This window comes from Panthera onca, chromosome C1 (genome assembly GCF_046562875.1).
Source record: "Panthera onca isolate mPanOnc1 chromosome C1, mPanOnc1 haplotype 2, whole genome shotgun sequence".
In the NCBI taxonomy this organism is placed as follows: Eukaryota; Metazoa; Chordata; class Mammalia; order Carnivora; family Felidae; genus Panthera; species Panthera onca.
Genome location: NC_138346.1, coordinates 35364824 through 35473891, shown reverse-complemented (window position 1 = coordinate 35473891; position 109068 = coordinate 35364824). Strand labels below are relative to the sequence as shown.

General features: G+C 40.3%; 1 pseudogene across 1 annotated transcript; it reads left to right on the top strand.

The window, feature by feature from the left end:
* The first annotated feature begins 12320 nt into the window (after window positions 1-12320).
* Window positions 12321-83516, top strand: LOC132671046 (aldehyde oxidase-like; annotated as a pseudogene). The gene is made up of 29 exons (XR_013557029.2): window positions 12321-12412; window positions 14624-14722; window positions 17011-17125; window positions 18817-18947; window positions 21045-21106; window positions 22436-22449; window positions 25378-25452; window positions 26345-26430; window positions 27481-27535; window positions 28290-28463; window positions 34138-34307; window positions 34966-35089; window positions 38968-39398; window positions 43370-43432; window positions 49683-49807; window positions 55117-55250; window positions 56301-56385; window positions 61386-61492; window positions 62081-62198; window positions 63916-64131; window positions 69346-69440; window positions 71484-71611; window positions 72315-72389; window positions 74047-74099; window positions 75310-75439; window positions 78940-79005; window positions 80714-80892; window positions 81359-81553; window positions 82502-83516. The product of XR_013557029.2 is annotated as an aldehyde oxidase-like (transcript).
* The last annotated feature ends 25552 nt before the right edge of the window (window positions 83517-109068 follow it).

Genomic DNA, 109068 nt, shown 5'->3' with positions numbered 1-109068 from the left:
GTGCTGTTTCCCTGAATGACTATGACAACACTGGTCTGATAGTGTAGAAAAGTTGCAGACTGAGGCCATCTGTTGCTTCTGAAGTCAATTGTTCCCCAGCCATTTCTGTGATGATGCTGATGGGAACAAGAAGCAAACAGGAAGCAGCAAACTTTTTCCTCCTCCATACTTAACAGTTTGCTTCTATCTCCTATTGCCAGAGGCTGAAAGGGAGCCTGGCAAAGGAAAAATGTGGTTTGCAAAGACCTGACCTTAACAAACTAGAGTGAGATGTGGATTTAAAGCTAAAACATAGTAGGTTAATAATTAGCACAAAAATGGGTATATGATTATTCTTCTTAGGTATATTAATATGACAAACTATATTCACTAATTTGTTGATCCTGAAACATTCTTGTTTTCATGGAATAAAACTCAATTTTTAGTATGTTCCAGCTGTCGTCTCTTACCTCCAAGCCCACCTCCTTATAACTTGCTAAGTGATGCTGGAACTGTACAAATTACGTTTTTTCTTTGCTAGCTGACTTATTTTAGCTTCTGTCAAAAAGGGGTGATAGAAACAAAATCAGAAAGAAGGAAAAAGGACTTGTTTCTTCCTCCTTATTTGCTTGTTTTTCCTCTCAGCATTACCTCAGCAATGGTGATTCATTCAGGGGCAGCAGTTTGTTTGACACCAGTTGGTTTAGCATACCAACCTCACTATACCACCTTGGAGGTACCGACACTACTTGGGCTGTGACTCTTCACAGGCCTCAGGCCTAGCTCCTCAGGGAGACTCCCTCAGGCTCGAGGTGTTCTAGCCACCTGTGCCATGAGCCATCTTTGAGATCTGAGTTCCTACTCCTAGAAGACCTTTCCTAGCTCCTGAGGTATTAAACAGTGGCTGAGCAGTACCCTCTCAGTCTCCTAGGTTCTAGATTCTAATAATTCCAGCCTCTTCCTTTTATTATTCAGCTAGTTCCTGTGGTACATTGAGGGAGGGAATGCAAAATGACACGAACTTTATAGAAAAGATTTTGACAATATCCAGCAAAATTATGTAGTTATATACAATTATGCAACCAAGTAGTCTCATTTTTAGGAAACTATAGTAAAATTCTCTTGAAAAAATACAAAAATTTCACTATGGTATGGTTTGTAACAACAAAAATGGAAAAAACAAACAACCTAAGTAACATCACTCAAAAACCAACTGAAATGAATGAAAATAACTAAAAGGTTGGTGACAGAGATACCCAATCTTACAAAAGGCATTTTGAATTTGTATCTTTATTCAGGGTACACTCTAAGAATAAAAAGAACTATAACTTTCATTTACTAGTCTCACTGCTGCTAAAATATCAATGTGGCTATTATGAAATAGATCTAAGGACAGATTAAAACAATTAGATTTCAGAATCTTTCAGAAGTTTAGAATCTTTGGTTCCAGAATCAAACTCTGCAATCTTAAATTTTAAAATTTTAAAAATTATATATTTTCTAGCTCTGTCCACTAAAAATATCTAGAAACTGATAACTGACTAACAATGAGTACTTCTAGCATCTAGATTGTGGTTTCTAAATACTATTTCCCATCAGAGAAACTAGGGGTCTTTGGAGAAATGGCTGATTCCAAGTCTGGGACAGAATATAAACAAGGTGAGCCTGGGATGTCTTGTTCCAAAAAACAAGGACATTATTAAAAATGAATGTGACCATATCAAAATGACACGAGTTCGAATTTGAAGGTGTTTCCATTGCCCTAAGATGGGACAAACTGAACATTAGTAAAAGACTATTACTGATTAAAACACATTCTACAAAAAGTCACAAATTCATAATGATAACTCAAAAAAAAAAAAAAAACAACCATTGGATGCTCTGAAAATTTGTAAGAGAAAGTAATAAAGGTATATTTTGTGTGTGCATAGTCAATAGCCATAGTGGAGAGTGATAGTTCTTCTCTTCAAAAGAATTGCAGCTGAAGAATGTGGAAGAATGTTAGAATTAGGATGATTACTATTTTGCAACCTCCTAATAAAATAACTGCTTCAGACAGTGATCAGCAATGGATGGTGAAACCATGAGGTGAGATGTTGATGGAGAAATTCACAAAGAGAGAACACACTGAACCCACTGATCAATTTTAGCATCATTAAGAATGAGACAACCAAACATCCTAAGCCTCCTGATATGTTGCAATGTAAAGTGGATGGCACCACCTATGAAGTATTCTTATTCCCCCTCACCACCACCCCATAACTGAACTAGAATTTAATCAAGGTTCTAGATCCATAGGCACAGTATAGGTAATAAGTAGGATGGAAGAACAAATAACACCAAAAGAAGCAATCAGCCATTATAAAGTGTGGTTCATTCTATAGGACAATTGACTGGATGGACATGTTAATAACATTAAAAAGGGGGAGTGGGGCAGGGCACCTGGGTGGCTCAGTAGGTTAAGCTTCTGACATCTGCTCAGGTCATGATCTTGCAGTTAGTTTGAGCCCTGCATCAGGCTCTGCACTGACAGTGTGGAGCCTACTTTGGATTCTCTGTCTCCCTCTCTCTCTGCCCCTCCCCTGTGTTCTCTCTCTCTCTCTCTCTTTCTCTCTCGAATAAATTAACATTTTAAAAGTGGGGGAGTGGGTGAGGAGTCTGTTCTAGATTAAAACAAACTGAAGAGACAACAAATACACTGAATGGCCCTTGTTTGATTCAGAGAAAGCAAGTGTAAGAAGACACTGGGAAATTTGAGGATATTAAGGAAATAATTTGTTAGGTATAAAAATGGCAATTGGAGTAAGAAAATGTCTTTTTTAAAAATGTATACTAAAGCACATAGGGATAAAATAATGGCTTTGAAATACTCCACAAAAAGTGAATATTGCAAAATGTTGAACACTTCTTCTATTATTAGAGCTCAGTGAGTGGGGATGCTAGTTGTACTCTTCACTTTTATGTACAAACTTTGGAAGTGTTCAGAAAATTTTGTGTTCACATAAATAAAATGACATGGGAAAGTGTTCCAGGTATATGAAATGAAAACAGTCTGGAAAATACCTAGTTTGGTTCTGAGTTTTTTTTTTTTTTATTTTTTTTTTAAATTTTTTTTTTTTCAACGTTTATTTATTTTTGGGACAGAGAGAGACAGAGCATGAACGGGGGAGGGACAGAGAGAGAGGGAGACACAGAATCGGAAACAGGCTCCAGGCTCTGAGCCATCAGCCCAGAGCCTGACGCGGGGCTCGAACTCACGGACCGTGAGATCGTGACCTGGCTGAAGTCGGACGCTTAACCGACTGCGCCACCCAGGCGCCCCGGTTCTGAGTTTTTAAAAGGAGTTATAGGCAGATTTCAAAACTGTAAAAATTATACTGGTAAATTCTAAATTATAGGCTTACAGGTGATTTTATGTTGACGCTTTTAGGTATTTTCCAAGTTGCATTTTTAAAAAAAGCTCCCAAGATGTTCATATTTACCAGATACACTTTGTGGTTATTTACTAGATAAACTATGAAGAGTGATAGAGCTTAAAAAAAAAAAAAAAGCCTACCCCCAAATCAAGGGAGCTGTTAATTTTAAAAATAAACTTGAATAATTATTTCCGAAACTGAGATAAAGTTACAAAACCTTCGTTTTGTCCTTAAGTTCCTTTCCTGCAAAGCTGCATTGATATTGTTTTTTTAGAACTGCACCAGGGGCGCTGGGAGCGTGGCGGGAGCAGTGGCACAAGAAAACCGACTGTTGCGGACTTCACTTCCGGCTGGAACGCCACTTAAAATGTGTTAACAGCGAAGGACTAGCAAAGAGACGCCGCAGGAGCTGCAGCACCTGCTGAGAGGCGGAGGGCGGGCGTGGTCGCGCAGCGCCCGGGCGTGGAGGGGAGGGGCCCGCCACCGATTTCGCCCCGGGCGGAGCGCTCGCGTGGCGTCCTGGTATCCGGGCTAGTTTTCCTCGCGAGGCGCACGGAACTTTCGGTCTTCCCCGGGTCTTTCTCCCTTGGGTTCGACTGCCCCGTGGGCTCCGGCAGCCGGGCCGGCGGCCCCTCCGCGGGCCCCGCCAGGCCAAACCCCGCCAGCATGGACCCCGCGGCGGAGCTGGTCGGCTACGTGAACGGCCGCGAGGTGAGCGCGCCGGACGCCAGCTTCTGGCCTGGAAGCGGCTTTGCCCGCCTCCGCCGCCACGCGCGGCAGGCCCGCGGCGTGCTTTCCAGACTGCCCTGGAGCTTCGGGCCCCACTTCCTCGTGTTCTTTTTCTCCCTCCTTGCAAGACGCCCGGGCTGACGACCGACTCCACCCCGTAGACGATAACGGAACGCCTTACGTAGACTAGGAGCGGTGTGTAGATGGCTGAGCCTCGGCTCCCCCGGGTGCGTTTGGATGGGTGGAGAGCCGGGCGGACAGATGTGGAAATTGTGATATGCTCAAGTCACATTTAGTTCCTGGCAGAGCTGAACCAAAGCCGGGCTCTGGGAACTCGAAGGTCTTCACTGCGTCCGCTGCTGGCGCGGTGTGTGTCCTCTCAGAAAGCGGACTGGCCCTCTGAGTCTCTGGGAGAGATCCAGGCTGTGCCTGACGTTTGAGGTCAGCAAAGCCCCTAGGCATCCTTTAAAACACCCCCCACCCAGACGTGGCCACGGACTCTATTCACCTTTAATGTCCCAGCGTATTGACACCACTTTCTAAGGGAGAAACTGAGGCAGGAAACCAACCCAGGGTGGTGCTGCCTGCCTTTCCACAGTGCCAGCACCTTTCAACCACCTATGATCCCTGCTTCGGGGTCCAGGATAGCCCCAACGCTTTTACCTGTGCACGAGGGACACACCCAGAAGCTAGGGTCAAACATCAAGGCCTCTTGCTGGTGAGGCCTGTCTTAAGGCCCTGAGCTTATTTTTTTGCATCTGTGGTCTTGTATTATTTTTCTTAAATAGGACCCCTCCCCAAATTGTAATTTCTAGGTTCCAGAAAACCTTCCTCTGACTCTGAGTTCCACACTGGATAACACGAGCCTGTTATTCCTGATATGTAATGGGAGCTGTTAGGCTCTCAGAGGACTACTATGAGAGTAAAAACTGCCAGTCGGGTTTGTTAGCATTATGCCATTTTTTTCTTTGCATAACTTAATGGCATAGCAAACAAAACTCTGGCGTGATTATTTAAACAAACAAGGATTCAGTTTCATCTCTCTTACTGAGATGCCCTGAACTCTTAGAGCCCCAGTTCCTCTGTTAAAAGGGGATAATACTACTTAGGTCACAGAGTGATAATGAGTATTTAATTTGCTTATTTGTTAAGGTCTACTCACTGAGTTCCAGTGTTCTCAGGGGATGCAGCAGAGCACAGAAATGACAAAGTCCCTGCTTGCATAGAGTTTACGTTGTGATAGGGTGGCACACAGTAAGCATATGAGTAAATGGAAATGTATAATGTCAGGCAGTGGTAAGTGCTAGGATACAACATAAAACAAAGTGAAGGGACAGGAGCTGATATTTTAAGTGAGATGGATGTTTAGGTCTCTCTGAAAGGATGACATTTATTTGAGCAGTGACAAGTATGAAGTTAGGAGCAAACATCTGGGGGAAGAGTATCCCAGATGGAAGGAATAGGGGTGCAAAGATCCTCAGATATGGGGATTTCTGCATGCCAAGGGATAGCGAGGAGGGTGGTGGGGCTGGAGATGTGGCCAGGGGCCAGATTGCTAGGGCTTTGTAGGTGATGGTAAGTAAGAGTTTTGGTTAAATGAGGAAATAGGTTTTTGAGTCTAGCTTCTTCCCCATCCTCTCTCCCCTGCCCCTAAACAAACTAGTGGGATTTTTAACATAATGGCTAACAACAGTTTGTGTGCTATTAATTTTTAAAAATAGATAAGCTGGTTCTTATCTATGGGCTCATTTTTATCTATCAAAACTCCTGTGATCATTTGGAAAGTACACTCTAAAGATGTCGATTCAATTTTTAAAAGATACCCTTTTAAAAGAAATTATGCCATTCTTTCCCTTTCTTTCTCCTCCCTTCCAAATTCTGTTAAGTGTATGTGTGTCAGTCCTGGCAGGCAAGCCTGATTGCCACGTAGATAGAAGAAAGTTTCTGGTTCAGAGGATGAGAGGCTGTTGAGAAAAGTGAGAGAAACCACTGAGGAAGAGGAGTCTTAAAGTCAAACATGACCTCTGGGATTAAAAACTTGCCTCTGAGGTCCTGTGCCTATCTTTCTTTATTTTTATTTTTTGAGAGCGAGAGAAAGGGTGGGGGAGAGGGGCAGAGGGGGAGAGAGAGAATCTTAAGCAGGCTCCACACTCAGCATGGAGTGTGATGTGGGGCTTGATCCCACAATCCTGGGATCATGACTTGAGCTGAAATCAAGAGTCCGATACTGAACCAACTGAGCCACCCACGCACCCCACCTGCCCCCTTTTTTTAGTTGAATTTTTTGGGTTCTTTTGATGTTGAGTTGTATTAACTTCTTTATATATTTTGGATATCAACCCCTTATCAGATGTATCATTTGCAGATGTCTTCTCTCATTTACTCAGCTGCCTTTTTGTTTTGCTGATGGTTTCCTTTGCTGTGCAAAAGCTTTTTTATTATGTTATAGTCTCAATAGTGTGTTTTTGCTTTTGTTTTCCTTACCTAAGGACATTCTAGAATAATGCTGCTGAGACAGATGTCCAAAAAATCACAGCCTATGTTTTCTTCTAGGAGTTTTATAGTTTCAGGTTTTGCATTTAGGTCTTTAATCCATTTTGAGTTTATTTTTGTGTATGTTATAAGAAAGTGGTCCAGTTTCATTCTTTTGCATGTAGCTGTCCAGTTTTCCCAACACCATTTGTTGAAGAGACTGTCTTTTCCCCATTGTATATTCCTGTCCACTTTCTCCTAGTTTCATTGACCATATAAGCATGAGTTTATTTCTGGGCTCTCTATCCTGTTCTGTTGATTTATGTGTCTGTTTAGTGCCAGTACCTTCCTGTTTTGATTGCTATACCTTTGTGGTATATCTTGAAATCTTGGATTATTATGCGTCCAGCTTTGTTCTTTTTTCTCAAGATTGCTTTGGTTATTTTGAAATAAGTCAGAGAAAGACAAATGCCATGTGGCATTTTTTAAAAAAGCAAACAAATGGAATTGTAAATATAGAGGAGAAACTGGTGGTTGCCAGAGAGTAAGGGGGTGAAGGGGATTAAGTACAGACTTCTAGTTAAAAAAATAAGCAAGTTACAGGGATGAATAAGCACAGCATAGGCAATATAGTCAATAACATTTTAATAATGTTATATAGTGACAGATGGTGACCACACTTACCTTGGTGAACATTGAGTAATGTATAGAATTGTATGGAAGCCAGTTAGGAGACTCTAGATAATGTGATTGGCCTCCAATCTGTGCTTTTTGCAAAACCCCCTCAGGTCATCAAAAGATGTCAGGCAGGGTCTAAGGCCATCCAGAGGGAAGACCAGTGCATATTGGTCAGACATCTAGTGGCAGAGAGATTTCTTAAATCTTACTCAGGGACCCCCAGAACAGGTGACCCCCTTAACATAGAGTTTGAGGGAGGAAGAAACCATGAATAAATTATACTCCAGACACAATTCTCTAACACAGGTCAGGAACTGAAGCATGTTATTCTGTGAGGCAGTGAGACATAGAGATCAAAAGTGTGGGCTTTTGGAGCAAGTCATGGTTGAGTCCTGTACTCTCTGCTCTGCTGCTTGGTAGCTCTGTGACCTCAGGTGAGTTGCTTTATATCCCTGAGCTTAGCTTTCCCCTCTGCAAAATGGGGCTAATAACAGTAACTTCTCCCATGGAATTGAGGTGAAGATTAAATTCCACGGAGAGTGGTTAACAAGGTGATTGGCACACAGTAAATGCCCAATATGTAAAAACGATTGTTAATATCCACACCAGAAAATAACCTGCTTCACGTGCAGAGCCAGACCTGCCTGGAAATGCCAAGGGGGCTGAAAAGTAGTCATTGAGCATTACTTGCTCAACATAATGTTGAATCTTGATATTCATATGGGAATCTGGAAAGAGCTGTCCATTAGCTAGTCTTTCTTTGGGTTCTTGGTCTGCAGAGCTGAGAGAGAAACTTTCTGGGGTGGCTGTAATGATTCAGAGAAAAGTGAAGGGGTGAAGGTGACTTAGGGAGAACCAACAATTGCAATGAATTTTAAAACCACCAGAAGCTCAGGCAAAAGTGTCTACACTACCTGTCCCTTTGGCCGCCTTCTCTGTTGTAAGGAGGTTGCTGGGGGTTATTGTTTTTCTCAACTGTGTCCCACGGCATACATCTCTTTCTTCCCTCTCCTTGTACCTCTCTTTCCCTTTCTTAGTTTCCATTCCTTCACTACTTTCTTGCCCCTCCTCATCTTTCTCTTTCTTCTTTCTGCCTCTGTCTTGGATGTGGCCAAGACCCCTCAGGCACTAGTCACTGGCCCTGCACAGAGGAACGTAATTTCTCAGTCTTTGCAATATGAACTTTAAATCTCACAAAGGGCTGCTGGAGCTACAGAAGGGCAGACTCTGCCCTTGTAATGCTCAAGGCGGTACTAAGCTGGGAACACGGAATAACCCTGATCCAAGAACTGGTATTATCTCCCCAAACCAGAGTCGGTGAGAGTAACTCTGTTGCTTGTTCCCTCTCCACCCCCTAGCCACCGGCTTGGTCCTGACCTCACTGTTTCACTCCAAGGCCTTCCATGCCATATCTCTGCTCCTATTTCCCTCCTCCAAATAGATCATCCACCAAATCAAGAAAAATAAACACATTTCAAGCCAATGGCACTTTGAGCCAGACTCCAATCTCTTGAGACATCTCTTAGAACATGTACCCAAACAAGCAAGGCCTGATTCTTCCATTGATTCCTTCCAAAAATCTACAAATATCCCTCAAGCCTAGTCTACTAAGCCACCCAGATCCTGTTTCTCCATTAAAATTGGGCTTCTGTAAAATTTATCATCATATGTATTATTTAGGATTAGTTGAAAATGGCACAAACTCAAAACTAACAGTGGTTCAAACAAGATACATGTCATTTTTACTTTACATAAAGGGATGTCTTGGGGCTGGTCCAGAAGCTTCATTATGTCATCTGAGACCCAAGCGTCTTCTCTCTTTTTCCTCTGCGGCCATTAATATGTTGCCTATGGTCTAAGGTAGCTACTGGAGTTCTAGCCATTTCATCCCTTTTCTACGCAGCAGGAAGGAAGAAAGGAAAATGCATGCTGGAATACACAACAGTTTCTACCACCATTTTTGGCACTTCTCTGTTTCTCTTTCTTTTCTTCTGTTCAGATGCCTCAAGACTGTGAGAAATCCTTCCTCTTTCCTGAGCGTTCTCATAGCAAATTGTATACATCGTGATCATTTATTAAAGTTAATTAACATTTATTACATCCCTATGATATATCCCCAACACCTAGCCCAGTGTTTGACACAAAGAAGATTAACAGAAAGTGGTGTCTCTTAGGGTCAAGAGAGGCTTATGTGTTCACAAATGATTATGATGCAGGGTACATTTCTGTCACTCAGTTCCAATGTGTGGGTAGTTTTCCCCCACACCACCAAGTAATTCCTTGACTCAGGGAATATAATATAAACTCCCTGAGTTTATAATTTGACTCAGTTCTTACACTGTCCACCCAGAGATAACATCAGGTTCCATTAAGGGCTTAGCCCCACAAGAATGCACCTCCCTGCACCTCCAATGCTAATTACAAGTCCAGATTGTTACCTATACATCTGACTGACTGGGTGTAAATCAGATTTCCACAGCCCCCTCCTTGGGTTTGATCAATTTGCTAGAGTGGCTCATAGAACTCAGGTAACCAGTTTACTAGATTACTGGTTTATTACAAAGGTATTAAAGGATATGAATCAACAGCCAGATGAAGACACAGGATGAGGTCCAAAACAAAGGAGTTTCTGACCCCATGGTGGTGTAGCCTGGCACAGGTGGCATATGGATGTGTTCTGGTTCACCAACCTGGAGGCTTCCTGGAAGCTCTCTAAGCCCAGTCCTTTTGGGCTTTTAGGGAGGCTTCATTATACTGGCATGACTAATTAAATCATTGGCCATTGGAAATTGATTTAACTTGCAGCCCCTCTCCCCTTTCTGGGAGTTAGGGTACAGGACTGAAAGTTCCAACCCTTTTGATCACATGGTTGGTGTATCTGGCAACCAGCCCCCATTAAGTTCATCCCCAAGGTTACAGTATTAACAAGGACACCCTGATCTTGGTCAAGACCTAGGAAATTCCTGGGATTTTAGGAGTTATGTGCCAGGAACAGTGGGTGAAGACAATATGTATTCCTAATTATAAGTCACAATGTCACATGGGGTACAGAGTTCTATTACAAATATGTGGACATTGGCCGTGATAGCACAGAGGAAGCTGGTTACTTGGAGAAGAGAATGGAAAGGTATATGAGATGGCAGCACCCCCACAGTAGAGAACATTTGAGCAGGGCTTTGAATGACATGCAAAATTCTGCCAAGTAAAGAAGACAGGACTTTTCAGGAGTCCTATATGCAAATGTAGTGTAAGGTGAAAGTCCTGATGGTGTAGCCAATTCTTGCATGTGACCAGAGTTCAAGATACATGGGTTGAATGGCAGGAGAAGATGGGCAGTTTATCAAAAAGTCTTGTAGGCTATGCCAAGGAGTTTGGATTTCTTCTTGTATTCCAGGAACTCTGATTATAAATTTCCCTAAGACCCATTCAGTGTGCTTATTTATGAAGCACATTTTCTTGTACTTTCTCCCGGAAATTCTGATTCCATAAGGATTTCATTTTAATAGGCACCCTGAGTGATTCAGAAATCCTCAGCATGGTAGTTTGGTGGCCACAAGCCAGTGTTGAATTAAAGCAGATACAGATGATGATCAGACTTGAATTAAAGCAGATAATAGATGATTATCAGACTTGGATTTTAGTGATAGAAAGGGTGGCATTGTGGATGTCAAGAATGGAAGCAGGAGACATGTTAGGCAGCTCTGATAATTGTTCAGGTAAGACTTAGTAAGTGTTGATTCTGAGGAGTGACAGTAGAAGTGAAGGGAGTTTAGAGAATCAGTTTGGAAGTGTGAGTGACAGGACCTGGTGACATTGATTGTGGTAGATTGAAAAATAAAAAGTTGAAAATAGCTCAGGTTTTTAAGCTTGAATGACTTAGCAGGTGTTGGGGCTATTAAACAAGTTAGTGAAAAGAAGGGAAAGAATAAGTTTGGGAAATAAAAAGTTTCATTTGAGGGCTTATTAAGTTGGGGATACCTGGAGGGGGTGCTTCATTTTCTTTGTATTACAGTATGGGTATGTGTACCCAAGCCAACACACAAACAATCACACCTCTTGTTATATTGCACATTCCTCTGGGGCACAGATATGACCTTGGTATTTGGCATATGCTTCACTTTCCCTGGCATATAGCCACTTAGAATTGAAGGTGAGGAGGCATTCATTAGAATAAGCATATGTCCCCTCCTCACCTACTTTCCCAAATGGTAGCATGGTGAAAGATGATCTCTACTTCCGAGATGTGAGGGAAATCATGATGCTCTTTGTTCTGTGAATCTAAAAGAAATCCAAAGTTTTAATCAAAAAAGAGAAAACATGAACACTTTGGGAAACAATCAGTTATGACATTTCAATCATGCCATCCCTTGGGTGCTGCTGTTCTCTTGCTGAGCTGCTAGGCTACCCACACAAACTTGCTTCTTAAGTGTGTCGTTGTTTGCACATCTTCGTATTAGTTGGCATACATATTTTCTCTTGTTTCTTTGATTTGGGGTCATGGTTGATCATGTTCTCTTTCTGAAAACAGAAAGAAATCTTATTTCCCTAGAAATCAAAGTGCAGCGGTCTCTTGGTCAGTTACCCTCCATGTTGAAGGAGGTCTGTGAAACACATTCTCATGGCTGTCATGAAAAATCTTTGAACACGATAAACAAGCTTTTTTTTATATAATTATATAAGATCTCAGAGGCTATTCTATTCCAGAAGCCACCCCCTACCTCTTTTTTCCCTATTCTGTTCTACTAATATCTTTTCCCTGACCTGCCTCAGACTTTCCAGGAGAAGCTGGACAGGAGTCACTAGAGTTCCTGTTGGCAGAAACAACTACTGCCTTAGAAAACAGTGATAAGTCAGGACCAAGGACAGTGGCGAAGTGGTGGTGGGTTCCAGATTTAGGCTCCATGCTTATAAGAGATGATTTGTATATCACAGGTGTTCCATAAGCATTAAATCAAATTGAAAATATGAGTAGAAGGATTAATGTGCATTTCCATTAAATTAGCATGAGCTAGCCAATGTGAATATCATACTAGCTCTCTCAGCTTTATGTACAAAACTCTTACTTTCCTTCTGGTACAAGTGATAGAAAAAAAAAACACTGATCCTGAAACAATGCTGTTACCATATCTGAGGAGGAATCACATCCTTTTCTTTGCTTTGAGTGTGTGCATGTGTGTGTATAGTGCTGATATCCTCATCAGGTGATATTTCAAATATCTTCTTAGAACCACACAGAGTCATATTTCCTACTAGTATGGTTTTATGTTCTTTAAGAAAGTCCTACATTTTAGTTTTGTAGGCAATGCACAATTGTGGCTGTCAGAAGAACCAAATTCTTTCTAATCTCTGTTTTGGCACTAAACACATTATATAAAATGAAGGAACTAGCAATGGGAATTAAAGCAAATCTTAAAAGGTCTTAACTTAGCATCCTTTAGAATTAAGAGTCACAATATTGACATTCTGTCTTCAAGAACTAATCATCATGCCCATTAGGAAAAAAGAGCACATAAATCTCCTAAAATGAAAGTAAAAGAGCCAGGGAGAAATTAAACCCCAAAAATGTTACCTTAGAAAAACTTACTAAATAAAAGTCATGTAAGGAATGGATTCTTAGCCTGCTATCCATGAAGTCCAGTGGGCTTCCAGATGTCTGTAGACCCCAGTAAACTATATGAAGAATTATGTGACAATGGATATTTGTACATTTTCATTCCCCTTAGAGAGAGTGAAATTTCCCAAAGAGTACAAAACTCAAAAGGTATCAGTAACTATCTTCTAGAAATCATTCTAGATCTTTGGACGTAAAAACAGTGAACACTGATTTCCTGGTTATCCGTGGTACTAATGTGTAATATTTAAGATTTTGTTCACTTGTGGGTGACAGAAAATCTCAAATAGCAGTAAATAAGATAGAAGATAGAAGTTTATTACTTTCTCATTGTGTTAGTTTCAGTTCTCTTGGAAGGAGACGCCAGAAATGGGATTAAATGTACAAGGATTTTATTAGGAGAAATACCTGAATGAAAAATAATGAGGGAGCTAGAGAAGCTCAGGGAGACAGACTGTAATGCAAGTGCCGCCTGTGAAGAGGAGAGGGCAAGGAGGCTGACTGGGAGGGTCTAAGGCTGCTGTGCAGTCTAAAGCACATTCATCAAAGCCATTGGGGGTGGTTGACAGGGACTCCCATGTCTCTCCAAAACCACTAGTGGGGAGCAACCCATGAGAGTCATGGCCTCAATGGAAACCTAGGTGATAGAAATCAAAGTGCAGCGGTCTCTTGGTCAGTTACCCTCCATGTTGAAGGAGGTCTGTGAAACACATTCTCATGGCTGTCATGCTTGTATAACAGAATCCCAAAGGTAAGTGGATCAGAGCTAGTAAAGCAGTGTCTCAACGCTATTAGGCAGCCAAGCTCCTTGTGTGTTGCTGCCTCACCCTCCCCAGCATGCAGCTTTCTCCTCATGGGCAGAGATGACTAATAGAAGTGTAGCCATTATATCTGAATTCCAGAAAATGAAGTAAGGGATGAAGAAGGGGCCTCCCCCCTACTTTTGAGGACATTTCTATCCTGAAAGCCATACATAGCACTATGCTTATATCCCATTGGCCAACATTGTCATTAACCCCACCCAGCTACAGAAAAGACTGGGAAAATGTATTTTTCATTTCGGGCAACCATGTGTGGGGCTAAAAATTGGGGTTTCTTTTACCAAAAAAAAAAGAATGAGAGAACAGATATGAGGGAACAAATAGCAGTTTCTGCCACTGAGAAGCAGAGAAATACAGTCAACATGGATAATAACACACAAATATTCCAAGAAGTATTTACAATTGGGCATTTTACTTTGTATGTCATCAAAGATGCAGATAAGGGTGAAAGCAAATGTGCAATGTACTCATACTTTCAAATTTTCAGGCCTTTATATGTACAGACTCTTTTTTAGTTTGGCATTGTTTTTGGCAATCTGATGTCCAGTTGTTTTGAAAGACTAGATATCTGTATGATTATATAAGATTTGATAGAGTGGCCCACAGCACTCGAGTAACCAGTTTACTCACTAGATTACTGGTTTATTACAAATAATAAAGGTATTAAAGGATATGCATCAATAGCCAGATGAAGACATAGGTTGAGGTCCAGAACAAAAGAGTTCCAGACCCCATGGAGGTAGGGCCTGGCATGGGTGGCAATCAAGAATCTGTAAGATTCTAAATAATAGCAGCTAAGACCTCATTTGAACTTAACTCTATATTCAAGAGTCTTTGAATGGTGTTGTCCTCTAAGGTCAGAGCTATACTGGAAAGAGCATTTTGGGAAACATATTATCTTTAATTATGCTTTTTCCAGGTCTACTCACAGGAACTAAGTATGGCTGTAGAGTGGGAGGCTGTGGCACCTGCACAGTGATGATATCATGCTATAACCCCTTTATCAAGAAGATAAGGTACCTTGCAGCAAAGTCCAGATATGGTTGTATTTTTAGAGTCTTAAACTTTGTTTTATTCCTTCACTTGATAATATGTATTGAGCACCTGCTGTGTGACAAGAACTGTGCTAGGCACTGGGGGTACAATGATGGACAAGATAGACATGTTCCCAAGAATATGAATCAGTTAGAAAAAAATGTACCATCAATGAGGATAACATATGGTCAAAGAATCCCCTGTTGAAAGTTGAAAGGCTGTCTGATTCCCTGTGCTGTCTGGGGAGGAAAGAAGGGTGAACTGGCAGTGTGCCATCATCACACTTTTATATTACTATTACAGCCTACTAACTGATATCCTTGCTCCCACCCTTGACCCTCCCCCCACCCCCGACCCTCCCCCCACCCCCACCACTTGGTAAATCCCATACATCAGTCAGAGAGATCACTTTCAAGTATAAATCAGATCACCATACTTTTTCCTACATTGGTTTTCCATTACATTTAACATCTCTTTATGTTTGATATTTATCCTTCTTCATGTTTGCCAAGTTTCTTGGATCTGTGGCTTGGTGTCTTCTATCAGCTTTGGAAATTTCTCAAGCCATCATCTCTTCAAATATTTATTCTTTCTCCTCTCTCCCCCCCCCATCTCCTCTCTCTCCCCTTTCTCTCTCTCCTCTCTCCCCACTCTTCTCTCTTCTTTCTCTCCTCTCTCCCACCTCCTCTCTCTCCTCTCTTCCCCCTCCTTTCTCTTGGACTCTGATTATGCCTATCTTAGATCATTTTGCATCATTATACAGATCTCAGATGAAAGCTAAGTATCTGAGCACTGCTAAGATTTCAGAGATCTGCCTGGATTTCACAGCCAAGTCACCTGCTTCCTGAACTCTGGATTATCCCTCCCTTTACAGCCTAGCAGCCCACTTTTGAGTTCACCAGGGTGTTCTCTTTGCTCTCCCATCTCACATCTATGCTTTGGGAGATCTCTTGCAGCCATGCCTCCCTGCCTTTAGCCTCTGGAGGGTGGCAGTTGCCCTGTACTCTGTGAAGCCTGAGTGCCTTCAGTTTTCTCTCAATTCTCCTCCTTCCCCTCCCCCCCCCCCCACCTCCTGCTCCATCTTTCTCATCTAAGAGTCCATGTGCATGAAGAGTTTTTTTCAGCTCTCTTTCCCTACCCCTAGTTTTAGGGTATTACCCTATTTTTAGGGTATTACCCTCAGCACTCAGTGAAGTTTGATGGGGAAGAGTTTGAGGAAAGTGCAGTCCAGCTTTGTATTTTAATTTGTGACATCAGCCCATATTAAATGTTTGTTGAAAGTTGGTCTTGTTTCTCCTTACTCCATCTCCGTTCATTTCAGTTAGAGATGAGAACAGCTGTTACCACGTCTCTCTTATAAAGGACTTCTACTTAATGGAGTTTAGTTCACTTAAGTTTCTTTACATACTCAGCATCTGATGAATTTTTAAAAAACTATAAATATGGCCTGCTTTGGATTTTAGAATGAGAGTGAAGGTCTCTTAGAACTTTCTAGATGAAGCCTTACAGTTACCTACCTTGCTCCTCCCTGTCTCCCAGCCTGGAATCCTACCATTCCTCCTGTGTTCATTGTGCTCCAACTTCCCTGACCTTTCTGTCCCTCTTTCTGTCCCTGAACATCCCAAGCTCATTTCTGCCACCTGTGCATGTGTTGTCCTCTGCGTGGGATGTTTATTCCCTTAACCTTTCATGTCTGACTCCTTCAAATCATTCAGGTTCCAGCAAAAATGTTATATTATCAGTCCTCTCTGATCACTTTAAAATAGCAATGCCCAAATCGCCTCTGCAACTCCTTATTCCCTTAGCCTGTATTATTTTTTTCATAGCACTTCTCACTATCTCAGTTTATGTATGCATGTATGTATGTGTGTGTGTGTGTGTGTGTGTGTGTATAGTCTATGTATATTTGTATTGTCTGTCTTCCCTCAACTAAAATATATATTGTAAAAGGGGAGGAATTTTATCTGTCTTGTTCAGCAATGAATCATAGTGCCTGGAACTCTGTCTGGCACATAGTAAACACTCAATAAATATATACATGTAGTTATAAATGAATAATATTCTCATAATCTTTCTTTTGTGTTTATGGGTGCAATACTGCTTAAAAACCTATACATTTTGCTTCTAAAAAATGGGCATGAGCTGAAGACAGAAGGTATTTGCAAAGCCTGAAGAATTGTGTAAAACTCACCATAGTGGAGGTGCTGGGTGAATGCTCAGTTCCCTTTCCCACTGGATACAATATAATTTTTACTTTTGCATTCTGAAGATAATATGCAGCCGAGGCCTGTCAGATCCCCATATGCTCTCTGTAAAGTGCTGCTATCACCACAATAGAAAGCACAGGAAGCACCAAGACCAGGATTCATCCTGTTCAGATGAGGGTATGCTTCTTCCTCATAGGGTTTCTGTGCTTCACAAAGCATGGCTAGCCCCATAGGTTAAAGTAAGAGAACAGTATGAGCCCCACTGCTTGGTCACTGCCCATACATGAAACTGAGCTGGAAACCAGGAGTGAAGCCTGGGTTGTGTGGCTATTTTGTAACTGATTTCTCAGAAATCAGCTGAAAGAGCAGAAGACTTTTTCTTTTGGAAGAAAACTCTGACATTGCCGAGTTTGTTTTTTTGTTCTAATTAGATGGGACCTATCCTTCTTACATCTTCCAAACTCAAAGAAACAAGAGCCATGTGCATTGAGGGTTATAATTTTGTAGTTTTTTTACAAAGTGGAAAATAATCTGATTTTAAAGCTGAATGAAAATCTCAGCTCCCAAAAAGATTTGTTAAATGTAGGACTTATCCAGAAGACATATAATAGGAGTTTTAGTAAATTTGGAGACGTTTCTCATAAGGCAGCACCTTGTTAGGACTTTACCTCAAATGAAAGGGCACCTCAGACTCCTGACTTTAAATTATTTACATGTTGCCCATAAAAATGCTGTTGTTACTTGTTTTTCTCTAGGTTAAAGAGGTTCACTTATGAGGAGAGGATATAAGAGGGAAAAGATAGGGGTGACAGAGTAACCAAACATCACATTCTCTGGGCTTGAAGGAATTTCAGGTCCTGTTTATGTCCTATGAAACCTCATTACTTGGAGGGAGCAAATTCTGCCTGGATGCTCTTATGAGACCTGGCTGTTCACAGCCATGAGATATTCTTTCTTTTAGTAGACGCTGCTGAGATCCTGGTGTTGCAGTGTAGCCAGAAGACAGCTTCCAAAATGGGGTTTCACCTTTGAAGTTAGACTCCAAAGAGAAAATGCTAAGAAGGAAAAAGTTTGGTAGAGAAATAGGCAGTGTTTCCTTCTTGATTGTCTTCTGGCTTAATGGTTGTACTTCGTAAACAAATTTCTATGTGCTAAAGTGATAGGGCAGTGGTGGGCAGTCAGAAGGCACTCAGGAGGTTTTGTATTGTTTTGTTTTCTCAACTTGAGTGCAATTTGCTTCACTTCTCTGAAGGATATAAAGGGGGTAACCTTTATTTTAGTGATTCCCATTCCAGACTACACACTGAAACCACTGGGAATCTAAAAAATATATATCTATACTCTTGGTCTGAGGTGCTTCTTGGGCCTTGGAAATTTTAAACTTCCTCTGGTGATTCCATAGGCTGAGAACCTGTAATGAAAGGTGAGGACCAGTAATCACAGCCACCCAGTCTGAGAAAAGGAGACACCTAGGATGAGAAGGATTTTCCAGGGCCTCTCCTTCAATTTTTTTTTTTTTTTTTTTTTTAATTTTTTTTTTTCAACGTTTTTTATTTATTTTTGGGACAGAGAGAGACATAGCATGAACGGGGGAGGGGCAGAGAGAGAGGGAGACACAGAATCAGAAACAGGCTCCAGGCTCTGAGCCATCAGCCCAGAGCCTGACGCGGGGCTCGAACTCATGGACCGTGAGATCGTGACCTGGCTGAAGTCGGACGCTTAACCGACTGCGTCACCCAGGCGCCCCTCTCCTTCAATTTTAATGTGCAAGCAAGTTGCCTGGTGATCTTGTTAGAGTGCAGGTTCTTATTCAGTGCATCTGGGGTGGGGCCCAAGATTCTGCACTTCTAACCTTTCTGTGCTTCCAGGAGAGGATTGCCAAGTGTCAGGGCACCCAGTGTGGATTCAGCACTCCTGGGATGGTAATGTCCATCTATCTACACATTGCTGAGGAACCATCCAGGGCCCTCTCTGGATCAGTTAACTGATGCCCTTGGTGGTAGGTTATATAATATATAATATTTATATATATACTTAAATATTTATTTATATTTAAATATATATTTATTTATATTTATGTATATAATATTAATTTATATATTTATATTTCTATAATGTATATAATATATATTTATATATATATTTAAATTTATATTTATATATAATTTATATATATAACTTACATAGATGTAATATGTGTGTGTATATGTGTGTGTGTATATATTTATTTATTTTGACATTTTAAAAAATGTTTATTTTTGAGAGAGAGAGAGTGAGCACAAGCAGGGGAGGGGCTCGAGTGCACAAACTGTCAGATCAGGACCTGAGTCAAAGCCAGAAGCCCAACCGACTGAGCCACCCAGGCACCCCGTGTGTTTTTATTTTTAAATAATGGTGATGGTGAGAGCTGATATTAGACACTATGTGCCACATGCTATATTAATACTATATAAAGATTATCTCATTTAATCTTTATGATACTTTTGTAAGATAGGCATTAGTACCATCCCATGTCGTAGATGGAGAAACTGAGGTTTAGAGAGTTTAATTTATTTAAAGTTATACCACCAATAAGTGGAAGAGTTACTTTGTTCAAGTCAAGATTCAAACAAGATCCACACGTTGCACTTTGCTCATATAGTTCTTGTCTTTCTTAATTTAAAAGTCTCCTCCCTTTTTTATTGTTTGCTTATTTTTACAAACAAAGCCAGTTTATTCATTTGCTCTTGGAAAGGGTCCAGTTTTCTCTACATGCCACTGTCTACCACCACTCTCTCCTTGGAGTGGGTGCTCTCAAGATCATATTAGATATCAGAGGGCTGTTGATGAATACTACATGAGATCAAAGAGATTGAGATATTCTGGTGATACTTATTTCAAATAACTTTATCCAGTCTAGAGTGATTTGATCAAGTTTAACAGCTCAGTTGTGTGTGGGGGTGGAGGAGGTCTTCATTAATAATATTCTAAACAATTTTTAAAATTAAAAAAATTTTTTTAATGTTTATTTACTTTTGAGGGAGAGAGACAGAGCACAAGCAGGGGAAGGGCAGAGAGAGAGGGGGACACAGAATCTGAAGCAGGCTCCAGGCTCTGAGCTGTGAGCAGAGTCTGACACAGGGCTCGAACTCACAAACTATGAGATCATGACCTGAGCCAAAGTCAGATGCTTAACCAAGTGAGCCACCAGGCGCCCCCCCCTTTTTTAATTAAAAAAATTTTTTTTAACTAAACAATTTTTTAAAACAATAGCCTCCCAGATTCTATTTCTGGTGAAACTCTTCATGGCTCTGTCTTTTCCTCCTGACTCCTGAGGACCCTGTTTCCCTGCCAGAGAACACGAGGTTAAAGCTCATATTTCTAGTTCGTTTGCACACATGGAAGACCAGAGCAAATGGAAATAATAAGGAGAGATACAGCACATAAACTGTCTCCTTCTTGATTTCCTTTAGATTCTATTATGCATTAGATCTCATGGATGTTTATAATGTGAACAAGTGATGAGGGAGTTTTCAAATTTTAGTGTGCTTATGACTTCCATGGGGAATGTGAAGAGTAAAAATTAAATCCTGGGATTAAACCCCAGAGAACTTGCTCCAATGGCTTTGTTTTTTCAGTGACATCATAGATTGGGGGGGTGGGGGAGAATGTGGCCTATGGACCATTTGAGAGCAACACTGGCCTAATGATTTATTGTAAATAAATTGTGTGCTCAGTTGCTTCAAAAGTTTAATAATTGCCTTTGCTGCTATGTAATGACTTTGATCGGTCAACTGAAGCTTAGTTTTTTAATGTGCCTGTAGACCAAGTTTCTAGCTTGAAATCATTGTGTTCTTTGAGCACCTAGCACAAGCAGAAGATACAAAACTGTTTACAGAGAGAAAACACAAATAGCTGAACTGTTGAACTCTACCTCAGGACTCTCAACCCAATACCCCAAGTTGCTGACAAAAAATATCTGACTTTGTAGATTATGTAGACTGAAATGTCAAATAGGGCTTTCTTCTTGGATGGGGCCCTTACTTCCATCATGATTTGGCAGACTGTGTCTCTCTCTAGGTTACTTGAGTAACACAGTTGAGTTTTTCTCCTTCAGGTAACCTATGCCATACCCCTGGATACAGGCCCATAACTGATGCATGCAAGACTTTCTATAAAGTAGAAAGGAACACATTATTGAATGTGTTTTGTTCTAATTAAACAAAATATTTATCAGATGTGTTAGGGGAATAGCCATTGTTACTCATACAAGGTCCCTTCTTATCCCAAGGTCTGTAATTGCTGTTTGTTATTTGATTTTGGGTAGCTGCTTACTCTCATTTACTGAACTTGCCCTGGTAGTCACATAATGAGTACTTTGATATTAGCTGTAGGTCATTGTTTCAAGGGGTCTTTCCTGATCTGTTTGTCTGTATCAGGTGCCCTGCCCCTGGTTGCTCCTGCAGCCCTCTGTGCACACCCACATCACAGCATTGGTCACACTGTAGTGTAATTCCCATTTGCTCTCCTATCTGTCCACCAGGCAGCACGCTGCTTGACAGTGGAGACTGTGTATCTCCAGGACTGGTCACCATGCACCGATTGAGTGGCCACTCTATCAGTATTTGCTACATGAATAAATGAACAAACAACCTTGATATAAGGGACATACAACTGCCCTTTGGATGTTAAACTATGAAATCAGTATGTCATAAATAAGAACGGATAAATAATCATAATAATTGTTAATATATAATTAATTATTAAATATTATTAATATAGTCAACTATTATTAATATTTACTGCTGAGTGCCAGACCTTGTTATAAGATTTTTACATATTTTAAATTCTTTTTAATGTTTATTTTTCACACACACACACACACACACACACAGGGTGTGAGTGGAGAAGGGGCAGAGAGAGAGGGAGACACAGAATCCAAAGCAGACTCCAGGCTCTGAGCCGTCAGAACAGAGCCTGATGTGGGGCTCAAACCCATGAACCGTGAGATCATGACCTGAGCCGAAGTCGGACAGGTCAACTAATTTTCTCATTAACTTAGATTTTTTTTCTTTCTATAATTTATTTTTTTATAATTTACATCCAAGTTACCACATGGTACAACAATGATTTCAGGAGTAGTTTCCTTAAGCCACTTACCCATTTAGCCCATCCCCCCTCTCACAACCACTCCAGTAACCCTCTGCTTGTTCTCCATATTTAAGAGTCTGTAATGTTTTGTCCCCCTCCCTGTTTTTATATTATTTTTGCTTCCCTTCCCTTATGTTCATCTGTTTTGTATCTTAAAGTAGCTTAGATTTTTTTTATTAGAAGTTAGTATGGATATGTTTACACACACATGGTTCTTTTCAATAACATTTAGCAGTATTGATTATGTATTATGTTTCAACTAGTAGTCACACTTTTATTTAGTAGTTAGTAGAGGGGACTTTGCTTCCCACCTGGGATCTACATTTCATCTCCAGCTTCAGTAACTCACCCCAGAAGACCAACCCCTTCTGAGGCTGGACCAGCTGCTTTTCCACCTAGGTGAGGACCAAGTACCCGACTAGAATCAAGATTTAGTCCATAGAGGAGTGACATCAGTAAGATGGTGAAATGGGAGTTTTCTCCTGTCTTCTCCCCCAGAGAACACCAATTTTAACAATTATCCATGGGTAAGATTGACTTATGGGAATCCAAGAGTCCAGTGGAGAAATCCCACCACACCATTAGAACAAAAACAACAACAAATCCAGGACTGTATGCATTGAAGAGAGTGAGAGGAACAGTTTCACTTTATCACCATCATCCTTCCCCCAAGATGGCACAGCTTAGTGCCAAGACAGACCTTCTTGACTCATGATTTATCCCATGGGGGAAGGTGAGAGTATATGAGTGGGTACTTGGCTTCCCCAGCTGTGTAGACGCTGCCATAGAGGCCTACTTCGTTCTCACCCCATACAGAATACTGAAGAATGTTGCACAATCTGGGGGCAGGGAAGGGCTGGGAGAAGCAGCCAGGGCTCTGAGGGGGCATCAGTAGGACATGGATCCTACCAACCATGAGCTACAAGAAAACACGGGATTCAACAAGATCAGGAAAACAATACTTGAACTAAATGAGAGATTTACAGAGAGATAGAGATAATAATAATTTAAAAAAGAGGCAAACAGAAATTCTGGAGCTGAAGAATATAATGAATGGAATCAGGAACAAGACAGGGATGCCCACTGTCATCACTGCTATTCAACATAGTACTAGAAGTCCTAGCCAAACAGTTAGGCAAGAAAAAGAAACAAAAGGTATCCAAACTGGAAAGAAAGAAGTAAAATTGTCCATGCATATGACATGGTCTTATGTGTAGAAAACCCTGAAGACTCTACCAAAACATTTTTAGAACTAATCAATGAATTCAGTAAAGTTGCAGGATATAAAATCAATGTACAAAAATAAGTTGTGTTGCTATATACTAACAAGCTATCAGAAAGAGAGATTAAGAAACAATCCATTTATAATAGCATTGAAAACAATAAAATACTAAGGAATAAATTTAACCAAAGAAGCGAAGATCTAAACACTGGGGGGGAAAAAAGATATTGTTGAAAAATTGAGGAAGGCAGAAATAAATGGAAAGTTATCCCACATTCATGGATTGGAAGAATTAGTGTTGTTAAAATGTTCATACTACCAGAGCAATCTACAAATTCAATGTAATCCCTAACAAAATTCCATTGGCAATTTTCACAGAAATAGAAAAAAAATCTTAAAATTTGCACAAAACCAAAAAAAGACCCTGAATAGGCAATGCAATTTTGAGAAAAAACAAAGCTGGAAGTGTCACACTTCCTGATTTCAAAGTATTTACAAAGCTATAGCAATCAAAACAATATGACAGTGGCATGAAAACAGACCCACAGACCAACGGAACAGAATTGAAAGCCCAGATATAACTCATGCATATATGGTCAACTAATATTTGACGGAGTGCCAAGAGCACACAATGGAGAAAGGATAGTGTCTTCGATAAATGCTTTAGGGAAACCTGAATGAAATTTTACCTTTACACCACTCACAAAAATGAACTCAAAATGTATTAAAGACTTAAACGTAAAACTTGAATCCATAAAGCCAGAATAAAAGGGAGAAAACTCCTTGACATTGGTCTTGGCAATGATTTTTTTGGGTATGAAACAAAAAGCACAGGCAACAAAAGGAAGAATAAACAGGTGGTATTACTTCAAACTAAGCTTCTTCACAGTGAAGGAAACAGTCAACAAAGTGAAAAGTCAAACTACAGAATGGGAGAAAATATTTGCAAACCATGCATCTAATAGGGAGTTAATATACAATTATATCAGGAATTCATGCACCTCAATAGCAAAAATAAATAAAACTCCAGTAATTTGATTAACTAATGGGCAAAGGGTCTGAATAGACATATTTTTATAAAACCTACAGATAGTCAACCAGTACTTGAAAAGGTACCCAACATCACTAGTCATCAGGGAAATGGAAATCAAAACCACAGTGAGATACCTCACACCTGTTAGGATAGCTGTTATCAAAAAGTCAAAAGTGTTGGCAAGGATATGAAGAAAAGGGTACCCTTGTACACTGTTCATGGGAATATAAATTGGTGTAGCCACTGTGGAAAACTGTAATTTCCTCAAAAAATTAAACATAGCGCCACCATAGGATCCAACAATCCTACTTCTGGGTATATATCTGAAGGTGATGAAATTAGTCCCTTGAAGAGATATCCTAACTCTCATATTCATTGCAGCATTATTCACTATAGACAGGATATGGAAATAATCTAAGTGTCCATCAACAGATGAATGTAAACACACACACACAGACAAACACACACACACAGGAATACTATTCAGCCATGAGAAAGTAGGAAATCCTGCCATTTGCAACAACACACTTGAATCTAGAAGGCATTTTGCTTAGCCAGATAAAGACAGATATTGTATGATCCTACTTATATGTAGAATGTACAAAAGAAAAAAAATTGCACTCCTAGAAACAGAGAACATAATGATGATTACCAGGGGTTGGAGGCTGGTAGAATGGGAAATGCTGGTTAAAGGGTACAGACCTTCAGTTATAAGATGCATAAGCTCTGAGGATCTAATTTACAGCATGGTGACTATAGTTAGCATTACTGAGTTGTGTAGTTGAAATTTGCTAAAAGACTAGACCTCAAGTGTTCTCACAACACACACACACAGAAGCGTGGTAACTATGTGAGATGATGGATGTGTTAATTAACCTGATTGTGGTACTCATTTAACAAAACATACCTATGTAAAACAATCACATTGTACACCTTAAATATATAATTTTATTTTTCAGTTATACTTCAATAAAGCTGAAAAATAGTAAGATCAGTAATAAATTCTTGATTATTTGTTTTTCACCCACTGGACTTCTGGCTTTTTCAAAGTAAAGAAAATGGGGTTTACTGTTAGTCGAATGAATAAGTGAATTACCAGAATTTCAGGAAGTAAATAAGGTTAGTGAAATGTAAATTTTTTATAAGGTTTTCTCAGGACGTGAGCAGACACTAAAAATTCTTCTTTTTAGGAAGAATTAATGGCTGCCCAAATTAACTCATTTGAGGTATTCCAACATGTATCCTCTCCATTCTCCACCTCTAATAAAAAAAAAAAAAAACTATCCTAATAACTTTATTCTTCATTCCAGATATTGCTGTGGTTCAAGTATAGCTATCTATAGGAGAGAAAACACATTGACCCCTTAATGTCTCTTAGATGTTTTTTTTTTTTAATTTCTGGTTGTTGTTGTTGTTATTTTAGTTTATTTATTTTTAGAGAGAGTGTGTGTGCATGCAAGTGGGGAGGGGCAGAGAGAGAAGGAGTGAGAGAATCCCAGGCAGGCTCCATGCTGTCAGCACAGAGCCCAACTCGGGACTCTATCTCACGAATTATGAGATGACCTGAGCTGAGATCAAGAGTCAGATGCTTAACCAACTGACCCACCCAGGTTCTCCAATGTCTCTTAATTTTAAAAAAGGCTATTCAAGACTTTTTTCAAGGGCTAGAAGCAAAGTGAAGATGTTAGGGAAATGGAAGAACAGACAATGGCAATTTAGGGAAACATTCTTATGCTCGGCTGGTGTCTGGTGCTGCTGCCTCCTCTGCTTTCCCAAACTGCAAAGAGAACATGCAGGAAGTTGAGCTTTGGAGGCCCATTGGCATCTGCACTATGTTTCTGGTGACTAGGTCTGTGTTAGAGCCCTTGACTTAGAACCCAGAGATTATGGCTGGCCAGCTGGCTTTTTGTCTGTCTACTGTGTGTCTTTCTTCTGACCTCATTCCACAAATGATTTAAAGTAGTTAGAGTTGCCGGATGACAATAATTCCTTTTATTTTCTCTTTTTAAAGATAAGTCCAAAACTCTTCTCAGAAGATGAGTCTCTGCCGTTGGATTCAACTCAAGAACCGATATTTCCTCCAGAGCTAATGTTAAGGCAAAGTTGAGCTTGTTTTAGAGCAATTCCTTGTGAGATGTTTAGGAAGGGTATTTGCTTATGGGTCTTATCAAAAGCTGATTGACAAGTAGGTAATATCCATCTGTCATTGTTAGCCCAAAGTCTAAGTATGAGACTAAGGCAGAGATGTGTGAATGAGGGTGGAGCCATCAGGAGGGGACAGTTGACTATAAAAAGCAACAGATAGTATGTTAAGAAAATGTCATAAAATGACATCACAACATTTATAAATATAGACATGTTTTCTACTTCCAGCTTTGTTGAAGTTTAGTCTTCCATAGAATTATTTGACAAAATTAAGCATATTAAAATATTTCTTTTTTTTTATTTTAGAGAGAGAGAGCATGAGCAGGGGAAAGGGGCAGAAGGAGAGAGAGAGAGAGAGAGAGAGAGAGAGAGAGAGAGAATGAGAATCCCAACCAGGCTCCACATGGAGCCTGATGCAGGGCTCATTCACACAACCCTGGGATCATAACCCAAGCTGAAAACAAGAGTTGGACACTCAACCAACTGAGCCACCCAGGCGCCCCACATGTTAAAATATTTCTAAACATTGAAGAAGAGGGAGAGAATATTCAAACCAGGAAAAAGTGAGAGCCAAAGCACACCATTGCAAATGAGCATGAAACTCTGTGTTGCACCACCTGGCCAATGGGGAGGAAGGAAAATGCAGAAGGCTGCATACCCTCCACAAGCCCACAGGAGGAAGCATCCTGGGACCCTGGGAGGAACACTTATTAGAACTGAGAGAAATGGATCACTTGGGTCTTTATATAACACTTTAAACATTACACCTAATGGTTATTTTTTTATAATTTAAAATTTTTAATGTAAAATTAAAGGCAACAAAGTGTATTTTTTTAATCTAGGAATATTGACTAGAGGAAGCTGAATGGAAGGCATAAGACTACAAAGTAGAAGCTTTAAGTGATGTCACTTGATTCACCCAAGAAATTGTATTAGTTTGCTGTTAATTGGAGGAGTCTACACTTGGCTTTATTTTTTCCTCTTTTGACTGCCTGGTGACAGTATGTCATACATGATGTTAATCTTCTATTCTCAGAAGCTGGATATAACCCCTCTGGTTCTTCGTTGACTCCATCTATTATGAGAAAACACCCTCATAAGCAATATTGAGAGAAAATTACTCTTCAGAAGCAATATTAAGAAAATTTTGTGATTCTTATTAAAGTGATCATACTAATTTCTATATCACATGAAGAATATACTTGGCTTCTAGTCTAGTGTGGTCAGCTGGTTGTAGCATGGGATTAATGAGGCCAGTATGCTTCAGGTGCCCTTCAGGTATAGAAAATTTATTCAGAGAAATCCTTTTAGTTGTATGCTCTCTAGCCAATAATCTTGTAACTGTTTGTCACAAGGGAAATCAAGAAAAAGAATGCCTGGGTGATTACCTACAATCACTAAGACGACTACAAGGCAGTCTTCCCCACGTTCCTCCAACCCACTGAGCCCTTTTCCTGTGATGACCTGTTTCACAATAATCTTGTGGAGTGGCTGCCATCATCATGTTATAGGTGAGAGAAATGAAGCTGAATCCAGAGAACAAAGTCAACTACATGAAGGTGACCCTCAACAAGTGGAAGAAATGCTCTACTGAGAGAAAATATGTTCACCTCATTATGAGCTTTCGGCACACCACCTAGTCAAACAACAGACAGAAACAAAATAACTGAGTGGTGTTAAAATCTTCTACAGCTCTGTGCTCTACTTACAATTCTCCAAGCTCACAAGCCATTAACAGTCAGCCTGGGGGATGCCCAGCTAGCCTATGTGTTTTTAATTTGGGTTGTCTCCTTCTATTCTATGGCTTTTAGGCACAGGGTTGTTGCCTCCACTCTGGCCCTTCTAAGACCCTCTGGCCTATTTTAAATATCTACAATGGTTCTACTTTTCAGGACCCTGTTCAGTGTCGTAGACTTGGAGACAAGTATGAGAGTGCTATAGAAGATCTTCATTCTAGACATCCCTGCAGCACACTAAACTATGAGGTTAGTGGCTTTTTGTTTTTTTAATTCAAAAGCCAGTGGCTCCTTTACCTGGACACTCCACTTATCTCTCAGTGATTCTCAAGCTTTAGAAGCTCAAGCTTCCCTTTTGGTGAACTTAATCTTTCTTTAATAAGTTAATTAAAATTTCAAACTCAATGAAGAATCAGAACTAAAAATAAAACTAGCAATGGCAGTTTTTTAAAAATTTCTTTTTGTGTTTTGCTCTGTGTCCTTGTACCACGGACATGAATGAGCTGGCTAGCTTGCCACATGCTCTCTGCCCTTGGCATTGTGGAAGCTAGACACAACCAGAGTCACATTCCATGTCAAGGCCATGGGGCTGTTTTGATTTCATTTATAGAGGAGCAGAAAACCCAGCCCTTGGAAGCTGGTGAAAATGCAGTAACAGTTTTCTAAAAGAGCTATTGATTTGCTCTTTTTTTAAATAAACAGAAATGTTTGCTCCCCCAGTCTCATTTTCCAGGTGTCATTTAGAGTTGAATCAAAGTAAGTTCTAAGAGTTATTCAAGCTCTCCTAATGAAAGCTAACTATTAGAACAGAATTCCTCATGACTTTCAAATGGAATTTTCTACCACAACATCATAAAGCCAGCCTGTTAGTAAACTGGATAAGATTTGATGTGTTTTTCCTTGAAATTATTATCGAGAAACTTTTATTATCGACAAAGTTTTATTAAGTCAAGAACATGACAAGGCTTTTTAAAGCATCAGTTCATTGAATCTGTTGGGTTTAGTTGTAAAAGCTTATAGTATGTCATAACGAACATTGCAGTTGGTATATATATCTTGAGATTTTAGGTTCAATATGTTCAAAAATTCAAGGACACCAAACTCCATTGAAAGTGATGATATTGAAAGTTTAAAAAAGCTGCTATCTTTCCTGGTGTTCTGCAAAATATGGCAGTTGCAACCTTTGGCTTATAAATACCCTAACATTGCTTTGACAATGCAATAAACCTCAGAAAGGAGCAACAACAAATTAATGAGCATCCAGATCACCCAAAGAAAAGCGATAATCTTTACACAGCTGCTAATCATAAAAGGGAGCTTGTTATTATAGATTGCAAGGCCGAGTTTGGGAAGCAGTTTATCTTCCACACAGATGTGTTTTCTTCTTGTTTTCCTGTGTTTTTTCATACACTATCACACATATCTACATTGCTAGAGCAACTTCAGCACTCATAACAAGCATTTTTTCCCCCAAATCAGTTCATTTGCTTTGAAAGCATTTCGACACAGCTTTGGGAGATCACCAATTTAAAGAGACAAATCCTTTCCCCCATGGTACCTTCAGCCACATAACAAGCAGAAGCAAGGAGTCAAGTACAGCCTCTTTCACCAGTAGATTCATCCCAACTGACTGACCGCCCCCCCCCCAACCAAAAAAAGGGTTGTATCTTCAGCTAATATAATCAATTGTGTATTTGTTATAGAATAGGAGAAAAATATATTTTGTGGGATTTTTTCTTCACTCTTTCCTCAGGCCTCACACAGCAGGGTTTCAGAAGGCTTTTTTTGAATACTATGAAGTATTTCATTATTGAGAATAAAAACTATTATGTCATAGAAAACTCTCAGAACCTTTACAGATATGTAAGAATGTCTTTCCTTAATGTTGAAGCTTATAAAGTACCTGGAATTTTGCTCTTCAGGATGGAAAAAATCTCATAGGATTTAAAAAAATAATTTATTGTCATGTTACAGTGTAGTCTTGGCTTCGGGAGTAGATTCCTGTGATTCATCACTTACATACAACACCCAGTGCTCATCCCAGCAAGTGTTCTCCGGTGGGCATCTCATAGGATTTTTTTTTTTTTTAAGATGTGGGTTGGAGCACCTGTGTGACTAGGTTAGTTAAGCATCTGACTCTTGATCTCAACTCATGTCTTGATCCCACAGTCATGATCAAGTCCACACTGGGCTCCACACTAGGTGTGAAGCCTACTTAAAATAAAAAAATAAAATAACATAACGTAATAAAAAAGTGTGGGTGATTTTCACTCAAGTTGAAAGCCCAGCACAGAATCACAGCATAGTACTTTGGGAGTATTTTACAGAAGGAGTTAATCCCTACCACATGGAACATGGAAAACCATATTTGATGGAGTCCCCATACATTTTTTTTTTCTCTTGATCACCTTCTCAGCTCCTCAAAGGAGAAAGACAAAAGGCCTGCTGGGAGCACTTGTTCCTAAGGACAGAGTGATGAGCTGTGTCAGTGGGGCTGGTGTGTGTTGGGGCTGCATCAGATCCCTGTTCATGCCTGAACCACCCCCCCAGTTCCTCTCAGCTTCCCTCTTTCCCTACATTTATGGCCTGACGTCAGTCTTTATTTAATGGTGTCAAGACCAAGTTCTAAATTATTTTTCTTCATAATCTTCTGCTTTCTAGTTTATAAATTCAGGATGAATGCAACCTCCCCCCAAATTAGCCAATATACCTTTTTCATGCATTGTATTATAGTAACTACAAAATTGAAGTTTACATTTAAATGAAACAATTATGGACACTAGAATAAAAAATGCGTATCAGTAAATGTATATTTTGTAGAACAGTAAATTAAAATTTTTAAAAAATTTACATCCAAGTTAATTAGCATATAGTATAATAATGATTTCAGGAGTAGAATCCAGTGATTCATTCCCTAAATATAACACCCAGTGCTCATGCCAACAGTAATGCCCCTTGCCCATTTAGTCCATCCCCCCTCCCACAATCCCTCCAGCAACCCTCAGTTTGTTCTCTATATTTAAGAGTCTCTTATGTTTTGTCCCCCTCCCTGTTTTTATATTATTTTTGCTTCCCTTACTTTATGTTCATCTGTTTTATGTCTTAAATTCCACATATGAGTGAACTCATATGATATTTGTCTTTCTCTGACTGATTTTGCATAGCATTAACATACTCTAGTTCCATCCACGTTGTTGCAAATCACAAGATTTCATTCTTTTTGATTACCAAGTAATACTCTACTGTATATGTACCACATCTTCTTTATCCATACATCTGTCGATGGACATTTTTTGGCTATTGTCAATAGCATTGCTATAAACATTGGGGTGCATATGTCCCTTTGAAACAGCATACTGTATCCTTTGGATAAATACTTAGTAGTGCAATTGCTGGGTCGTAGGGTAGTTCAATTTTTAATTTTTTGAGGAGCCTCCATATGTTTTCCAGAGTGGCTGCACCAGTTTGCATTCCCACCAGCAGTGCAAAAGGGTTCCCCTTTCTCCGCATCCTCGCCAACATCTGTTGTTGCCTGAGTTGTTCATGTTAGGCATTCTGACTGGTATGAGGTGATATCTTATTGTGGTTTTGATTTGTATTGCCCTGATGATGAGTGGTGTTGAACATTTTTTCATGTGTCTGTTAGCCATCTGGATGTCTTCTTTGGAAAAGGGTCTGTTCATGTCTTTTCTTCACTTGATTATTTGTCTTTTGGGTGTTGAGTTTGATAAGTTCTTTATAGATTTTGAATACTAACCCTTCATCTGATATGTCGTTTGCAAATATCTTCTCCCATTCCATCAATTGCCTTTTAGTTTTGCTGATTGTTTCCTTCGCTATGCAGGAGCTTTTTATTTTGATGAGGTCCCAATAGTTCATTTTTGCTTTTGTTTCCCTTGTCTCCAGAGACATGTTGAGTAAGAGTTGCTGTGGCCAAGGTCAAAGAGGTTTTTGCCTGCTTTTTCCTCTAGGATTTTGATGGCTTCCTGTCTTACGTTTAGGTCTTCATTCATTTTGAATTTATTTTTGTGTATGGTGTTAAGAATGTAGAACAGTAAATTTTGTATGAAATAAGAATAAGTTCATAGCATCCCACACATGTATCTTGTGCCAAGTTAATTTTAGGAATCTCTCTACTTCCTGCATATAATTGTCAGTCAACATTTGGCTGATATTTTACTTTTTATCAGTTATATTATAAAGACAGTAGGTTTTAATTTTTTACAAATAACCAGTAAAAATGCTGAACATGTTTTCAAATTATACTTGCCACTTTCCATTTCTCTCTTGATGTTCCAGGCCTGCCCCTGCCTGGACAGCCTCTGATCTATCTCAAGCCAAAGGTTTATTTTTTGAGTCCCTCAAATAGATTGACAGTGATCCAAGACCACTCTTCTGTAGTCCCGTGAGCATCAGAGGCTATGGGAGAAGTGTGTTTCTCAGTTATCTTTATGTGAGTTTCCTCATTGCTTCTTGAGTGACAATTTTCCTGGAATTTCCACTGCCCACACTGCTGTCACCGGTCCCCTTAGCAGCCATAGCCTTCATACTGTTCTCTGGGCTTGGCCTCTGTTCTTTCCTTTATAAACCCCTCCTTTTTCATACATCCAGTTCTTCTTCTCCCAATAACCAACCAACTGGGAAAGCTAACAACTCTCTCATATTTGAAATACTGGGGGAAATATTATGTTTCTTAATCGCCACTTTGGTTAATGATGCATATTTAAGGTATTTATAGAACCAGTATAGCAAGACAGTTTATTCCATAGGTCTCTAAGAAAGAGTAATATTAGTAAATCATTTATCAAAATGCAGGTCCCTTTGTCTTCATTCTTTTTTTTTTAATGTTTATTTATTTTTGAGAGAGAGAGACCGACCAAGCACGAGTGGGGAAGAGGTAGAGAGAGAGGAACACACAGAATCTGAAGCAGGCTCCAGGCTCTGAGCTGTCAGCACAGAGTCCAATGTGGGACTCGAACCCACAGACTACGAGATCATGACCTGAGCCAAAGTCGGATTTTAACTGACTGAGCCACCCAGGTGCCTCATTTCCTTTTAATTTTTGTTTATTTCTGAAAGAGAGAGAGAGAGAAAGAGAGAAACCGAGCACAAGCGGGAGAACAGCAGAGAGAGAGGATCCTTGTTTTCATTCTTTATCAGGACTGTCCAAGTTATGAGTTTTACCAATTATTTCTTCGCTTCCTTACTTGGCATAGGAAAAGAAGGGCCCTTTTGTTGACAGCATGCCCTCAGTATTTTATAAAACATAGTCATGATACCATCATGCTCTTCTGAAAAATATTATATATTTCATTGCTTAGATATAACAGTAAAATAATTTTGATAATAAAATTTAAAGAAGTAATGAGCATTAAAAGGATATAATTTTACATTTTTGGGAAGAAGTCTTTATATTCACTTACATAAATGGAATTTGCATTAGAGATATTTGTGTTCTGTATTCAGAAAATGTGGGCAAAAAATAACAGCATCATGACTATACATGCCAGTTTGCCTGCTGTATTTTTGAAATGGGCTTATTGTCCTGGTGTTATTATTAAGAGTGACTCTTTTCAGTTTCAAAAGTGTTCTGGTTTTGGTGTTAATTATATAGCTGCTCTCTTATGGGAGATGTGCATCATATTATAAATTATAAAAGTGATTATAAAAATGATATGTTGGGGGGGGGCACCTGGGTGGCCCAGTCAGTTAAGTGTCCAGCTCTTGATTTTGGCTCAGGTCATGATCTCACAGTTTGTGGGTTTGAGCCCTGTGTCAGGGTCTGTGCTGACAAGCATGGAGGCTGCTTGGGATTTTCTCCCTCCCTCCCTCTCTGCCCCTCCCTGCTCGTGCTGTATCTCAAAAATAAATAAACATTTTAAAAAAAATAAATAAAATGATATGTTGGTTATTGATTAAACAGAGTGTAGACTCAAAGCAGCTTCCTCAAGACCCAGTTGAGCATCGCATCATGCATCTGTCTGGTATTAAGCATGCCACAGGTTAAGCCATTTACTGTGATGACATGCCTACAGTGGACCAGGAACTTTTCTTGATTTTTGTAACAAGTTTAAGAGCTCATGCTAAGATTGTGTAAGTGCTAAAATTCCTAATAGGCATTAATGATTGCCTTTTTGTCTAAGTCATATTAGTGGTAAGTAATGGTACAAAGAGGATTGGCTGTTTGTTGGCGATATCCAATGCAGATTAGAGGGGAACTTAGATCAAAATGTAGGATTTACTACAATTTGTCCTTCCATATACAGTTGACCCTTGAACCACACAGGTTTGAACTGAGCAGGTCCACTTACATGCGGATTTTTTTTGTACCAGGACTATAAAAACGTTTTCTTTTCTTTATCTTACTTTATTGTAAAAATATAGTATATAATACATATTACATACAAATATGTGTTAATCCACTGTTGATGTTATCAGTCAGGCTTCTGGTCAACAGTAGGCCCTTAGTAGTTAAATTTTAGAAGAGTTGAAAGTTATATGCAAATTTTCAGTGGTGTAGGGGGTCAGTTCTCCTAACTCCTTCATTGCTCAAGGGTCAACTTCATTCAAGTTCAAGTAATAGCTTCATTATCCCAGGAATTTTTTTCCCAGTTGTCTAGTAGAGAACTATTGGAGCAGCCCCTAGATGTATCTTACGACTCGAATATCTTATTCTCCAATTAAACATGTTCTCCATGGACTTCATGCTAGGGGGCTTCTCTGAGGACCTGCTTTGTGTGTTCTTATCTAGGTCTGTTGATCTGTCAGAAGCTCACAGCCTTCCAGGCATGGTAGACATTGTGACTGAGGAACATGGTGGTGTAAACACTTTCTGCCTTTTAATTCAACATGAGAAACTTCTGATGACAGAAGAGGTACTGCATTTTGCTTTCTCTTTCAAAAATAATTTCCTCAGTTAATGGCATTGCACATTTTCTTAAAGATGGCATCAAATTTGGTACATTATAAAAGATGCCAATAATTCCTCAAAACACTGTATTCTAATGGTGAATGAATTCAAATATATTCATTTTCCATATAAGTCAAGAAGTTGACTAGTTGTATAAAAGATACTTATTGTTTTCTATTTTCTAGTAGTAAAATAGTGTGCTAACAAATATGAAAGGGTAAATGAGGAGAGAATAACTTTTATTTGCTAATCTCTCCCTTAAAAATTCCCCACCATTGCCCTAATCTCAATGCATCCAAAATTCAAGCTCAAGTGATATGTCCACCATGAAGCCTTTTTCTTATCCTTTAATACAGTTCTGTCTCCCTCTCAGAACTCAGTGTGACTCATTCATTTATACTGACATGAATTCAACAGACATTTTTTTTCTCATTCTTTTTATTTTTTTATTATTATTTTTTTATTAATATATGAAATTTATTGTCAAATTGGTTTCCATACAACACCCAGTGCTCATCCCAAAAGGTGCCCTCCTCAATACCCATCCCCCACCCTCCCCTCCCTCCCACCCCCCATCAACCCTCAGTTTGTTCTCAGTTTTTAACAGTCTCTTATGCTTTGGCTCTCTCCCACTCTAACCTCTTTTTTTTTTTTTTCCTTCCCCTCCCCCATGGGTTTCTGTTAAGTTTCTCAGGATCCACAGAAGAGTGAAACCATATGGTATCTGTCTTTCTCTGTATGGCTTATTTCACTTAGCATCACACTCTCCAGTTCCATCCACGTTGCTACAAAAGGCCATATTTCGTTCTTTCTCATTGCCACATAGTATTCCATTGTGTATATAAACCACAATTTCTTTATCCATTCATCAGTTGATGGACATTTCGGCTCTTTCCATAATTTGGCTATTGTTGAGAGTGCTGCTATAAACATTGGGGTACAAGTGCCCCTATGCATCAGTAGTCCTGTATCCCTTGGATAAATTCCTAGCAGTGCTATTGCTGGGTCATAGGGTAGGTCTATTTTTAATTTTCTGAGGAACCTCCACACTGTTTTCCAGAGTGGCTGCACCAATTTGCATTCCCACCAACAGTGCAAGAGGGTTCCCGTTTCTCCACATCCTCTCCAGCATCTATAGTCTCCTGATTTGTTCATTTTGGCCACTCTGACTGGCGTGAGGTGATATCTGAGTGTGGTTTTGATTTGTATTTCCCTGATAAGGAGCGACGTTGAACATCTTTTCATGTGCCTTCAACAGACATTTTTAAATGAGCACCTAATATGGCTGGCCACCATAGCTAAGCAAGACCCATATGGTCTGTAAGCTTATAGAGCTTAAAGACAAGAGGAAAAGGCAAAGTGGACCTTTAATGTGCTTCCTACTTTGTATTAAGTTTATTTATTTATTTCTTTGTCTTATGTGTTTCCCCTACCTAGTAAAAGTCCTTGAGTGAGACCCCATGTCTGATTCATCTGTATATTCCACACATTGCTTCCCATGTAGCAAGGTGGAGGGACAATGATAGCACTGTTGCCATTTGAAAGTTTCAGATGATTCAAAACGATTTGGCTGTTATATCTTAGGTTTTCAGAAAATGCAGCAAGGGCAGTGTTCAGTAGGTTTTCTGCCGAACTCAGATTTCTCAGTTTAATGTTTACCCAAAAGAGCTTCATCATTTGACATAGTCCCTACCTCTGTCTCTTGCTGGCTGATTTAGTTGATAAAAATGAAAGTTTGATGACTGTGAAGTCAAGGTTGAAATTCTCCCAAAGCAGGGCTATGTGGGACTGGCAGAAGACAATGGGAATTATGGCCTTTGCAAAATGTTAATTAAACAAGCAAAACCATTCTGAGATGCACCATAGGACTTCGTCTGTGTGGTGTGGGTATGTTGATTATGAGCATCACAAAGACATGTCTGTGTGCCAGGTCACAGAGGCAAAGCTAGGCATCTGTACAGAGTGGAGAACATTGTGAATGCCTTTGTAAGTTTATTTTTTTTTAATTTTTTAAATGTTTACTTATTTTGAGAGAGAAAGAGACAGAGCATGAGCAGGAGAGGGGCAGAGAGAGAGAGAGAGGGAGACATAGAATCTGAAGCAGGCTCCAGGCACCGAGCTGTCAGCACAGAGCCCGACCAACCATGAGATCATGACCTGAGCCAAAGTTGGATGCTTAACCGACTGAGCCACCCAGGCGCCCCACCTTTGTTAGTTTAATTTTTTTTTTAACTTTTTAAAAATGTTTATTTTTGAGAGAGAGACAGAATGCGAGTGGGTTAGGGGCAGAGAGAGAGGGAGGCACAGAAGCAGAAGCAGGCTCCAGGATCTGAGCTGTCAGCACAGAGTCCGATGCAGGGCTCGAACCCACGAGCTGTGAGATCATGACCTGAGCCAAAGTCGGATGTGCAACCGACTGAGCCACCCAGGTGCCCCAGTTTAATTCTTTTTTTAATTATGCCTTTAAAAAAATCTTTTCATTATAGAATTTTAAACATATATAAAAATAGACAGTAGTACAATGAGTCCCCATAGACCTATCATCCAGCCTCAACAATTGTCAATATTTTGCCATTCTTGCTTCATGTATCTCCCTACTGTCCCCGCCCACCCACATCCAGCAAACACACACGTGTGTGTGTGTAAATGCACATGCACACTAGATTTCACTTTTTTAACTATAATTTTTTCTAAAGACAAAACTACTGTGTGCTCATTGTAGAAAATATTTAATAGTTTAAAGTTAATTTTAAAATGAATGATTAAATTTGAATTGTGGTCATGGTATGAGGTGAGAGAGAACTGAACAGTCGTGGTGAATTCTTCTGGTTCTATTGCGCCTTTCTGGAGCCTTATTTTTTTCCCATCAACTTTCTGCCCTGATCTCTGTTTGAACCCCCCACCTGCAGGTACAATAATGAAGGGGATGCTCTGTGCTTGATTATGTCTTGACTCCTACAGGCTCAGTCTCTTCCTGACAAGCCTGTGCTACACCAAGGTTTGGGGCAGAGATTTGCTCACCAAGAGTGTTGTACTTTCATTCTCTCCCTCCCTTGTCTCTGATGAGATGGGCCGTGACCTTCTGGTCCTCCCTGTTCATGAAGGGTGGCCCTGATCATGGTGGCAGCCATAGGTCAAGGTGTGTGACTGGCTCTCCTAGGCCAGCTGGCCCTCAGCAGCCCCACAGGTTGGCTTAGAGCCTGAGTCTGCTGTATGACAGCCATTGATGCCCCTCGTCAGCCCCTTCTGCCAGTGATGCAGCCCAAAAACCTGAATATGACTGGTGCCTGGGTGTTGGTTCCCAGATGGTCCCCATACAGGGCAGAAAAGAAACCAGTGGAAGAGGCAGGCCACTCCAGATTGATAGGTAGTGGTTTTAATAAGCAAGGGAACTTAATGGGCTTGTCTTGGGCAGCCACAAGTCTGGTAGATGTCTGCACCCACCTGCCAGAGTCTTAAAAGTTTGTAGGTATTGATGCCTTAACTGGGTTCAGTCACATGTGCCATCCAGATGGTCTATACCACACCTCACTCTCCTAAGGCTCCATCCTTGAAACAATTCCTAGTGTGGAAACTACTTTCCAAGGACAGGGAAAGAGTGAGGAGCCTCCATTTTCCTGGGTCAAGTGCAAGGATCAACTGGTGGTCACATCCTGTCAGTGACATCCTCCAACACTGGGGTCAGCAGGCCAACTCTGACAAATGCATTTTCTTGCTGAAGCCTTTGTTAACTGCTGCACTGCACATGTGAAGGGTTATTTGTTGTGTGTCTGGCTCTGTGCTAGGCAGGAGGAGGAAAATGAACGAAAGGAGAGGACCTGGTGCCTGTGCTCCCTGTTGTAGGTGTTCTGTGTCGGTCAGCTTGTCTGTGCCGTGGTCGCAGATTCAGAAGTTCAGGCAAAGTGAGCGGCCAAGTGAGTGAAGATTGTCTACCAATATTTGGAATCACTGATCCTGACAATCGAGGTAATGAGTTCAGGGGTAGTGCCAGAAGAGCACATTTCAGTGGGGTTGGCTACAGTAACAGGAAAGAAAATCCGACTCATAGTGGTGTCCAAAACACAGGGGCTTTATTGGCTCCGGACTGAATCAGTGTCAGCAAAGAACCTGATTTTGTGCCTTTCCTCTCTGCTGCCCACAGTCCAGGCCTTATCCCTGTGGTCACAGGATGGCAGCCAGGTGCTTCCCGTCCATGTCCAGGGAGCAAGAGAGAGCACCACTGTCCCAGTGTTCCATGTACAAGTCCTGAGATCCAGCCTTATCAGGCCACTTAGGTCACATGTCCATCTCTGAATGAATGATTGGCCAGAGGAATGGAGGACCTGTTGGTTACTGCTGGGGGTTAGATTTACTTGAAGTGCAAGGGCTGCAGGGGGAGCGATGAAGATGGAAACAGAAATCTGATCCCTGAAGGGGGCAGCTGAGAGGAATGCTGCCTGGGAAGCCAGCATTCAAGACAGTGGACATGCCTTGTGGCCCTGAGTTCACCTTCACCCCAACTCTCTCAGGTGTGTGCAGGAATCAGCAAGATGCTCTGCAAAGCAAATAGTGGAGACACTATTTTTAAATTCTTTAGTGCATATCTTAAATGAGTATTGAGGAATAATAGATCCTATGATGCCTGCAGGTATTTTGGCAACTTAAACAAATTGGAGTATTGCATTTTCTATCCTGTTTTTTAGAAAGGAGTTAGAAATTTACAAAGATTGTAAGACTCACCTCCGTGAAATGATAAGGTGTTCTTCTGCATCCATTTCATTGGTTCTTATAATTTACTAAATAATGAAAGCATGCAAGTAGGGAAGGCAGCATGAATAGATTAGATTCAGCTCAGACAGATGCATGGATGTGGAAATACATTATCTTTACAACAGAATGAATCAGTTATTCTCTAGGTGACTAGGATGCCCTGTGGCAGAGAAAGAGAAACTGATGTGGCTGAGATTAGTGTTTCCAGAAGAACTTGGCTTTGTGTGTGTGTTTCCTGTCATGCTGCTTTACTCCTAGGAACATACAGTCTGTTTCGGGACAATGTGTTCAGTGTTTTAAAATTAAAATAAGGGGCACTTAGGTGGCTCAGTCGGTTAAGCATCTGACTCTTGATTTCCGCTCAGGCGATGACCTCACGGTTCATGAGTTCGAGCCCCATGTTGGTGTGCTGTCAGCTCAGAGCCTGCTTGAGATATTCTCTCTCTCTCTCTCTCTGTCTCTCTCTCTCTCTGTCTCTCTCTCTCTCTCTGTCTCTCTCTCTCTCTCTCTCTGCCCCTCCCCCACTTTCTCTCTCTCTGCCCCCCCACTTGCTCTCTCTCTCTGCCCCTCCCCTGTGCGCTCTCACGTGCGCTCTCTCTCTCAAAATAAATAAGTAAATAAACTTAAAAATTTTTTTTAAATAAAATCATGTCAAGAAGACAGACATACAGAAGTTAAGTTGCAGTCAAGGAGTGATAAGGCCTCCCAGATTTTCCTGGCAGTTTCAAATTGAAACATTCTCTTCCCTTCTTAGTCTGGTGTTGACTGCTGTGCTTGCCTCCTTTATATATATATATACGTACGTATATACGTACGTATATATGTATATACGTATATACATATATACATACGTATATACATATATGTGTATACACACACACACAGACACACACACACACTTATTCCCCAGCACTTGGTTTAGAGTCACTTCTGAATAAGAAATTATTTCTTGGGGTGCCTGGGTGGCTCAGTTAGTTAAGTGTCCAACTTCAGCTCAGGTCATGATTTCATGGTTGGTGGGTTGGAGCCCCACGTCAGGCTCTGTGCTGACAGCTCAGAGCCTGGAGCCTCCTTCAGATTCTGTGTCTCCCTCTCTCTCTGCCCCTCCCCCACTTGCACTCTGTCTCTCTCTCTCAAAAATAAGAAAAATTAAAAAAATTTTTTAAAGAAATTACTTCTTAATTACTTCTTAATAAGAGATTATTTACATGATGTTTCATCAAAATTTTGTTGATAATCCTTTGCCCAGTTACCAGTAGCTAAATATCTTCCCTTCCCTGTCCCCACCTTCCAGCCAAATAAAGTTCCAAACAAGAAGATACCTCTCTCCCTGCCCTCCCTCACTCCAACTGGCAGATCCCCAGTTGTTTGCCAGAGAATACCAGCATCAAACACCAAACTCTGACACTGTGAAGAAGAGCTGCCTCATGTTTTTATCAGAGGTCAAGCTCTCCGAGGTCAATTAACTGGATCAGAGTGGATTTAATCAAAATATTTAGTGGGAAATATTCCCAGCTCCCTATATATCATACTTCCTTTTTATCATTTTTTTTTTGACAAGAACAATTTCTGAAATTGTCTCAAAGTTGCTCAAAGAGTAAGCAGCAAGCAAAGTGGAAAAAAATTAAACTTAAAAAAAAAGGATTTATAAAACTTCTGTTTTCAACCTGGAATATCTGAATCTTAGATAAATAAGAAAATCATATAAATTCATTATAGAAGGAAGTGTGGTATCAATCTAAATTAGATAAAAGTAAATATATCTCTGTCTCTAACACTGAGGTTTGACCAAGCTTATGCTTTTTAGAGGGTTTAATAGTTTTAATGGGAAAACTCCATCAAAACTCTTGGCTTAAGGGGTCAGGCTGATGACCATGGTGAAAAAAAAATATGCTCCCACCCAGAATCTCCTATCAATCATCATGATCAACAACATGACCATAGCTAACACTTCTACAGAGTTCACTATGGGTTATACAGGTCAAAGCAGGTTTTATACATTAACTCACTAAATGCTCACCACAGTCCTATGAGGAAAAACTATTATCCTCATTCTCATGAGGAAATGAGAAGACAGGTCATACAGATGGTCACGTAGCCAGACAGTACTAGAAGCAATCAACAAACCCTCTATGGAAGAACCCGGGTCCCATGGTGGTAAAAACAAATGAACCCACTTTTGAATGGAGGAAATGACAGGATCACAGTACAGCAGCCCTCCAGGGTATGTTGCTAGGTCTAAACATCTGCTAGTGGCCAGGGAGAAACAGAGTTAGGATAATTCCCAACTGCTAGCAGGCTGGAATTTCATGGATGGACAATAATCCATGCTAGATAATGTTGGCAGGAGCTGGCATGTCACATTTGCCAGTGGACACAGGGATTACAGCAAAGTAAACTCCTGGAATAGATAAGAAAACAAGTCTAGATTATTATAGCTACATTCCTGATTATGTGTACCCACCACCGTTCCCCTTCACTGGGCACACAGTGGAAGCCAATGGGAGTCCATGTATAAGTGGATCGGCAGTACTTAGTCTGAGCTTGTAATGGAATCTCACTTCCAGGGCTGGAGATCCCAGGTGCTCTACTGCCCTGTGCAAATGCTGTGTTACCCCCCCCAAAACAGGAGTGTGGGGCTGGCAGGCAGATCCGCCATGATCCTTATCACTGGATGTCTTCAGCTAGCACTTATTGAGCACTTATTATATGCCACGTAAGCTCTTTACATGCTTCATTTCATTTTATCCACACCACAACTGTTGGAGCTGTGTGCCCAAGTATATCTCCATTTTACAGATGAGGCTCAGAGAGAAGAAATAATAGGCCCACAGTCAAATAGGTAGTAAATGGAAGGGCCCCTGGGTGGCTCAGTTAGTTAAGTATCCAACTTCGCCTCAGGTCATGGTCTTGGCAGTTCATGAGTTTGAGCCTCATGTTGGGCTCTGTGCTGACAGCTCAGAGCCTGGAGCCTGCTAAGGATTCTGTGTCTCCCTCTCTCTCTGCGCCTCCCCTGCTCACACTCTGTCTCTCTCTCTCTCTCTTTCTCTCATTCACTCAAAAATAAACATTAAAAAATTTTTCGAAAACAGGTAGTAAATGGAGAAAATGGACGTAATTCTGACTGGGTCCAAAGTCCACTCTCTAAACCCATGTGCTGTGTGGCCCTGGATGCATAAAATGGGTTGCAGAATGAATGGTACAGTCTTTCTGGAAAATATTATTTCCATTTTGGGACCACCTTTTGTGCTGGGGTTTTTTTCTGAACATGCTCTGTTTCTTTTGTCTCGATGGGCACACTTGTATTTATTCTGTGAGCAGTCACTCTGAAGGGTGGCTCTTAACTCAGGTCACTAGGATCATACTGAGTGAAAATGCATGGGATACCAGAGCAGGAGAAATGCTGCCCCAACTCAGGCGATGCCCCACCAGGGGTGGCTGCTGCCACAGGGCTGGATCTCTTGCCCAGGGAGCCTCACTTTTCTGCTCTTTCCAGGAACTCCAGAAAGGAAACTGGAAAAGTTGATGAAGCATTTAGAGTGGTTGATAAAATTCTAGAAGCTAAAGCTATCTGAAAAAAGTGATGAGACGGGAAGCAGCCCTGGAAGCTTTCTAAACATGGCTAGTTTCTTGCTACTTTTACCTTTTAGAAACCATATAGAAATCAGCATAGGTGGATGTTGCTCCTCAGGAACAGGCATTTCATTCACATGCGCATTTCCCTCTGTCTCGTGTGTGTGTGTGTGTGTGTGTGTGTGTGTGTGTGTGTGTGTGTGTGTAGAGCACAGCAGGGAGGCAAAGTGGGAGGCACGACCCCCTATACTGTGCACTGCCTGCCTGCCTTGTCATGGCTCCAGTTGTTCCAGGATGTTGTCTCTTTTTCTGTTCACGACCACCCTGCAGATTGGAAAACTGAGGCTCAGAGTGCTTATGGAGCATGAACACAGCCATACAGCAGCTGCTAAGTGACAAAGCTGGTCATCAAATTGATGCTTTTCTTAGGATTTCCAAAGCCTGTGTTTCTTTCTCTTCCATCCTTTCTCTCTCTGACTTCTCTCCATTCCTTCCAGAATTCCTTCCTTCCTTTAGGTATATATGTAATTCAAATGAAATTTCCCTCTTACAAAATAGTTGATTTGAATTTTCCAGTAATCTATTTTGAAATAATTTAAAATTTACAGAAAGGTTGCAGAAACATTAAGAAACCCCCAGTTATTCTTTATCCAGATTTACCAGTTATTAACACTTTACTACACTTTTCTTTATCATTCTCTCTCTTTCTGTACACACACACATTTTTTCCAAGTCATTTGAGAGTAAGTTACGTGCTTGTTTATACCTAAATACCTAAAGCATGTATTTCCTAAGAGTAAGAATATATCTTACATAAACAGTTATCAAAATCAGAACATTAACATCAACACAATACAATTAGTTAATCAACAGACCTTATTCAAATTTTGCCACTTGTCTCAGTCATGTCCTTTATAGCAAAAAAATAAATGTACCATCGGTCTTAAATAACACATATTTTCCCCACTATGCTCTGCTGTCATCCATGCTAGAAAGCATCCTTAACGCCTGCCATGCAGGATTTGACTTACAGAGATGTGTTGCTGGGTAGGTATGGGCTTTCTGTGCCACATCTCAGGGCAGAGAAGAACTCATTTAGCATTGTCTGTCTTTAAGTGAATTCCCAGGATATAGGCCTCTAGTGCGTGTTTGGAACTACTATCTCATAATTTTTCTCTCCAGCCCTGATCCCAAGTTCACGAGGAGTCCTAAGACTAACCATCCCTGAGTGTATAGCCAGAGCTCTGTCAGCTGTAATCAGTCCAACCACTTGAGGTCAAAGCCCATCATGTTTCTTAATTCCATAGCTGTATTAAACCTGAACATGGTCACAGGCTGCCTGGATAATGTCACCTGGAAGCTATAGAAAAGACCCCTTGCACCATCACCCAGCCTTATTAGCTGTGTGACTCGGCAAAGCCCATCTCCTTGCTTTAAAATTATATATAAATAAAATAATACTGATCTCAAAGATCCATTGTGAAGATTCTAAGACATAACACAAGCATGCTTGGCGTAGAGCTTGGCACGTAATATGAGATCCATAACTGTAAGGGGTAATTACTACTAGGTTTAGATGTTTTTATCATTTCCCAGACAGTGTTGTCTGCTACAGAACTAACACACTGGCAGGCACCCCCAGTGTTTCCCAGTATGAGACATTTATGGGACCTGCCTGGAGATTTCTGTGCCCCCTTTATGGAATTCTGGAGTTGGAGGGTTCAGGGTAGCACAGGAATGTCTTTTGACAAGTTTTCATAGTGCTCCAGGTGATGCTTAGGGTCAGTAAAATGTGGCAAACACTTGAAGGATAGGTCTGCTTTTTGGGAGAAGAGGAGAAAGCATCTTTAGCATAAAGTGATGGTGGTGTGAGCATCTTGGAAGTATCTGTGTTTAAGAGGGTTCCTCCCTTTGTGCCATTGTATGTTCTTGCCTCCATTCCTGCCATATGTGTTTTTGGGTGAATTCAATTATTGTTCTTTCCCTTGACATCTTTAACTATTTTATTCAGTTAAGTAATGTATTCAGTCCGTCTTTTACTTGAATTTTAATTTGTATCCTACCCCTTACCCTATTTATAAATATAAAAGTGATACAGGATGCTTTAAAAGGAATATTTATACTACTTTTAAGTATTCGTCTTCTTAACTCAGTAGTTAGAGGTATTTTTTTTCTTACTATGCAGTTGTCATTTGGATTAAGAATTTTTGGCCACTAGGGGCGCCTGGGTGGCTCAGTCGGGTAAGCGTGGGACTTCAGCTCAGGTCATGATCTCATGGTCTGTGGGTTTGGGTTCAAGTTCCGCATCAGGCTTTGTGCTGACAGTTCAGAGCCTGGAGCCTGCTTCAGATTCTGTGTCTCCCTCTCTCTGCCTCTCCCCCACTCATGGTCTGTCTCTCTCCATCTCTTAAAAATGAATAAAGGTTAAAAAAAAGTTAAAGAATTTTTGGCCATGTATTTCAATGAGTGGTAACTGGAGGTAATAGTTGTAACAGCGCTTTTTTTTGCTCTCAAACAAATATTTAAAAGATAAAATATGTGGAACACTATATCAGGTCTTTGTTCTTGAAGGGAGTGATATTACTGTTTTTTTTCCACTGTTAAAAAATATGTCGACCCTTCCTAACCCTGATGTCACAGCACTTGAGGGGCATTAAAAACCCCCATTCATAAAGAGACAGCTGAGGCTGGGAGGCAGGTGACTGAGCAGGTATCAAACTGATCTAATTTCCCAGCTCTGAAGTTAACATCCCTCTCTACAGGATGCCACTTCTTATTTCCCTCTAAAATTCCATTAGCTGGGATGGGCTTTCCACTGGAGAGCACAGAAGACAATCTGTACAATAGGATTTGCAAGAGATCTAGGAGCTCTGAAACCTAGATTATCTTCCCCACATCCTGTCCTACTGGGCATAATACAGATAGACTCCTTCATATCCAAATGGCTTTTCAGTCTTTAAGGGCCTCTTATTAAAATGGAAATATTCCTGGAGGAATCCCTCCTAAACCCATAGTGGGATAACATTTTATGTTGGGGATTAGTTGATCAAATTAGTTGAGAAAAACACCTAGGGAGGCAGAGAGGGAGGGCACCATGGGAGGAGGGCTGCAGGGTGAGTGGTGAATGTAACAGTATTCTAAAACTTTTCTGCTTTACAGGTGTAGCAGAAACAGCTCTGTCCAATACTTTTTAGTTTTTATTTTTTTAACGTTTATTTTATTTTTGAGAGAGCGAAATGGAGAGCGCGCACATGAGAGAGAGAGTGTATGAGCACGAGTGTACAAGCGGGAGGGAGAGAGAGAGAAAGAAACAGAGGATCTGAAGCAGGCTCCATGCTGACAGCAGAGCGCGATGAGGGGCTTGAACTCTCAAACTGCAAGATCATGACCTGGGCCAAAGTCAGACGCTTAACCAAATGAACCACCCAGGCACCCCTAGCTTTTTGTTTTTCAAGTGAAGTAGGTATTCAACAAAACAAATTCTGAGTGGATAGGTCAGGACTCTACTATTGCAAGAATTTGAGCCCACTGACTGGATTTTTCAATGTACAGTCTTTGATAAAAGCTTTAATAAAATTGAGATTTGAGTTTTTGACATTTTAATCTTTATGTTTTATAAATAAAACATAATCTCATTTTTCTGTATTTTTTCTTTACTTAGATTTGGGGTAAAATAGGAAATCCAGACTCCAATACAAAAGATTTCCTTGGGAATCTCCCTTAAACAATTTGCAAATCACTGTTATTAGATAAATTTTTAATTTGTTAAAGTTCTGCCTTCTACCTAACATAACGGCTAGTCATTAATATATTCTGGTTTTTTCTCTGTTTAATTTTTTTCTCCCATCTTCCAATTTGATATATCTGATCTTTTTGTCTAGTTTTCTTGGTGGTAGTTCTAGGTGTAAATTTTACGTACACATATGTATATATGAAACATTATATCTGGCAGCAACATTTTATCAGTTTACATCTAAAAATCTTAACATTTCATAACATCATTTTACTCTCATTTATAATAGTCTTAAGAAATTTCCTCTTTATCCATTGAGTACCACATAAAGCAAGGTTATAATTTTGCTTCAAATGCAATTTATAAAATTCAAGAGGGGAAGAAAGCTAATTGTGTTTACCTGTATTTGTTGTCTTTCCATTGTTCTCCCTCCTTCCTGATGTTCCAAGATTCCTTAAAAAAAAAAATCACTTCTTGGGGCACCTGGGTGGCTCAGTCAGTTAAGTGTCCAACTTCAGCTCAGGTCTTATCTCACCATTTGTGAGTTCGAGCCCTACATTGGGCTCCGTGCTGACAGCTCAGAACCTGGAGCCTGCTTCAGATTCTGTGTCTCCCTCTCTCTCTGTCCCTCCCCCACTCTCACTCTGTGTGTCTCTCTCTCAAAAATAAATAAACATTAACAAATTTTTTTAAATCATTTTTGTCTGCTTCAAAAACTGTTCTTAGCCGTTATTAGGACATGTCTGTTTAAGACAAATTAATTTTCCTTCATCTAAGAATGTCTTGATTTCTTTTTCATTCTTGAACAATATTTTCACTAGGTATAGATTTCTGAGTTTACAGGTCTTTTAGCAGTTGAAGAAAGATGTACCATTTCCACTGGCCTCCATGGTCTCTAATGAGAAATCTGCCTTTTGAAGTATTTTCTCCTATAGATAAGATACTGTTTTTCTCTGTCTGCTTTCAAGATATTTTCTTGTTTTTACTTTTCAGAAGTTTGACTCTGATGTATCTCAGCATGGATTTCTTTGGATTTATCATATTTTAAAATATTCGCTCAGCTTCTTGAATCTATAGGTTTGTGCCTTTTGCCAAGTTTAGGACATTTTCAACTATTATGTCTTCAAATATTTGACGTCAGTGACCCAAATGTTCAATCTTTTATTATAGTTATACAGGTTCCTGAAGCTCTGCTCATTATAGTTTCAGTCTGTTTTCTTTCTGATGTTCAGGGTAGGCAGTTTCTTTTATTCTATATTCTTGGTCACCGATTATTTGCTCTGTTGTCTCTATTCTGTTGTTGAGCTTTTCCATTGAGCCTCTTAAATTTGGGTTGTTGTATTTCTTAGCTCTAAAATTTCCATTTGGCCCTTTTTATATCTTCTCTTTGCTGAAATTTTCCATTTTCCCATTTGTTTTAAGTGTTTATGTAAATGCTCACTGAAGCATTTTCATTACGACTGCTTTAAAATCCTTGTCAGATTATTCTAACATCTGTGTCATCTCAGTGTTGGCATCACTTGATTGTCTTTTCTCATTCAAGTTGAGTTCTTGGTATAATAAATGATTTTCAATTGTATTCTGGACACTTGAGTATTATGTTGTAAGACTCTGGATCTTATGTGAATCTTCTATTTTACAGAACACCTCTGACCCTGTGTTGGTAGGAAAAAGGGGGTTGCCCTGTTATTGCTGGGTGAAGGGTGGAAGTCCTGATTCCTCATATGGTCTCCACCAACACCACCACAACACAGGGTTTGGGGCATCCCATTACAGCCTGACAAGGGTGGATGTCTAGATTTTGCATTCAACTTTTTCAGATAGGGATGGGGCCACGGTTTTTTTTTTTTTTTTTTTTTTCTGTAGTGTTTTGCTAGAGTAGAATGGTTATTATATAAAAGTTTTCTTGCTAGGTTTCCCATCTCTTGGTCCTTTGGCTGGAGAAAGTAGGCTTTTCTTGGGGCTTTTCTTTCTGTCTTTTCATATTGAAATTTTGGGATTGCTGGCTTCTCTGGCACCAACTCTGTGATATATGAAGCAAACAACAACAACAAAGAACATGAACTCACTGAACTCACCATGTGTCTTTCCTTGGGTCCCAGAGTTCCTAAGGGTCTGCCTTCTTCTCTCTACATTTTAGAGTCTTCTTCTCTATTTCTTTTATATATAAATAAAGAAGGCTGTTAGCTGTACTTAGGACAAAGAACCAAGAGAAGTGCATCTAGTCCATCTCATCTTGGACCAGAAATCTCCTTGCCATCACATTTTGACTGACTCTAGAATGTCACACACCTTTTTCTAGGGCTCTGTGACCTGCCGTATTGGCAGACCTAACAGATACCCTTATAGAACCGTACTTAAAATCTGCAGATATAATGAAGCTAAGTGTTGTTTATGACCCTTAACTGTGTAGCCTGCTGTTTCTCCATAATGGAATAACAACTGGGGAATGCTACCTGTTCTAGCTGAAAGCCTTCTTGACTGGGGTGTACTTTCCTATAACAGGTGAAATACGTATGGGACGTCAAGGACACTTTTATATGGAATCCCAAAGCATGCTTGTTGTTCCCAAAAGAGAGGATCAAGAAATTGATGTCTGTGTTTCTACAGTTTCTGAAATACATACAGGTAATAATGGGGCCGTTGTGGAAGGGATGTGGTTAAAGGTTTCTGCTGGCTAAATACACCTGAGCAATTAGAGACCCCAAAAAAGTCTTAAGGAACTGAAAGAATTTGGAATACTAACAGCCCTGTCCATTTGGGTATCAATAGCTGCATCATTTCAAAGCTTTTAAGAGAGTATTATGAAAGTCTGGGCTTTTTGTTTATGGAACTGTAACTCCAGAACCAGTTATGGAGGCAGTAGGTCTCTTTTGCTATACTCTTGGCATTGGTAAGAATACAAAAGAGAAAAGAGGAAGGCCTGCCCTCTAAAGCTTATAAGTACCTAACTCACATGAAGCAGTTAGGAAATGGTATTGGACAGAATGCAACTGAGTACTAAATCATCTAAGTCAGAGTTTACACAGAAGGAAGAATTAAAAGAATAGAGTGTTTGCTGAGAGCTAGAATCATCCAGAAAGTCCATGAAGATGAAGTCTTAAGTTTGGATCTGCAGTGAGAATGAGGTTTGTCTAGATGGTGAAAAAAGAGGCCAATTCTAGGCAATTCTACACCAAAATAAAATGCCACTCACTCACTCATTCCTTCTGTAAACATGTATTGCCTGTGTCTTATATATCAGGCAGCATGCATGTAAGAAAGGAGGAATGGCATAAAGACTGCCCAAGCTGGAATAAAGGATGCATTTAGGAGTGGCTGGTTTAAGTATCAGGGTAAAAGCAAGGGGAACAAAGCAAAAGGGTTGACTTAGTAGGTCATACGCACCAGTGTTATTACCAGAGCAGGTGGGCATGTGGGAATGTGGGGAAAGAGGCCTTTTAGAAGCTAGAACATTAAGAAGGGTCAAGTGAGCCCCACTCCAGTCCTGTCTGCTCCTCACTCCCTGTGTGATATTGGGCCCATCACTTCATCCTTCTTGGCTCCTCATATACAAACATGAGTTGTTACTATTAAAAGACCTCCAAACGTTAGGATGGCAAGGTAGAGCAAGACCTGCATCCAGGGAAGACCCACTGGCCAACTTTAGCAATAATACAAATGGGAGTTGAGAAATGTGTCCAGTGGAGAAAGCAGAATGTGGGGAAAAGAACCAGGCTGAGAGAGGTTTGCAAGGGCATGAAATCTTGCTGCTTCCGGAAACCTATCCCATGCGTTTAGTAGGTAAAGGATACTTTGGGTATGGTTCATGGGGAAAATTTTCAAAAATTTATTGACACAATCAACAAAAGAAAGCCGGAGTAGCCATACTTATATCAGACAATCTAGACTTTAAAATAAATACTGTATCAAGAGATGTAGAAGGGCATTATGTCATAATCAAGGGGTCTAACCACCAAGAAGACCTAACAATTGTAAACATTTATGCGCCAAATGTGGCAGCACCCAAATATGTAAATCAATTAATCACAAACATAAAGAAACTCATCGATAGTAACACCATAATAGTAGGAGACTTCAATACCCCACTCACAGCAATGGACAGATCATCTAATCAAAAAATCAACAAGGAAACAATGGCTTTGAATGACACACTGGACCAGATAGACTTAACGGATATATTCAGAACATTTTATCCTAAAGCAGCAGAATATACATTCTTCTCCAGTGCACATGGAACCTTCTCCAGAATAGACCATATACTGGGACACAAATCAGCCCTAAGTAAGTACAAAAAGATAGAGATCATACCGTGCATATTTTCAGACCACAACACTGTGAAACTCAAAATCAACCACAAGAAAAAATTTAGAAAGGTAACAAATACTTGGAGACTGAAGAACATCCTACTAAAGAATGAATGGGCTAACCAAGAAGTTAAAGAAGAAATTAAAAAGTATATGGAAGTCAATGAAAATGATAACACCACAACCCAAAACCTCTGGGACACAGAAAAGGCAGTCATCAGAGGAAAGTATATAGCAATCCAGGCCTTCCTAAAGAAGGAAGAAAGATCTCAGATACACAACCTAACCTTACAACTTAAGGAGCTGGAAGAAGAACAGCAAATAAAACCCAAAACCAGCAGAGGACAGGAAATAACAAAGATTAGAGCAGAAATTAATGCTATCTAAACAAACAAACAAAAAAAAAACCCCAAAAAACAGTAGAACAGATCAGAAGCTGGTTCTTTGAAAGAATTAACAAAATTGAGAAACCACTAGCCAGTTTGATCAAGAAGAAAAAGGAAAGGACCCAAATAAATAAAATCAAGAATGAAAGAGGAGAGATCACAACCAACACAGCAGAAATAAAAACAACAATAAGAGAATATTGAACAATTCTATGCCAATAAAATGGGTAATCTGGAAGAAATGGACAAATTCCTAGAAACATATACACTACCAAAACTGAAACATGAAGAAATAGAAAATTTGAACAGACCCATAACCAGTAAGGAAATCGAGTTAGTAATCAAAAATCTGCCAAAAAACAGGAGTCCAGGGCCAGATGGCTTTCCAGGGGAATTCGACCAAACATTTAAGGAAGAGTGAACACCTATTCTCTTGAAGGTGTTCCAAAAAATAGAAATGGAAGGAAAACTTCCAAACTCTTTCTATGAAGCCAGCATTACCTTGATTCTAAAACCAGACAGAGACCCCACTAAAAAGAACTATAGACCAATTTCCCTGATGAAAATGGATGCAAAAATCCTCAACAAGATATTAGCCAACCAGCTCCAACAATACATTAAAAAAATTATTCACCACAACCAAGTGGGATTTATACCTGGGATGCAGGGCTGGTTCAATATCCACAAAACAATTAACGTGATTCATCACATCAATAAAAGAAAGGACAATAACCATATGATCCTCCCAATAGATGCAGAGAAAGCATTTGACAAAATACAGCATCCTTTCTTGATAAAAACCCTCAAGAAAGTAGGGATAGAAGGAGCATACCTTGAGATTATAAAAGCCATATATGAATGACCCAATGCTAATCTCATCCTCCATGGGGAAAAACTGAGAGCTTTCCCCCTAAGGTCAGGAACAAGACAGGGATGTCCACTCTCACCACTGTTATTCAACATAGTATTGGAAGTCTTAGCCTCTGCAATCAGACAACACAGAGAAATAAAAGGCATCCAAATCAGCCAGGAGGAGATCAAACTTTCACTCTTCGCATGATGACATGATACTCTATATGGAAAACCCAAAAAATTCCACCAAAAACTGCTATAATTGATTCCTGAATTCAGCTAAGTTGCAGGATTATAAAATCAATGCACAGAAATCGCTTGCATTCCTATACACCAACAATGAAGCGACAGAAAGAGAAATCAAGGAATCGATCCCATTTATAATTGCACCAAAACCCGTAAAATACCTAGGAATAAATCTAACCAAAGAGGTGAAAAATCTATACACTGAAAACTATAGAAAGCTTATGAAAGAAATTGAAGACGACACAAAAAAATGGAAAAAGATTTCATGCTCCTGGATAGGAAGAACAAATATTGTTAAAATGTCAATACTCCCCAAAGCAATCCACATATTCAATGCAATCCCTATCAAAATAACACCAGCATTCTTCACAGAGCGAGAACAAATAATCCTAAAATTTGTATGGAACCAGAAAAGACCCCAAATAGCCAAAGCAATCTTGAAAAAAAACCAAAGCAGGAGGCATCACAATCCCGGATTTCAAGCTATACTACAAAACTGTAATCATCAAGACAGTATGGTACTGGCACAAAAAGAGACACTCAGATCGATGGAACAGAATAGAGAACCCAGAAATGGACCCACAAATGTATGGCCAACTAATCTTTGACAAAGCAGGAAAGAATATCCAATGAAATAAAGACAGCCTCTTCAGCAAGTGGTGCTGGGAGTACTGGACAACGACATGCAGAAGAATGAACCTGGACCACTTTCTTACACCATACACAAAAATAAACTCAAAATGGATGAAAGACCTAACTGTAAGACAGGAAGCCATTAAAATCCTTGAGGAGAAGGCAGGCAAAAGCCTCTTTGATCTTGGCCGCAGCAACTTCTTACTCAACACGTCTCTGGAGGCAAGGGAAACAAAAGCAAAAATGAACTCACCAAAATAAAAAGCTTCTGCCCAGAGAAGGAAACAATCAGCAAAACTAAAAGGCAACTGATGGAATGGGAGAAGATATTTGCAAACGACATGTCAGATAAAGGGTTAGTATCCAAAATCTATAAAGAACTTATCAAACTCAACACCCAGAAAACAATCCAGTGAAGAAATGGGCAAAAGACACGAATAGACCCTTCTCCAAAGAAGACATCCAGATGGCCAACCAACACATGAAAAAATGCTCAACATCACTCATCATCAGGGCAATACAAATCAAAACCACAGTAATATACCACCTCACACCAGTCAGAATGGCCAACATTAACAAGTCAGGCAACAACAGATGTTGGTGAGGATGCGGAGAAAGGGGAACCCTTTCGCACTGCTGGTAGGAATGCAAGCTGGTGCAGCCACTCTTGAAAACAGTATGGAGGTTCCTCAAAAAATTAAAAATAGAACTACCCTATGACCCAGCAATTGCACTACTAGGCATTTATCCACGGGATAGAGATGTGCTGTTTCGAAAGGACACGTGCACCTCCATGTTTATAGCGGCACTATCAACAATAGCCAAAGTATGGAAAGAGCCCAAATGTCCATGGATGGATGAATGGATAAAGAAGATGTGGGATATATATACAATGGAGTATTACTCGGCAATCAAAAAGAATGAAATCTTGCCATTTGCAGCTACGTGGATGGAACTGGAGGGTATTATGCTAAGTGAAATTAGTCAGAGAAGGACAAAAATCATATGACTTCACTCATATGAGGACTTTAAGAGACAAAACAGATGAACATAAGGGAAGGGAAACAAAAATAATATAAAAACAGGGAGGGGGACAAAACAGAAGAGACTCATAAATATGGAGAACAAACTCAGGGTTACAGGAGGGGTCGTGGGAGGGGGGATGGGCTAAATGGGTAAGGGGCACTAAGGAATCAACTCCTGAAATCATCGTTGCACTATATGCTAACTAATTTGGATGTAAATTTTTAAAAATTAAAAATAAAATGAAAAAAATTTATTGACACAAAAATATCACATTTCTATTGAAGGGACTGCTTAATATTAATGATAGATAAATACTACTGAGATCAGTTGTGGATGTATGCTTAGGTTATTGGAAATTATCCCGTTATTTAGTGTAACCACACAGTTTCTGTAATGTGTACAACATTTTGGAATCAAAACATGTTAAGGCTGCCTGTCTCCCTTGCTGCAGGTGCATCAGATTAATGGGAACTGTTATCATTCACAGGACATAGTTGCTGTGACCTTGAAGCTCCCAGCTAACAAGGTCGTGTGTCATGCAAAGCGTGGTGGTGGGATGTTTGAGGGGAAGACCAATAAAACCGGCATCATGGCAGCCATCACCACATTTGCTGCCAACAAGTAAGTGGAAAAAATCTGCTAAATAGACAAAAAATAAAAGGATGTCATGCTGTACATTCTCAATGTTGGGGTTAAGGAGGAAGAATTTGGGTCAAGATTATTTAAAATCACAAATAATACACAAATACATACGGCTGCCAGCTTATTACAACTTTTTAATCTTATATTGTCATACCAGATACTAAGAACTGAAATGAGAATCAGTTACTGAAAAGAATGAAAGCCAGAGTAAAAATACCTGAGGAATAGACAAAAACAAGTCCTAAATGGATGGTGGTTACTTGTCCTTAGCACCTGTATGTATATATAGATCAATTTAACCTTTTGAAAAAAGTTCAATCTTTTATATATGTATTATATATGCACTATATATATATACATATTTATGATCTTTTACATGTATTTCTCTATAATAGTTTGTATATTATATATGATATATATTAAATATATAAATATATGTACTTATACATATATTTTCTTGATTTAAATGAAGACTTTGCTTTTGTTATGCTTACCTTTATTTATATTACCATTTTCCTTTAAAGATCTGAAAACATTACCATAGGAAATAGTCTTTGGAGCAGGCACGTGTAGAAGTCTTAATTTCTTTGCTGAATAATATGAGTCAGTTCTTGTATCCCATGAAGCAAAAGGACCTTGATTCCCAACCTGTCCTTTCAGAGAGCACTTGGTAATCAGATATCACCCTAGTTCCTCCATTTGTTACCAGCCTATAATGTGGCTTGGGACCACTTGCCTATAGCAGATTTCCATTGTGATAACCACGGGAAGTACTCCCAAGCAAAACCCTAAAGTCTCTGGCACCCAAGACCCTCCCCCACATAAGTAATGAACGCCAGGCATTGTGCCCTGACCTAAGAGGAGGGGAGGCCACAGTGCATGCCTGAGATCAGGACAGCCTGGGTTCAGTAGTTCTATTGTTCTGTAATGTGTGTGGATGTCACTCCAGCTCTCACTGAGAGTTATATAATCCCCAGATGGTACCTGCTTGGTAAAAAGTTTACCACTCTTTCTTTTTTTCTGCTTTAGACATGGTCATGCCGTCGATTGCATTGTGGAGCGAGAAGACATGTTAATAACTGGAGGCCACCACCCTTACCTTGGAAAGTACAAAGTGAGTAGAAGAAAAGCGGGGATGGAAAATATTTATGTTATAAAGGTAACATGGCATAATTGCAAAGGGTAGCACTTGGCAAAGGGTAGCACTTGGTTAGTCTCAAAGGGGACTAACAATGAGCAAATCAACAAACCGTGCTTCTATTTAACTTCCCATTCCTTGTGCTGAATGATTACTAGCTGGTTCACATCTGCTTTGCTCAAAGATGTGCTTTGAGCTACATACATTTCAGTATGTAAAAAAATACTAACTGGTATTGGCTGGTACAGAAGAGTAACTGGAAAATACGTAAGTATATATACATCTATGAAAGTAGATCTGATAACTGTACTACTTCCACATACTTTAAAATAGGATAATTCCCAATAGGGTTCTGTGAAATTGCAATTATTTGCCAACAGGTTCCTCATTTTTCAGGATATCAAGGGTATTTTTGTAAAATTGTCTCAGAAATTCTTAGAAAAATTTCTATCGCAGAAAATAATTATTCTTTTGCTTTCTAAGAAATAATTTAACTTGTTAGAGTGGGTTAACTGCCATAACAAACAACAAAAAATTTCTGGGGCTTAACCCTGTATTGTGTGATTTCTTCGTCAAGTAACAGCCCAGTATAATCAGTAGGGGTTACAGGGAAGAGAAGAGGAGAGGACTCTGCTCCGAAAAATCATTCAGGGACTTAAACGTAGCACCACCATCATCCCCTCAGACTGAATTGTCAAATATGAGGTCACAGGGCTCATATGGCTATTTAAGTGTAAATTTAAATTAACTAAATTAAATAAAACAAAAAATTCAGTTCCACAGTGGCTTTAGCTATATTTCAAGTGCTCAATAACTACATGTGGCCAGTGACTGCCATATTGAACATGTAGATATAGAACATTGCTATCATCACAGAAAGTTCTATTTCATAGCACTCAGAGAGGATTCTAAGTCCTCCACTGGGTCTTCTGAAGAGGGCAGAACACAAGGGGAGAGGGAGAACTTGGACTGTTATGTGGGAGGTGTTTTAGGCACCTGGTGTGTAAGTGTGGACCTTGCTTCTATTCATGTTATTAGCCAGAACTTTGCCACCTAACTACAAGGGTAGCTGGGCAGTGTAGTCAGATTCTGTGTGCCCAGGATAAAAGACAATAGCATTTGTTGAACACAGCATCATCTCCACCACAACTGGTGTACCTACGTACATATTTTTAGGAGATAATGGATGTATTTATTTCAACTCACACTCACTCTCTATTTTGAATTTGGTGTAGTTTAACAACAATTTATTAGAGTGAACTTTGTTGTGACAGAGATTACATTTTGGAGGTTGAGGGGGAAATAAAACTTACATATATGAAGTCATTATGAAAACATACTAATCTCAGGTTAAAAGATGAGATACACATAGTAAAACTATGAGGAGAGATGAACATGAGTTACAGTATGTACAGGAGGCATCTTAGATAAGGTGAAACATAAATGGCCTTCAAGAATAGATGGGCAGAAGGGGTACCTGGGTGGCTCAGTCAGTTAAGCATCCACCTTGGCTCATATCATGATGTTATGGTTCATGAGTCTGAGCCCTACCCTGGGCTCTGTGCTGACAACATGGAGCCTGCTTGGGATTTTCTCTCTCTCCTCTCTCTGCCCCTTCCATGCTCACTCTCTCTCAAAATAAATAAATACACTTAAAAAATCTATTAAAAAATAATTAAAAAAGAATATATGGGCAGAAATAAGGCATAAGGGTGATGGGAATAGCAAAAGCAAAAATGCAGAGGTGGGATAAACATAGCATGATTGATACGGGTGGCCATGAGGAGAGAGGGGGAATTAGAACACACGATGATTACTGAAAAGTAGTGGAAAATAAGATTGGTTAGGTTAAGTGATGCCAGACAGAGAGGAGCCTAGAGTTTCAAGTTGAAACTTGATCTTACAAGAAGGAGTAAGACGGTGTAGATCTTTGATCAGTCGTGTCATAACCAAACATAGGTGCATTGGGGAGGGTAATAGGATAGCACTGGGCAGGATGGCCTGGGGAGGAGAGAGGATGGAGGCAGACTGACCATCAGAAGGCAGCTGATGCGTTCAGACATGAAGTAGTTGGGGTCTGAGCTGTGATAGTAAGATGTAGAAGAAGTGAGTCCAAGAGCCACTGTAGTATAAAATAAAATGGAGTTGGTGACAAACTTGGCAAAATACAGGGGAGAATAAAACCACAAACGTGACTCGGAAGTTTCTAGCAGAAAAAGCGAGGTTGGAAGGAGGAACCAATCTGGAGGAACAATGATGAGCTTGTTCATATAAATACAGAACATTTAAGTACAAATGTCTTGCACCAATATGGAACTTTATTAAATGGGCTGGTTATAGTTATAGAGGCCAAAAGCATAGTGGTGATGATAATTATGAGAAAATAATGTTTTCTAATATAGAGTGAGGACAGGAGATGATATCAATGACACCTATAATAGTAATATTAATAATTTGTATTTAGAACATTTGCTGTGTTTCAGTCACTCACCTATAATTTTTCCATGCATTACCTTATTTATTGCCATTTCACAGACAGATTCTATAGGTAGCCTAGCTAGCATCACAGGGCTAGTTAAGTGGCAGAGCCGGGACCCAAAATTAAACTGCTGGAATTCATAGACTTTGCCCTTGACTACTACTTCGGTTTGAATTTGGTTCTTTTCAACAGAAATCACAAAGTGAACTCTAATAAGTTCAGAGATATTGAAGCAGAATTCAGATAGAAAGCAGGGATATTGGACATGTAGTTTTTTTTTTAATGTTTATTTTTAAGAGAGAGAAAGAGAGAGCACATGGACAGGGGAGGGGCACAGAGACAGGGAGAGAGACAATCCCAAGCTGAAGGAGTGGAGCCTGACACAGGGCTCAAACTCACAAACCACGAGATCATGACCTGAACAGAAATGAAAAGTCGGACTCCCAGGCACACCTGGGTACATATTAATAGCAAAGATTTTTATGTAAAAGACCTCCAGCAGCACTAAATGCTGCTGAGAGTTTTTGTCGAATTGGGCCTTCTGAGAAACATGTGCTGAATCCATTATGAGCAGGTCACCAGATTTGGAGATTAGGTTAGGTGGCTTCAGGGGAGAAGGTTCAGGTAGAAATGTGGAGCCAGAATTCAAGGAGTTGGGGCAGGAATAGGAGGTTAAGAAGTATGCAGTTGATTCGCATTAGGAGGAAAGAAAAGGACTGGTTGAACAGTAGTCATGAATTACATAGGAGGAGTCTTTGTTTTGCTTTTATATCTTTCTCTACCCTTCTTTTTTTCCTTTATTATTATTTTTAGTTGTAGCAAAATACATACAACATACAATTTGCTATCTTAGCCATGTTTAAGTGTACAGGTCAGTGTCATTAAGTACATTCACTTTGTTGTGCAACCATCACCGCCAGCCATCTCTGGAATTCTTTTCATCTTGTAAAACTGAAACTCCGCACCCACTAAGCAAGATGTCCCCATTTCTTCCTCCCCCAGTGGCCCCGTAGAAACCACCATCCTACTTGCTAGGAATTTGACTACACTAGGTACCTGAAAGAAATGGAATCAAACAGTATTTATCCTTTTGTGACTGGCTTGTTTCACTTAACATAATGTCCTCAAAGTTCATCCATATTATAGCATGTGTTAGAATTTCCTGCCTTTTTAAGGCTGAATAATATTCTATTGTATGTGTCACATTTTATTTATCCACTCATCCATTGATGGACACTTGGATTGCTTCCACACCTTGGCTATTGTGTGTGAATAATGTTGCTATGAACATAGATGTACAAATAGCTCTTCAAGACCGGGCTTTCAAGGCACCTGGGTGGCTCAGTTAGTTAAGGGTCTGACTTCAGACCATGATCTCATGGTCCGTGAGTTCGAGCCCTGTGTTGGGCTCTGTGCTGACAGCTCAGAGCCTGCTTCGGATTATGATGCCTCCCTCTCTCTCTTCCCTTCCCCTGCTTGCGCTCTGTCTCTGTCTCTCGAAAATGAATAAACGTTAAAAATAAAAATAAAAAAATATAAAAGACTGTGCTTTCTATGCTTTTGATTAAATACCCAAAAATGGGATTGCTGCATCATATTATATTTCTATGTTTAATTATTTGAGAACTGCCATACTGTTTTCTACAGCAGCTTCACTCCTTCACATTGCCACCAGTAGTGCACAATGGTTCCAATTTCACCATATACTCAGCTACACTTACTACTTTCTGTTACTGGTTGGTTGGTTGTTGGTGGGTTTTTTTTATAGTAGCCATTCTACTGGATATGAGGTGGTATCTTATGATTTTGATTTGCATTTCCCTAAAGACTAGTGATGTTGAGCATCATTTCATGTGCTTATTGGATATTTGAATATTTGGAGAAATGTTTCTTCAAATCCTTTATCCACTTTTTAATCAAGTTTTTTATTGTTGTTGAGTTGTAGGAATTCATATACATGCTGGATATTAATGCTTTATTAGATATATGATTTGAAAATTTTTCTCCCATTCTCTGGTCTGCCTTTTCACTCTATTGATTGTGTCCTTTGATATATGGAAGTTTTAAATTTTGATGTAGTCTAATTTATCTATTTTTTTTCTTTTGTTGCCTGTGCTTTTGGTGTCATATCCAAGAAATCATTGCCAAACCCAGTGTCATGAAATTTTTTATCTACGTAAGGATTCACAAGTGACAAAATAAAATATAGAGAAACATGGTCCCCAGCACTAGTATTAAAGGTCAGTTCTCTCTTATGGGGAGCCTGGGTGGCTCAGTCGGTTGAGTGTCCGACTTCAGCTTAGGTCATAATCTCACACTCCATGAGTTTGAGCCCTGCGTCGGGCTCTGTGCTGACAACTCAGAGCCTGGAGCCTGCTTCAGATTCTGTGTCTCCCTCTCTCTGCCCCTCCCCTGCTCGTGTTCTGTCTCTCTCTGTTTCAAAAATAAATAAAAACATTAAAGCAATTTTTTAAAAAAGTCAGTTCTCTTTTCCTAGGCTGGCTTCATGAATGTTGGCAGAATGTTGGCCCTGGATATGGAGTATTATAGCAATGGAGGTGCCTCCCTGGATGAATTATTATTTGTAAGTGCTTTAAGAAGCAAGTTTACATTCTGGAAAGTCTTAGATAAAATTATATAATTCAGAAAATGTTTAATAGTTAAGGAATATTTTAATAAATAAATAAAGACCCACATTCCAGGGATAGCCATATATTACTTACTGGCACCCCCAGAATAAGTCCAGAGTTGCTAAATCTGTGTCTGTGTATTATCTCCATCTTTCCCATACTTAGATTTCTTTTCCCAAATGCAAGCATTAGACCTCAACAACAGCTCTATTGATATTCTGGACGGGATAATTCTTTGTTGTGGGGCTGTCCTGTGCATTGTGGTATGTTAAGCAGTATTCTTGGCCTCTACCCACTAGATGTCAGTGGCACAGCTACCCTCTGGTGTTAACAACCAAAAGTATCTCTAGAGGTTACCAGGGAAGAGAGAGGACAAAATTGCCTCTGGTTGAGAACCAATGCACTAGGCCAAATACCAAAACACTTTTTTCATGTTTTCCAGGATATTTTATTCATTACATTCTGTAGACCCAGTATTTAAAGCCTATGAATGCTTCAGTGTCTTTGGCAAATGTCTGAAACCTAAAAAAAAAAAAAAAAAAAAAATGCATTAGCTCTAAAGCATAACCAGCCTTCCATCCAACACACTTCTGCGTGGCTTTGGCTTTCCTCAGGCACGGCTGATCAGTGAGTCCTGGATCACTGAAGTTGCAGCCAGCTGTGGTTTGGCTCCTGAGAAGGTAATGCTACCTAGTCTCTCTTCCACAAGACCTCAAGCTCCAGAGCAAGGAGAACAATTGGGTGTCATTCAGGTTGAGGAGTTTGAGATTCAGAGGGGCTAAGTGATTTGCCGGAAGTAACACAGCTAACTACTTAAGACAGAGCCAGGACTCCAAAGTTCAGTGATCCTTGTCTTTCTCAGGCTCTTTCCTAAAAATCCTGGAGACAGAGGATATTGAGGAGGGAGCTTTGGATTCCAGGTCATTCAGTGAGCAGTCTCCTTTGGTTAAGGACATTACTCCTGCCAACAAGTCCTGTCAAACCCTTCTTTTTCCTACTTCCTTTAACATCCCAGGCAGGTGTCATGAAGTTTTAGTCATTCAATTACTATTCCTTTCCGTTTTTAAAGTCTGGGTCCCAGTTTCTGTTCCCTTCCCTCTGCCTCTTCCACTCAGAATCCTGGAGCAGAGTTAGACTGGGGAGATACAGTGTGCTTTCTTTTACCCCTTCCCTGTTCTTTGCCTTCTGCTGTGCTGTTGGGGCAGAGAGGGAAGGGAGGACCAGAGGAGACAGCCTCTTCCCAGCAAGCTCTCGTCCTTTCCTTGCTTAGATGTAGCCACTTTTCAAGTATGTTTCTGAGGGTTCCATTTCTGCTAGCTCTCTCAGAAATCAATAGTTCCCTGTGAGAGTTCGTTAAATCTCCAACTGACCCTCAGCTGGCACCTTATGTGGCATTTCCTGATGCCTCTTTGCCCCATGCTGCCACAAACCTTGGAAAGCCCCATCCCCAAGTTCATCTGACTTTCTATTCAATATTAGAATCTGTGGCCATAGACAGGAGCCAGTTTTTTTATGTTTCTTGAATTTGTGGGGGTCCCTGCCCTTCCCTTCTGGCCATCTCATCACAGCCTCCCTCCCAGATGTTCTGTTGCACTGGTGGCATAGGCAGAATTAGATAATGATCTCCCTCCATCCTTGGGGAAGTTGGAGGAGAGAACAGCCACCCTTAAAAACACTGCCTTCCCCAAAATGGTACAGCTTACTAATTTCTAACATTTCTCTTATAATGATCTGGGAACTTCTTTAGGGGTGTCGGGAGAGTGTATGTCTGTAATGGCACCTGTCAGCTTGGGAGGTCACTGGCAAGAACAGCTGAGAGTTTTCTCAACTGAGAGTATGATGTACTTAAGTGGCATTTTTTGTTCTCTGCTAGGGGCATTAGTCACTGATTCTGAGAATGTAGAAAGAATTCTACTCATGGCTCAGACATCCTGAGATAGAATCTTAATTTGTTCTTCATCTTAGTTATTGGTTATGTATAAACAAGCTTTCTTACTTTCCTTTTTGGAAATGAGTGGTCTTATCTTGTGACAGCATCTGAATAATTCAAGTTGTGTAGATCATATCCTGGAAGTTAAAATCAGGATTACCTTTCAATAGATATTCACAAGTGCAACTAGAATTAGGAGTCTCCTGTGTACTTGGACTGTACTGAGTTATATAAGGAAAGGATACCTTCCTTTGAACTCACACCAGAGCAGCATAGAAGGTATGTAAGTGCTAACATATTTGAGAAAATCTCCAAGTAGAGGAGAAATTATGTGCGGGGAAGGGCTTCAGAAAGGAGTAAGAGGAACTCAGTTTGAGCCTGATGGGATGAGCAGAGCTTGACTAGGATGACAGTGAATGGAAGAGACTATGCCTGTTGCCCTATTTTAATCTCCTTTTCTTTTATAGGTCCGAATGATGAACATGTACAGGAAATTGATCAAACAAGAGATTAATGCCAAGGCCCTGATTCAGTGTTGGAAAGAATGTATGTCCGTGTCTTCCTTCTCTTTGAGGAAAGCAGCCATGGAAAAATTCAATTCAGAGACTTATTGGAAGAAAAAAGGGCTGGCTGTGGTCCCCCTGAAGTTTCCTGTCAGCTTTGGCTCAGTCGCTGCTGGTCAGGTCAGTTCTCCAAACAGACAAATCAAAAGGTGTTGGGGAAGCTTTCTATTAAGTTGGATTAGCCATGTGGTTGCAATGCCTGTTTGTTAACCTTCACCAAAGTTGTGCTTAGTCAAGCCAGCTTTTCTCCAGAGAAGATAAAGCCTCCTTTGCAGGATTCCCCAGGGTTAGTAACAAGCATTCTTGTTGGGAAGTCAGGAGACCTAGTGCCTTCTTTTGGCTGTGGCATTAAGCAACTGAGTCAACTCGCTCTGAGCCCAGATCACTCTAGTATAAAGTAAGACAGTGGGTCAGATGAATGCCAAGACTCCAGCTACTCTATGTTTCTGTGTTTCTGGACCACGAAATAGAAACTGCAAGCCGCAAGGCATTTGGGTGCACCTTCCCTTTTAGTGGGTGGGGTAAACTAAAGTCAGAAAAGTAAATCATTTAAATAATTTTTTCAAAACACAATTTTAGAAGTTTGTTCACTTCTGGGGTGCCTGGTGGCTCAGTGAATGTCCAACTTTTGATTTCAGCTCAAGTGATGATTTCATAGTTTGTGGTATGAAGCATGGAGCCTGCTTGGGATTCCCTCTCTCTCATTCTCTCTCTCTCTCTCTCTCTCTCTCACTCTTTCTGCCCCTCCCCTGCTCACACGCACATTCTCTCTCTCTCAAAATAAACATTAAAAAAAAGTTCGTTCATTTCTTAGCTGCTAAGAGTTATGTGAAGGGGAGGATTGGATATCTGCTCTTGTAGTTTCAATTGATTAAATAAATTCCCTGTTTGTTTGCTAAATCCCTGCTTCTACCCACTCATTCTTGAATGCAACTTACCTGAATAGCTGGTGGTCTGCTCTGTTCTCACTCACTATACAGCAGTGATTTGGGACCCCTGTTATCTGCATTCTTATATATGCATATATATGTGTGGAGAAGATGGCAGAGCCCTCAAAACTGTTGTCACTCCCCTTTGCAGAATTCACACCTTTGGCTGAGCTATGAAAACGAAATGGCAGGTGCTTTGAGTGATGACAGATTAGAGATAAGGGGGGTGGGGCTGTGAGGAACACTAGTACGTATGCTGTGTGTTAAGAGAGCAGAGGAGGTCAGAAAAAAATGGGCAAGAAAGTTCTTCCCTCATTCCTATACCCATCCTTTCACCTAACCATCCTGGCTCAGCTTTGGTATAATATTAGAATGTTTTCATGCAATTTGGTTATAGACAGGTGGTAGCTCAGGGAGAATCATAACAATACAAGCGGTGATCTTTTTGCAGCCTTCGCATTCCATGCCTTTTTATGATAGCCAAAACAACACAGAGCCATTTAGTCATCTGCACACAGTTTACCCAGTTGAGGGAGACCATCAAGAGACTGTGGTTGAGGAATAAAGGCAAAACCAAGATTATTCAGCAGGAGGGGAGAGGGGGAAACTACCATTAGAAAAGGGTTAGTGAGCAGTGGATGTTGGTTCAAGGTTTGGGAGTAAACTGATAAGCCAGCAGTTAAACAGAGGGATCAGTCTGGTCCATCTGTCCCTGAGTGGACTGGCCAGGATCACTGGGGAAACAGTCCCTATTGTTTACAGATCTTCCAGCAATCCCAGGGCAGGAAGCTGTGGTAGAAATGGCAGCCTGTTTCTACTTAACTGTTGCCATTACTTAATATCTCATATCTGCAGTAGACCAGACCTGTTCCATTTCCCTTATCGGAAATTTCTTTAAAAGTAGATAAAAAATAAAGATAGATACTGAGCTATCATATCATAGTTACCTACTATGCTATAAGTTCTTTGAGATTTTATCTAATAACTTGCCTGAAGTCCCACATCTGGAGACACATGGGACCAGGGCTGGAAACTCAGATCTGAGAGGCTCCAGAAGCAGTGTCCTCTCAGATGTCTCTCCATGGCACCTTTTGGTGGGAACTGAGGTGGGATTCAGCTCAGCAGGGAGGAAACTAGACAACATCCAGCAAGCAGTACAAAGTCTCATTCTCGAAGTCTCCTGAGGAGTTTCCCCCAATGCGCACACCAGTCCTACCCATCTTTTCCTAGAAACCAGTTTCCATGCTGAAAACATTTGTTTAGGGCCTAATTGAGGAGTTTGAGATTGGGCAAGCTGCTTCCTGGAAGCCATATGCTGAAAGACTGTTCTGAGAAGGGAACTAGAAATGGTATTTGTGCACCTTCTACCTATAAGGCCCAAGGCAGGAGAATTTGTATTGCCCACTTCATTTAACCCATATCTCATCTTTGTTGAGTAGGTATGATTCTATTTTATAGAAGAAGAAACTAAAGCCCATAGAAGTTCAGTCTCTTGCCCAAGGACATTTAGCTATTGAGAATAAGGATTTGACTTGAAGACTGTCTTGTCATGTGTCTTTATCATTCCGTGTGTCTTCCTGAGCAGAGGCAGCCCCTGTGCTCCCAACAGCTGAGGGTGTCAAACATACCTCCCCTGTGGTATATTTAATTACTAGCCTGTGAACACGGAAGAACAGACAATATCTAATTAACCTCCACATCCCCAGTACCCCAACACAGAGTAGAAACTCAAGTGCTTGAATGACTGAGACATTTTGGGAATCTGGAACCAAAGCAAACTTCTCACCAATACCAGCAGTCATTGCGTGATGATTTAAATTTCACAGACTCAGCCCCCAATTTATATTGGAGAACCATCTGTTCTAATGCTCCAGTTGTGCCGATTTCATAGATGAAGCTTTGCAGAATTTTCCTTTGTGGCGATAACAATGAACCATCCGGTGGTGCCACTTAACTGAACCAAATTTGACATTTTAAATGACCCAAGGGGATTGCAGCAGCACATGGAACAAATTACTCAGCAGTCTCTGAAAGAAATGCTTCCCTGGACACGCAGGCAGGGTACTGTTGCCAGTAGGGTCACACAATGGAGGAAATGCACAATCCACTGTAATTGTAGCTCAATCACATGTGCCAACTACAAATTGCCATAAGCAACTTCTGAATTGCTTGCAGAGCCAAGGAGGCCAAATACAGACTTTAAAAGCTTCAGAAACAGATCAAATCACTATGCTGTTGAAAATTCATTTATCAAACTTTTATTGGGCACTTACAATGTGTGAGATACTATGTTACATCCCAAGGGATGCCTTAGGACATGATCCTTCCTTTCAGGGGGCTCATGTTCTAGCAGACGACACTGAAGTGTCATACAGTTCAGCCCAGGAGCAGCCCCTGCAGCTGCCATCACCTGGCATCTGATGAGCAACCAAGGCAGCCAGCACTAGGCTCTCTGCAGAGGATGCCACTCCTTAGCTTTATTATTTTGAGAACAAATGGCCAGAATGACAAGATGGTATTTCCAGGAGTGATGTGTGAACAAACAGTAAAACACGCTCTGATGTATTTTCCCAAGGCTCTTGGGCATGATTATCATGGCAACAATGCTTTCCTCAAGGTTCTGATTCTCCCTTGGGCTGAGAAAGGGTATCCCTATGTCCCTATTTGACCAAAACATTCCCAGTTTACACCTGCTGATCCAAGTAAGTAGAGCCCATTTTCACTGTCAGTATCTTATTTAGAATGATAGAACCTTCTGTTAGTCATTCACTGGAATAATGTAAATCTTTGGATATCAATAAAGAGGCAGTACTCCAAGTGTGGCTCATGGCCCACCAGTGGCAGTGAAGGTCTTTCTGGTGGTCAGAGCATCCATCTGTAGTTCATTCCTTGAGTTTATCTGGTGATTGACATGTGATTCCATTGACTTTCACTTATGACCAGGGTTGTTTATAAGTAATCTGAGTAGTGAAGGTTTATTAAAATTTTATCTTCATTGTATACAAATTAACTTGTTACCAGAATTTCCTGAAGATCCTGCCTTTATAAATCCTAGATTATTATGCCACTCTGCCTAGAAGCTTAGATATTAAGAAACCTAGCTGACAGAGCTTTAAGGCATCCCTTGCTGGCCCAGACCACGCCTGTGAGGCTGGCATCTCCCAGTTGAGCAGCTACAAAGATGTCTGGCAGGGCTTCTTAAACTACAGTGGAACCACTGGAAGCATTTCCTCTAGGACTGTGTGTGTTAATACTGCTCTTATACTAGAAACTCAAAGTAAAAAGACCAGCCTTGTTTTCTGCAACCTCGTGGGATATCTTTATACCCCTTATTTTAGCATGAACAAAATTGTAAGAAGGCACATTCTTGTTGGTTATAAAACATGTTTAGCTGGAGTCTGGATGTTTCTGATTACAGCAGCCTTTAATTCTGTGTTAGCAGTTTGGTTCTTTCTGGATCCCTGTGGGAAACTGTACAGTTAGATAAGATTACTTCCAAATTCTCTTCCAACTAAAGCTCTATAATTCTGAGCCAGAATAATTTGGAGTGGGCTTAGCTCATTTTGTGGCAAACTATGTCTGTCTATCCTATCTTATTTGGATTTTGGGTTTTGCTTCTCTATATCATACCTACAACTATGGGAACATATGTTCATATAAACAGTTCTCCCCTGCCTCAACCTATCTACACAGAACTTGGCATTTTAAAACTACCTCCCTCCCCACAAAAACCCCCAAACCTAGATTGTTGTTCCACTCTGAATTAGGGAGATCCTTAAAGGTACCAATATGCTCAAATGTCCTCATGAAGAAATAGTAGCTTAAGGAATACAGTCCTCCCCCGGCCTCAAAGCCATCCCGTGACAGTCTGCCCTCTTGTGGAGTGATCATGAGAGAGCACTTGCCACAGCATTGCCCTGGTTCTACTTAGTGCTCTCAGGGCAGGGGGAAAGTGTGCATATTTTGGCAGGATATGGAAAGGAAGGGATCATTTCCAGGGAAAATGTTTTGTTTTATTTACATATTTATTTTCATTTGGTACATGTTAATACCTTCTAGAATAGACTGACAGTGAAGCACACACTTGGTTTTTGAGGACAATTTCTATGCTAGTATTTGGTTATCATTTAACATTAAACTATTAAACTAAAGGTTGGCAAACTACAGAGTGGGTCAAATTCTGCCCATGGCCTGTTCTGTATGTCTTCGGGCTTCGAACAGTTTATTACATCTTTTTAATTTTAATTCCAGTATAGTTAACATACAGTGTTTTATTAGTTGTAGTAGTACAGTATAGTGATTCAACAATTCAATACATTATCCAGGGAAAATGTTTTAATTGACAGGAAATATGACAACGTCACTCAAAAACAACATGGAAACCATTTTCATCTCTTTTGGTTAGGCTGCTGCCCTGGTTCCTATTTACCTGGATGGGTCTGTGCTGATGACTCATAGTGGAATCAAAATGGGTCGGGGGTCCACACTAAAATGATTCAGGTGAGTATGCAACTAGTTGGATTAAGTTGGATGTATGAAAATATTTTGAGCCCTTCCAAACCCCAAAAAATAACTTCTGTTAGTATTTTCTAATTTGCTGGCAGATGCACAAAATATATGGAGATAAAGCACAGAGGCTGGACCAGTACAGTTCAAAGCTCTGACAGTTTGACGCTGTGATGCCGACTGTAGTTCTGGGGAAGGAGCTTGGGGCGCCACTGTCACTGCTTGGGGTGCATGCTGCCTCTACCACGGCTTGCTGCAAAACAAACACTGAGCGCTATTTTTACTCTTTACCTTTTTTCGCAAAAGTGAAAATCCTCTTCAGATTTATTTCAGTTAGTGAAAACAGGTACAAATTGTAGGTGTTTCATAAAAGCCAAGTGGCATTATGCAAACTTTTACAAAGTGGGGGATACCAGTATTAACAAGTGAGTTGTCTTTCTTCAACTTTTGCTGGGCAATAAAAAGATGTGTAAATTCTCATATATTGCATTATTTCTTGCCTTTTTTATAGTAAGGACTTCGAATTTTTTTAAATATTTATTTAGTTTTGAGAGAGACATAATGCAAGCAGGGGAGGGCAGAGAGAGAGGGAGACACAGAATCTGAAGCAGGCTTTAGGCTCTGAGCTGTCAGTACAGAGCCTGACATAGGGCTCGAACTCATGATCTGTGAGATCATGACCTGAGCTGAAGTCGGATGCTTAACTGACTGAGCTACCCAGATCCCTTATAGTGAGGACTTTGAACAATTGATAATATAAATCACATCTGATATTTCTAATCAGATTTTACCCATTTTCTTTTGGCTCATTTACTTTAGATTAATTTTTAGCTATTGTTTCTATTTTGCAAACAATAGTAATGGCAAAGGTTATAAAACATTTGGAAGAGGCAAAAAAAATTTTTTAAAGACTGAACAATTTCACCATTTAGCAATAAGCACTGTTTTGAGGTTTTTCCATCTTTTCTTTTTTCTTTTTCAAAAATTTCTAACATGCTGTTTGTATAATTTTTTATCCTGGTTTTTAGGTGGGTTTTTTGTTTTATGTTTTTTGTTTTATTTTTATTTAAATTCCAGTTAGTTAACATGCAGTGTTCTGTTAGTTTCAGGAGTACAATATCATGATTCTGCACTTCCATAAAGCACTCTGTGCTCATCAGAAGTGCACTCCGTAATCCCCATCATCTACTTCACCCATCCCCCCACCTACCTCCCCTCTGGTAACCATTAATTTTGCTTTCTATAGTTAAGAGCCTGTTTCTTGATTTGCTTCTCTCTCTTTTTTCCCTATGCTCATTACTGGGTTTTTTTTCACCTATCTTATATAGAATGAGCACTTCTTCCTGTGGTTAAGAATTCTTTGAAATCCTGATTTTTAATGTCTGCATGTGGATATATGTATAATTTATTTAACCATCCCCATTGTTGAATACTATAATGAATATTTTTGTACATAAGCCTGTGGTCAAATCAATGATTATTTTCTTAAAATAGATTTCCAGAAATGGAATTACTGGGTCACAGAGTGTATCTTAAATCACTGATACTCATTACTAAATTGTTTTCTAGAAAGTATCCATTTCATTATACCACTAACCAACTTTATGTCTTATGGATTTTTTAAAAACCTTAAGTAATTTAATAGGTGAATGATAGTATCTCATTATTGCCTTAATTTGCATTTTTCTGATTATAGAGCTTTTGCTAGAATTTTGCAGAGTGAGGTGGTAGGAAAGGCTGCAGAGGTATTGAATTCATGATTATGAAGATACGAAGCATTTTCCTCCCGTGTTGGCTTTGGGCTTTGCCTCCTCTTCCTGATGCTACTGCACAGAAGAAAGCCGAAGAAAAAAAGAATGTGTGCTCAGACTTTAGAGTCCAGACTAGCTCTACAGGGATTTTAGAAAAGAACTTTTTGTGGCTGGCAGAATTCATGGTTCTGCCCGCCTGTCGCTGTTGCACGTGTGGGGCTTCACACGCAGGCTGCCGTGTGGGTGTGTGCACAGGTTTATGACCAAAGTATTTGAAAAGAAACAGGTGGCTAGTTATAAATTAAGGATGCCAGTGTCTAACAACCACCTGCATGGACCAAGCACAGAAACTGTCCCTAATACAAATGTCTCTGGGGTTCTGTGGTGGCGGGTCTCAGCGGGTTGGCAGTAAAGGTAAAAATCATTGCAGTGGTGTCCGAATCATTAACCCCACCAGGCCACATACATGGGTGGAGCTCCAGAGTTGTTGAGAATTAATCCAATCTTTATCTCCTTCTCACAGCGTCCTGGTAAAAACTGTGCTTTCCCCAGTGTCAGGCTCAGTACATGGTACAATACTCAGCTGCCCTCCTGGCCTGAAAATCCATCTCCTTTTCTCCCTCACTCCTGACATCCCACTGGTCAGTGGGATTCCGTTTTACTCAAAAATATCTCTGTCTTTCAGCCTCCATGTTCTGGGAATATCGCTGCTCCGATTCAGACTTGCACCTCTTGCCAGGGCCACTGCAAGGCTCTGTCCCTCCACCTGAGTTTCAGTGCCTTTCACTCTGGCTTCATGTTGACAGAGCTTTCCCACAAAATAAATCTGGCCATGCCATACTTAAAAACAATGCTTAGAGTTTGCCAACAGTTTTTCTGTTAATCCCTGACCTCTTAGCATGAATTATAAGGCCTCCACCCTAGATGGTCTGTCTTTAAGACCAGCTCACACTTCACCCCCACCCCTGGGAAACCTTTCGCATCACCTCTTACAGGGCTGGTCTCTGCCTTCTCTGGCAGAGGTCCCATGGGCCTCTTAAGCCTCTGGCACATATTTGTGGTTTTGAAATCAGTGTTTGCTGGAAATTATGATAACTTAATAAAAAATAATCCCTAGCATGCTTGTCAGACTCTTCTAAAATGCCTTGAACCAGTCATCAGCAAGAACCATCAAGGCACTCAGAAGGATTAGGTGAGAATCACTGTTACTTTGTGTTTTATGATAGAAAAAAAAAAGGAGGGAGGAGGAATGAGTGAATTGAATATCAGTAGAAATGGCACTATCAAAGCTACTGCAGTTACACAGTGATAAATGGAGGCCTTTTGGCTCTCTGCATGTGGAAATTTTTATCATCATATGGTAGAGGAGCTCTTGCATCTGGGAAAATTCTCCATTAGAGAAAAAGGTGGTTTTTCTGCCCAAAACTCTTCTTTTTAAGCCAGAACTAATTAATGTTTCTTCCTATGGAATGTAGGTATCTTCCAGATAATACCTGTAAATCTATTTGTTCTCCTTCTTTGGGTTCCACTGTTCCTAAATGGGAAGACAACACTACAGACCTTTTATAAAAGTGAAAATCATATAAGCACTCATAGGAAAATAGGAAACCAACCTGCTGGCTATGTCTTCAACCAATAGTAGGCACTAAATGCAGTGGAAATTTCAGCTGCTTCCTTCGATGTACTTAACAACCTAGTTGGAAGAGAAAACACACATTCTAAAGTCAACTAGCAAACTTTCAAAGTAATAGGTTATAAAGTACCAGATGGTGTGGAATGGATGTCAATAAAAGCTGAGTATGTGTCATGCTGACTGTTCTAGAATGTCACATTAAAAACATTGGTCTCGGGGAAATAATGTTTGAGGAATCCTCCTTAGAAATGGTTCCTGGGGCGCCTGGGTGGCTCAGTCAGTTGAGCTTCTGACTTTGGCTCAGGTCATTGTCTCACAGTCTATGAATTCGAGCCCCTCATCGAGCTCTGTGCTGACAGCTCGGAGCCTGGAGCCTGCTTCACATTCTGTGTCTCCCTCTCTCTCTGACCCTCCCCCATTCATGCTTTGTCTCTCTCTGTCTCAAAAATAAATAAACATTAAAAAAAATGGTTCCTGCTATTCTACAAAACTAGGACTCCTTCTATAATTCATATTTATGGGAGCTCTCAATCCTTTTGGGGCATATTTATTTCTCCCCTCTGCCCTGTGCTTCCTGAGCCAAAGAAAGGCTGAGAGAGCCTGACTGAAGAGAGAGGTACAGTGCCAGGCAGTCAACCTTCCACCCTCATGAATTGCTGCCATTCAGCATACTTTCTTCTGTAATGGTTGCACCTCTCACCTTTTTCTTTCTTAGACTTGGGGACTTGGCCCTAACCCTCATTTTTCTGTAAGTCAACAATGTGCACTGCAGAGTCAGGAGAACTTTTGATGTAAATGGTATAATTTACCAAAATTACGCCACTCTCCCAAGACTGATAGATACCTGATACTAAAATTAAACAACCCACCACCCATTGTCTCCTGAAATACTCGCTGTTGATAGGCTGTCTTTCCAGAAGACTGAATGAAGTTCTTCAGCAGCAGAACGTACATTGCCCGTTATAGCGCAGACCACAGGTGTAACTAAGTTGGCAGTCACGGGAGACGGTCACAGGCACTGAACAAATGCTCTTAGTACAAGATGACCACAAGTGCTTGGGAAGTTGGAGACTGTGGGAAGGATTACATTAATCTTGGTTCTTCCTGGTTATTACTACTGATAGCTTTCTTTATCATCTAGTGAAATCAGAATTAAAGTCTCAAATGATTCTTTCTTTAAACATCACTATCACATCATGTTTGCTCTTTTTCACAGGCACGAGTTGCTTTTGATGAAAGCGGTAGTCTTGCAGTTGCTGAATACTTCAGGTAAATAGTCCTTTCAATCCCATGCCATGAAAAATAGCAGTTGTAGCTTGAGGAAGAGTTTCACTTCTGTTTGAAATTTTGGAAAAAATTGACTTTGTACCTTCTATTAACCCACTGTTATAAACAACATTTAGCTTCTAGTTAATCCAAGTGTCCAGAAAGTCTTCTGTTGGGAAAAATAGGAACACAAATAAAATATGGCTGAACTGATGATTTGAATCATTCTGAGTAGTACTAGAGGGTTCTATGAGGTTGGTGCTTGGAACCCACAGCAGTGGTTGATTTTTCTGTTGAAAACTTAGTGTATCCTTAAGAAACAAAGGTAGGGAGATTGAAGAAGAAACCCATAATAAGACGAACATCATTTCACACCTTCTAGATTGGCAAGAAATAAGAAATGTGACAATAACCATGTGTTGTCAACCTGTGGAAAAATTGTTTCTCACATACTTTAGAAAATAATTATCAAATTATTTTGACGGAAAATGAAAGCCATAAGAGAACAGAGTGATGTAGAGTCTTATGTGATTTTGTCATTTTGTTAGTTCTCGTGAGAGTCCTGGGGCACTGGCTGGCTATCAGGAATAAGTGTTAGAAGCATTTTTAATGGCCACCTCCAGACCAGGGCAAACAGAGGAGAGCAGGGTAGAAATTCCTGGCAAGCTGCTCACCTGTGCTTCTCCTTTACCATGACACCCATTTGGTGTCTTAAGGAAGAGTCAGGAACAGAGCAGGCCATGGGGACCAGAGAAGTAGCATAGAATGAGAGCCAAGGGCCTGGTCTTGCGAACAGAAGGCTGAATCCTGGAGCCAAAAAGGCAGACAGACAGACAAACGTGCACCTTTGAAATAGCGTTTGGTCTAAAATGCAGCTGTAATTCCCCAAATCTGATGACAGTGGGATGACATGATTCAAGATTAACTAAAAGCAATAGGCTGGATAATCATATAGTCAGCACCTAACTTCCAGGCATAAGGAGTCATTCATTGATGAGGAGCAATTGGATGTTTTATCAGCCAAAGCAAGTGTAATAAGAAGTATATATTTATTCAACAGATTTATTGCATGTGTTACATGCTGGCACATCATTGCACAAGTGTATTCCTTTAGTTTGCTGTACATGCAAATTGAACACAGCTTCTTACTGGTCTGTTTAAATCATCGGGCCATGCAATTAGAGGACCTAATCACTTAACAGCTCTCCTCAAGAATTCTGTTTCCTCCTGGGGTTGAGTCAAACATGAACTGGGAGACAGGCGAAAGCCATCCTTTCAAATATTTTGTTTATGGAGCTGCCTGTTCCGAGGTTGAAATAGACTGCCTGACAGGTGTTCATAGGGTCAATACCAATTGGGAAAGTCTTCAGGTTGTACTTTTGATAGATCTAAATTCCATATATTCCATCTGAGCACTGTGGAAGCACCATGTATTTGGCTAAGGATAATTTCTCTGAATTACCAGAAAAAAATAGAAGCTCAGCAGTTGCCTTGGTGCTGTGGTTGCTTCCATGGAAAACAGCTGGCAACTTCTCTTATTTTTCTGGTCTTTTTAAATGGAATTGGGAAAGAAACCACTTCAAGGAAGAAACACAGCTTGAAGAGAGCTTTCATGTAGACTGTTGGTATAACGAGCAATCCTGACCTCCTATGTGAAATGCCATCATATGACATTTTTGAAGGATTTCATAAGCATCCATAATCTAACAAGCACCAAGGGCCAGCCCAGGGAACTTAGTGGCCAGCTTTTGATATCTTTTATCTAGCTAGGTCCTGCTTTTTAGATAGTTTAAGGGCATCTTATGATTTTAAGGGATGCTGTGAAGAGATTCCCACACAGGCGCGTGCGTGCTTGCGCGCGCGCTCTCTCTCTCTCTCTCTCTCTCTCTCTCTCTCTCTCTCACACACACACACACACACACACACACACACACACACACACACTTCTGTTTCAAGGAGAGTTTCTCCTCTTGTAGCTGGGCCCCTGTGGGTAAATGAAGCTACTTACTCGCCACTGTCAGTAATAATAAATGATTATTAATACATTAAATGGGGCTGTGATACCCTCACAACTGTCTTGTGATAATCTGTCCCAAAACCTACCCAGAAGGAGACTCTAGGTCTTGATATTTCCAAACATACTTTGTCACTATATCTTAGATTATGATCAGATTTAAGTTTTCATTTAACAGGTCTCCAGCATGTATGTTTTTTAAACTATAGTCAGCCTAATCTTTGAAATTGTATATACCTTTGAACCTGCCGAGTAAAGTATCTGGTTTGTGTGGATTTTAACTCAGACCAGCTCACTTTTGGGGAACCTTGGACTAGGAAAAAACAGTGATCATACTAAGCATGGTTTTCATGCTAGAGTAGCTGTCCTGTTTTAGTTCCATAGAAAGTTATCTCATACTAACTGATTTCTACATCCCTTCTCCCTCAAAGAAAAATTTAGGGAAAACTTAAATCACTTGGGTTTTCTTTACCTTGTATATGCCTTGGCCTTGCTAAGGTCTAAGAAAGGTAATAATTAGCCTTGGTGTGAAATTTTGAGGTGTGTTCTTATAAATTATTTGAATAATCTTAAGAGGTGTACTAAATAGTCTTTTTATCAGATGCATTCAAAGAAGCTAGGTCTGTAACTCAGGTTAGGTACACCCCTGGCAAAGGGCTGTAATGTAACATCCCACTAGGGGCCCTCCCTGGAGGCCTGTTTCTCAGTCATTCTTATGTTGTTAGAATTGTTCTTATTCTATAAAATTTCCCTCACTTTAAACCTACATTTATATATTAGTTATCTATTACTATGTAACAAATTACTCTCAAATTTGGCAGCTGAAAATAACAAATATTTATTAACTGACAGAATTTATGAGGGCCAGAAACCTGGGAGTGGCTTATCTGGATGATTCAGGCTCGGGATTTTTCACAAGGTTGCCATCAAGCTGTCAGGTAAATCTGCATTTATCCCAAAGCTGCAGTGGTGGCTGGAAATCTGATTCCAAGCTCCATCACATGCTTGTTGGCAGGAGGCCTCCGTTTCTCACTGGCTGTTGCCCAGAAGTTTCCATTCCTTACTACATGGACCTCTCTATAGGACATCTCAGTGTCCATAGGACATGCATACTGCCTCCCACCCCCAGAGGGACTGGTGCAAAGGAAAAAAGAGAGTATGAGCAAGTGAGAGAACATCCACGACAAAAGCCACCGTCTTTTATAACCTAACACCGGGGTGATGTACTGGCACTTCTGCCAGACAAATTAACCCTGGTGTAGAGTGCGGGAGGGGAATACGTAAGGATTTGAATGCAGCACGTGGGGATCATTGCAGGCCATCTTGAAGGCTGGCTACCACAATCTAGAATCACTCTCCTTCTGCCCTAACAAAAGACAATGACAAACAGGAAGTCCATGGCTTTGAAAACAGAACCCTTGCCAGCACTGCAGACTTAAGAGCATCTGCTCTCACCAATAATTGAGGCCACTAGTCTGCTGGAAGGCCAGCCTTGCTAAAATGGTGTCGTTAAATAAGGGAAGTGTTTTATTATACCAAATAACTTTATATTTGTAAAGTAAATAACTTTATATTTGTAAATAACTTTACATTTCATGGTATCCTTAAATAACAGAAGTATTTTATTATAGTAAAATTTTCTGGATCCCTCTCTACTTTTCTTAAGAAAAATGTTAGATGAAAGTCCCAAATCAAACAAGAAAACTCTTGGATTGGGGCACCTGGGTGGCTCAGTCGGTGAAGCGGCCAACTCTAGATTTCGCCTCAGGTCATGATCTCACTGGGAGTTCGATCCCTGTGTGGGGCTCTGCTCTGACAGTACGAAGCCTGCTTGGGATTCTCTCTCTCTTTCTCTCTCTCTGCCCCTCCCCTGCTTGCACTGTAAATCTCTCTCTTTCTCTCTCTCTCTCAAAATAAATAAATAAACGTTTTTTAAAAAAAAGAAAAACTCTTGGGATTTCCTTTGTTCCATTAATAATTATAAGTAGAATCTGTTTGTCATGGCAGAAGCCAGTATGTCACTGAAAGAAGGTCCAGACTTGCTGGAGAGCAAAGGTGTTACCAGTAACCTAGCTAGGCCTGCTGTATTCCTTATTTGTAACTTATCAGGAACTCTTGGTGACCAAGTTGTAGTGTTAGATTTATCTTTCCTCTGGTCTAAAATTGAAAACTCCACAATAGCAGATAATAATTGAAGACTTTTTGGCTGATGCTCCCTGAGTTCTGTGCTTCAGTAGATGTTACCCAGCCAGCTGGACTCCGGATGTTGGGTTGTATGGTAGCCACAGAGTTTTTCAACAAGGATCATGAGGGCCATAAACATTTTCTGTGTCATAGACTAATGTCTGTTGTAGTGGATTAAACTCCATAAGTTACATCACTCAGCCCGAAGAAAGTCAAATATTTTTCTCTCCTATTGTTTCTTTTCTTTAAAGATTTTTTAAAATGTTTATTTATTTGAGAGAGAGAGAGAGAGAGAGAGAGAGAGCTCACATGTGCAAGCCTGATGTGAGGCTCGAACTCACAAACTGTGAGATCATGACCTGAGCCGAAGTCAGACGCTTAACTCACTGAGCCACCCAGACGCCCCATCTCCTGTTGCTTCTGAGGGAAAAAAATCAGTGCTTAAGCCGGTCGAGTATGTGTATAACTTTGAAATTTATACATAATAAACTGTTACACAATAAAATCTTTGTTGATTCTTTCTCCTGAAATATGTGGCCCAAAGAAAGTTTCTGTACCAGTGGTGTCCTGGCATGAAGTGTTCTCAGCCTGTCTCCTTAAGTTGTATTCATTAAGATAAACATTTTTTCTCTTTTTTATTACTAGGACATCCAAACAGACATTGGCATGGATGTTGGCTTCAGTATAAATCCACCCCTTGACATAGGCCAGGTATGTGTACCTGCTTTGCCTCAATCCCTTTTGTAAAAGCCATAACTGCTCTGGATGTCTGTAGAGAAAACATTCCATCCAGCTTATTCATCATCTTATTTTTCTGCCCCTGAAGTCAGAATCTGTCTATTCAGGCCAGCCACAGAACTCAAATCTCTTATTGTTTAAAAAAGAGAAGGAAAAAAGGATGTTTTGAATTAGTGTTTGAAGAGACATACGGTCTGTGATTGAGGATCTTGAGTGAGGCAGGAGCGAGCCTAGAGGTGACAAAATGGGCCCGATGCCAGTGAGATCAGAAGTAGACTGTATGCTAAGTGTGAAGTCTTGGGCATATGATGGGCTGTAGCTTTGAGGAGTTTAAAGTTGGGTTGGGAGCACATCAAATCATCAAATAGTTGCAGCAGTTGTTATTAATAGGTAGCCTGTTTTGCCCACAGACATTTTTTATTCAAATTTGAAATAATTGACAAGATTAAAAATTCACCAGAATCCTTACATAATTATTCAAATGTCTAGCATCTCTTGGAAACAGAAAATTTGCCAGGACTGGAGCTGCATGTGCCTAAGGAAAAGCAGTTGGCTGCCTTTTTAGAGAATCATGCACTCTGTGATTCTAGGACTCAGGACTCAACTGGAAGCTTCACTCACTTTCTTTACCAGTGGGCAATTCAGCTTATTACTACCTCCAGTTCAGAACATAATTTGAGGTACTCTCCAATCATGACATGTGTCATTGGAGAATGGGAAGAATATATGGGTTGGAGAAGTCAAAGTGGGCTTCTGGGAGGCAGTGCCTGTGGATGAAGTAGTCAAGGAATGAACAAGAGGAGAATGGAAGACATCTCCCTAAAGAAAGACATGAAATTCAGCATAGTTTGTGTTCATGGCTGGCTGGTGGCAGGGCAGGGAAGGGGGTGTGCTGATGACAGTGGAGAGTACCTGTGTCAGAGGAGTGGAATGTGAGGCCCCAAAGACAGGCACCTGCCTTTATAGGTGGAGGTGATGTGGCCTGGGGTATGGTCTAGAGTTTTAGGAAGATTCATCTAACATCATGTTAGAGAAGAATCTCCCTGCAGATAGATACATGTGAGGGTAGAGAGTGGGATAGAGAAAATATGGCCACAGCAAGGAGGTAAACAAAGAGGAGACCCAGAAATCAGAAAGATGTGTGGAAAGCAATTTTTCCCACAGGCTGACATCTAAGAATTGGAGCATTTTAAAGCTGTGTAGGAAGCTTAGCACACAGCAGAGTTCATGTTACAGGCCAGGAAACAAGAGTGCAGAAATGTGAAGCCAAGCCCAATATGAGCAAGGATGGTGAGATGAGATGCAATGAGGGAATTCTCAGACCCTGAGAGCACTTTCAGTGTGCTGGAGTCTGTGGATAGGTCAGAGGGTTCCTTCTGGCTCACGGACAGAAAAAAGGAGGGCTTTTGGGCCATAGGCTCTTTGACGCCTCTTCTAAAGCTATACTTTTACTGCCAAATTGAGATTTACACTCAAGTTTTTGACTTTGAATTTAGCGCTGATTAAGATGTTGTAGAAATGCTTTGAGGCAAACTTTTAAGTAAACTCTCAGAGACATCTTCCATGACATGCTGAAAACCCTCTTATACTGTATTTTAACAATTCAAATAAACAGCATGAAGTTGAAATGCTACTGTTGATTGTATTTTCTCATATATGGAAATTCTTCCTCCCTCCCCAGATTGAAGGTGCATTTATTCAAGGCATGGGACTTTATACAATAGAGGAGCTGAATTATTCTCCTTAGGGTGTCCTATACACTCACGGTCCAAACCAATATAAAATCCCTGCCATCTGTGGCATCCCCACAGAGTTGCACGTTTCTTTATTGCTTCCATCTCAAAGCTCAGATACCCTGTAGTTGTTGAAGGTAAGCTGTGCTTGATAAATACATGCATGTTTATGTGATTTGTAGTAACTGTGCAGGGAACTAGCAGAGGTTCCTTCATTTCTTGGTTGTTTGGGGTTTCTACCAGGCTTATAGAAGAAAAAGTTCTATTAAACATTTTAATTATAAATTAATTTAACAATTTTATAGTTTTTTTAAAAACTTCAAATCTTGGAGCTTAACATGAACTATTACCATCAGGTTATATCTGATTTTTCATTTTACAGTAATCATCTTATACCTATATCTGCTTTCTCCATTTGGGATAATTTCCTTAGGATGGAATCCTAAGAATGAGAATACTAGACTAAAATGTTAAATTACTTTTTTAAAGGAAAATGTTACATATATTTTAATATTTTATATGTGCATCTATATACATATTTGCTTATAGATGCACATATATGTATATATACATATAGATGCAGAGAGAGAGAGCCCTACTCTAGTTGACTTGTTTCCTTTCAAAGGTCTAGGAGAGTCTGGGATATTCCTGGAATGATCAGTATTTTTTGCCATTCATGACACAATGCAGCGGGACAAGAGAGGGGCCTGTTTGGACCATTGAAGCTCAGTAGTCCACTGACCCCAGAGAAGATTAGAATAGTCGGTGAAGATAAATTCACAAAAATGGCATGTTATGTTCTGTTCATAAAATTATGAATTTTTGCCCCCTGTCCTTATGGTCAAGTTTTATTACCCCACCATGGCGGTTTTCCACGGGAGAAAAGGTGACAGGAATCCTGAGGGCATTTGAGCATAGGAAGAGCAGACTCGCCCTTAGATTGCAATTTTTCATCAGTCTGGTCTTACCCAGCTCACAGCAGGGCTTAGTTCTATAATGAAAATGAAGGTTCATTGATCGTTCATCAACTACATGTTCCTCCCTGGTTTTATTTCCTTCCCAGGACATGTTGGTCAGGAATGGGAGTTCAGGAACTGTGCCCTGAACCTAAGACACCCAGGCCAAGAATATGGGCCACCCCAACAGTCAGTCTCACTCTACCCAATCAGGCACTTGATTGTATGTGTATTTCCTGGTTTGAACTGTGAAGTGGGAAGGGCCCTTTCTGGCCCAACCCCAAGAGCAGAATCCCACATGCATCAACGCCCCCACAGAGTAAACATCTCAGTTCTCCTTGGTCACTTTCAGTGATGAGATTTAATTATAGGGGAAAGTCATGCCATTCACAGTGACCCTTCTGACTATACACAAGGTGTTCCTTATATTGAGGGGAGAGCCCCCTCCTTCACCTCCTCTCAATACTTGCTCTGCGTGGCACCCCTTCTAGCTTTTCCTAAGCCCCGTGAATCACTTCTTCACTATAGAGGAACACAGAGACTAATTGCACTGTTCATTTGCCCCTCTTCAAGTGTGAGGTGATGATTCTTGTAGCTGCCCTGCCCTGATTCTTAGTCCTGTCCTAGATTCTTCCACATTTTTCATGCTGTCATTCTGAGACCTCTCATTGTCCTGATCACCCTCTGGGTGGTTTTTATCTTGTTTTACATTATGCTATTTCTCACCTGGCACAAACATTTTCCAAGTTACAAATGTCCACATTTGTTCTTTTATTCCAGACTCCAAAAGACAAACCTGGATCCTGTGTTCCTTGGAATGTACTCATGAATCAAATACAAATTTCTGGGGAAATGGGGTGACTGTTCCAACATAGCGGTCTATCCAGTGTTTATGCTTTGAGATGCTAGGTCTGAAAGATAAATGTTCATAGTTTAGAAATCATTTCACAGAGGATTGCTTTTATATGATGCTGATTTTAAATGTTCCATTTGGATTTTGATAGATATGCTTAAGCAATTTAGAAATCATATTTTACATAGCACAAATACTAACTGGTTTCCTCTAGAATGATATTCTCTATTACTCTGTTTCTTAAATCCATCCAGCTGAATGGAATAGAAGATGATTTGTGTATGATTCATATTTGGCTTGTATCCACCAACAGAAATTACACTGTCTAGTGAAAGGCAATTTTCTAAATAATTTTATTAGTAGTGTGAACTGTAAAGTTGTCATTTTCTCATATGTCCCCATCTGCTATCAGCCTCCTTTTATTGTCAGAATGGATCCAGGCACTGTATACAAGAGTCTATGGGACTAAAGAAAAAAAATGGGTAAATTAGACTTCATCAAAACTGAAAACTTCTGTGCTTCAAAAGATACTATAGGAAATTGAAAGACAAACCACAGAATGGGAGAAAATATTTGTAAGTCATATATCTAATAAAGATGTTTATGTAGGATATATTTTAAAAACTCTTAAAACTCAGCAATAAAAAGATACATAATGCAAGTTAAAAATGGGCAAAGGAATTGAACAGACATTTATCCAAAGAAAATACATAAATGGCCAATAAGCACATAAAAAGATGCTCAAAGTCATTAGTCATTAAGGAAATGCAAATGAAAATCACAATGAGAAACCATTTCATTCCCAGGAGGATGGCTATAATCAAAATGATGGATAATAGTGTTGACAAGGATGTGGAGAAATTGGAACCTTTAACCATTGCTGGGAAGAATGAAGATGGTGCAGCCACTGGAAGAAAAATTGGCAGTTCTTCAAAAAGTTAAACATGGGGGGCGCCTGGGTGGCGCAGTCGGTTAAGCGTCCGACTTTAGCCAGGTCACGATCTCACGGTCCGTGAGTTCGAGCCCCGCGTCGGGCTCTGGGCTGATGGCTCGGAGCCTGGAGCCTGTTTCCGATTCTGTGTCTCCCTCTCTCTCTGTCCCTCCCCCGTTCATGCTCTGTCTCTCTCTGTCCCAAAAATAAAATAAACGTTGAAAAAAAAAAAAATTTAAAAAAAAAAAAAAAAAAAGTTAAACATGGAATTACCAAAGGACTACTCTTAGGTATATACCCAAGAGAACTGAGAACATATGTACACACAAAAATATACACACATGTTCATGGCATTATTTATAATAACCAAAAGTAGAAACAGCCCAACTGTATCAACTGATAACAAAATATTATTTAAAAAATGTGGTATATCCATACAAGGGAATATTATTCAGCCATACAAAATAATGAAATACTGATATATATACTACAACATGGATGAACCTTGCAAACATTCTTTAAGTGAAAGTAGCCAGACACAAGAGGCTGCATGTTATATGATTCCTTCTATATGAAACATCCAGAATAAGCCAATTCCTGGGGACAGAAAGTCCATTAGTGGTTGCCAAAGGCTGAGGGGAGAGGGGAACGGGGAGTTGATTACTAATGGATATAGAGTTTCTTTGGGGGTGATGAAAATGTTATGGAATTAGATAGTAGTGATAATTGTACACCTGTGAATATACTAAAAACTACTGAACTGCACACTTTAAAAGTGAGTTTTATGGTATGTGTATTATATCTCAATTTTTATTTTATATTTTTGAGAGAGAGAGAGAGAGCAGGGGAGGGGAAGAGGGAGAGGAAGAGAGAATCTTAAGCAGGCTCCATGCTGGGGCCTGATCCCACAACCATGGGATTATGATCTGAGCTGAAATCAAGAGTCAGACGCTTAGCTGGCTGAGCCACCCAGGTGCCCCAACATCTCAATTCAAACAAACAAACAAACAAACAAAAAAGCATGTGAAGAGAAACATAAAATGTGGGAAGACTGAGAAGTTGTGACAATCATAAGAAGTCTATCTCAGTGGTCTTCAGGGACAAGACCTCAAAGGAGGCTAAACAGCAAGACCTTATCACTAAAAATGTTTTATTTGCATTAATGACAGAAAAAAGCATCTACACTGATGTATAAAATACTAGAGACTAATGGATGGCACCTTCTCCCTGTCACATTCTCAACTCAAGGACTCTTGTACCAAGGCCAAGACCCTTGGTTCTTGAAGTTTGGCTTTTGTTGCCACACGGATGTGTCTCAAAGACACCTCCGTCCCAAAACAGATCTCCTTGTCAGTACAGCCATCTCTGAGATATTGAGCCAGAAATGAGGGAGTGATCCAAGATGCTTCATTCTCTCAGTGCATGTATGTGTTCAGGCATGAAGTCCTGTCAATCCCACCTCAGAGAAATTGCCTACATCTGCCTCTCCCTCTATTTATTCCCATGGCTACTGTGTTGTTCCAAGCCACCATTATTTCCAACCTGACTATGTGGTTGTCTCCTCAGTATTGTCCTGCATTCATTTTCCTTCCCTTCCAAGCCATTCATCAGATTTAAGCCAGAGTTATATACAAATTTGTGGATACACACACACACACACATGCACACACACAGACATGATATGATCATGTTACACCCTTCTTTAAAACCCTTCAATGGCTTCCTATTCATTCAACCAGAGTACTGTCCCAAATCTGTAAGGTGGCATATGTGCCCTCTGTGATCTGACCCCTGGCTATCTCTCCAGTGTTGTCTCAACACCCCCTTTTTTTACCATCAGAATTTCCCGTTCTGTTTCTTGCTCTGGAGCTTTGGTCCTCTGCCTAAAAGGTGCTGTCACTTCCATCCTTCCTTCCTTCTGTCTGTCTGACACTAGGTAGTGCTTCTTAAATTTTAAAATGAACACAAATAACTTCAGGGTCTTGCTAAAATGCAATCAAGCAAGCCCAGAAGCAAGAAGGTATAATAGAAGTGGTCCATCTAGAATCAAGCACAAGTCAGATTGGAAGCTAACCCAGACCCCAGTTATCCACTGCTCTTGTATCAGCATCTCTCCTGCAGTTCATACCTATGGTTCCCTGGTGGAGAGTGAGAGTTCCTCATGACAAACTGAGGCAGAAAGAAAAAGTCTGAGCTTGGTTCACAAATCAGTATGTGTATACAAGCCAGATATGGTCAGTATCTGCACTCCCCACTCAGAGGTGGTAAGGGAAAATTCTCCCAATGGGCAGAATCTTAGGTAATGCACCTGGTTTTTCACTTTGTGTAGAAAACAGAGTGGCCCAAGGTTAGGGTATATACACGGACTCAAATGGTTTGGCCACCTGGGCAGAACCTGGAAGGGGAAAGATTGGAAGACTGGGGACAAGAGACTTCTGAGTGGGTATATGGGAATAGGTACAATGTGTCAAAATTTTCATATTGCACATTAGAAATGTGAACTGTTCAGGGTGACTGGCTCAGTCAGTTTGGCTCAGGTCATGATCTCACAGCTCATGAGTTTGAGCCCCGCGTCAGGCTCTGTGCTGACAGCTCAGAGCCTGGAGCCTGCTTTGGATTCTGTGTCTCCCTCCCTCTCTGCTCCTCCCCTGCTCACACTCTGTCTCTCTCTCCTTCAAAAATAAACATTAAAAAACAAAAAGAAAAAAACGTGAACTGTTCTCTACATAAATTTAGAAAAAACTATATGGAAAACTACCTTTCTTCCATTCACAAAACAAATTCACCTGGCTCCTTAAAATGGGATATCATGCAAAATTAATTGGCTGAATGTTGTGAAGTTGCATCAAAAGCACTTGCTGCTATGTCCACCTGAGACCATGTTGGTGAAGGTGGCAGGGAAACAGACTCTCTAGCTCATGTTTTGTTGTACTAGTGCACACATTTTGGAAAGTGAGTTATTTGGGCCTAGCAGCATGCATACCCTTCAACCCAGAAATAGCAGTTCCAGTTGAAATCTCCCACCATGAAAGAGGCACTAAACAACCAAGTATGTACACAAAATGGCATTTGACATTAGTCATCTCTGCCATTGGTCACCCCACTGATGACACAGTGGGTGTGGGAAGAGTCATGACAGCGGGATGGGCACTTTGCCTCCATGCGGCTACTGCTACTGCTGAATGTCCAACCCACCGCAACACAGAACTGGCCCCCAAGTTAGTACCATCCTTCCAGGAGACCATCTGGCCACTGGAGGACAAACGGACAACTCCACCCTGGAAGGAGCAGTGATTTATTTTAACAGAAGTTGTTATGCATTCTGGGTAAAAGTTTGCCTTGCCTGGGGGAGCCTGGGTGGCTCAGTGGGTTGAGCATCAGACTTCAGCTCTGATCATGATCTCAGGGTTCATGAGTTCAAGCCTTATGTCGGGCTCTGTGCTGACAGCTCAGAACCTGGAACCTACTTCAGATTCTGTGTCTCCCACTGCTCCTCTCCCACTCACTCTCTGTCTCTCTTTATCAAAAATAAACAAACATTAAAAAAATTTAAAGAAAAAAAAAGGTTTGCCTTGCCTGCCTATAGGCGTTAGCCATCACCACTCCCTAAGGGCTTACACAGTATTAAGTGCACTCTCGTAATTTACAGCAAAGTAAATGCATCTGCTCTACAGCAGTGGGCTGAGTGCGTGACATGCGATCCACTGGTCATATTGTGTCTGTACCACTCAGAAATGGCTAATCTGATAGAACAATGGAATGGCCTAGAGAAATGACAGCCAGGAGGCTGGTGAGGATGGAGCTCCTCCAGGATGCAGGATACTCAAAATCGAATGGACAGTTAACAAGCTGGCAGAAGATATCCAGACATTTATAGCAGATTATAGTTAATACCCATTGTATATAATTAAATTACTTAAATTGATAAGTAAAAAACCTGATAGGAGGAAATAAAGTACAGAAGAATAAATACAAATATTCACTAAATATATTATAAAAGGGAAAACCTCACGATAACAAGAAGTGCCAGTTATGACTGTCATTTCCCTCACATATTTGAAAAATGGCAGGAATGGATAATATGCAGTGTTGGTGAAGGCTGTGGGGAAACACTCTCATACATGATTTTCTGTACAAGTGCACACATTTGGAAGGTGAGTGAGTTGGACCTAGCAGCATGCTTACCCTTCAACCTAGAAATTCCAGTTCTCAGAATCTGAATACTTGTTCAAATGTGCCAAGTTAAAGCCCAAGGATTTTTCATTGCAGCAGTATTTGTAGTAGTGACAAATGGAAAACAACTTCATGTAAACTAATAGAGGACAATTTGTGGGAAAAAGAAGAAGTTAATATTTTTTGAGAACTTACTAGGTACCAGTCAGTGTTCCAAATACTTTACATGTATTAGCTGATTTAATCCTCACAACAACCCTTCTTTGTTCATTTCATAGGTGAGGCAATTGAGGCAGAGAGCCTAAGTAACTTGGAAAAAAAAAACGGATTTGAAATAGTATGAGTAGTTTGATTTTACTTTTAGAAACCAACAAGAACAATTCATGTATGTGTGCATGCACATGCGCACACGCATTTGCATGGGAAAATTGTGGATACGGAGGAATCTGATAATAGTTAGCTCTGGAAAGTGAAAATTGGGAAGGAGGATTTTCTCTTTCTACTTACATACTTTTGTATTACTGATATTTTTAAAGTAAGCGTTAGTTTTAGAATTTAAAAACAAATAACATTAACACCTAAAAATTCACCTGAATGCATTATGTTTACATGATTTTGTTCCATTTCACTGACTGAAGGGTTTGCTGTGGTTGTAGGAAGAAGTATTATTCCAGGGCAGGATGAAGTGTGCATTGTGTAAGAACTACATTGAGACTGAGGTTCTAGCTTGGCTTAAGGGAGGAAAAGAGTGGGGGTGGCAGAGGAAGGTGGGGAAATCAGAGGTTGGGAGCATAGACAGGATTTTATCAGAGGAAAACAGAGAGCAGACCCAAAACACCCTCAGGGCTGAAAGAGACCCCATAAGAAGTCTAAAAGCCTGCTCTCCACCCTCCTAATAGCCCTCCTAAAGGCAGACGGCCACATTCAGGGTCATAGTCAAGTTCCCTTATTCTCTCCTTGAGAGGTACAGTGAATTTTACATGCATTCAGCAGCCTGACCATTTGGGAAAATGCCTAATTATCCTTATTATTCCTCCAACCAGTATTTATTAAGCTTCCCCTATCCCAGGCACTGGGAACCAGTTACCTGCCATCAGGGAGCTTATACTCTGATACAGTTATTGAATGACCCACCTTCAAGGTGATCTTCTTTGACTGTTCCTCGTATTCTCTTTATAAGCTCACACATAATCTAGAGTTTGCTTGAAGGGTAATGAGTTAATGATTTGACGAACCATAACAATCAACAGACTGAAGAGGGCATAGGAGTAAGTCAAGATCATTTCAACATCCGAAATGCGTTTTTAAGAAGATAGTTTGGAGGAGGTAATGGCTTTCTTAATTCCAAGTAATAAAATATTTATTTTTTAGATAGCCATACTCAAACCCAAAATCATTTATGTGATGGCTAAACTTTAATGTGTGCTCAACTAGTTATGTTCATGTCAAAGTAATTACTGTTATAATCATCTAAATACATTTTTTTTTCTTTTTTTGGAAACTGCCTCTGTAGTGACAACAGGTCTTTTCAGCTTCATCATCCAAACTCTGAAGGCCTTCTCCATCACCACCTGCCTGGTGCCTCATCTGCTGGTCTCTCTTTTGGGGCCACAGTTACCACCAAAGAAGGCATAGGAAGTACCCAAAACAGGATTCACCTAGTTCAAGTAAGAGTATATGTTAACAAGTTCAGGATAAATATGGATTTAGATGGCTTCTTAGTTGTCTGAGCCATGGGTTAGGGTTTTAGGCAGCTGAAGGTTTTTGTCCCTTTTATAGGAAGAAGTTACTCTTTTCTTAATTTTCTTATCCTTCTATGGATTTCTTTATTATTACTATTTGAAGTTTATTATACTCCCATAAAAATGTGAGGGCAGGTGGTACAGAGGCCGTAACACCCCATCTGTGTCACCGTGAACCATCTCATTGTCTCAGGGAGGAATCCTCCCTCCAGGAAGGCTCTGGGTTTTGTGCACACAGAAAGGGGACAATTCACACTTTAAAGTTCCTATAATAAATGAGAAAAACAAGGATGCATATTCTATGTTTGGTCTGTGTAAATAGCCATGCTGCAACCTCTACCAGAAAAAAATACTTTTGTGATTTGGATATTTGAATTGGGCATGTCGTGTAATAGTCTTTAATCAAAACTACATATGTTAAATTGCCCCCAAACTAAGTTATAAAGCTCTTGGGAGCAAGGATTATGTCTTGTTCTAAAAATACCTTTCTAGACTATAAAGAATTGATGTGTCCTAAAGGTTGCTGTTAGACCACTGTTCCAGAGGCCAGAGGGAAGAAATATCACTGGTCTGTCCTTTTGCCTTCAAGAAACTCCTCAGATCATCAGAGGTACAGAGCTGGGCACATTAATCTCAAGGCCCAGTTGTATGGGATTTTTTAACTCGTGTACTTAAGATGCATTAGTAAAAATGTCCCATAGTGAATGAACGTCAAATAGCCCTCCAACATCAGAACAAGAAATGAATAGTAGAAAAGCTGGAGCTCTCTTTATGAGCAGAAGACTTTACAATAAATCCCTCCAATTCAGGTGCTGTTTTTTCCCCCAAGCAGTAGCAAAATGAGGGAGAGAACAAAATAGAAGCAGATACTCTCAGTGTCTGTGGTCTTCAGATAAATCCAAACTGTGCTCTTGAAGTCATGCCCTGGGTTGACTTTGAGGGCTTCCTCTCCCAGCTACCTCCATAGAGTCTGTACCCAGAAAGCTTCTGTTGGCATCTTAAATGTGAACAATCACAGCACTTCCAGTTGATACCTGACAGGTCTGTGCCTACCTCTACCTGTACCAATCAGGAGCTTCCTACCCTTCACTTTCAGGGTGGATCCTCTGTGTTCCTTGCTTTTAGGAAAAGATTACTAAAGGCCATCCACCCAGCATGGATTCCACACCACAGGCATGATGATGAGTGTCTGTATTTGCTAAGGAACTACCTGGAGCCCTCCACAGAGCAGTCTGTGGGAAGCTTGGGGTGAGTCACAAACCACTACACAATAGAATGAACATTGTCTTTACGAGAGGAGCAGAGATGCTTGAACATTTTTCTCTGAGGAAATAGGTCAAAGGGCTTGGCCTTTGATCTGTATGATCCATGCCTCTCAAGCAATGTTAGCAAGTATTATCTATCCCTATTTACCAGAAAAGGAAACTGAGGCAGCCAGCCAGAGAATAAAGTGAATTTTCCATATGACTGTTACCTTCTTGGCACTATATCAGTTGTTCCTGATCATTTTAGAGTAATGTATGTTTCACTAGCATATGCTCGTTGAATCAGTCCGCATGGGTAACTGATGCAATTGCAATGTTATTGGAATGGTGTTTGGAAATATTACGGCTTTAAAAATCTTTTAATTATGTATTTACGGCTAGCCAAAAAAAAAAAAAAAAAAGCAATGACCTTTGGGTTGTTTTTATTTCATTGTGGCTGTTACTGCTACAATTGTGATTTTAGGATTAATGCTTAGGAAATCATAGACTCTTAGGAATTAGGAAAAAATCATTTATGACTCATAAACTTACGTTCAGTTGAAATGCCTTAAGACTTTTAAGGTAGTATTTCCCCCTTTTGCCTTTTGGAAACTAAAATTCTCATTAAATTTCATATATGCATTCTGTTCTTTTAAGATATTTTTAAACTTCTATTATTTGAAAATCTGATGAATGTTGCTTTCTATGTGATATGTCCTTAATTAAAATATTGAACACAATAAGCCAAGCAAAAAAACCAGAAGAAAATTAACCAACATTGTTAACATTGAGCTGTTGTTCAGTCAAGTACAAACCCTTCTGTGGTATTGTGCATTTAGATTTCTCTATCCCCTCCAAAGACTGAGCACAGACTCTGTCAGATGCCTTGTGAAATCCCTGTGCACTGTGTCTACAGCACTGATGAGTTTCTCATTCTAGAAATCTCATCTCAAAAAGGGAATGAGGCTAGTTTTCTTGAGTACCCAGTCTCCTCTTTGGGACCACTGCTCTAGGCCCTCTCATCAATAATCCATTCCAGAAGAGCTCCAGAAAGTTGCCTGGGAGCAAAGTCAACTTCAGCGAAATCCATCTTTTTGGAAACCAGGAACAATAGTTGCCTATCTCCGGTGTTCTAGCACTGCTCTGTTTTCTGTGATGTCTCAAAAAGATTACTCACCATGGTTTCACAATCTAATTAACAAACTATGGTAAGGTCAGAGGACATAATTCACCTTGATTGATCTGACCACTTGAACAAATTTAAAGGCCAAGTGCTTTCTTAGCATCTCCACATATCCTGGGCTTCAAGTCTTTTTTTTTTTTAACTGTGCTTGTCTGATCCTTTCAGTTTACAAAGCATTCCTTTGGTGAGAAATATGGAAGAAAAAATAGGAATAAGACAGTTCTGCCTTCTGACTTCTGTAAATATTACTCTATCTTCATTGAGCAGTATATTTGGTCTCTGTTTGATACATTTTATGGTTGGTAGTGTTTTCTGCAAAATATATCTCTTAGACAACTTGACACTGCTCTGCATCACACTTTAGCCTCTGTTGTCAGTTTGCCCCATTACTTCCATCATTTGTTCATGTCCTTTCTTTATCTTTGCTAGTCAGAGTGCAGTCTGGTTACAGTGCCTTCCTAATTCCTTAGTTCTTCCTCATTTACAATTACATCTTCCAAATTTCATTTCTGAGAGCTTCCTGTGTATTTTGTGCTATATTTTCTTGTTATAGTTTCTGGTAAATGGGAGAAAGTCCATCATTGTGCTGTACTTTCTGAAACTGGCTTTTTATAATATAAGCCTCCAGCCCTGAATAACAACATTTATGTTCTTCTCTTTCTCATGTTATAAACCCAAGCATGTTCTCCCCAAACATTTTGTTACAGGCTTTATGGTTAGCTTGACAGCCACCCCCCTCATTTATTCCCCTCATTTTTGAGCCAGAAGAGAACCTTTTCTATCCCCTCTTCTTTAGAAATGGTAGAATTTTTCAAACCTGGGTAATTCCCAGCTGTATCCTTCCTCTGTTCCAGTTTTTTAATTTGCTTTAGGGAAGCCCCATCCATTCTTTGGTTGGAACGAGTGGCCTGTGTTGTCCACCCTGCTGAGAACTAGATGTTGGTTCAACTGGTAAGATGGGGTCAGAGGTGTGAAGAGATCCCGTATTGGGGCTGCAGAGGATGCTTCAGACAAAGGAAGCTGGGTTCAATAAGGCAGGAGTAGAATTCTCAACATTTAGCCAAAAACTGAGGACCTGGAGACAGATCTAAAAATCCAGTAAAGGCCAATAAAGGGGAGTCAGGTTAAAAAAGACACAAAAGAAGAAGTAGTGAATCTAGACAGTTACCTTCAGCAAGCACTGTGTGTAGGCACATTTCTGTTCATTTCTCTTTAAGCTCTCACCCAAAAAGTTTCTATCCTCTTCTTTCCTTTGAGGTTCCTGGATTTCCACTCATGTTTATATTTCATGAGTATATCGTCTCTGCCTTCTTTGTTAGTTGTTTTGTTTTGTTTTTTTGTCAGATACTATTAGTGGGTCTCATCGCTCTAGGTTTTTGGTGATGTCTGTTAGACAACAGCATCATTTTTTAAATTATTATTATTTTAATGTGTATTTATTTTTGAGAGCGGGTAAGAGGGCATGAGCAGAGAAGGGGCAGAGAGAAAGGGAGACAGAATCCAAAGCAGGCTCCAAGCTCTGAGCTGTCATCACAGAGCCCGATTCAGGGCTTAAACCCACAAGCTTGAGATCATGACCTGAGCCGAAGTCGGACACTTAATTGACTGAGCCACCCAGGTGCACCGACAACAGTAGCATCATTGCCCCCAAATTGCAAGTCCTCTTTTCTTTATCACCCATAGTCTGTGCTTTCATATCTAGACACCACCATAAAAGCTAACTTTTACTGAGTACTTTATACCAGCCATATACTATGGCAGTTACTATGTGCCAATTGTGCAGATGACAAAACTGAAGTACAGAGTGCTTAACCTATTGCCCAAGATCACATCACTAGCAAGTGGAATAGTCAGGATTGGAACCCAGGCAATCTGGTTGTAGAATCTGTGTTCTTTTTTTTTGGTGGGGGGGGGTAGGGAGCTGCATTTTGCTTCCTTTTTTTTCATAAAATTTATTGTCAAATTGGTTTCCATACAACACCCAGTGCTCATCCCAACAGGTGCCCTCCTCAATGCCCATGACCCACTTTCCCCTCCCCCCCACCCCCCATCAACTGTCAGTTTGTTCTCAGTATTTAAGAGTCTCTTATGGTTTGCCTCCTTCTCTCTCTGTAACTTTCCCCACCCCTTCCCCTCCCACCTGGTCTTCGGTTGAGTTTCTCAGGATCCACATATGAGTGAAAACATTTGGTATCTGTCTTTCTCTGCCTAATTTATTTCACTTAGCGTAACACTCTCCAGTTCCATCCACGTTGGTACAAATGGCCAGATTTCATTCTTTCTCATTGCCAAGTAGTCTTCCATTGTATATATAAACCACATCTTCTTTATCCATTCGTCAGTTGATGGACATTTAGGCTTTTTCCATAATTTGGCTATTGTTGAAAGTGCTGCTATAAACATTGGGGTACAAGTGCCCCTATGCATCAGCACTCCTGTACCGCTTGGGTAAATTCCTAGCAGTGCTATTGCTGGGTCATAGGGTAGATCTATTTTAAATTTTTTGAGGAACCTCCACACTGTTTTCCAGAGCGGCTGCACCAGTTTGCATTCCCACCAACAGTGCAAGAGGGTTCTGTTTCTCCACATCCTCGCCAGCATCTGTAGTCTCCTGATTTGTTCATTTGGCGTGAGGTGGAATCTCAGCGTGGTTTTGATTTGTACTATCCTGATGAGGAGTGACGTTGAACATCTTTTCACGTGCCTGTTGGCCATCTGGATGTCTTCTTTAGAAAAGTGTCTATTCATGTCTTCTGCCCATTTCTTCACTGGATTATTTGTTTTTCATGTGTGGCGTTTGGTGAGTTCTTTATAGATTTTGGATACTAGCCCTTTGTCCGATATGTCATTTGCAAATATCTTTTCCCATTCCGTTGGTTGCCTTTTAGTATTGTTGATTGTTTCCTTTCTGTGCAGAAGCTTTTTATCTTCATGAGGTCCCAGTAGTTCCTTTTTGCTTTTAATTGCCTTGCCTTTGGGGATGTGTCAAGTAAGAAATTGCTGCAGCTGAGGTCAGAGAGGTTTTTTCCTGCTTTCTCCTCTAGGATTTTGATGGTTTTCTGTCTCACCTTCAGGTCCTTTATCCATTTTAGTTTATTTTTGTGAATGGTGCAAGAAAGTGGTCTAGTTTCATTCTTCTGCATGTTGCTGTCCAGTTCTCCCGGCACCATTTGTTAAAGAGACTGTCTTTTTTCCATTGGATATTCTTTCCTGCTTTGTCAAAGATTAGTTGGCCATACTTTTGTGGGTCCAATTCTGGAGTCTCTATTCTATTCCATTGGTCTATGTGTCTGTTTTTGTGCCAGTACTATGGTGTCTTGATGATTACAACTTTGTAGTAGAGGCTAAAGTCTGGGATTGTGATGCCTCCCGCTTTGGTCTTCTTCTTCAATATTACTTAGGCTATTCGGGGTCTTTTGTGATTCCATACAAATTTTAGGAGTGCTTGTTCTAGCTTCAAGAAGAATGCTGGTGCAATTTTGATTGGGATTGCATTGAATGTGTAGATTGCTTTAGGTAGTATTGACATTTTAACAATATTTATTCTTCCAATCCATGAGCATGGAATGTTTTTCCATTTCTTTGTATCTTCTTCAATTTCCTTCATAAGCTTGCTATAGTTTTCAGCATACAGGTCTTTTACATCTTTGGTTAGGTTTATTCCTAGGTATTTTATGCTTCTTGGTGCAATTGTGAATGGGATCAGTTTCTTTATTTGTCTTTCTGTTGCTTCATTATTAGTGTATAAGAATGCAACTGATTTCTGTACATTAATTTTGTATCCTGCAACTTTGCTGAATTCATGTATCAGTTCTAGCAGACTTTTGATGGAGTCTCTTGGGTTTTCCATGTATAGTATCATGTCATCTGCAAAAAGTGAAAGCTTGACTTCATCTTTGCCAATTTTGATGGCTTTGATTTCCTTTTGTTGTCTGATTGCTGATGCTAGCACTTCCAACACTATGTTAAATAACAGTGGTGAGAGTGGACATCCCTGTCGTATTCCTGATCTCAGGGGGAAAGCTCTCAGTTTTTCCCCGCTGAGGATGATATTAGCTGTGGGCTTTTTATAAATGGGTTTTATGATGTTTAAGTGTGTTCCTTCTATCCCGACTTTCTTGAGGGTTTTTATTTAGAAAGGATGCTGAATTTTGTCAAATGCTTTTTCTGCATCGATTGACAGAATCATCTGGTTCTTTTCTTTTATTAATGTGATGTTTCACATTGATTGATTTGCGAATATTGAACCAGCCCTGCATCCCAGGAATGAATCCCACTTGATCATGGTGAATAATTCTTTTTATATACTGTTGAATTCGATTTGCTAGTATCTTGTTAAGAATTTTTACATCCATAGTCATCAGGGATATTGGCCTGTAGTTCTCTTTTTTGCTGGGTCTCTGTCTGGTTTAGGAATCAAAGTAATGCTGGCTTCATAGAAAGAGTTTGGAAGTTTTCCTTCCTTTTCTATTTTTTGGAACAGCTTGAGAAGGATAGGTATTATCTCCGCTTTAAATGTCTGGTAGAATTCCCCAGGGAAGCCATCTGGTCCTGGACTCTTATTTGTTGGGAGATTTTTGATAACTTATTCAATTTCTTCACTGGTTATGGGTATGTTCAAATTTTTTATTTCTTCCTATTTGAGTTTTGGAAGTGTGTGGTGCTTAGGAATTTGTCCATTTCTTCCAGGTTATCCAGTTTGTTGGCATATAATTTTTCATAGTATTCTCTGATAATTGCTTGTATTTCTGAGGGATTGGTTTTAATGATACCATTTTCATTCATGACTTTATCTATTTGGGTCATCTCCCTTTTCTTTTTGAGAAGCCTGGCTAGAGGATTATCAATGTTTTTTATTTTTCTGAAAAACCAAGTCTTGGTTTCATTGATCTGCTCTACTGTTTTTTAGATTCCATATTGTGTATTTCTGCTCTGATTTTTATTATTTCTCTTCTTCTGCTGGGTTTGGGGTGTCTTTGCTGTTCTGCTTCCTATTTCCTTTAGGTGTGCTGTTAGATTTTGTATTTGGGATTTTTCTTGTTTCTTGAGATAGGCCTGGATTGCAACATATTTTCCTCTCAGGACTGCCTTCACTGCATCCCAAAGCATTTGGATTGTTGTTTTTTCATTTTCATTTGTTTCCATATATTTTTTAATTTCTTCTCTAATTGCCTGGTTGACCCATTCATTCTTTAGTAGGATGTTCTTTAACCTCCATGCTTTTGGAGGTTTTCCAGACTTTTTCCTGTGGTTGATTTCAGGTTTCATAGTATTGTGGTCTGAAAGTGTGCATGGTATGATCTCAATTCTTTTATACTTATTAAGGGCTGTTTTGTGACCCAGAATGTGATCTATCTTGGAGAATGTTCCATGTGCACTCGAGAAGAAAGTATATTCTGTTGCTTTGGGATGCAGAGTTCTAAATATATCTGTCAAGTCCATCTGATCCAATATATCATTCAGGGCCCTTGTTTCTTTATTTATTCTCTGTCTAGATCTTCTATCCGTTTTTGTACATGGAGTATTAAAGTCTCCTCAAATTACCACATTCTTACCAATAAGGTTGCTTATGTTCGTGATTAATTGTTTTATATATTTGGGGGCTTTCGAATTCGGTGCATAGACATTTATAATTGTTAGCTCTTCCTGATGGGTAGACCCCATAATTATTATATAATGCCCTTCTTCATCCCTTATTACAGCCTTAAAGTCTAGTTTGTCTAATGTAAGTATGGCTACTCCAGCTTTCTTTTGACTTCCAGTAGCATGATAGATAGTTCTCCATCCCCTCACTTTCAATCTGAAGGTGTCATCAGGTCTAAAATGAGTCTCTTGTAGACAGAAAATAGGTGGGTCTGATTTTTTTATCCATTCTGATACCCTATGTCTTTTGGTTGGAGCATTTAGTCCATTTACATTCAGTGTTATAATTGAAAGATATGGGTTTAGAGTCATTGTGCTATCTGTAGTTTTCATGCTTGTAGCGATGTCTCTGGTACTTTGTGGTCCTTGCAACATTTCACTCAGAGTCCCTCTTAGGATCTCTTGTAGGGCTGGTTTGGTGGTGATGAATTCCTTCAGTTTTTGTTTGCTTGGGAAAACCTTTACCTCTCCTTCTATTCTGAATGACGGACTTGCTGGGTAAAGGATTCTTGGCTGCATATTTTTTTTTCTGTTCATCACATTGAAGATTTCCTGCCACTCCTTTCTGGCCTGCCAAGTTTCAGTAGATAGGTCTGCTACTTCCCTTATGTGTCTACCTTTGTATGTTAAGGCCCGTTTATCCCTAGCTGCTTTCAGAATTCTCTCTTTATCCTTGTATTTTGCTAGTTTCACCTATGATATGTCATGCAGAAGATTGATTCAAATTATGTCTGAAGGGAGTTCTCTGTTCCTCTTGGATTTCAATGCCTTTTTCCTTCCCCAGATCAGGGAAGTTCTCAGCTATGATTTGTTCAAGTACACCTTCAGCCCCTTTCTCTCTCTTCTTCTTCTTCTGGAATTCCTATGATATGGATATTGTTGTGTTTGATTGCATCACTTAGTTCTCTAATTCTCCCCTCATACTCCTCGATTTTTTTATCTCTCTTTTTCTCAGCTTCCTCTTTTTCCATAATTTTATCTTCTAATTTACCTATTCTCCCCTCTGCCTCTTCAATCTGCACTGTAACCACCTCCATTTTATTTTTCATCTCATTTATAGCATTTTTAAATTCATCATGACCATTTTTTAGTCCCTTAATCTCTGTAGCAATAGATTCTCTGCTGTCCTCTATGGTTTTTTTCAAGACCAGTGATTAATTTTATGACTATTATTCTAAATTCTTGTTCCATTATATTGCTTAAATCGGTTTTGATTAATTCGGTAGCTGTTGCTACTTCCTGGGATTTCTTTTGAGGAGAATTCTTCTGTTTCATCATTTTGGCTAGTATTCTGTCCCCTATTCATTTTAAAAGCTTGTTGTATGCTCTGCACCTGCGAGCACTGCTATATTAAAGGAGGGTAATACACTGTACAGGGCCTGGCCCTTCAGGAGGTATTTTTTCAGGGATTGTTACTTGCTCTGTGTTGTAACTTTGGTTATTTTATTACCCTGCTTGTAGTAATATTTTGGACCCTCCACCAGATGTGCTTTGATTTGTTCCTGGAGTAGCCCTGTAAAGGAAAACAGATAGACAAACAGAACACAAAAACATGCAAACACACAAACAAATAACACAAATAAACAAAAACAAAAACCTAAAGACTAAAAACAAAAAACCCCAAAACACTGACTACAAGTAAAGAAGAGGGTGGAGGCTGTGCTGATGGTAGAGCACATACAAAGAGAGAAATGACAGGAGCGAGGGTGGGAGGGGGAGAGGAGAAAAAATAAACATTGATTAGGCAGAGAGACTAAAAGGCTTAATCCAGAGAGAGAAAGGAAAATAAAGAAGGAGGTGGGGAAAATGAAATGAAGATATAGTTACTCATACAGAGAAACTATATGGCTTGATTATTTCAGAGAGAAAGGAGTGTAAAGAAGAAGGTGTAGAACATGTATCAAGACAATGGATTAAATATGTTTAGACAGACCAATAATCAGAGTAACCAGCCTAGTGGAGGGAAGAGATAAGGAGGAGAATTGGGGGGAGGGGGTCGTGGAATATATCTGTATATCCAGAATTGACCTAGAGTTAATCCAGGCAACGCTGCATCGCTTGTAGGTAGTAGCTGTCTGAAGGGTCTGTGCTGCTCCCGTGCATGTGCTACAAAGGGGCGTGGTTTGGCATTATCTGGACCCACCTCTACTATGGGTCCAGGAAGTGATCCCTGAGGCCCCGCCTTGGGGGGGTGGGGCGGAAATAGTGATTTCCCCCTCCCCCCCCCCCCCCCCCCCCCCCCCAGTCTCTTCTCCATGGAGCCAGACCCGGTGGACTCAGTTTGAGTCATCTTCACTGTGCTGCGGGCGCAGATGGGTGGTCCTTCTCGCTCCACCAACTTCCCTGACCCTACGCTTGGCTACGATTCAAAGTCCCACTCATGTGCTCTGGCCCTGGGGAAATGCCTCTCAGAGTGGTGATATGTGGTCCTGGCTGGCTTTGTCTGTGCCACAGCACTTCAGGGAGGACTGCCTTCTCCTGCTGTGCACTGAGCTGCCGCCCTCGCCGCAAGCCCCTGGGGTGGCAGGCGCAGGCAACCTTTGTCTTTTCCCACGGCACTGCAGGGAAACCGTGCGGCCTTTTCCTCCTGCAGACGATGCCCTTGGCCCAGCCGCTGCGCCCAGGCGTGGCGGACACAGGCAGGTTACGTACTATCGCACAGCCCTCCAGGGAGGGAACCACTTTCTCCAGCTGTGGACTGAGCCTCTAACCTACCACTGCACCCAGGCCTGGCTCCCCTCCTCCCCAGGTGCGCGAACAGGGAGCCGGCCCCAGTCCAAAGAAAGCCCCGCAGTTAGAGATTGGATCCCTCTCAGTCTCAGTCCAAGGTCTTTCTCCTCTCCAGATACAGTCTCCCACTTCCCTAGCCGCTCTTTCTCTTCCCTTTGTCTTTCCGCAGAAGATAGAATCTGTGTTCCTAACCCCCTTCTCTGAATCTATTTGTTTTCCTGGTACCATTTTCTTTGTTATTTTTCCTGGAGAATCACCAGGACCCCCTTTATTATTATTACTTCCCTTTACCCAATGTCACTAGTATCCTCTTTAGTTTCATATTTTGGAATATCACGTAGGTAAGTTTGTGTTTGCTTTTGTTTGTTTGTTTGTTTTTAAGTAGGCTTCACACCCAGCACAAAGCACAACTTGGGGCCTAAACTCACGACCTGAGATCAAGATCTGAGCTAGGATCAAGAGTCAGATGCTTAAGCAACTGAGCCACCCAGGCACCCATCATCTAGGTAAGTTTTTAGTCTACTAATTTACTTATTTCTTTCTCAGATTTATTCATGTGCCCTTCTATAAGCATTAGTTGAGTTCCTTCTGTGTTGTGAGCTGTGTGACCATGGTTCTTACCCCTAGGGAGAATCAGTCCCTGATTGGGACTGATTAATGACTGATTAATCAGGGACTGATTCAGGGACAATTAATATCTTTAAGCAGTTGATGAATACAGAAAATTTTGTGCAAAATGTGTATATATTCACATGTGACTTTGAGGACATATTCACATAACTGTTACCAGATTCTCAGGAGTCTGTGACCCCCTCCCATAAAGATGAGAATCACTCGTCTAAAGAGACACAGAAATCGTTATAATACCATGACACCCTGATTAGATCTAGGAGCTATAGTCCCAAACATGCTTTCCCAACCTTATGAGAGGTACTTCCTCTTTGATTGGGTCAGTCCTTCCAATGTTATATGATTTTTTAATATCATCTGATGACTGACAGGAACTTTAAAGGGTCTGGGATTTTACTTACAAACTAACAAGTTAGGCTGATACAGTTTGATGATGCTAGCAGAAAACACAAGACTCCTGAGTCAGAGGCAAAAGACTATGTTCTTCACAGCAATAGCATTGCTAGAGTAGTAGCATTTCCAATTAGCTTTCCAGGCCCCAATTCCCACAAAGCAATGTGGTGAGGGCCAGTTGACACCTGGAGGTGCCATGGGCTGCATATAGTAGAGGAACCCTGAGATTAAGGAACTCAAATCTTTTATAATGGGTGGTAAGCCTCCCAGAAGGTGATGTTATCTTATTATACTGAACAGTAAGCATTGCTGCTAATTCCTTCACAGGGGGACAGTTTTCCACACTGCTCACTATACCCACATCCTTGAGAAGGTAGTTTGAAACCAAAGCATGTGCCTCTGCTCATGCAATGTACTCATCTTCAGCATGTGACTTACTCCCCTCTAGGGGTTTCCTCAATCCCTTCCCTTCCTCCTCACTGATTTCCTGCTCTGCATCCTTCCACAGAGTGCACTCCAGAACTGTATCCTGAATGTCTTCTGAGGACACTAGTTCAATCTAGAAAAACTACCAGGATTTTGTATATGGTTTTTTGGAGGGAGAGGGGCTCCTAGTTATGAACAAGGGAGACACACCAAGGGCAGAGATGTGGCCTTTGGGTTGAAATATTGTGCGTTTCCTTCTACCTGGGCAATTACTGCTGCTGACCTGAACACAGACCCATTGTGGAAAGTGGGGAAGGTTTTAGTCCTGGGAGTATGAACAACTGATAGCTGCTGGGCTAGTACTTCTATGTTAAATAGCAAAGCATCACACCCATTACATGAAATTGGTCTTCAAGGAAGCACAATATTGTGCATTAGACTCAGAGGTTTACCAGTTTGCCCATCGCAGTGAGGGTAACTAGATGTTTTTCTCAGAAATAGAGACAAGTACCACCTTAATGGCTTCTTTGAAAGTGAAGGTTATAAAATAACATATTCTAACTGAAAACGGATTAGACCATCTTCCTAATATCTAGCTTGGTGATGAGGAGAAGCAGAGAAGAGTCTATTTCTCACACTGCCATTTCAGCAGAACATTTTATGGAATCATAGCCAAAGTAAAACATTTTTGTGAAATAAATACCTGTCTTCTCTGAATCCAATTCCATCTTTGATTAGTACTAATGGCCTATGAGGAAGAGAGGACAAACCGTTTTCATCTTTCATGTTGTGTGGAATCAGTAGCTACTAAGCATACGTAACATCCATAGAGCATTAGCATCAGACCCTCCTCTGCCCACTCCCTACACGCACCCCAAAAAACCTATGTTAAGTAGCTAGTAAAGACTATATGGAATTATTAATTTAAAAAATATATTTTTCCTTCAAAAATATACCTCATAAGCTGCAGAAGTTATATAGCCAGAGATGTTTGGATTCCAAAATTGTTGAAAAAAAAAATAAAAGGATATGGAAAAGTGAGAACAAGTTAAGATGATGCCCAAGGGTCCATGCAAGGAAATATCTAAAGAAAAGACCGAGGAATGGAGACTAGAGAACTATGTAAACAAAATTGACATGAATAATCCATGTAAAACATTCGCTACAGTACACGGCAGCTATAAATATTAGTATTACTATTTACCTGAGCTGGGGAAGCAAGACAGATTGCAGTAATATGTGTTTATTTATTTGTTCATTCATTTTTCAAGTCATTTATTCATTCATTATTTGTTTGAAATTATGTGTCCTAGAATTTAGGTACCTTCCATTGTCGCCTGCATTTCAGTTTCACTTTCTTCATGAATTTAAAGATTACTTGAATCAACTTACTTAGCTAGAACTCTGTAGTCAGATAAGCAAAGAGGAAAGACCTGTGCCAGATTTCAAGGCAGAAATAGATTCAACAGAAGGAAGAACCCCTCAGGGTAACAAGCCCCTGGGGTCAGTGGCAGCCTGGAGGGCTACTGTTCTAACTCAGGAGGCTCCAGGGCCTTTCAGTCTTCTCTTGGGAACCCTGCTCCCCATGTCTGTCTCTGAAGGGGTTGTTTTGAGCATTGCATGCCTTAATGAATGGGAAGCACTGTACTGTGGTAGACAACCAGGAAATTATTGTTGTTATTAACAATTACAGGTAATACAAAGTTAGGTTTTATTAGCATGAACTTCATTATCAGAATGCACTGCTTCAAATTCTATTCTTTAGCTATATAATTTGATAAATTATTTGACCTTCCTAAGCCTCTGTTTCCTTATCTGTAAAAGATTATGATCATGAGGATTATATTATATCATGTCTGTAAAGTGCAATACATGAGACTAGCACATACTGAGTGCTAAATATAACGTCTACTACAATTAATACAGCTACTATTACCACTGCTACTACTATCATCATCATTATTATTATCATTATTAACACCTCTTTTGGGGGGCACCTGGGGGGCTCAGTCAGTTGAGCATCTGACTTTGGTTTTGGTTCAGGTCGTGGTCTCCTGGTCGTGGGATCGAGTCCCATGTTGGGTTCTGCCCTGAATGTGGAGCCTGCTTAGCATCCTCTCTCTCCCTTTTACCCTCTCTCTGCCTTTCCCTGCCTTCTCAAAATAAATAAATAAACTTTTTTTTTTAATACTTCTTTTGGTATTTAACAACTCTAGGATTCCTGCTTTGCCATCCTTGTTTTCTTCAATAGAGTTATATTTCTGTCAAATGAATGGGGGAGGGAAATGTTTGGGTCAAGAAGAAAAGAAACCCGAGAACAAAGCTAGTGTGTCTTTCCTTCTGTCTCCTTTAATCTGCAGCTTCCCATATTTGGTCTATCAGGATGAACCTGACCAACAGGGCTTGGGATGCTGGTGGGACCTCGTGAAAAGCACATGTTCTTCTCCCAGTCCTTCTACCCCTTCCCTTCCATTGGCCCTCAACCACCACAAACCCATCTTCCTGGGAGGAAGGAATCCTGGTGTCCCCAACTTTGAGAAGACAGGACCTCACTCAAGTCCCAGCCCTGAAACTTTCTAATTTGGATTTAACTTCCTCCATGGTATAATTGGGATAACACTTTGAGGAAGCTGTTGGGAAGACTAGATGATACACATAAATGATGTACATAAAGTCCCAAACACAGTGGCAAGCACATAACAGTTGCATAATAAATGCCAGTTTTTTCCTAATAGCTGATGTTCAGAATTGTTCTTAGAACCAATCTTGGAAGAGGTTTATTATATACTAGAGTATTTGTCACAATGTTATTTATAATAGCAAAAATTAGAAATAACTTAAATGTTCAACAGTAGGGGATAATTTCATTTTTTTAATGTTTATTTACTTCTTTATTTTTTTAATGCTTATTTATTTTCATGAATTTTAATTTATTTTTTAATTTATATCCAAGTTAGTTAGCATGTAGTGCAACAATGATTTCAGGAGTCGATTCCTTAATGCCCCTTACCCATTTAGCCCATCCCCCCTCCCCCACCCCCTCCTGTAACCCTCTGTTTATTCTCCATATTTATGAGTCTCTTCTGTTTTGTCCCCCTCCCTGTTTCTATATTATTTTTGCTTCCCTTCCCTTATGTTCATCTGTTTTGTATCTTAAATTCCACCTATGGGTGAAGTCATATGATATTTGTCTTTCTGTGACTAATTTCACTTAGCATAATACCCTCTAGTTCCATCCACATAGTCGCAAATGGCAAGATTTCGTTCTTTTTGATTGCCGAGGGATACTCCATTGTGTGTGTGTGTGTGTGTGTGTGTGTGTGTGTGTATGCATTGTGTGTGTGTGTGTATATATATATATATATATATATATATATATATATATATATATGCACACCACATCTTCTTTATCTATTCATCCACCGATGGACATTTGGGCTTTCCATACTTTGGCTGTTGTTGATAGTGCTGCTATAAACATGGGGGTGCATGTGCCCCTTCAGAACAGCACACCTATATCCCTTGGATAAATACCCAGTAGTGCAATTGCTGGGTCGTAGCTGGTTGTTCTATTTTTAATTTCTTGAGGAAACTCCATACTGTTTCCAGAGTGGCTGCACCTGTTTGCCTTCCCACCAGCAGTGTAAAAGAGATCCTCTTTCTCTGCATCCTCGCCAACGTCTGTTGTTGCCTGACTTGTTAATGTTGGCCATTCTGACAGGTGTGAGGTGGTATATTATTGTGGTTTTGATTTGTATTGCCCTGGTGATGAGTGATGTTGAGCATTTTTTCATGTGTCAGTTGGCCATCTGGACGTCTTCTTTGGAGAAGGGTCTATTCATGTCTTTTGCCCATTTCTTCACTGGATTATTTATTTTTTGGGTGTTGAGTTTGAGTTCTTTATAGATTTTGGATACGCTTTATCTGATATGTCATTTGCAAATATCTTCTCCCATTCCATCAGTTGCCTTTTAGTTTTGCCGATTGTTTCCTTCACTGTGCAGAAGCTTTTTATTTTGATGAGGTCCCAATAGTTCATTTATTTATTTATTTTTATTTAAATGTTTTTATTTATTTTTGAGAGAGAGAGAGAGAGCATGAGCGAAGGAGGGGCAGAGAGAGAGAGGGCAATACAATCTGAAGCAGGCCCCAGGCTCTGAGCTGTCAACACAAAGCCTGATGCAGGACTCGAACTCACAAGCCATGAGATCATGACCTGTGCTGAAGTCAGACACTTAACTCACTGAGGCGCCCCAGCAATAGGGGATCGCATTTAAATTTAAATAAAACATTTAAATAAATGTTTAAATATATTTTTATTTAAATAAATAAATTTAAATTTAAATAAAACATCGCATACCCACATGATTGGAACTTAAGCTATCTTAAAAAATCTTTTTTGTGTAATATTGAATTTGAAAATAAGAATGATATAAGTACAAAAAATTTTAATTGAGCACTCTGACACCAAATTTGTAAGGAGAAAATTGTTTATATATACAATATATACACAGTGAGAATAAAAATGGAAGGAAATATGTATAACATTAATAGTTCTCTTTGTATGGTTGCATTTTGAAGTTATTTTCTAGATTTTACAGCAACTGTACATGATTTTTTACATGAATGTGCATTAATTTTATAACTGCACATCCAAAAAAAAAGTTTAAACAAAACCAAATTCCTATGGACTAGAAACACATTCCCTCTAAAAACCAAGTTCCTTAGTTTCTAGCATAGATTGGAAAAGGGAGAGGAAAAATTTAAAGATTGACATGACTGCTTACCTGGTGACCACCAAATATCACTGCCGGGCTGTCAGGAAAGAGCAGACCTGCCCCTAGCATTTGCAAGACCTAAAGCAAGAGTTCCAACAGGAGGTGTCCAGTTCTCTTCTCTTCCTGCCCAGCTCTGTCCTGCACTGATGCCATCACAGACTGGATACCCAGCTCACATCTCCAAGTCCCATCTACCCCCCAAACAGACACCTCTTGGCCACCACATTGGCTTAGGGGTAAGTTCCTAGTTGCACATCTACCCTGTCTGGGAGGAGGGACCAGACCAGAGGCCAACATGGGCTCTGGAGGTGGGTTTGGGGCCTTTGAGGTAGTGTGTCCCCACAGCTTGTGGCTAGAAGATGAGTACTGGCTGAGAGTAGAATATCCCTTTGATCCCGAGGACTCCTAGTCCCTTGAGGAAGGCGTGTGGCAAAAGAGGGACAGAGTTGGAACCCAAAGCAGGATTCCAGTGACCTGAGGCCTAAGGACAAAGTTGGGAATGGACTCCTGGAAGCCACATTTGATGTTTCTGACATGAATAGAAATATAAATAAGAATGAACTCCAGATAGCAGTTTGTATGCTTAAAAGATAACGTTACAGAAAATCTAATAAAGTGCTTAATTTAACCATTACTCATTCTTCAGCTGTAATTTTCCCTCCATCACCTTCCCGCATAGTGTCAACTAATCATTTTTAGTTCCTGTTAGAACGTAAACGTCTCAGTAGTGAACTTCCCTGGAGCTCCACGGGCCTGCAGACGGAGCTGTGTTCCACGATTCCCCGGGCCAGCTCTGTTTTAGAAAGCCATTTCCCTATTCCAACTGAGCTCTGCTTTCCTGTAATTTCCATATACAGGATGATATTGGGCAAATCTGTGTCCTCTGTGTTTCTCCCAGACGCAGCCAGCTCTCTTCCCCACTTCCCTTCCGTACTCATCCCTCTGCCTCTTGTCTCCCTTCCAGCTAAATTCTTCTCATGTACTTTCTTCACTTAATGTCTCATCCATTCCTGAGATTCCAGGGAACATCTCCATAAATGATTCCCAAATCCTTTTCTACCTCTGCTCTCTCCACCGTTCCCTCACATCCCTAATCCTGAGCTCATAGTAACCAGTTTCTCCCCTTACTCCTATACCTACATGAATGGTACCACCCTTTTTTGTTTTTTCTCCCCCATAACCAAGGTGTCAGATTTTTGCAGGCACTGGTCCTCAAGCTCACTGTTTGCTTTTCCTCTGTACTTGCACTGCCTTGGTCCAGACCGTCTTCATCTGCACTGAGATTATTACAAATTCTATACTTGGTCACCTTCCTCCCAGCACTTCCCCATACAACCCATCTCATGTCAGGGTTCCCAAACTTCCCAGGATTCCTTAGGAAGCTTTTAAAAAATGTGATTGCCTATTATGTTTTACTGGATTGGAACCTTGTGTGGTATGGGCCCATCAGTAGCTCCGAATTTTTATGAGGCTTCCCTGGTGACAGATACAAAGTCTGCAGGTTTCCTGGTGGGAACCACTGCATATCATGGTCAAATTAATCTTCCAGAAATATTGGCTTAGAAATGCTGAGTGGCTCCCACTGGCCCCCAATACTATCGCAAATCTGAATCCTGCCTTTTAAAACTTTCTGTAGCCTGCTCTGACCTGCCTCATACACCATCTCCTTCTAATCCCTCGCCTGTAGTCAAGGCCATCTACTTGATTTCTTCCTAACACCTTGTGAACAGCCTCCCAGCCTCTGGTCTGAATTCCCTCCTTGCCCCTCTTCCAGGAAGCCTCTACTTGTCTTCACTTGCTCCCTGAGTGCCCGGGGAGTGTGTTCTTTGTACCACCCTTCTGACACTTGGCTTCTGCTGCCCCTAATTGCAGTTCATCTTTGTCCAGCTGGGCCCAGAACTGGGCAGGAGCAGGTATTTAGCAGCTTCCAGTTTCCTCCCTCCCCGCCCCCTACCACTGCCCATCTAAGCCAGAGTAAAATTGAGGAGCTAATCTTTCTCACATAACCTTGTGCTCCTATCACCCAGTCCAGGGCCTTTCAAACAGGGCAAGTGCATAAAGTCAAGTTTTGACTTTGTTTTTTACCAAGAGACTAAAACATTAATTGTTTTTTCTTAAGGCTTATACCAAATTGTATAAAAAAGGATTTCAGCTCTCACACCCAATCCAGAAATGTATATTTCCACCTCAGCTAACAGTATGTTCTTTTTCTCCTGATTTATTTCTCTTTTTATGCTTACAGTGAGGGAATAAACAGTCCCATCGGCTCATCCCCAGTTGATACTTTCCAGCATCTTTTACTCCGATATCTTAACCTGAATGTCAAAACGAAAATGTGAAACACCTCCCAGGCAAAACACACTCATCCTTATAACCTGTTTCTTTAGTGTTCACCCATTGAAAATAAAGCCAGGGCAAAAAAGGATTTAAAATCTGTCATAGCAGATCTTACTTACTTGAAATGTTAATTGACTTAATATTATTTTGTCTCCATGGTCACCTTTGCACTACTGACACTCTCAGGGACCTGTGAAAGGCATTTTTTTTTCTCCCAGGACCCACCCCTGGGTGAACCCACCTTGTCCCTGACCTCTCATCTGGTAGAACTTTCCCTCTGTGAC